Consider the following 101,607-nt stretch of genomic DNA (forward strand, 5'->3'; position numbering starts at 1 on the left):
CAAATAAGCTGCAGCTCCCTGGAGGGGCCAAGCTGCATAATCATTTCTAAAACTTCAGTACAAGTCAAGCCCATTCTCGTGTTGCTTGCTGCTCTTCTCACCATTAAATGACCAGTAGGATGGCATGCAAGTGTTTAAATCCACATACTTTGCTTTCGTTTAGTCTATACTTATCACCACCAATTAAAGGCAGCAGGTGCACAAATACACTTTTGTTTACTCCATGTAGTTCTAGGAGCTGAGGTGTACATTTTGATTTTCTCAAATACATCAAGGTAAGTGCGCAAAGGACTCTCTCACTCTCTCTGTCTCTCTCTCTCACACACACACACACACACACACAATATAATATGCTGTTATACTCCATATAGCTTCATATACAAGTCAGAAGCATTTTTGCACAGGCCTATATAAAGGGTTAATGGTCCCACCTAGTGATCAACAGTAAAAATAACAAATGTTACCTCTTCCCAAAAGGGAAAACCACGAACAATCAAGAATCTCAAACACACACAAACACTATAATTTGCTGTTATACTCCATATAACTCCATATTCAAGCCAGAAACGAAGCCTTTTTTTTTTCTTTTGCACAGGCCTATCTAAATGGTTAATGGTCCCACCTAGTGATCAACTGTAAAAATAACAAATGTTACCTCTTCCCAAAAGGGAAAACCACAAACAATCAAGAATGCATGATTATATGGTGTCATGGCTTTGCAATCAAAAAAATGTCGTTATAATGGAAGTCAATGGGGCAAAAACAGCCACCAACAACAAATGAAAAAATAAAAAAATAAAATCTAATGCTGCACAAAAACTGAAAATGCATCAAAGCCAATGTTGCTACTAATCTTTGACATGCCTAAGACTGTCATAAAAAGTAAAAAAAAATAAATAAATCCAGCCACAATTACTTTTTTATTGAAAACAAGTCATTTTGTTTGTTGTTGTTTCCCCCCCCCCGAAATCAGTGACATAATTTATGAACTTGGCAATTAAAGAGTTAAAATCTTGGATTAAAAAAAAAAAAAACATTTGGTAGTTTTGATCAGGACTGAGGTTGATTAATGGATTTATGCAAAAAAAAAAAATGTATCTGATACATTTTTACAGCAGTCTAATTGAGTGGATGTTTTCATCCCGAACATAACGATAGGGTAGTGAATTTGAACAATGCACAAGGGTTAACTGGAAATTAGTTTAACACAATATTTAATTGGTGATCAAATTATTTGTATGTCAAGCTCTGGAGCATATTGTTGTAGAAGTGTGCATCCAGGTGAGTTGGATATGTAATGTGTTTGGAAAGTATCAGCCTATTGCAGTTTAGGACTGTTTTCTATCACACATGCTGCAGGTAATATATATTACAAAAGCTACATAGTTAACTTTAAGCTAATAATTCAATGAATAGGTATATTATTTAACAATACAAATTTGCCAGGGTTACACAATGAGAAGACGTGTGCCATTATGCAAGATATGATTTCATAAAATGAAATCAATTATTTCGTATTTCATGCTCTGACTGATGTAGCATTGATGTTTGACACGGAAGTCTTTTATAGCTTTCCCGGGAAAGCATGGTCTAAATTCATTGAAGGTGATAAAAACTCACTTTCAGTGAATTATTCTGTCTTTGTAAAATAACACTCATTTTATAATGTTTCCAAATACTTAAAAGGTGTGTATAATTGAGAACAATGCACATTTCATTGATAAGAAATTATGTTGAGGCAATGGTTCGAGGCTATGTCCAAATGCAGGACTGTTTCACAGAAATGTACACTTTTCCTAGTAATAATACAGTAGCTCTTTCTGTCTTTCTCTGATTCACACATTCTTTTTTACAGGAATGTTTAAAACATCCGAAAATCACTTTTTCTTTCTAATTCTTATATAACTGACCACTGTCTTTCATTTAGTTTTGCCTTTATAGATTTTCAGTAAAATGTCATTGCATTGGCTGCATATGGTACAGGAGAATGAAGAAATAAAGTTGATCGCATTTTCCTGAATTGATCATGCTCTGTAATTGTTAATAAACAGAAACTTATTGCATTAATAGTTTCAAATGTCATTAAACAAATTAAAAAAATTAAAAGTATTATTTTGATTATAAATTTGTGCTTTTGATATACAAATATGCTCTGAATAAATCATCTATACCAATCTCTCTTTTCATAGTGCCAAGTATGGCATAGGTCAACACTCAATTCAGTGAAGTTCAGAACCCTATAAGTAAATAAGAAGCTCAATGATACATTCATCCTTTGAATATCATTATAACAGCATATTTGCTATTTATTGTCTGTTTCTCAGCAGTAGCAGCTCTAAACTAACATGGTTCATTGTGTGTTCATCTACAACTTGAAGCCTTTATTCTTCCAAAAAAAAAAAAAAAAACAGAGAGAGAGAGAGGATGCCACAAGGACACCAGCATGTTGGTTTGAACGGATTTGTGTTATTGCTAAGAGACCACTGGTCGAAGCCAAAACCCCTTCCTTCCTTCTGACCAGCCTTAGCAGAGAACAGCTTAAGCTGCAATGAATTAAGAAAATGAGAACCGGAAAATTGCACTTTTAATTTTCTGACCTTGTTCCATTTCCTGCGCTAATGTCCAAGCGCTCTGGGAGCCACATCCCTCCTTTGTTTTTATGACTTTTATAGACAACACTCCACCATGTAAACCCCTATTTTCAATACAGACCCTTACAATAAACATTTTGTTTTCAGTTTGGATCGATGTGTCTGGGTTTCCTCTGATCACGGGGTTTCCAGCGGAGAAAGGAGAAGAAGTGGCTCAAATAAAAACTTGAGAGACATCATGGAGATTTTGGCAGATTTTTGATCACCATAACAATATGATTTTAATGTGGCAGAATATCCCCATGGGCCATTATAGCCTGTAGTGAAACCCCACTGAGCTGTTCAAAAAGTCAAAAGGAAGTATGCCAAAGCAGAAAGTTCTCAGAAATCCCACAAACAGATATTTGATCAAAATGAGTGATTTTTAATCAGAGGTGACGATAGAAATGTATATATTTTTTACATCTGTTATTCTCATGAATCCCATTTCAGTCATTTTATAAAGCCTATTTTGTTCAATGGATTTTTGGAGGCTTGGCTGGTGCAATTTGTATAACTGTATAAGACAGATATCGCTCAAAGGCAGCTTAAATTGGCCAAGTTTCACTTGCTCCCCAGCGCTGTTATTAACGAGAATATACATTGCTTGAATCACCACTAGTCAACAGCTGGCTTACTGCATTTAAACCGACCGAACGGACGTCTCATGAGAAAATGAAACAGTGTCAACAACATCAGTCGCATGTAGTACTAAGTGATGACATTCTATGGCTGTGGGGTATGTGGAGGCCTTATTAGTCACCATACTTTTCATTATGGCTTTACTTTTGTCTTCGAACATTTTTCATTTAATTTTTTAGAACATCTTTTGTTTGTACTGCAGAATCCTCAGTGGAAAAACAAGTCAGTGCCCCATGCAGAACAATAACTTATTTGATTTCAATTAGAGTGTTGATGTTAAGCCGGCTCTTTATTTGTTGCATACTATTTAGTGTAGTGTGTGAAAAAGAAAAGGGGAATACTGCATAACTGTCTTGCGTTAGCGCTTGGATGCAAGCCACTCTGTTTTTGCTCCATGCAGAGATTCATCGCGCCCTCAAGGAGCCTTATTTAGCGTACAGATGCATCTCATCTGATGGTTCTTAGAAGCCATGCCACATGGGAGGACACAAATTTGTTTTAAGTAGGAATTTAAATACACACATAAAGAAAACTCTCAGTGCCTTGGCCTTGCAACACAAACTTTGCAGATTTCAGTCGTGCTCAAAAAAAAAAAAAAAAAAAGCGACCGCTGCCCTGTTTCAAGTCAAGCACTGCGGCCTAAAAAAGGTTAGGCTCCACCGCAGACAATGGCCCATATGAGCGAGTTGGCAGTTCTGTATTGTTTGTGTCAGCGGAGTAAAGTAATTTATCCAAGATAACCTAAGGAGACCTCATTTAGTACTGCTGAATTGACCAATCAGTCTTATCACAGACCTTTCTGAGATGTTCATATAGTCACTCTGTTTTAACCGAGTTTATGTATCACATCTCATTGTCCTTGTCTGATTTAATTAGTTGGCACTTTATTTTCAAGTTAAATGACCATCTCTTGCTCTTTTCAAATATGAAATGACATTGTGACACGATAGCGATTCAAATCGGCCTCTCATTGTGCCCTGCTCGTAGGGACGCCGCAGAATAAATCTGAATAAATTAAGCAGATAAATGAATATTTATAATAAGTTGTAGTTCATCTTTCTCTGACTTCAGAGGTAAAATGATTGCAAAGACATGCCTTAGATACCAATGCAGCTTTTAAAAGTTGATATAGATTAATGTACTGTTGCATTTGAATAACTAACTGTAAGCTGACCCTAGCTTGGGCTTTATTTCTACATGTGGAAACTCCTTTCAGGTAAGGTATCCGAACTCAGAGTTTTAAGGAAAAAAAAATTATAAAGTTTAAGTTGAACTCAGACATGAAGAGAAATGACATGGCGTTTACTCAATGTTCAGTAAAAATTATCACTTAATAAAAACTGATGGATATTTTCTTCCTTGTTCTTGCTGTGCAAGCTTAAATTCATGCATTAAATTAAGCAGATATATATACACACACGGGTGTGTTATTTGTAATATGTTTAGCATACTGGTAAAATGTGCATATTCAGAAAGTTCTTATAATATTCAAACATTATTTTATTTTTATTAATCCAATAAAGAACAAATGCTTTCACTAGAATTGTAGCAAATTCAACCAAAAAGCCTTAAACAGCAAAGGGACTTTAGTAACTTATGCTGAATTTCACACTGCACGATTGTCATATTCGTCAGATCACACTGCACGAGTATCTGGAGTAACGTTCAGTCGCTGCTGCTCTCAGATCACGTCTTTGAGAATTCACACTGTGTGGATGAGCATCAATTTGCCTCAGATTTTGAAAAATAAAATCGTGTAGTGTGTACTCAGCATTAGAAAAGTGGTGGGGGGAAGAGAGAGATTGATAGAATGAGTTCTGACCTTTGACCCTTGCTGCTTCTCTAGGATATGAAGAGGCCGAGCGTTACGGCAGCTCATTCTTAAAAGGCTCGCAGGAAGGACACACTGCGTCTGTGGTGAACAGTCCTCTGGTAGAGCGTTTCTGCGCAAGAAAGCTTGAGGACGCATCTGAAGTGCTCTGATAAAGTGCTTCGAGAGAAAATGAACTCCCTCATGGATTTAATGACATCAAAGAGTAAGTCTCTGGCATCGTAATAAATTCAGACCAAACTCATTGAGAAAGAGGGAAATTGAGCCTTGATTATCACAGCTTTTGTGTGACATTGAAAAGACTAAGAAGGCCAAGGGAGGAAAGGGATCAGAAAAACCCACTTGTCCTCTCTCAAACTAGCCCACAGAAGAGAAAGAGAAGAGCCGTTTTAGGATAGTGTGATGCCTGGTCGTTAGAGCGCTACATGGATCTGAAACAGAAACTTTTCTGCCCATTGGACACAGCTTTTAGAAGCATATATGAGGGACAAAACAAAGCCCAGAGTAAAAAGGAGCCCACACAGTGGCCATTATTTATTAAGAAAAAAGAAAAATATCAAATCCCTTGATGCATTATTTATGTGATCACCGTATTCACACTGGTCTTTTTAAAGTCAAACCAAACTGTGACATGTTTACAATACGGGCCTTTTAGTAACTTTCTTTTCACAGTGTAAATCTCTTTTCAGATGCTTCGTTAGATTCTTCTGTGTTTCATAGCAACAGAAATAATAATCTAGTTGAGAGTACAATGGGTCTGACATCAGTACCTTGTCACAACCATTCTTACTTCATGGGGGCATGTAATTTGACCTCAGTTTAAGCCAAATTAAATAAATGCTTTCATAGAGGTATCCAAACTCTTGATTCAAATAGCTCACCGACTCTGCCCTCCACACTCTGACTCATAGGTAACAAACATATGACATGGAAATACTGGATATAAAAGTCAGGGGGGTGAATTATGGGACAATTAAAAAAAAAAAAAAAGATTCAAGCCAGTCTGTCATTACCTCAAGCTTTTACAGCAACACCTTTTGGCTTACGTTTTGGGTGAGAGCTGAAAGTTGACTGGTTCATTGGCTTTCCCCCATCAAGATATTTGAGTGTGAATTCATGCCTCTAGAAATGGCCAGATAATTGTTCCTGTAGTTTTGATTTCCAGAGGCCTGTCTTTTACTTTGGCTTGTATAATAGATTTCTAGTTACAGTTTAAAAAAATAAATAAATAGATGCAATCCTGACGGTGATAATCAGTGGTTTGCATGTTGTCTTCATTTCAGTATTTTGACTTATTAACCAAACAATTTTCATGAGTAAGCGAATTAGCAATTGACAAGAGAGTGAATGATTGGAGCAATGGGAAAAGTCCGGAAAGCAGTGGATGTGCACATAATCATTTAGCCTTTGTGAGCTAAGGGACTTCTTTCAAAAAAGAGACATAAAATATATGCATACACGTTAATTAACTCTCTGAAATTTTGGGGATTTCTACTTTTTCTTTTTTCTGATTATATTATAAAAGCTTTATCTTCATCTGATTAGAAATAAGAAAAACCATATAATTCAATGAACCACAGACGTGAAAACCCACAATATGTCACAGTGCCATCTTTGTTGCTTAAATAGCTTCAACAATCAACCTTTTGTATCAGTGACTGGAAACTTCCTAAGCAGACCTGCTGAGAAGTTGTGGGACATTTTCGTCAATTCAGAATTGTTTGGGTTTACATATATAGTAGTTTGGCTTGGCTAACTCAGGTAGCAACAATATCAGAACACTACTACACATCTGTTAGTATTTCAGTGACTTGTTTTAGGATTTTAAGGAATACCCACTCACTGAAGTCTCTTCTTCTGATGAGATATACAACAACAGACTGTAGGGCCCAAAACTTTAAGTCAAAAAATGTCTTCCCAACTTCTTTGAAATATTTTCACAAGCCCATATTTCTTTTGAACAGCAGGTAATTAATATTGTGCAGTTTTGTTTATGGTTGGGTGCCACACCTGAACTGACTGAAAACACCTGACACCGATTACAGCCTTTTCAAGAGTTCATTACCCAGACATTCCACAGACCTTTTCCATTAAGGACTTTAATTGTTTAAACCAGGCTTGTTCTTGAGATCTACCTTCCTGCAGAGTTTAGGCCACCTCTAATCAAACACACCTGAAGAAGCTAATCAAAGTCTTGAAAATCATATCCAGGTGTGCTGGAACAAAACATATTCCAGACAACACTGACATGGCAGTGCAACATGTCCTCTGCTATTGTTATATATTAATTTATACAATATTTTGTAGTATTCATTAGTATGATTTAGAAGTTTTAAAAACATTGTAGATCACCTATTCAGAAACTTATAAACTTATAACTGCTTAACCAAATCATTACAAAAAAAAAAAAAAAAAACTAACAAATAATTTTAAATATGTATTGTAAGCTTATATAGTAATGATAATGAATTTTTCTATTCAATTCTAAAATAATAAAAACAGATTTAGATTTGTTTTTATTGTATATTTTAAGATATATATACAGTGGGTACGGAAAGTATTCAGCCCCCCTCAAATTTGTCACTCGTTGTTATATTGTAGCCATTTGCTAAAATCATTTCTTTTTTTATTCATTTCTAAAGTTCATTTCTTTCCTCATTAGTGTACACACAGCACTCCATATTGACCAAAAAAAAAAAAAAAAAAAATATATATATATATATATATATATATATATATATATATATATATATATATATATATATATTACATTTTTGCAGATTTATTAAAAAAGAAAAACTGAAATATCACAGGGTCCCAAGTATTCAGACCCTTTGAATAGTATTAAGTAGAAGCACCCTTTTGATCCAATACCGCCATGAGTCTTTTTGGGAAAGATGCAACAAGTTTTTTACACCTGGATTTGGGGATGCTAAACGTTGGTGGACAGCCATTTTCAGGTCTCTCCAGAGATGCTCAGTTGGGTTTAAGTCAGGGCTCTGGCTGGGCCATTCAAGAACAGTCACAGAGTTGTTGTGAAGCCCCTCCTTCATTATTTTAGCTGTGTGCTTAGGGTCATTGTCTTATTGGAAGGTGAACCTTCGGCCCAGTCTGAGGTCCTGACCACTCTGGAGAAGGTTTTCATCCAGGATATTCCTGTACTTGGCCGCATTCATCTTTTACCTCGATTGCAACCAGTCGTCCTGTCCCTGCAGCTGAAAAACACCTCACAGCATGATGCCGCCACCACCATGCTTCACCCCTGGGACTGTATTGGACAGGTGATGAGCAGTGCCTGGTTTTCTCCACACATACCGCTTAGAATTAAGAATTAAGACAAAAAGTCCTATCTTGGTCACATCAGACCAGAGAATCCTTCAGGTGTTTTTTTTAATCAAACTCTATGCGGGCTTTCATGTGTCTTGCACTGAGGAGAGTTTTCCTTCGGGCCACTCTGCCATAAAGCCCCGACTGGTGGAGGGCTGCGGAGATGGTTGACTTTTACAACTTTCTCTCATCTCCTGACTGCATCTCTGGAGCTCAGCCGCAGTGATCTGTGGGTTCTTCTTTACCTCTCTCACCAGGGCTCTTCTCCCAGATAGCTCAGTTTGGCCGGACAACCAGCTCTAGGAAGGGTTCTGGTCATCCCAAACGTCTTCCATTTAAGGATTAAGGAGGCCACGGTGCTCTTAGGAACCTTAAGTACAGCAGACATTTTTTGACCTCTTTGACCTCATGATTCTCATTTGCTCTGACATGAACTGTGAGCTGTAAGGTCTTATATAGACAGATGTGTGGCTGAAGTGTATATCCATTAATTCTGAATTGAAGGTGTAGAACCATCTCAAGGACGATGAGAAAAAATGGACATCATCTGATTAAATATATGAGTGTCACAGCAATGATATTTCAGTTTTTCTTTTTTAATAAATCTGCAAAAATGTCAACAATTGTGTTTTTCTGTCAATATGGGGTGTTGTGTGTATATTAATGAGGAAACTTAAATGATTTTAGCAAATGGCTTCAATATAACAAAGAGTGAAAAATTTAAGGGGGTCTGAATACTTTCCGTACCCAACGCATATAATTTACACATGATAAAACCAAATTCTGATAAAATTATCTTAAAATCTTAAATTAATCAGCCAAAGGGTCAAAACATTTCTGAATAGCAAAAATTGTAACTCAGCTGTGCAAAGGTTAAATCATTCTATTAAACATTCTCATATATTTTAAATGTGTAAAATATATATATATATATATATATATATATATATATATATTCACTATTTATATATATATATATATATATATATATATATATATATATATATATATATATATATATATATATATATATATATTCACTATTTATATATATATATATATATATATATATATATATATATATATATATATATATATATATATATATATATATATATTCACTATTTATTGGTTTAGAATTGAACTTTGGGTAACACTTTAGAATAAGGTTCCATTAGTTAATGTTAGTTAATGTATTAATTAACATGAACAAACAATGAATAATACATTTATTACTGTATTTATTCATCTTTCTTAATGTTAGTTAATGAAAATACAGTTATTCATTGTTAGTTCATGGTAATTCACAGTGCATTAACTAATGTTAACAAGCACAACTTTTGATTTAAATAATGCATTAGTAAATGTTGAAATTAACATGAACTAAGACTTATAAATGCTGTAGAAGGATTGTTCTTGCTTCGTTCATGTTAATTAATACATTAACTAACATTAACTAATGGAACCTTATTCTAAAGTGTTACCGAACTTTGTAATATTTATAATTAAAGGTGTGGAGAGAAAATTAACATATACTAAATACTGTGCTTTAATGTGTACTGTAGTGGCAGAATTCACACTATTAAATAATAATATATTGAAAATAGTAAAATAATACTTTAAATTACAATAAATAAAAATAATATAAAAAATAATATAATAAAAATGTTTTAAAATTCTGTACTTTCAATCAAATAATAGTGGATGGATTGAGACTCCTTCGAACGGAATATTCTTTCTGTTGTTCGGAGGAAGAGCTCAAAATGATGAACTTTTAACATTACTGTCACAAGCCTCACACACAGCAGTCTCACTCAACTCAATGGCTCCACCCAGCAGTAAACGCTCTCCATTTTTTCTTTTTTATAGTGAAGGCAGAGCAGGAAATGATATAATTGTTGCATTTTTCCCATGCCCATTTGGCCTGTGCTTGACCCCCTCCTTCGGCTGCTGGGAATGGTCACTTAGTGATTAGTGCTGTGAGTTTTCATCCGCAGAGATCTGTGTAGGGGGTGTTCGGAGACCTTAACAGTGCATCCGTGTGGCTGTGAGAGAGAACTTGTGGGAAAAACGGCTTTATGTGGTGCTGCCACTATAAATAGAGCATCAGGAAATCTGTTTAACAATCACTCTTGGGATGTTTAATGAGTCTATAGTTAGCAATTCCAGCAGAGAACAATAATATATTTTAATCAATCAGCTGCATTGCATTACTGCCTTTCACAGTGGATTTGATTACGGCTGTTCAACATCAGTCTGTCCTTTAGTCGATTAATATTGTGTATAATGAGGATGCTCATGGGAAAGGCAACATCTAAACAATGAAGCGCATTGTGTCTTAAATCCAACCAAGTGACATCATGTCATTTTACCACTGAGGTCATATAAAAACGCCCTGCACCATGCTTCCCAAGAGAGGACAGTGGAAGATATTAGGTGTTTCGGACACTCTGGGTGGAAGCCATATTTTAAGGTCTAAATTAGGTCTGCTAGTCTCAATCCTTGACCGGAATCTTGGGTAATATGTCAGTATGATCTCAGGACATTACCCAAGTCGGCTGTCATTATCTATTAATGTTAAACTAGCCCTTATTAGTTCCCATAAGCATTAATTGGCTCCTAATAAGAAATCAGAGAAACAACTCTCTCTGGATGCTTCTAATACATACTATATTTGTAGTTCTTTTGTATCATTGAATGAAAAATAGCCTCTGTTATTCACCAAAGTTTGTAAATGACAGTAAAATTGCTGGATTGACAGATTTATCTGGTAAGTTTACTACATCTGCAGTGTTGTTCATACAAGCAACTGATTTCTGTCTTTTTATCTTTAAGGCTATCCCTCACTCAAAAGCACCAGAACAGAATAAAACTGCAGAGTCAGTGATAGATTTGTTAACATTTTACTCTCTCATGATGCAGACGCCTTTTGTTTCTTCATCGGAATAGATTTGGACAAATTCAGCAGTATGTCACTTGCTCGCCAATGGATCCTCTGTATTAAATGGGTGCCGTCAAAATGAGAGTCTGAATGAGAATTTGTTTTCACTTCACAAAACATAAATTGATGGACTGGAGTCATGTAGATTAGCTGTGGATTATTGTGATGTTTTTTATCAGCTGTTTGAACTCTTATCGTGATGACACCGTATCCATTAATGAGTAAATGATATACTGTTATTTATACATTTATGCAAAACCTTTCTTATGAAGAAACAAACTCATCTACAGCCTGAAAGGCATGAGAGAGAGTAAGTTTTCAGCAAATATAAAATTTTCTGTGAGTTGTTCCTTTAACTGCTGTGCTGTTTTCTTTTTCTTCTCTCCCACTTTAGTTTCACTATCTGTGGAGTTTGACAACATATGTTTGACTTCTGAGTGACAGGCGTAAGGGGATGATCACAACGTGTTTTTGCTTTTTAAAAACCAGGATAATGCACAATAGCATCCAAAGGCAAAGATTTTTTTTTTTTTGTGGTACTCATGAAAAACACTAGATGTGAACAGAGGAATGGCACAAGCACAACATTTAAATACGTGCATATGTAGCAAATATAAATAGAGAAACAATGAAAAGTGGCACAGTGGAATACAAAAAGGTGTTTTGTTTGATTGAATGATTCATACTTTACTTGATACGCTACTTTTTAGCAAACTTGATTAATTTATCAATTTATTTCTCATCCTCTCCTCACCTTCTGAAAAAAAAAAGGAGAACCCCAAAAACCTCTGACACATTTCACTCACGGAATGAAACAAATCCAAACTAATCACAAGTCATCATACATCAAAATGACAATATATAACATTCTGGCTCCAACTATCAGCCAGACCTCAATTCATTTGGCATCTAAATCGCGTTTGTGACATTTATAAAGGAAACCAGTACTCTGTGATTCCAGTCCAGCTTTTCCCCTTCCAAAGGTGGATAAACAAGTCATGAAATCTGGACAGCAAGCACTGCAGAACTATATCTGTACTGAGAGTCCGAGTATCACGTCCAGTCACACACATACACACCTCTTCTTCACAAAATGAATGAACTCTTACTTTTGTGTTTTTTTTTTTTTTCAGATACACAGCACTGGGTGTAATAATTGGCTTCCATTTCCTTTTATTGAGAGAGAGCACTATAAACTGTTTATGTATTTTAGTGCATTGCCTGACTTGAAAAGTTACATCATAGTTCAACTGAAAGTCAATTGAAGGTTTTTTGTTTTGTTTAGTTTTTTGGTACCCTAAAATTTACATTTTACGTCAATATTTTTAATCAAACAAAGATATGGAGAAAGAGCAAAAGGAATGCACGCTAGATATTATGCGATAATGTTTCATATATTGTAGTGGCAGAATATATGCTGTATTAACTAATACTCCAAATTATTAAAATAAATAAGGTCTATAATTAAAAATGTAATAACAACAAAAAAAATCTGATTTAAAACGTGCAAGAAGAAAATCATAATAGAATTGTGAAAAAATAAGAGGAAGAAAGTTGAGCCATATCTACAGGTGCAAGACTGACCGAGTCATGCAATAATTGTCTTCATTTGTGTTGTGTACATTATGATTACATCTAATCGTTCCTCATCAGTAACACAGTTGTATACCACGTTTTACCTTTTTTTAACAGTTCAGGATGTCTGGTGACTGTTTATAGGACAGATCCCCGAAGCCTTTGTGTTTGAGATTGGGACTATTGTAGTAGTTCAGGAGGTTTAGTCAGTTTGGTTTGGCAGCAGTCCTTCATTTTAGGGTTTCAAACTACTGTTTAGTTTTCGCATAAACAATTGCATTGTTCAGTGTCAACCTTATTTTTACCTCCTTTCTTTTTTGAAAGTAGGATCGTGTCAACAGTTGGACTCGGAGTGGTCCTAAAAGTCGTACTCTTATGAATTCCAGCCAGGCTCGCATTGATACATTAACAAAGCACGTTGAGTAATGCTAGCCACTCGGTTAAATCATACAAACAATGCGGATTCTGGAATTTCCATTTGAGCTCTGACACGTTACAGCTATTTATGATTATTGTGCACTTAATATTTCAAAGACGACAGAACTGTGTGGGGGGACGTGTTTCAGTATCGCAATGCATGTCTGATTTGTTATACTTTTTTCTTTTGTTCCCTGTAATTGTGTATATTTTATTTACTGAAAATGTGTTTACAAATAATTAATGGATATTACAACTGAATTTGTATTTCTTTGTGTGACTGTGTAAGCCATCGGAGTGATTTATGAAGTGGATGTTGGAATAAAGCTGTTGGCTTGTGGCTTGGGAACTGTAAGAACTGGATTAGAAGGTTTTGGGCCTGTGAAATAAAAAAAGGGAAAGAGAAAAAGAAAATACCAACAAGCCAGCAATCCAAGGTCCACAGTGGTCTTGTGTGTGTGTTATCAGTGGAGTGCCAGTGAGGTGGGGGATACCGTGGCATTATACAGTGGTACTGTGGCATCCGTCTATGATGAATAATGCCAGGCTCAGAAGATGTGCCCAAGCCAAGATTTGAAAAGCTTTGAAAGAGGAGGAGGAGGAGTGAAATCAGGATTGCTCTTAAAAAGAAGAGGGAAAAAAATCTGTACAGTTTGTTGTTATACAGTAAATGTCAGCAGTTGGTTTTAATTTTTGTTAATTTATAAAGCATTCTGAGTTTTATGTCTTTTTGGTTTTTGTGAGCATCTGAAACATTTTAAAACAGAAAAAAATACACTAATTTGTGCTATTCATCTTTAAAAATGCTCCATTGGTGCAGGGTAAAGGTCGGTATTTGTTATACAGTATCTAGGGTGATTCTGTCAGGTGCATTGCTGTCACTCTTTACCTCTGACATCTGCTTCCATTAAAAGCCACTCAGAATGTTCATTTAGTGACCCGCTGAGCCCTGGAGCCATCTCTACTAGAGCACACCTGTGCTTTTCTAAGAGTATAATAGGATCAGGACTATTAGTTGGCAATTAGAGATTGTTTAAACCTGAAGTATTACCAGATCACATTACAGGCACTGGCCAAAACTGAAACAAGTTCACAAGTGCAAGTCGCCAGACAGAAATGGAAACCTCTTTAATACTTTTATATTTATGCTGAGAACATGATCATCTTTGTTCTGAGATACTGTATTAGTGTACAGACTGCTTTGTTATGAATGCCGTGGAAGATTTGTTTGTGGAACATTAATCAATGCCAAAATGTGGTCACAGCAAATAAAATAAAAATAAAACCCTGATAGCATTCTCTCTACAGCTTTTAATTATTTTTAGGCTATATTTTTGATACAAATGAACCCTTAAAATAAATAATGTCACTCTTCTTTATATAAATATTTGATTTATTTTCACAGCTATGACCCTTCATTTAGTAGGTGACATAAGTGTTTTTGAGTATCACTTGAAGCAGCCAGCAGTAAGGAGTTAAAAACATGCTTAACTAAACATTTATATTAAGAAGACATCATGCACCGTGTGAATTTGATAACTTTTGATTGACCCTTGTGGATTATTAAATCTTAAACACATACACACAGTGTATGATTAGTGTAGCACTGAAAAGACATGTCCAAGAGCTTACCTAATGTTTCACTTGTGGACCCGTCCAACACCCTGCAGCTGTTAACATACCGTAAAATGCTCGCACCAGGCCAAAAGACAGGAAGTGGCTTGTATTTAGCCATCAACTTGATAACCACCATTATTTTCCTTTCTTATGAGAAAAGTAAAGAACAAACTACACAAGAAAACTTCTGTGGGAAAAAAAGCAGCCCATTACACACGGTCCAACTGAAATTACTAATATGCATTTAAATGGTTGGGATTATCATAACGTGTTATTGTACGTTCAATCTGTCAGTAGGCAATAAGTCAACATTTTGAAAAGTGTTTTTGTTTGCTTTGAGAACCATGCGCTAAAGCAAGTCAAACGAGCCAGTAAAACATGTCAACATGTCGCCCTCTAGTGTTCAAGAGACACAACAGACCAGTCACTTTCCCCTGAGTGGAAATACTTGCAGCAGGAAAAAAAAACGACATAAAATAGATATACAAAATAAATAAGCTTCAGTGAATACCAATTTTCATTTTATTTTAAGTGTCCAATCTAATTACAGTAAAAAGTTCAAGTGAAATGAACACAGATAAAAGGCCTAACATGAAAACATTAAATTAATATTGTAAGAATTTTTTGGACTGAACCCTAACAAAAGATTTATCCAAATAATAATAAAAAAAAGTATTAAATATACGTTAAGTTATGCAATTATTGGGAAATATAGTACTGCAAGATGAATGGATGGATGGATTGATAGATAGATAGATAATAGTACAGGCTTACTCTTTAAATATTTATTTTCTGTCTAATGCTTTTTTTTTGGAGGGGGGGGGGGTAATGTTTTGTTTAAAATCAATGATTTTAAATCTCCTGTGGTGTGTAAATTCAATTTCAATTTCAATTGTATTTGTATAGCGCATTTACAACAGCCTCCTGGCTGACCAAAGTGCTTTACATAAGAGCAAGAATATTGCACATACATAAAAAATAGACCAGAAAAAAAAACCACCCATTTCAAAATTTAGCATAACACAGTAGTATGTACACTAAGGAAAATAAAAAAAGTTTTTAGCAAGGACTTGAAAATAGACAAGGAAGGGGCCAGTCTGATCTCTAACGGCAGGGTATTCCAGAGTCGTGGCCCAGCCACCGCAAATGCACGCTCCCCTCTACGCTTTAGCCTAACGCGAGGGACCACCAACAGAGCCTGGTCACAGGATCGTAGGTTTCTTGATGGAGAATAAGGATGACAGATTGTTAATCTTGGGATAGACCCTTCCTGGGACACAGAAGACAATTGAGCCACAAGGTGGCAGCAAATGCCTGTCTATCTGGGAAATCTCAGTTGACGATGAATACTATTTTTTAAAGATGAGTTTCAACAGTAGGCTACAGGGTAGGTAAACAGAATTTTTCAAAATCCTGAAAGTTAAACAATTACTGCAAACAAAAGTGAATTTGATGGTCTATTTAAGTTTTTTTTTTTTTTTTTTGTCTTTTATTTTATTATTATTATTATTATTATTATTATTATTATTATTAATAATTTTAACCACAGCCATAGTACAATATCCCTGCATTTGAACTCCATATTCCCATAAATGGATGAATTTAGATTAATGTGATTTTTGGACAACACTTAATGGTGTTACTAATATACATTAATTAATGCTTAACTAATGCACAGATAAATATGAGTTAATGTATAACTCATGATGAAGAACTAAATAATGTATTAATGATTAGCCTACTGCATCAGCAACTAATACACATTCTATATGATCAATAGATTAAGTAATCAATACATTGATATCAGTTAAATGTGTCATAACGTATTAATTCCCTAATATATTAACTAATCGTGTAAGTTAATGTGTTAATTACCATAATGGGTCAAAGCCATGCATTTCAACTTCCAGTTGTCTGCTTTAATTGATCATAATGATTTGCAAATGTACTGTTTGTTTATGTTATGATTTTACTTGTTCAGACACATTACTAACTAATTCAAAATCCATAACCACAATGACATATTACTTAACAATTAGTAGTCCTGTGCCTCGACAAGTGAAGTCATAGCACATAATTTGCAAATTGATGAATTTAAGCACATAACTTGAAGTAGGCTATATAGCTTTGACCACTGTGGTAATTAACATGAATTTGCATCATTAGTTAGTATAATATGTTATAAGGGAATTATTGCATTATGACTCATTTAACTAACAACAATGTATTAATTACTTAATGAAACATAGAATGTTCATTTGTTGCTGATGCAATAATCATTAATAAATGGTTTAGATCTTCATGATTTATACAGTAACTCATGATTATCTGTGCATTAGTTAAGCAGTAATTAATGCATATTAGTGCACCTGTATTGTAAAGTGTTACCGATTTGTGTTTCTGTAAGCACTCTATCAATGTAACTTCTATATGTATATGTATATAGTGCATTCATAATTATACTCACATTATTTTAAATTAGGTTTACAATAAATAAAGCCTCAAAAAAAAAAATATATATATATATACATAATAAAAATCACCCAAATATCATTTACTTTACCTTCATGGCATTACAAATTTTCTCACTCCCATGAAACAAAACAAGATTTTACAGTAGGGAGAAAGTACTCAAGCCCAAGAGTTCAGATGCATACACCTCTAAGTATGTCTGACATCTTTCTTTAAAATTAACTTTAATTTCTGGATATAATGTAAAGGTATATATATGTAAGTACTGGTACTTCTGAATGTGTTGAGGCTAGAATTGAACACATTTGAAGTGAAATTACTTGATTTAATTCACTCAGAATCATTATAAATCTTTTTGACTAAGATGGTTTTAAGAGGCCTTTGCATCGGAACTCTTCATATTAAAACGAGCACTGTAAAACACAGATGTTAATGTCACTAGATATCATGCAGAAACAGAATGTACAGTATGATGAGTCATTAATTAATCTCATAAATGCAATGATGAATTATCATAAGAAGGCAACGTTAATCACTCTTAAGAAGAGATCTTCTCCTCCATTGGAGTACAGCACTTCAGGATCTTAATGAGGGGTTTTGGGTAAAGCTATGCTAGAGCCATCTCTATAACCAAAACCCTGCTTCACCCTTTTGTAGAGAAACCGCAAAAGTGATGTCAGATTTGTGTAATGAGGTAGTTTCCACCGCCACCTTAATGAGATTTTCTTGGCAGAGCGTTTGGCTCCATCTAATGCAACATAATGCTGAACGCAAGACCCCCTATTGATGCCTGATGATGTAATGCATGATGCAACCGCGTGTAAGGCTTTGACCAGATTATATAAAAGATGAGGCCGAGGGATATTGGCGGAAAATCGTGCCATTAGGAGAGAACAACTTTTGTAGAACTTTGTGTAAATGTATAAATGTGGATCTAAAAAAAGTATAGCTTCTCTCTGTTTGATACCCTTTGTTGCCTTTCTGCTTTTATGATATATGAATATATGAAGAGGCCCTATTGTGACTGATGTGATGAAAGCCTTAATCTAATCATCAAATCTGAAGTATGCTCTATTGTTAAATTGATGTTTATTGCGCTGCGTGTTCTATAAATACAGATGTCCTCTGTGAGTTTGAACTGTGTGTGGTGGGGGGTGAAAAGCTCTGAAGCCATGTGCCATTTTAAACCTTTCTTTTATGTGCCTTTTTACTCTAACCGCACATGAAGCCTGGCTCCGCACAGGATCAAAGATATGACTCCTGTTTTTTTTAAGAGTCTGAAGGGCTTTTCAGATTACAGTTCCCTTTATTATATGTCTATATATATATTGTGGCTTCCAGAAGTCTAATTTAAAATGTTTAAAACATAAATACATAAAATATACAAAAAAGGCAATATAGTTTAAACTTTGAAATGAACTGAAAGCCTTGGCAAAAAAATAATAAATAAATAAAAGTTGTGATGCAAAATCGGCAAAAAAAAAACAAAAAAATTCAGATTCTTCACCATTTTTTGTGTGGACTACTTTAACTGTACTTCAGAACTGTTTTATACTAAAGTTTCACACCACACAAAACAAACCAAATTTGTAATGTGAGACCTTTAAAGTAATATTTTAGCGTTTAACTGCAGCAAAACAAAATCTGCCATCCACCAACATCCTGCCTACTGTAACTAAATTGCCAGATGCTTCTGTGCACAGTATGCTTCTGTGCTTTTTAATGTTTACTTTAGTGTGTAATGTTGCTGTTTTTGCATGAAAAAAAAAAAAAGATCTGCTAAGTTTCAAGTTTCTCCAAAGGGAGCTGTTTTCTGTATCAGTGAGTGCAGTTTCTGAACTCAGTTGCAGTCATGGGTTTTCTTCAGGGAACGTACACATCACAATATCCTGCATTTAAACAAAATCCTGCCCAAGGCTTAAGGTGAAAAAGTATGAGAGGGCGAGGCCTGGTTGAGTGGCATTAGTAGTGTGCTGTCGCCATCTCTGAGACACAGCGTTTTACCGATCTAATACACTTATACAGATTCAGCTGTGTTTGTGTGAACTTTTGACATAACCTTGTGTGTATTTAACACCTGAAAACTGTATTTCAGGAGTTTAAAATGCCAAGGCTTTTTTAATGCATGCAAAAAATAATCTTTACATGATGATGAAGAACTGCAATGTCACACAAGCTTGAGTGTGATAGTAATGATAATTAAAAACAAACAGATATTTAGTTTTTTATGCATATACATGATTTTGCATTCAGCCAAAAGAAGCATTTACAGCACGGTGTAATAAATGATCTGTGGTGCAATTTTTTTTTTTATTTTTTTTTTGAGCTGACATCACAGACACATTCTGGAGACACCTGAAGTTTTATTACATTTTGCCAAATTGGGCAAAACCGGTCCTCTTTAAAATAGAGGAATTATTATCCATTGAGTGGGACATTAAAGGTGTCAGTGTGCTCCCAGGGCATGTGTTGGTGTTTTGGGGTTATTTATATATGCCAGAATGTGTGCTAAGATGATGGGAGACATTGTGCTCAGCCAGCCACGTTCCCTCTAAGCTGCGAACCAAAGAGGAAGGTGAGGATGGGACAAGAGCAGCAGGGTTTGCTGTTTCAGCTGTGAGGGATCTAGCTATAGGCTGACATCTAAGTGTAACTTGCTTAACACCCGGGACAGACATTTTTCTGTCATCACATGTCCTTTGTGACTCTTCAAGGGGTAGTAAAAAAAAAAAAAAAAAAAAAAAAAAAAAAAGAAAGAAAGAAAATCTGTGATTCATAGATTCTTTTAATATTTACTCATCCTCCACTTGCTCCAAACCTATTTTTTTTTTTTTATGTTGAGCAAAATAGAGGATATTTTTTTCAGTTGCTTATCCAATGAATGAATGATGACATTCATTGTTTGTTTTTGTTTTTGTTTTTTTACATACTTAGATTTGTTTTGTCTTGTTTTTCAACACAAATACAAAAAAAAAGAAAAAAAAAAATCAAGATAGATTTACTGGGAAAGCAATCTTGATTTGAGAATGTTTACATAAACCAGAAGAAAAATATTACGTTTTTTTTTTTTTTTTTTTTTTTTTTTCCTGCAGCAGCAGCAGCATATGAAGTTGCACCACATTTTTCATGTTTCTAAATATAGAACATCTTGATGGTTTTTGTTGTTTTATGTGTATGGACATTCCAGTTAGTATGGAGGGTTATTATGTGTGTGGGTGTGTAAAGATAATTAGCGTGACTGTTGGCATGTATGTGAGGAAGCAGGAAGGAGTAAATATGTATCTGTGTGTGTGGGGGGGGTGGGGGGGGCTCATAATCTCATATGTAATCAACAAAGCCTCATTTTCTGCGTCAGTCCAACACCCAGTCATGTATCTGCGTCAGTGAATCAACCACCAGTTTCATGTTGTGTTTTCAAAAGTGTCTGCTTTCCTCGCTTCTTCAGTAAGTGAAACAGCTGCCCTCTCACGAATCGCTGTAAGCTTCTGGATGAAATCTGACTGGTTAACTACACAATGGCTTAGTTCTGCCAGGCTGATGGGGGATGGGTGGGGTTTCAAACCATATTTAATACAATCTGAACTACATACAGTGTGAATTTACAGCAGTGAGTTAGTCAGCAGCACAGTACGATCTCACAATCTGTGTCAGTGACCCACTAAAGACCAAATACTGTGTGTTTGTTGATAGACATGCTAACAAACCTGGATTACAATGAGAAATACAAGTACAATTAATTCTCACAACTTCGCCCAAGCTCTGCGTAAGTGATAATGTGCCGTCAGCTGGTCATGATCACAAAATAAACCCTTGAGAGGGTGATCTGGACCCCAATGTTAATCGAAGGGGTTTTGTATCCTTCTAAATGGGTTTATTTTGAGATAATGACCAGCTGACTGCACATTATCCCATTTATGCATGGCTACTTACCAAATAAATAAAAAAATGTCAATGAAATATTTATTATACTGTTATATTTAGGAACAAGCTTGATATACTACCATCATCAAAAAGCTGGAGTCAGTAAGTTTTTAAGGCACCTCTATTCAGGAAGGATGTTTTCCCAAGATGCAGTAAACTGATCGAAAGTAGCAGTGGTGACTTTATATTGTTACAAAATAATTCTATTTCAAATAAATGCTGTTCTTTTAAGCTTTATATTCATCAAACAATCCTGAAAAAAACAAATATATCAGTTTTCAACATTGCTAACAATGAGAAATGTTTTTGATAAAAAAAAAAAAATCAGCATTAGAATGATTTCTGAAGGATGATGATGACACTGAAGACTGGAGTGATGGCTTTTTATTGTATTATTTGATCAAAAGCGTCTAGTCATCTTTATATTTACCATAAAAAAATTATGTTTTCTTCATTTTTGCATGAGGTTTGAAGTATTAACAAAAATAGCTGTGATCAACAGCTTCAACAATGTTTCCAGAAACAGCACGAAGGGTGGGTGGCTCCGTTGCTTTTGTAATCACTCTAGAATGTGACACGTAGGTCACGGCGGCTCACAAAGCTTGACAGAGTTGTGTATAATCAACAGCCATTAACAGAGTGACATGTGAGACTCACATCTGGACGAGCCTGATGGTGGATCTGCAACCCCGTCACATCACCTGCTGCTTACGTTCAGACTTCTTCATTATCTTAACCTTGAAGACATTATTTGTCAGTCAGCTCAGAAAGACTATGCTATGTGACTACACTAGCTAGACTAGTACAAAATATGCTTAAACTAGCCAAAGCAGCATGGATTTCTTTCAGAAATGATGGTTGCTATTAAAATGATCGCCGTTCCAGATTTGTAACAACATGAGGGTGAATAAATGATGACAGAATATTTTTTTTTTAATGAACTAGCCCTTATCATCACTGGTTGTATGGCTGATGAAGGTGCAATATGTTACAAAGTTGCATGCACAAACTTAACCTGAGCAACACAACCCACAACAAATGATGCTGGAGCTTAAGGTCACATGTTGACCTTTAAACAGGGTGATGTCACTGGGCCACAGAGGTGTCCATTTATTCAATTAGTGTGAATGTCAGTGTGTCAGAGGGCATGACATTGAGGGCGGTATGTCCGGGTTTGATGGCAGACACTGCATTATGTGCTTTACTCAACTGATAAAATGATCTTTGTTTGTTTTTCTGTTATAAAATAGATCAGACAAGATAATAGACTTCTCTGTTGGCCTGGTTAAGATTTGCTTTATCCTGCCAATATTTTTACTGGCCCCACTGCAAAACAACAAGTGTTATTTTAAGCCATATAATTTATTTATTTTTTTAAATAAATAATAGCATTAAAACTTTTCTATTATTTTCTTTAAAAAAGTAGTTTGATGTCATGTGTGTGGCAACTTTACCTTGGGGAGATATTTAAAACAATATTTTCTATGCAATACATAGAATGTTTTCAAGTATTTGAGGTATGGGATCCAAAAATCCAAGATGAAATAATAAATCGCAAGGTACTAATATTTGTATTATCTCACTGGCAGACAGTGAGAATGACAATATGTCAGAAAATTAAAACATATCATAACATATATTAAACTGAATATCAATGAGCAGAAAATGCAATAGCAGTGATAGAAATTACAATTCGATACAACCAAGCCAGTGCCCTCTTTGTGCCCAGTGTTATTTAAAAGAAGCTCCATTTGGGGGAAATCCAAATGCTTCAAAGCCAGAAAATCAGGAATAATCTCAAAGAAGTCCTCATGAATTCATGACAAAAATACTTGCAGTGAAATACAAACAAAATGACATACTGCTGAGCTTCAGAGATGTAGTGGCATTTCTATTTTTACTTCATCTCATTTAAGGAGTTGATATTCATATCCTTGGAGCATGCAGAATGTGTCTTACTCATCCGTGCGTGATGTTGTCAGGAGCTTGATGAATTATTCATTCCAGGCCTTTATTTGTACGTGCCACTTTAGGTTTGGATCAGCCGCTCAGAGCATCATTCAGGTGTCCAATGGTATTTGGTGCAAAAGAACAGTCAATATGTATGTATGTGTGTGTGTTTAGTTACAACTAAATTGTTCCTTAAAGTCAAGACTGTTTAAAGCAGCAGACGTAAAACATTCATGCAGCAGACGTCCTCGCAGGATTCACTTCACTCTCAGACCTGTAAATATATTACACGTTGCTTGATCTTGACACTTCAAATGTTCATAAAATGTACATTTTGCTAGTTTTGATTCAGTCGTGTTTTTTCTAAACTTCAAATGAGAACAGTTCAGAACTCCCGTTCCCGTACAGATATTGAACATGTATAAGAGCAGCATGATCTATACACTATACAGCATGCTGGAAATATGATCATTTAATGGTTAAATAAAATGTAAGGTGCATACTGTAAGTACATTTTGTGGCTGTTTATTTAGATTTTGGTGTTCCTATCATCAGGGATCAGAGACGCTGACCGCAGCTTTCTATTGAAGTGGGGAGGGTCGGCATGACCTAACACATCGCATCTATATTCTGCTGCTAAGAGAGTCATCTATTATCCATGCTGTGCTTCCTGGAGCCCACGCGATCTTTTCATAGAGAGATTATGCAATTTCCACCCAGCAGAAATCCAGTTTCTTAACATCAGTAAGAGGACCATTACAGAAAGACTATAGAAACAGTACAGAGAGATCTTCATGGAGACATGCATAAACCATCTCAAGAGTGCATGCCATGCATTAAGAAGATCACATGGGTTTGGGTTTGCTCACATTTGTCAGGAAGAGATTATGCTTTTTGTGACCCCCTGCTCGCTGTCAGTGTAATGACCACACCACACCACAACAGGACTCAGAGGCACATTTTTAATTAACAAAAGCAGACTGGACTTTTCAAGTAGACATGTTTCTGTGTTTTCTGTATTGTAATAGACTACTATGCCATGGTATGAAATTATTGTATTTTACAAGGATTGACACTAAACGTGTCTGGTTAAAGAAACTCCAAAGAACTCTACTGATAGTATGTGTGGCATAAAGTTGATTACCATAAAAATAAGCATTTATCAACTTCTAGGTTACAGTGATGTATACAGTGGAGGTGAACAGGGGCAAATACATAAAATAAAGACGTAAAAAAGGTGTGTTAACATGATTTTACTATGAAAAAAATAAAATAATAATAATATCATGTGTGTAAACTTACTATAAAGCCAATTTTACAAGTTGCATAACCCAGCACCCTAAAAACTATTTTGAAAACATTCATTTAAACAGCTTTTCTGCTGAAATAATACAACAATATAAGTTTTAATACTAATTTAATCAAAGAAATGCATTTGACTTTTTTTAGCTTTAATTTATTCCCTCCAAAAATACATTTTATTCATATCCATTGTGTAGATTACCCTCAAAAAAAAAAAAAAAAAAAAAAAAAAAAAAAAAATTGGTTTAGAAACTATTTTAACTCGTTAAATTTCTCTAACAACCATGTAGAAATTCTCATTAAATTAAAGGTGACATTTTGAAGAAGAAATACTGAATTATTTTCTTGTAAAATGTACTTCAATAATCTTTGTTTTATTTATTTATTTTATTTATTTTTACAGAGTATGTGCCTCACTGTTACATTTTTAAATCATCAGTATGGCGTGAATTGGTTGATCTTAATTCTGACTGGACATAGAATATTTTTTAAATGTGTGTGCTGTGTGTAAAATATGCAAAACCAATATAAAAGTGTGGGGGGGGGCATCTTTGAGTCAATGGTGAATTCACAACCCAAGCTCTGAATCCAAATGTCAGTATCAATGACAATGCCGTACTATTCAGTGTGAGGGCTAAAACACACATCAGCAACATAGCGCATTCACAGTAAATGTGCGCACTAATCTCCCTGAGCTCCAGCTCTAGCTGTTCTTCCAGAGAATCATTTTTCCAGCATGAGTCAACTGTCACTAATCATTCAATCAGTTCACTCACGGGAGCGCAAACTGCCCGAGCAGCAGATTCCTTCAGCGAGCGCAGTAATCCACAAACACACACACACACACACGCTCACGGGCCCGTGAGGAAAACAAGAGCTTGCGCATCTATTTTTTGCTCTGTGCGACCTATGGTTTTACAACAGATGCAAACCAGACTGAAAGCCTACTGACTAATCAATATCAGAAAAAAAGTGAACCTGTAGCCACAGAATCTGATTCACTGTATATGGTTACAGAAAAGCAATGAGTTGAAGTAACAGGATAGCAGCGCATCTACCCGCTGAAGCAAGGATAGAAAACAAACTGATAGGGGCGTGAGTCGTCTTCATTAGATAGGCCTAGTTGAATAGGCTGGCGTCACCGACAGGAGGAGGACGTTGTTCTGTCTGATGAAAGAAAATACGTTTCTGAGAACACCCAGGTGGAATAAGCAAAAGGCAAGAGGTGGAGTTTTGTTGCATTAACCTTGTCATATGAAAACCTGTTCAACATAAAATATTTAACCAAGTAGGCCTATCAACAATGTGAAACAATATCAAAATTATAAAACAGATGGCATACGTTAAATATTGTTTAAGGCAGGCTATACCACCCTCAAACTACATAATGTATTTATAGCTACACACAAGCTCATGCAAAGAAGTTTCACAGTGTTCCAGAAATCAAGTTTGGTGAACTGATCTGCAACTTTGTATTACATTAACCAACAGAACATTTATTAGGTAATGTCCATAACCAATACATTACCAATCCACTTAACCCAACCAGCTGGGTCAAAATAACCCAGCATGTGTTCTGTTCTTTCCAATATTTACCCAACGCTGGTTTACCAAATAACCCAAGTTGGGTTGTTTCCAACTAAGCATTTATTAGAGTGTAACTTGGACTGTAACTGCTTTCTTCTTTCTCATGTTTAATTGCCTAGAGTCAGCCACCATCCTTGTACATTCTGATTTTTATTGACAATTGATGTAAATTGTATTATGGACAATAGGTAATACAAGACATGACCTCTAAAACACTGTATACCATGATAAGGCAGATTATATCTGACAAGAACAAAGGCTTACCAGCAGTACAGCGATAACTCCAACTAATGCAAACACAGTCAAATGCTCCACTATTGTGCAGTGGGGTAACATACATTTATTATCTGATATCCCACCCGTAAGTACTCGCACAATCAGTAAAGAACTGATTCTGTGCTGGCTGGAGCTCAAGTTCTGCATTGTATTGTAGTCTGCGAGGCAAAGGAAGGGAGGAGAGGATCTGGAAAATAGCCACAGAACATGAAAGCCTTCAGCGCTGATCTGGGACCAGCATTTAGATGTCCTTATTGTGGTGAAGATTTAAGCTTTAATTCCTTGGTAATTGTATAAAGCTAAGATTTCATTGAACAACGACAATGGAGTATGCTTTTGAAGAAAGGGAAAGAATGGCACTCTCATTCATTGAATGATTACACAAAAATGTAATTGGTCAAAAAAACTAAAATAATAATAATGCAATTAATCATGCCCCCTGACCTGTTTATGAAGTCCATTTTATGTGATTTCCTGTTAAAGGATATCTGGAATGGGTGAAACAGAACAGGTTTTTGGTTCAACAACTGGACTGGGACATGAAATGTTGACTGTCTCAACGTTCGTACACTGAAAAGTAAAATGAGTCGAATGAGTTATGATCTATATAATACAGTAAAGGGCATGGAACTCACAAGGTGGTGGCGATGAAAATGAAAACACCATTTAAACATGAACATCGCGATCCTTGTAGAGGTCAGTTATTTTGGTAACATATTCAAGTACCTTTTAAGAGCTAAACATAATGTTTTAGCTTCCTTTTTTGCCTTGGCAGAGGAATAGAGATCGCTATTGATTTCATACGCAGCACTAACACTGCAACACTGTGTGGAATCGATCAGCTAAAGAGTGATTGTAAACTTGTGGAAAAAATAAACCTTACTAATGGGAAACTAGACGACTATTTTACTAAATGGCCAGTCAGATCATTAATGAAAATCAGCTGTTTCCTGTAATTTATTTTTATAGATTACATATAAAAGGATGGGTACAAAAATATTTCAAAGTTTCACAGACATGTTGCAGACCCACCTGAGGGACGAAGACTTCATCTGCAGTGAATGTCATGCCTTAGGGATGAGAATCATAAAAAAAAATGGATGAATATGGTTCCAGTTGCACTTATTTAAGTCTCACAAGTACATATATATGATCATAATGAATCTGATGTTAATTCAGTGACATGTCTGACTGATTTAGTGAGTGAATGAGTCGTATTAGACCAATGAGTTTGCCTGTGACTCATTTATGAGTTGCTCTCGATTACTCATTAAAAAGGAGTTCATAATTCATAAGAATTCAGACATTCTTGAATGATAAACAGAATTTGAATAACATATTAACACTCAAGTTCTATTTTTATATATTTTTTGACATTACATTCTTTTTATCAACTTGTTCTCTTTAAGTTAGTACAGGTTTTTGATTTCTTTTTGGAACTGACTGATTGTAAGCCTTATTGATCGGAGCTTTTGTGCCTTGGTTTTTCCGTGAGCATTGCCAAATTTATGCACAAATAAATGCTTTTTCACTCAAAAGATGAGATGCATAAGCTCAGATTAAAGAGGCCTATGACCAGCACATTCCAAAAAGAAATACAAAACCTGTGCTAAATGAAAGAAAACAAGTTGACAAAAAGATATAGGAAGAGACATGCAAGCAATTAAAACAACAAAAACAAAAAAGTTAAACAATTAAATCTGTTCTGAATAAGAACTCAATTCCCAAGCCATTTCTCAACATTTTTCTCCACACACACAAAAGGTAGGAGGCAAAAAAGTTGAGAGCGAAAACAAGGAACCATCTAATGGACAGTCCAGCATAGCCTTGGGAACCTTTGCCACTTTCTTCTCCGGCCTAGAAGAGAAAGATCATCGGAAAGAGTGAGAAAGTGTGTGAATTTTCCCACTGTTCTTGGCTGAGCTGAGTGACTGCATGGTCTGAGCGTTTAGTGGCAGCTAATCGTCTCTTCCTGTCGTTGTTGTGGAAGTGCATCCTGTGCCAAGGCCTGAACCTCCCTCGCCTGGCACACTGCCTGGACCATCTCGCCCAGGCTGCATAGCTGAAGTGGTTGCGGAGCCAGCATGGACACGCAACCCAGCGGGACGCTCCTCACAACACCGCCCAGCATTAAGAGAGAGCAGATCTGTTCCGTTAGCACGCACATGCTAGCGCCGAAAATACATTCCTCTCATGCCAAAGCATAGGCCCAATCAGTGCACATACTGTACTAACTGGAGAACATATAGCTGTTGATGCCAAACAGAACATTCAAAACTCGTCCTGAACGCAATTTGCAAGCTACGATTCCCAGTCTTGCAGATTGCTCTGCAGCGCAATTTATAATGAGTCTAATTTGCATATAAAGGATGCATGTTTGCATAAAACATTGACTTAATTTAAATAAATCACAAAGCAGCATGATTTCAATGTATTCGGTGTAAGGTTAAACAAGATTGCATAATGGTTTTTGCGCAACCTGCAGGCTTTTGCGCTCAAGTTGCACAACTGTTAAGTGAATTTGCTCCTAAAAAAACAGTAAAACTGGGTATATTTTCAAATATTAATGTCACATTTTGAGGATTAAAATCGTTCTGGTGATTCTGTGAGGGTGTTAATGATGATTATCATATGAGGATGCATTTCTGAATTGTAATCTTCTTAATTAGCGCTTGCAGTCATCTGTTGTGTTCATCAGCGGTGATGTAAATGACTGCATTAATAATTGATTGTTGGCACACTGGTCTCTAGCTACATGCTCTTAACAGATGGCCTGATGCTGATTTCTGCAGCTGTTGGTTACAAGTTAAGATTTAATTTTTCCACCAAAAGCTGCTAGTCCTTTTACGGCCTCCGTGGATTTCTTCAAGTCTTCTTTATAAGGGCAAACTTGGCATACTGTGCTACATATTTCTGGTCATTTACTCTTTGTTTGGAGGATTTTTTCAGCTTGGTCAGCTGACTAGATTTGTTACTGCCAAGCTTGTCCTTAGATACCCTTGTTGCACCTAGTCTTTGCAATTCAAGCTTAATCTGTTACATGGGGAAAGCGCAGCCGTGTAGGAGGGAAACAACATCAATCTTACAGCTGTGGCGATGTCACGCAGCTTACCTATTTCAACCCCTGCTGTCCAGAACAGCGCACACACTTTGACCTGTTTAGTAGCTCTAGAGCCCTGTTTTCAGATAAAATATATTGAGGGAGCAGCGTGGTCTTTTGTAAGAATGCCCACGCAAGGCCTTGCCAGGTTGCGGCTGAACGTATCGCTAGCATCGGATTCTATCCCCATGGAGAGACAGAACCAAGGAAACCAAAGGGCTGATGAATAAATAGTATCCGGCTTACTTTACTGTGAAAATGTTACTGTAGTTTACTGTAGATTAACATGCATATGACCAATAAAGAAGGACAGCAGTAAGTATTTTTATTACACACTAACCCTTTGTAATCATGAAGACTGTTTTATTTAATTAGGAGTTGAATGGAAGTCAAATAGTAACTAAAATGCACTGAGCAATTCATCTGCACAGTCCACTAAACTGTACGCTGCAGGCTAGTAGCAAAAGTATATTGTATTTAGTGCATCACGACCCGCTGATAGCATGGCACAAATTATGTCCTGCTTGCTATGGACTTATTTAAATTTGCTGAAATTTTCCAAGAAATACATATTTTATTTTCTAAGTGTAATGGATTCAGTTCTTAAATAATGAATGCAATGCATTTTTGCTTCTAGCCTGCAGCACCATTGCTGGCCTTCTCATTAACAGCATGGTACACAAGCTGATGATATTTTGTACATGTGAGCTTATTATAAATATTAGAATGAGATTAGAAATAAATTTGCTGTTAAGAAGGTAAAAAAGAACAGGAATGAACTGAATTTGTGTGTGTGTGTGTGTACTGGTGCTCATTTAAATGTTCAAAACCACACAGAACTGAATGAAATGTAATGCATAAATATATATAATATGTAATGGTACATATAATCTGTGAATTGGTACAGAATCTATTATTAGATCTGTTATGCATGGGTTCATCAGGTCTCTCTTCTCTCCCACACACTGCAGTGTTTGAAGAGTGTAGTTGTAGTTTAGAGCAGTGGCACTGATGCCCTTTAGTCTTCTTCATTCCTCTGTGGATTGCAGTTCAAGCAGATATATGATGAAATATCTGCTACAGACCTCTGTGTGAGGAAATAGTCAAATGGTCTCGGTGCATGTTTGCCGACATTTTTATTTTTTTAAAGATTAAAGCTTTGAAAACATAATGTTCCACTGAACATGAAAGACAGCGAATACAGCTAGTGGTGAAAATGCCAGGATTTTAAAATCTTCTTGCAAACATTCATTTTAAATGGGGTTTCAGGAAATAGGCAACTAAAAGCACACTGTTCATGGAAACAACTGCATTTCTTTTTACCAGAAGTAGAATTGGGTTCTTCATGATCGCCTGATGTAACAAATAAACAACTCTCTTTACTTGTCTTTCTCATAATTATGCATTATAATGATTTTCTAATTCTGATAAAAAATTGTGTTAACATGTTCTAGGAATGTAGATATTGAAAATAGAACATTTTACCAAATCAACAAAATAACTTCAATAAAGATTTATCCATTGTGCTGAAAGAAATGAAAACAAATTTAGTAAAATGATCAGCTCATCCATTTCTGCATATAGATTAATTTAATTTGCAAGGCAACTTATGAGATAACTTATGATGTGCGTATAGCAATTTTGATTTTGTGAAAAAAAAACCTTTGGGTGAACATTAACAACCATTCACGAAGTATGTTTTAAAGTATAAATTATGTTTTTAAGCAGTCAATTTAGCCGATGCTGAATTTTCTGTGACTCTTGCAAATTGCACATTCTGTACAGTTTTGTTTACAGAACACCTACATAAAAACTAACTAATGGATATTTTAAAGTATAATAAACTTTAACTGTAATAAAATAAGAAAACTTTATTCCAGCTAATTAATAAATATAATGTATTTGAATTACATTTATTAAGTATAAAACAAATAACACGTCCTGCAGTTGTACTTTTAGTATGCCAAACTGTAGAAAAAGTAGTGCTGAAGTACAAAAAAAACATAGTATATTTTCTTGTGCTGAAGTGGAACTATTGCAAGTATACTTCAGGTACACAATTTTTTTTAATTTATAGTCTGATATTATTCAAAGATCATACAATCCTCATTAAATTGGCATTAAAACACATTTTAATAATTAATATTAGGAAAGGTCCATTGTGCACAAGTAATAAGCCTAGTAAAATTTTCGATGTAAGATTTAGTCTTGAATTATCTCTCAGTAAATATGTTAATAGATTTGAACTATACTTAATGTATATATGAACTATACTTAAATATGTTTTTTTTTTAAATGCATTACTTTTTTTACTAGGACAAGACAACATTTATCATTTTAATTTAGATTAACTTGTTAGTGAAATAAATTAAAAGCTAAAAATAACTATACATATTCATAGACATAAAATTATGAAGAATAACAAAAAATGTTTTATCAAGTTTAAAATTAAAATAAACAATTATTATCATTCAAACACAGTATCCCAAAGATACTTAAATAACACTGCTTCAAACAGTAATCAGAGAAATGAACAAAAACACTAGTACATTGAAGAAGAAAAATGGAACATTAAGTATACATCTACACACTATAGCCATACACACATACTCATTGTACATATAATTGGAATTTCATGTAGGTTGTTGACCCCTGCCATACACATGATTACACAGATTAATGCATGCAACTGGATGTCAGATGTACATCGATAGAGTAATAATTGGAACCCACATTAAAAGCAAACCTGAACTCGGTGACCCTACCACTAACAGCCTTAGAAGTGTCCTCGAGCCATTTGTCATGATCGTGACAATGTCAGCGCACAGCTTTCATCAATTGAACAGCCGTTCACCCGATCAAAGAGATCTCAGCAGAGAGCTGGTAAGAGTACGCTCCTCTGACGAGACCAAAGCTCTGCAAATGGCACTTGCTTCAGGACTCTCATGTTGCAAATGATCAGCTAATTGGCTAATTAAAGTAATCTTTGTATAAATTGCTCCTTAATTACAACCAGCCAATAATGAGCAACTCCAGAGGGAGGGTTAACCCCCCTACACCCCCATCCCCCCATCCCAGACCCACACCAGTGTGACTATTATTACTACACCTCATATATGAGCATGAGTTTAGCCATTCCTATTTACAAACATAGACACTATCGATTCCAAGTGAGTCAGATAACCAGAACAGCACATACACCCAAATACTTACAAGACAACAGCTGGTCACTGCTGACACTGATAGGTAGTTCCTGAAAAACTAATCTCTGTAATTTGCAAAAGTCCATTTTCTGATTGCATTTGTGGTTATGTTCCAGTAAAACAGTCCTGCTTAATCTCCTCCTCTCACTTTAAACAAATACTTGTAATTGATCTAGAAATGTGGGCCAACTGCCCTGAAATAACACCTTTTCATCTGCCTAAAAGCAAATGTGATGGCCTGCATACCTGTCTCTGGTAATTTTGTGTCCCAGTAGGGCGGGACAGTGATCCTGAGGGTGGATGGAGGACAAAAAAAAGCTATGCAATTGATACACTGTATTATACGAGACCTAACGTTATGACAACAAAGTTCTTTATATGTGCTTAGAAAGCACTTAGTTAGACAATATTGGCACTTCTCATAAGGGAGGGAAATTGGTGTCCCATGACAGCTGGAGTGCTTTCAGGATAATGTGTCATTAAAGACCAGTTCTGCCCTACAAAGCAAAAAGGCAGTAACTACGCCGAGTGCAGAACTGAGAAAAATGACTTAAGTTATCCTGTCATCCAGCCTAAGTAGTTACTGTACAAACAACTACCATTTTTCTCCAAAACGACACACATTTCAGATAAGATGTTTTGTCACATAACAAAGGATGCCTTGAATGTCATGAAAATGACAATAAAAAATTTTTTAACCAAAAATGCAGTTACTGCCTTTTTGCTTTGTAGGGCAGAGTTCTTGTGGGAATTCTATGATTATATTTATATATCATAATTTTATGCATTTCAGAAAAAGAAACGGTGAATCTCAATATCAATGTGCATTGATATTTAAGATCACATGTTCTGTTAATTGGATATGAATCGTATATAAATTGATGATTATCAAAGTGGAATGGCTATCCAAAAAAAGGGCATTTTTTATATATATGATCAATAAAATGTTTATTAGTCATGCAAAATTTGTCAAATTGATATTTAATGAAATTAAATGCAAATGAAGAGAGTCTTTTGGCACATAATGATTTAATGAAAGCTCTAGCAGTCAGATGTGAACTATCACAGGTAACATGGATTTCAACAGCTGAGCGGTAAATTCACTAAGAATGAACAGACTACTTGCGTAAACACTTGAGAGTTCGGTTGAATACATGCTCAGGACACCTATGCATGCAGGAAGTGAATTCTGGGAAGGCAAAATAATTGGATTAAAATACTGAAAATACCAAAATCAAATCTTGAAAATCAAATCATCATTTACTCACTTACATGTTGTTCCAAACCTGTATGACTTTCTTTGTTGCAATGAAGCACAACAGGGAAAAATCTTAGAATATAACAAAGAAAATGGGAACTCAGTCTATAAGCCTCCAAAATGACAAAAATATCTATAAAAATAGTCAATATGACTCATTCCACGAAAGAAAGAAAGTCAAACGACACGAGGGTGAGTGAATGAGGGTGACAGAATTGTAATTTTTAGGCGAACTATCCCTTTAAGAACCCCTGAGGCTTCCAAACAAAGCTCAGCCACAATGGTTATTTCCTGTTTAACCCTCCATCACTGCACATCATGTACTGCAGTCACTTCAGCTACTTACTCGCAGGCTACGGAACAACAGTCTTAGACCAGCTGTTCATGTGATATTCAAATAACTTCAGGTTTATTGCTCTGTTACGTCAGTGCTAAATGCCAAATCAGTTGATGTCTCGCAGCTCTGGGAACTAATAATAATTATATATATATATATATATATATATATTATTTTGTATGTCAATCAAACATCCGTCTATAATATATATATATATATATATATATATATATATATATATATATATATATATATATATATATAATTATTATTTTGTATGTCAATCAAACATCCGTCTATAATCTCCCACTCATTTGAACGATATGTGTCTCTCTTTCCTGTTTCCTCATGTCCTCCTTGACCTCATGCTGAAAGAGTTTCTCTTTGCAACATGCACTGGAATAATCATTTAGAGACAGTTATAAAGGGGATAGTGAGGGACATTTGTTAGATATATAAGTTATGTTTTGTATGCTATTTCTGAGAAAGCCTTGCGCAGGTGCAACACTCTGTCATTTTTCATTTCATGACCATGTCCTCACTCACGACGGTCTGTTTAATGGGATAAATAGCCGAGGAGCATCAAGGTTATGGCGAAGCCATGATGTAAATGGACCGAAGCATCAGGGGGTGACAGCTGAGTAACTACAACAAAACATGAGCCACTATTTAAAAGATGGCACACACATAATGCACAACCACCACAGCACCTTTAAAATAAAAGGCTTTTATTTATATGCTGTCAACACAGTTAGCTTTATATCTTTTCAATGGCAACACAACGGCTCCAGACAAAGGCACGGTGAGAGGCTGCTATGTGAACGTGAAAAATATTTTTTGAGCTCTCTACAGCTGCCTTGCACACTTTTGGTGACTGGTTTCTACTGTAGGTTTGGCTGGCGCAAGCGGCGCAGTGTGGGAGAGTGGCTCTCGACCTTGCAGACTGAAAGGGTTTCCCAGGGACAAGCCACAAAGAGGTCCGTCCGTCAGAGGGGCCCACGCACGCCGCCTCAAAGATCCGCAGCAGCTGTCACGCTGGAGCTCTCGCCAAGCAACAACAGTTCTCTGCTTTGAATAATTTCAGCGAGATTTGAATAAGTACATTTTTCAAAAGGGGTTTTGCCAGCTTCAGGGTGAGTGCGCGAGCAGAGCGAAATGAAAATGAGGTGACTGGAGTGAGAAATTGAAGCTCGGAGTGAAGTGAGAAGTTTAAAGGTGTGAGGAAATCCATCTCCTGGGTGCCGGTGGAGAGATTCAGAAACCAACTGAGCCAATATCACACTGTTTTAAAACAATTCATTGTTTATTGTTATGGCGATTACATATTTGTTTTGAGTGTTTTCCAGCTTTTTTGTCTAATGCTGTTGATCCAGCCCCTTCAGTATGTCAGTAATACCCTTTAATCAACCAAACCAGAAATGTGTTACTTTTAAACCATATCATACAGTTAGTTCTGGTCCTCGATTGGTCATACAGCGATCTGATAGTTCTAAATAACTATGCACTTTAAAAAAGTGACGGTATGCCTTTATAAGAAAGTTCTTTACTCATTTATTCAATCAATTCATTCAAAAGTCTGATTCATCCTGGAATGAATCTAGTGATAGTCTCTATGAATGAATCATTTACTCATTTATCTTGATTAGATCGAAACCATTCATTCAGGAACTAAACTAATGTGTGTTGCTTGGCGACGCAATGGTCAGTTCTGCTGGGACTTTGTTTGGAAATCTTTTCATTGGTGAAGCAAGTCTGCACAAAGAAAAGGCCTGTTCACACCAAGGACCATAACTACAACTATAATGATAACTAACTATACAAGTAAATACCAATGAAACAATATAATTGGAACCATTTTTCACTATTTTCTTTACAACTGATGAATAAAACATTGACAGTCATGATGTGCATTTAAAAGAATAGTGCTACTCATCTTCTGAGAAACTTGTCCTGGCAGTTTCAATGTGTGTTCAGTGATGCAAGTGATATCTGATATTAAAAGGTTCTGGTTTATCTGATGGGTTTTTGTACATCTCAAAATACCCTTGAGTCATCCACATAAACCATGTACCATATATCATACATTTACTGCAGACAGCTTCAGCAGTTAAGAACGCAGGGCCCGAGATCAGGTTTCATTTGCATCTCTGATCAGGATTTTATCTACAAATAATGTGCAGACGCCATCTCGTCTCTTGGTCTGTGGCGTTTGATCGCAAGCGCAGTGAGAATCTGATATCAGGGGGCTCTTGTAAAAAGAGACAGGCATCAAAAAGCTTGCCACGGAATAAGTGTTTACCCATGACATAAGGAGCTGTCAGTGTGTCGTCCGTGCTGTCGGTCCCCTCAGGATAAAGTGCTGTGCAGATTTGAGGACTTTATCTCTCTCAAAGGGATTATATGTGGTTACAGGCAGAACTGAATCGTTAAAGGAGACTTCCAGGTTCAGCAGAAGTTAAGCTCTGGCCTAATGTGGCATAATGTTGATTAGCAAAGAAAATAATTTTGATTTGGTGCTTAAAAGGCAAAATTGTGGTTATAGTAAGACACTTAGAATGGAAATACTAGGGTCAAAAAAATAAAATGACTCTGCCAGGTAAGGACATCAGGTTTCATAACTTGCAGAGCTCACGAGAACAGGCCTCGATTTCACAGCATCTGCTCCAAGAGACTGTTGTAATTGTCAATGGCAACATTTCATTGTCTGACGAGCTTACAGCAAAAGCGCGTGTTCTTCTGCCAAAGAACAAAAACAAAAAACAAAACACCAATAAATCTGACAACTGATTTTTTTTTCTTGGGTCTGGTAACTGACTTTGCATTGATGTCCTCTGGCAAATCACATTATTCATAACTGTTGACTCATTATTCAAAATCATTACCACACAGACAAGCAATTAAAATGCACCCCAAAGTTGTTTCCAATGTGTCGTTTTCCAATGTGTCGTCGTTCAACACTGGGCCAGCATACAGAACATTTCATGCTGCACAAAGATTTCTATTGTTTCAGATGGAATCAGCGGTCACAGCTCTTTTATTTGGCCATTCTTTAATTCAGTACAAAATAAAAAAATAAAAATAGAGCTGATTTTTTTGATTTTTGGATTTAAATAATTACATTCATCAGGAAAAGTACTCAACCAGAATCAACATTTTAGGTCTCAATGTTTCCTTTTTTGAGCCAATATTTTTATCGAAAAAAGAGATGAAAAAAAAAAAAAACTTTTCTTGCTTATTTTCTTTATATTAATTTCCCATAACCTATATTTTTAAAATATTAATATTATACATACTTTTTTTATAGAAACAATATTTTACACTTTACAACGGCACACTCTGTATAAAGGCTGTAGATGACTAAATTTTGTTGTCATAATTTTGCATGAACTTTGCATTCTCCCACAAAACTATTGCGTTCCCCTTAGAAACGTAATGTTTGCTTAGCAATGATGACTTTAAGTCTCTTTTCTATCTTCTTCAGCATTTTATTATCACTATTTTACAATTTTTTTAGAAATATATACATCAGTTTGGTTTTGTTTTTAACATAAATAGTTTCATTTTAAATAAAACAGTTGTGAATCCGAGAAAACAGATTGTGTTGAACTACTATGGGGAATTGAAACCCACCTGGCAACCCTTCAGGCTTGACTATATCACTTTTCCAGAATGCGTCCGTGGCTGACAGCAACAGCGTCAATGAATCAACACAGCGACTGCAATTTTCCAAGCTCCTCTCTCTGACATCTTGAACAATATCTTTTTCAACCTATGGCTGGAATGGTTGAGGCCTGTCAACCCCACCAGTCCCCCTTGGCCCTCGCTCTCAAATGGAGCACTTTGAAGCATTCAGTGTGATTTAGATCAACTACCTTGGACAAAACCACTTCGGCAGGAAGGTACGAGGAGGGGAGGGGATAAGCAGGAACTTGAGAAATGGCTCTTTTATCAGCACTAAAGTGCTAGTTGATCAATGGTCTGAGATTAAAGAGACTCTGATGCCGGCCACGCTTGAGAGAGACATCAGGACAGCCTGCCAGGACAAGTTTCTCAGAAGCGGGTTTATGTGAGTAAGTGTATAGCCGATTTGGAAACTGGGTTCAGTTGAGGACAGGAGTAGCATGGGGATTCAGGCCAGAACATTCCTCTAGAGAGACTCGATCGGGTTGGCCTGAGGGAAAATAATCTGCATTTTGAGGATACAGTCCCAAAACATTTGGCATCTGTTCAGCACTATTGGTCAATCAACAGGTTTTCTTACGGTTTATTTTCTTATTGATTATTTATAGTCTCCAATATTTATTCTGCAGGTTTTATTGTACCTTTAATTTCTTGTGGTTCATTTCTTGTGTAGCACCTTCAAGAAGCATTCTGCACAGCAATGTGATTGAGTTGTCCTTCAAGAATTTGTGATTTTCCTGTAAATACATTCAGCATAGAAAGAGCTGGGAAGGCGAATAACCGCCTTATTTCCCCAAACGCCCCTGAGCTAAGTTGAAAGAGGCCTGTATGTAATTAGTGGCACTTGTTAAATTACTATTGCTCACATGGTTAATGGTTTTAATAATCTTTTGCATGTTACTCGCCTCACAGCATGTGCATGAACGTGTCAAAAAAATATTGATCTGTCTTGGTCAGCCATTCTCATTTTCATATCATTAAGAGAATTATTAATCTATTTTTCTTCACATTTTCAAAAATCTTTCACTCAACATATTTTTACCTGAAAACTATTTGGATCTTCCATTGTTTGAGCAAACATGTAGTCCACTAATTTAACGATTGCCTTCTCAGATGAAGCCGACACACTCTTATAGCAATCTACAACTATTTTATGCTTTTGGGAAAATGGTGGCTAATTCAGATGAGTAAGTACAATCTTTAAAAAAAATTGAGTAAATGATCATTTTCATTTTTGGGTGAACTATTCCTTTAATTTTGTGCCCAGTGTAAAATCTACGGACCTAAGAGGAAGAGCGTTGGAGGACAGCCATTTTCCAGCCATTCAGAGATGGTTCTGTCCTGATGGGCTGGACACACTGAAGAGTGAACAATGATTACAATAACTGAAGGAGATCAAATGAAGTGGCTTTTTAATTGCAGGAGAGAGGCCATTAGTGACGCGCCCACGCGGAACCAGCTCTGCTCAGCCAGCGCTACCACATTCCACTGCAAATAAACCTATATAAATAATTAAACATAAAAAAGCCAAGAAAGACAATAAAAACAGCAGGGAGATTCACTCACAGTCCGTAGACGTGATAATTACAGAAAAGGGCAAGATAAAATGTGGGGACAACAAGACATGCAATGGGGTCAGAAGACTAAACAATGAGCAAGGAGGGTAAACAAAATGTTCCTGAAGAGTTTACTCTGGTGTCATCTCCTGTAGGTGTCAACTCTGACATATGTGGCATTTTCCAAAGTTTCCCTTTGTTTACTCTTCAAAGCCTTGCTAAGCTTACAGTTTCACCGATTCCTTATTTATTCTCTCTTTCTTATGATATAAAATGAGCATCTTGTGATCTTTATTTCCTGATGTTCTGTAAATCTAAAAAATGTGGTGTAAAGACTGCAGCAGTACTGTAATGGGGGATATGCAGTGCCATCTGTGCTATGCTTTTGAAGGTCATTAGCGGGTCCACATGGAATCTGTGCACAGAAAACTGCAGAATTTCACAGAATTGGAACATTTGTCTTTCACGAAGATCTACCACATGTTTGTTTACTGAAATGCTTTCAGCTACCGATAAGAGATCTATGCAGAAACTGAAAGAGAAAGAGAGAGAGAGAGATTCTATCTGGTTCAGTTTCAGTCATCACACATGAAAAAGTTCAATGATGTAAATTACTGCACACATTTAAAATAAAATCCTTGCCTGTGTTGTATTGTTAAAGTGTGAGGTTCTGCACTGTATTCCATAAAACAACTCTTTATGACCACATTTGAGTCACATGGTGCCATGACACTTTTACAACCCATAATGCTACATTAATCATTAGTACTCACCGTGAAAGGTTTGTGGTTTCCAAAGAAAGCTGCAGCAATGAAAGTGCAAACACATACAGTAATTTCACACACACTGGTCTCTATACTGCTCATGTTTTCAAGCAACAACTAACTTTGCTCTTGAACTCCACAGATGCTGACTTAGATATTTATATCTTTCCATTTCACTTTCCCCGCTTGTTACCCACAGACACCACATCCTCTTGTTGCAACCTTACCTGTGAGTCTGTGACTGCTTTCATTTTTGTGCAGTATATGAAACATATACTGTAGATTGTCATTGTGATGATCATTTATTCAAATTAATCATATAAATATCAATAATACAAATAAAACATTTTAAGCAGTTAAAAGGCATTTTACAATTGCAAACATTGCTATGCAATTTATTGCAATTAATCATTAACATATTATGCAGTTAACACCATATTCATTTTAATGGATTTACAGCTCTAGTACTGTTATATATGTCTTGTCTAATATATGTCTCAGAATTGTCCAATATTCTTTCACCCCTCTTGAAGAGTTGAAAGAGTGTAGATGAGGGCAGAACGCTTCAGTGTCTGAAGTGTTTAGCTGTGTTGGGTCTAGTGGATGTCAAGAGGCACAGCCAGGAACGCTTTCTCAGGTCGTGTAGTCACAACACAGCCATCAACCCCACTACCACCAGGTAAAGACAAACACAGAAGTGACCCCTTGCTGCTTTGCCCAGGTGTGGGGCGACACCGCAGCAGGGGGCAGCTCACAACCTTTAAAGAGGGGCTAGATCAGGCAAGCTTTCCTTGAAAGTCATGCTGTCACAACCACTCTGTTTCCCGATGTGAGCTGTTTGTGAGAGTAGATAGATAGATAGATAGATAGATAGATAGATAGATAGATAGATAGATAGATAGATAGATAGATAGATAGATAGATAGATAGATTCTTATCTTTTGACAAAACTTTTCTCAACAGTAGCAGTGCCAATGTGGAGAGACTGTCACATACATAGAGAATCAATTATGCCTCGGCTCTTACAAAACAAATGTCTCTGCGCTTCACTGTTTGTCAGTGGTCAAGATAACAATGAAGTGAAGATGTCCAGTGGAACAGCATGTCTAGTGACAGACGCATTCGTGCTGTGAGGAATTTATCACTATGGCTCCATCAGTCTCTGCCCAGCCAAGCTGCCAGTCTTTGGATGAAACCCCACTTGGCACTGGCCACTAGCTTTTCATTTCAGCCACGGACAAACCAAACCATCAGGGACTGAAACCTGCAGTTAGTCTCTCTCTAAAAGGGAACTTTGGGCTGATTGACTGTGATTTTCTTACACAAAGCAGGTAAAAAAATAATAATAATAATCCCACAAATATAATGTAATTATAATGTATAATATTCCAATATGAATCCACATGATGAAAAGGCCAAAATATTTCACTAAGCAGATTTTGAAATGTGTTCAATCAGCGTTGACCAATAGAAAGCTGCTTGGTGTGAAAATGACTTCTGTGTGAACTGTGCTTCATACTCTGTCTACACTATTGATAATAAACAATGGCCATTTTGCTTATTGCAAAGCTTCTTGGGGACACACAATAGTTTTGCAAAAAATGTTAAATGTATTTTGAGTGAACGAAGTCAAGTGAGATTGAGAGAATGCAAATGTGTTGCGAGCAAATGCAAAGTTTCTCGAGATAATGCAAAAGTTTAATGAGAGAATGTATTGAAATATTTATTTTTTTACTCCCTTTTGCAAAGTTTCTTGGGGGAAACGCAATAGTTTTGCAAGAAAACGCAAATGTATTTTGAGTGAACGTTAAGTTTCTCGAGAGGACGCAAACATTTTTTCTCCCTTTTGCGCTCATTTATATATTTTAGTGTTTTTTTTTTTTTTTATCCCTTAGAGGCTCCGTAGGAACCAGATTTGAAAGTAGAATGAAACTCACATCACACTGCATGCCACCACGGCTCAATGTGCTGAAGCATGTTGCTGAACCACTAGGCCATGACTTGCTATGACACATTATGAGCTTTAAATACAGTAAAAACAGGGAGGCTTCAGCATGTAATGTGAGAGTATGTTTGAGTGTGAAGTCAAACTGTGGGGCGTACAGGCTCTTATTTCACCATATGCTGTAACTATTTTCCTACCTTTTCACGAGACGTTTTATCCTCAAGGGCAAAGTCATTTATTCCTCCTCCTGTGTCTGTGGCCCAGAGGCATTGATTCTAACTAAGGAACTGAAAAAATAATTAAGAGCTCTTTCTGCTTTTTATGTGTTTGCTGTAAGGCACAAGCTTCTCCATATGTGTTTCAGAGTCATTTAGCACAGCTTCACACTGTAGAGCTGGAGACGTAGACAGCAGGACAATGACATGGTCAGTGATATTTGAAAATGCAAAGAATAGAAAGCAAGACCCTGCTGCATTCTAATGCCTTAGGGTTTGAACATTGATATATGTTTGGGTTTGAATTATTTAAATATTCCTAGATGATTTTAACATGTAGTTAAAATTTTTTGAATGCCACTCACGTGCTCAGACACACTTGAGCATGTGTCACTTTGGCCCGGGTCACTCAGGTAATCTCTAGCCACCTTTAGTCTCTGAGACAGTCACACTCAACAACCTTAAGACTCTGCACTTAAAACAAATCTGTTTCACGTACACGTTAATCTCTACTCTTTCACAGCCGTATGCAGTAACAGTGCTCCTTGTATCTAGTAAATGCTGTTCAATTAAATATGCCATTGCATATATATATATATATATATATATATATATATATATATATATATATATATATATGTTTGTGTTTATAGCATAATATTAAAGATGCATAAAAGAGAGCCACTGATGTGAAATGGTCCAGCTGTAAAGAGCCTGTGATCATCAGTATTTTTTGTTTTTTTGGTGTTGCGTTAAAACTGCAGTAAATTGTTTTCTTAATCGGTCTTGACTCCTGAGTCTTTAAAACAACATTTACTTGAAATTTAAAGTATATCACATATTAAGTCATCCTTTACTCACCCTGGTGTTGTTCCAAACCGGTATGACTTACTTTCTTCTATGGAACATAAAAGAAGATATTTTGAATAATATTTCAACAGTTTTTAATACATACAGCGAAAGTCACTGGGATCCAAAACAACACCCCATTACTTATTTATTTAATAAGAAAACATATTGTTCAATGTCAGTTCATGTTACAATATTTATTTATCTTTGTTAATGTTAGTTAGAATAAATGTTCCTATTTGCGCAGGTCCATTAAATAATATTAATAGATACAACTTTTATCTTAAATAATGTATTAGCTGAAATTAACATTAGAGGGTTTTTTTGTTGTTGTTGTTAGTTCATGCAAACTAATGTAGTTAACTAATGAAAGCCTATTGAATGGTTACTCAAAAAATCTAAGAAACTTCTGTGTGCAAAAATTCAAAATTAACTCAAATTAAACAAAAGTTAATAAACTTAATTTTTTTTTTAAAAAAAGGAAAAACTATACATACTTAAACTGATGCACAAATTGACAAAGTGTGCATTTTTATAAAACTGAAATGATACATTGCATAATTTAATGCAAACAATTCTAGATGTTCTTCAAATCAAGTTAATCTAAGATGCATGCATTTTTTAAAGGTAACTGTATAATACAGAGGTGGGGACATAATATATGCTTTCAGAGTCTTACTCTCTGATGCTGTTGTGCACAATGCATTCACTACAGTATCATATGCATGGTTAAATCAACATCACTGTGAATATCTCAAGCATACATCATACGTACAGTCTTTTCCCCCAGAATACATTTCTGGACTGTTTTCAGATATTTCCTCTATTATCGCTGAACACCGATCAGCAAAATAGCTGTAATTTAGCATTTGAGACTTGATTAAAGCTTTCAGAGGTAAATGATAGGGCCTCATTACGGCTGCCATAAAATAATTACATCCAAAAATGAAAGGAAAATGCAAGATGATGCCTTGATTTGCTGTTATGGTGAATGAATAGGGGTATTCTTGCCACGTGTCAAGGCTCAGCATTAATGTGCTTTAAGAGAACAGGATGTAATGTGATTTGCCCGTGCTTAGGCCGTGCGCTTAGCCACGAGCAGGAAGAGGTAATATAAGACGTAAGAATGTGGCTTAGTTTTTGTGAGCTCATTTTCCAAGCAGGGGTCATGTTTGCATCAACCACCCAATCTGGCTGATTTCATCTTTGACACAGTAATTCATTGATTTAGCCTGATGCCGGTATACAAACACACCCACCCAGGTCCATTGTGACTGGGATTTCGCACCTGGTGGTAGGTTGTGCATAATTATTGTGCAGCAGTGGCAGACAAAGCACCAAGGGAAATGTTAATTAGCCACACAGAAGAGCTACATGTCCATCTGCCCAAGGACGCCTGGTTCGACGGGGATGACAAGCACTGACAGATGCATTGCCATCTCACATGCTCCCTTTGAAATCTATCAGGATAATCTCTGGCACGTTTAGAACTTTGATTAAAAGTTAATGAACTCACAGGACAAGTTATGTTAGGCATCTGTAGAATTCCGGCATGGCAAAATATTCTTCATGGTCCAGTAGAGAGAATGCATGCTTGCTGTGAGACACTGTGCTGACAACGTGTCAGTTGAAGTATGTGATAAGTATCCGCTTGAGCATTGTGCGGTATGGGTGATTGACTTAGCAAAGTGGCTCCTGTGTGTCACAAGGCCGATAAAATGGCACGTGAGGGAATGTCGTTTAAATGGGTTATTGTAATGACCTTCAGTGGGAGCACACACGGCTGCTGTAGATAAATTCAGATTTCCTAGCTCTTAATTACAATGAGCTAGAGGAAAGATAAACACTTAACAGCCTCTCGTGGTTAAGTTGACAATCCCTCAAAGGCCACAAAAGAGAAATTCCATTCTAGCTTATAAACCACAAGTCCAAAATCATTAGCTGCACAATATGGACCAACAGGGTTTCTTGGTAATGACAATGGCAAGGATTCTTTGTAATTGCTTGACAACACTGCTCTGGCCTTGAGCAATTGAGAAGTAGTTCCTGTTGATCAGTACAGAGCAGATGTGGCGAGATGGTAGGAAAGATGCTCTGTGGTTTGAATTTATTTTTCACAATTGCAAGAAAAATTTAAACCATGGTCAAAAATGTTTGTATTATTCTGAGCAAAACCCCACAAAATAATAATAATAATAATAATAATGTATAATTTTTTATTATAACTATAATCTACAATTTATATATCCATCAATCCATCCATCTATCTGGAACTGCATTGGTTCACTTTTAAAAGAAAAGAAGAGGTTGTGGAGGTTGGTAGAAAAGAGCGTTCTTCAGCATTCTCTCAGGTTTGAAATATCAGGAGAGGGAGACAAAGTGTGGTGGGCACTGTCATTGATCACATGTCTTTGACCTTCACAGTAGCTTAGTTTGGAGATTTCCAAAGTCAAATTGACATTTCATTCTGAAATATGCTCCAGAGTGCTCTTTTCATACATTCAGTTCCAAAACTTTCAGCTTTTTCATTCCAGACACTGAATGTGGAAACTGAAGGACTTTAACAAAGGTTCAGATCACTGCAGCAATGGGGGAAAAAAATGCTTATAGTTAAATAGGGCATCAGGATTATGTGTGAATATTTGTGGATCAGATTACATAGGCTGCATTGGGCCAGGTTGGGAGTTGCTATTATGTTACAATGAGAGCAGAACACAAATCACTAAGAACAGTCCTCTGTGGAGACCTTGTGATGTGAATGTATGATGGATTTCATTTTTTTAATGGTCTGGTTAGTAATTATCTTATGCTACTAATTATTTATTTTTTTATAATATTTATACCTTAATTTATGTCTGAGTTAATGTCTGAATTAAAAAAAAAAATGTTTTGCATGATATTAGACAATTAGTTGCTACTGTTGACCATGACAAAAGCATAATAAAATAATTTACTGTATAGCACAGAGGTGTTCAAATTAGTATTACCACTCATGCCAAGAAGAATCCAGTTTATAATGCAAGTTCAAACTATTAGTGCATTGCACTTATTATAAATTCAGAAGTGCCTGTCAAAATGCCTGACCTATAAATGACAAAAAAAAAGAAAGAAAAAAGAAAGATTAATTGGGTTTATACTTTGATGAATCAAAAATAATAATGAATGATATTTTATTTAAAGGCAAATCAATATTAAGGTGAAACGTCCAGCTGTCGTTCTTTCATTAAATGCTGACAACAACAATAGCGAATGATTTCTCATTAACCATGCAGGCATTTAATATTTTTTATTAAGAATAAAACTATACATCACTCACTGCCTCTTGATCTTTCACAATACTGTTATGTTTCTCTCTCATGACTCCTGTTCATGAATTACAAATATTTATACGGTAGGTTTATTTCTGAAAATTAATTACTGTATATGCAGATATCAATATAAATCTTCAGTAGCACTACAGCACACAGTAAGTATATATTGGCACCATTATTTTTTTTATTTATTTTTTTTTGCTTTAAGCATCTGGTTTTGTTTGTACCAGGTGACGTTTGACATCAGACCTAACAACCGGATTATATGGTTTTCAGCTACATTTAAAACTGTAAAACAACTATGAAACAATTCATAACACAGCATAAATGTTCAAAAGCTTAATTAATTAATTAAATGAATGGTATAAACAGCTAACAATGACAGCTTACCACAACCTGGCATTTATGGATAATACATTTATGTTAAAATCCACCAATTTAGTGAGTGGTTTACTGTGTTCACTTGATTACAAAAATATAATTTTGTAAATAATGCTGGCCATGTTGATCTGTAAAACCAACATATAAAACCCTTACTAGAGAAAACAAACACTTTTGTAATTGGAGTAGCTTGGTCTACCCAATATGTAAGTGCAACATAATTACACAAATCCCGAACGCCCGTCACTCTACTAGCACACACAAACCCCTCATAGAGAGGGCTGGGTCTATGTGTAACCAGCTCCATGGTTGGTTTCAATTAATTACATATGTTGTTCTGATTCGGTAACACGCCTGTCAATCACTGCGGTGCGCTTACGTAAAGAAATGGGCGGGTAAAGGCAGCGGCGGACAGAAAAAAAAAACAAAAACAATCCATCCAGGCGTCCATCTTGGATACTGTAAGCCAACGGCGACTGACAGCAACGGAGAGGGAAATCGCAATAAATTGAGTTCCGACCACTCTAAAAAGTCAACCGAACGCGAACACCGGGGCAATACATATTAAAGGATTACATTTAGCGACGTTATCTGCCAATTCCGTCTCATTTTTGGCTTCATATTGGCTGATTAAGTTATTTCGGAGACTGTAACGTTAACGTTACGTGCTCAGCTTTATTCTGCCGTCAACATCTCTTAGTTTAAAACGACTGTTTGTTTCAACGACATACCTTAGCAGTTCTGGAGAAGCTTTGTGAGGTCGTGAATTGCAGGTTTGAATCATTAACACCAGAAGGTAGTGTGGATATAGCGCGTTTGGCCATATTTAATTCCTCCGCTGTCGACTTGAGCTCGCGCGTGCGCGTGACCCCATTTATTTCGCTTATCTATGATATGTAGTACATATTTTATATTTAAGCATAAAGCGAAGTGAGCGTGATGTGGAAACATCGTTTAGGGATGTTAATTCCATTTTTATCCCCGTAAATGTGCATGCATTTAATGTACTGCCATATACTTCCAAGGTGATTTGGAGGCATTGCCCTGCTTACAATTTTAGTTCCTTTGCATTAACAATAATATTTTTATCTATATATTTTATGGCGGGTTCTATGCATCGATTGTCCAGTTGTGCTGATCACTGGGTATGGGAGCTGGCCCATTTGCTGAACGAGTTTATTGAACGAGCTCGGTTATTCTAAACGCGCGGCGGGGCAACATTTGTGTAGATACAGTATTCGTACGCATTGGAATTTCCTCGTTATTGCTATGGGTTTTTAAAGCCAACTGCATGGACAGTCATAGATCACTTTTTTCTAAAAGCTCGTCTGCTTTGAATAAACTACCATCAGTGGACACCGCAGTGTAAAGCCATTTCTAAATCGCCGAGGACTATAAGCTGGCATTGGATTTTTGCACTGCCATATATCACTGACTCGGTGACATGGTTGTGTTTCACTGACTGCTGATCAGTGGATCGAGGAGAAACTTGAATGCAAAGACTTTTGGATTTTTTAGGACAATAATTTTTTTTGTTTTGTTTTGTTTTTGAAAAAATGGGACCTGCAACAAAGCTGGCTTTTGGAGTGTTCCTCATTTCCTGCTCCTCAGGTGGGTGTTAATACGCTTTGACCCCTTTAAATGTAATATGCATATGCAGAGTGTACATTTGTATCATGACATGTATCTTTCTGTGTGTATGTATGTGCCACCGGAGGCTGTTTCTCGTGTTACTCCGCATTGAGATCGAATTCATCGGTTTCTCGTAAAATAGCTACATAATACCATCTGAATATAATCCGAGCATGCACCATACAGGAGAAGCGTTTGCTGCCAGGATATTGCATCTTATTTCCTCAGTATCTGGTCTGACGAGTCCCCAACATGAAGACTTGTGTTTGTTGTTCGGTGGAGTTGAGAAAACTACTGTTTGTGCCAATAATATTAACCAATAACATTTTGCAGGCTGCTGCTGCTGCTCATGCATGCATGCTTTTTTGTATTGCATGTAAACCCCCTCTACTGGTAGCTCTTTTTTTCATGGATGAGGACTGTTACATGTTTCTATATTAGTGATAAAAAAATACAAATAAAAGCTTTGATGAGGCTGGCAAGGCCAAAGGTCATATTTGCATGCGAGAAGATTAGATAAGATATGGGTGAGTGCTGGAGTTACATGATCATGAACCTTAATGGTATATTTATTCAGGGATATTTAAGGAGCTGCAAGGCAAACGTCGGCTGTTTCTTAACCGACTTTGTGATCAAGGTTTTAATTTTGCTTTTATTGAAAAGTGCATAAGAGGCACAGTCTGTGCCTGTACTCCGTGTTCCCACTACACCCCTTATCTCGGATCGTACTTGCCTACACATCCCTGCGCTCTTTTGGCTACAGAGACAATTAATCAATACAATGTTATATTTGAGCACATCACTTCGGTATTTATATCAGTCTAAAGGCAGGAGTATTCTGGGTAACATAAGAAACAATATCTTTTGGGTCACATTGCACATGCTCTCTCAGAGAGGAATTGGTGTAAACTAATGGGATGAGCATAATAAACCTTTGTAGATCTCTGCACAAAGACACTTTCACCCTTTTTTGTAGTTGTGTTTTTTTAGATCCACTGTTAAGATTGTAGTCGCTGAGTTTGGTAGTATTGCATCTAAGCTATCACAGATGTTTTGCCCAGGCATGAGTTTATGACTGCTGAGAGAATCAAGTCTGAGCGCTTGCCCAGTCAAATGTAAATTATGCCCTAAACGTCATAACTCTTAAAATAAATCACAACTGGCAACATCTCACCAAAGCACAAAGAAAAATAGGAAGCATAGAGAGGAATTTGATTTGTGAATTTATTTAATGGAAATTCTTTAGCTTTTTCAATGCTAGATGACAGAAAAAGATATAGGCCTAAATATATATATTTTAGTTGTTGTATTATTTTGTAATTCTCCAGTGGATTGTTTTTATGTCCCTTTGACAAGATAACATAAATTGTGTAATTTTTTTTTTATGTTTTTCCCCCTCCAAGTTCTAATATAATCCTTTTAGAAGCGATTATATTAAACTTTTTTTTTTTTATTATTAAAGCATTAGAGTGAATAGCTTACACTTGAGTCCATTGATGCATTACAAATCTACACTGTAGTTTTGACATGAGACAAGTTATAATTTATCAGCAATAGCAATTTGTAAACCGATACAAGATACATTTATTATTATTATCGTGATTTTGTGAACACTTTGTGAGTATCACACAGTATCTCAGATGCAATGGATGATATAGAAGTTGGACGTAATGTGCTATATTTGACCTTAGATTGTTGACTGAAAACATCTTAGTTGAACTTACGAACTTTGTTCAGTGGCTTCACTTGCTGTGTCTGTTTTTGATGTAAATATTTACCAGCTATTAAAAGTACATGCCATGGTCAGCTGTTTTTCATGAGAACTTCGGTGGATCTCGTGTCTTGTGTCATGCAAGATTAGCATTTAAAGAAAGGAAAAATCAGTTAGTGTTCCTCAATCCTCACATAACGAATTATCATTTAACAGTCTGCATTAAAGGAATAGTACACCCAAAAATGAAAATGTGATGTTTAACTGCTTAACACCAGGGCATCCAAGATGTAGGTGACTTTTTTCAGTAGAACACAAACAAAGATTTTTAACACAAACCGTTGCAGTCTGTCAATCTTTTTATGGATGTGAATCACGGCTAAAACATACACAAACAAAACCAAATGAAAACCTGCGGTTTTACAATAATGCATATATGCAGTGTTTTGTGCGTTTGTGATTGTGTTAGTGTGTTAGACTACATCATGACTGGAGTGCAGAATGGAAGTTATGGTGGTTCCTCTTCCATAGTCTTATTCACTTTAATCTATCAACGCAGCTGTTGGGGGTACATTTTATTTCCCTTGTATAACACCCAAAACAAAACCAAAACAAAGGACTTTTTGTGACAATAATATATATTTACTCTAGAAATCTTCTTTTATACAGTCACAGCAGGGTTGCTGATGGGCAAATCGATAAATGTGCTTTTGGATTATACAGTAGCTTATTGAATCCCTTTTTAGGCTACAGACAGTAGCTCGTACATCACCCGCAAATCGTGCACACACAGAATCATTCAGTAACTTGGCGCAGCACAGAAATGTATTCCCAAAACTGTTCTCAGATTTCTCAAAAAAAAAAATAGCTTAGAAAACTGAAAAGTTCTAGCGTGTATTTGTTCGGAACTAAAACCCACAGCTTCACTATTAGAAGAGAGATGCTGACAGGTTGAATAAATTCACACAAGCAATTGCTCTCACACTAATGCATTCATATAAATATAATCTTTACTGTGCTGCTTTATCTGTATCTGATTAAGAATGAGCAGAATTAGTTTGAATAAACGAGCAAACACTGATTAGCTACTTGCTCTACGTTTATTTAAAATTAACAGCAAGACAACTAGCAGTGAATGTGCTTTCCATTAAATGAATCACACACAGTGAACAAATCCTTTTAAAAAAGTAGGCTACTTAAATTCTATAAGAGCATAAAAATGAATGAGTAGCCTAGGCCTAAATTACAAATGATAAAATCTACATACCTTTATCAAAGAAAAAAAAGCAAACAACAACTGTTGTAATAATACCTTAATTAAACTAACTAAATAAAGGAAACAAAAAAAAAGTGCAATGACATTTTCATTTCCTAATCTTTTTCGACTTCCAAGTTCCGTGACAGGAACACCAGCATGTTCACTTTACTCGGTTTTAGTGACGATCTGACAGGGGTAGCTATGTTCCCCGTAGTGCTAAAAACTTGCTCTGATGCTGTGCTTGTAGCACAAATACACATGTCTTTACGTGCCAATTTTGCTAAGAGTGGATAGCGCGTTTCATTGTCTCGCCACCATGCTAGTGGATCTGCCGTAGAGTCAATTGGTTGTTCTTGGAGATAGCGGGTTAACTCCGTGTCAGCGCGCGCTCTGATCGGTAAAGGGGCAGAGATTTCAGACCTCCGTTTATTAAGGAGATCTGTCACAAAACTCGTCATCCGCGCCAATGTTTTTTGAGCAAATTTCAAAGCCGCACCCACCCGCCATCCACTGATTGTTTTGCGGTCTATGGACGATGCAATGCTTTGCTGATGCGAGCCGCAAAAAAAAAAAAAAACCCCTTGTCTGTTCTAGAAAGGATGCGGCAAAGATATTTAATGCTAATGTATAAGCCATAGGCCTACGCTGAGTTTCATTTACGATGAGATGCGCTCTAGTTCACAGTGCAGTGCAAGTGAATGCGGCGCACTGGTGCTTCCATGTCACGGTTATCATTGTCTGCTATATTTGCACGAAATTTGTTTTTAAGAAAGGTTTTCTACAAAGCAAAATTTAATGAAGTGGTAAAAACCATGTCTCCTGATATATTGCGCATCTTATGATCCTATCTAAAAAATGAAAATAATTTTTGATAAAAAATGTTTGTAAAAAATATTTTAATGACACGGTTTTGGCGGTTATAGAGTTCTAATGACGCTGTTCAACTATAACCGCCAGTCTCACGGTTATATACTAACCGTCACACCCCTACATTGCGCAGCACAAATCTGTGAATGAATGTTCCGAAGTGATGTTAACTTCAAAAGATTTCCCCTTCTCAGAGAGTCCTGAGCAATGAACACTGGGTAGGGACCATGTCAATGGTAACACCTTTCATGCACAGAGCTCACTTCTAATGACCCGATTATGCGAATCAGGTGTGTTAACAAAGAGAGACATACAAAATGTGCAGAGCAGGGGTCGTGAGGACTGGATTTGAGAACAACTGATCTAGTCGACTATACTTTCATCACATAAATTCGACTTTTAAAAAGTCATTCAACCCCTACTAAATGGATTCATTTTCAGGTTGAATAGTTAGCCTAAGGGCAGTTCACTATTTATTTCTATGCTGCAGCTAATCATATCTGTGTTTTGTGTGTGCTTTTAGTGCTTTTATTGTTTATGATCTGTTATCTGTATGCCTGGAAACCCTGAGGGTTTATTGGGCAGAACTGATGATCAGGAACAGATTGTAACACTTATCGTATTGTATTGTTATTTTAAATAAGCATGTTTTCATGTTTACTTGTATGTGAAGTGTACCGAGGGATTTTCCATATTTTCTTAAGACAGCAATATTTGCCAGTTGGTGTGATTTATGAAAGGCTTTAATTATTAAAATATATAGTCTGTGTGTTTTAGAGTGAAGTACAGCACTATTTTATTTACATAAGCAGCTATTAATCCAGTGTTTCCAGTGTCTCTGAGAGGCTTGGTTCACAGTAAATGCTCCTCCACATGAATTCTGCAAGTGCTGTGAGTTTGACTCACTTCTAGCATGCAGGAGAAGAGGCGGCACGTTCTTGTTGCGCAATGAAGAATGCATAAACGAGTAGTGTCAGAACTTCTGATTTACTGTATTTGACCTTAGGCTTGCTTAGTTTATTTGTTTTATCTCAGTAAAGTATCTTTACGCAGATGTAATCAGTGTTCTCGGCTCCACCATGTTTCTTTAATGCCAAACGGATGGAAGTTTTCGCCCCAGTATCAAATGTCGTTGTGAACCCATGTGCTCAGTTTGTCACACTGTTATAAAACAATACTTATTCACCCTGTTAAGTGAAGTCACATCGCTAATATTTAAACTGCATACACAGGAGGAGCAGCTCAAAAATGGCACGTCCTTCAATTAAAAGTTATTTTGTATTGATCTCTGTGTTCCTGATGATACAGACACATTATAATTTAATTTTCCACATTTTTTATTTTGCCTAAAGCACTAATGTGTGACTGATCGCTTGACCTTGAGTTGCTTTGCAGTGTATTTTGATCCTCGCCAACTGGACTTCCATGACATAGGCAGGTTGCAGCCACTGTTGCCCAAGATGCAGATGCCTCTGTGAATAATTTACAACCACGGTTGGCCACTGCTGACGGAAGGGCTATTTGAAATAAAATGTGCTGCCTTTGTCCTCTAACGGTCTGCTTTGACCTGTGCCATAGTTTTCCTGTTTCTTTGTGACAGATGTTTGTGTGGATAAATCGTGTTCGAGTGTGTGTGTGTGTATATCTGTTTCTCACTGTAACTGTAGCTGTGTTTAAGGCTTTAAAACTCTAAGAGCTACTTGGCCTAAATATTCTGTATATGAATGATTTTTCAAAGAATGGCAGATTTAACCTGTCATCCCTGGATGTGTTGTCAAACCCTGAACAAGATTTCCAAGTGTCTTCCCAAATGTTGTTTCATTACGCATCTTGTACATGAATTTCAATGTGTTTGCAAACAACTTTGAATTTGAAAGTAAAGTTGCCTACCGACAGAGAAACGGGAACAAATGCTGATCCAGCTCGTTTTCTTGAATGTGATCATTTTATTTCATGCATCATAGTGTTGTCACGGTACCAAAATTTCAGTATTCGGTACCGATACCAGTGAAAATCCTCGGTTCTCGTTACCAATTTCGGTACCAAAGCGCAAAACAATATGCTAATAAAAAATATAAAACACACTTTTTATCACTAAAAATAAAACCAATGCCATTCTATATACTTATATAAATTTGTGATTAAAGTTTTTTTTACAAGTAATAAAATTATGAAAAACAGTTAACAAGTTTCACCCAAATTTTATTCGTCTTTTAATTAATGAAATTTGAACACATTCTACGGACACAGCTCTCTACGGACACCTCTGCAATTGAATTGCCATTGGCCATTAAATATTTTAGTTTATTCGCCAGACTGATATATAATTAGAACTTTAGTAATTAGAAGTAAACTTGATAACCATGTTTAAATGCATATTAGTCAATTTAACTGAACATTTTAACTGGAATCGTGGTGGTGCTTTTTTTTGTCATTCAGTGATTCTGTAAAAATAATACTGGTGAGAAAAAAAAATGCTGATAAGATAATGCTGATACGAATTCTAATAAGAAGAACTATAAAAACACTAAAGATTACTAAGGATTAATTAGCTGCTGGATTCATGAATATTAATCAGGTTTTGTGCATTCTCTCGAACTGATTTGCTGAAATCAAAACGAACGATAATAGGTGAGCGCCAGCCAATGAGATTGCCATTTGCGCATTAACTCAACACACTAACGTTAAAGGAAAACCCAGCTATTCTTAAAAAGTGAAGATTTCCATAGATCTGCCACTATTTTTTTGACAGGAAAATACAACCAAGGATAGTTTAAATGCAGTGCGTCAATTCTCTCTCTCTCGGTCTCTGCGTGTGTGTGAGAGAAAGCGAAAGCGATCTGTGCGCCTTCACACTAGAGGTAAACACAGGTGTGCTGTGCATCCATTGAGATGAACTGAATCACACAGATCGCCTGACTGAGAGTGAAGCGCTCAGTCAGAGAGTGTTCGGCGAGTGAACATATATCTGAGCTAAACTTATACTTATCCTCCAACTCACAAAATGGCGAGTAAAATCTGAGAATTTATTAGCCATTGGCTAATATTAGACATCATTTAGTCGCCAGAAGGAAGATTTAGTCGCATATGCGAGTGATGTACTCGCAATGTAGAGGGTTGCTATGTAGTAAACAAACCCGCACGTCTCTGCCATTCATTAATTCACACAGAGACACGCCGAACATGCGATTTGAGATTCCGTCCACGTCTTCTGCTTCGCGGTAATCATAGAGCTGTATGCGTCAAGAACCGGGTTTGAACTGGACCTCGGTACTACCGGTACTTAATGAAACCTGGTACCGTCACATTTTCATTTTTTTTAGTACCGACTTGGTACCAAAGTACCGGGTCTTTTGAAAACACTAATGCATCATAGATCTGTGATCTTGTGCACATGAGATCTTTCACAGTCCTGTGGTGGTGTTTGGTTGAGGGGTGGAGGGAAATCAAAGCAGATTAAAAGGATTTGCAGCAAAAAGTGTGTTAAATATGATTGACAGCTGATAGACTTGACTTATAAATTGTAAACATTGGCAAGTCAGTGGTGTGTCCAGATTTATTTACACAAAAATGTATTTCATACAGACAGAGTAGACTTATAGCTTAGTATAATAATATTAATATTTGAAAGTTTTTGCTGTCAAATCAAAGTCTGTGTGGAAGCCATAAGCTTTATGTTAAACATCACATGACCAAACTGGAAAGCTGGTCTTCACTCATCCGGTTTTCAGAGAAGCTGGTAACACCAGGTGAACCGACTGTGATAGCTTTATAAAGTTTTAGCTAACCTAATTAATGATTTTTATTGTGTCTGTTTATTCGACTATCTGGATATTAGTGAAAAGAACAAAAATACAAAATAAAGTACCAGAAGTGGGATAATCCTAACAGTGATTTCTGCTGTGTAGATCCTGAATGAATCTGTGATGTTTCAGCTCAAATACTCCACAGATGTTTTATTATATCAACTTGAAAATGGCTATTTTATGTGGAAGCAGAAACGCTCTTTTTCGTGCTTGTCTCTTTAAATGCAAATGAGCTGCTGCTCTCCGCCCTCTTTTCCAGAACAGAGCTGTGCCATTACAGCTCGTACCTGCTAAAAAAGCATCTGTTTTGGTTCTGATTAGGGCTGAACGATATGGACAAATTTCATATCTCGATTTTCATGCCAGATATCTCTATATCGATACAATACGATATGACTACGTGTTCTTTTGCTAAGCACAACACGTCACTCTGGTTTACATCATCTTTTATGAATCCAAAATACTTCCAAATTATGGCAGATGATTTATGTTTTGGCACCAAGTCAGATTCTGCACTGCCACCGGCCGCATTATCTCCCGCACTCATTTTCTTTGTTTCTAATTTATCCGCTGTCTCTGTACAGTGTGCATAGACGTTGGAACGGGGGGGGGGGCGGTCTGGCGCGAATGATTTCAATGTTAAGTCAATGTAAAGACGCATTTAATGAAGTAGGACTGCTCGATTATGGCAAAAATCATAATCATTATTTAACACGATTATGAGGGGGCCATATCATCAACTTTCTATGAGAGATTTATTTAAAGATAGGGATAAATATCAAATAGGTGTTTCCTGTAAATCATAATCATAAATAATTTCATAATCGGTGGAGGCCAAAATTGAAATCAAACTTTTTTTTTTTTTTTTATTAATTTCACAGCCCTACCAGGAAGTGTGTTTGTAATGGTAATGTGCAACGTCTCACACTGCTTGAGAGGGCTTTTGTCTTAGCTTTGTCAGTAGCACAGCCTAAGATGCTCAATGATGCAGTGAAAAATTTCTTTAAAATATGTTTTGTTGGAGTTATTTGAGTGTTTATATCTGATGTTCAGCATTTATATGCAACATTACATATGTATTGATATATTTTATTCATATCATTAGATTTAAAGTTTAATAATTTGAACTGTACAAAACTGGTTTTCAATGTGCAGTAATACTCTGTTTCGAGTTGCAGTGCAATTCCGTTCTTGAATATCTCAGACAAATAATTATTTGAATGTGGTTGGAATAGCAAACATTAGGGATGCACCGAAATTTCGGCCACCGAAAATTTTCGGCCGAAAATGGCCTTTTCGGTTTTCGGCCGATAGACTTTTATCACCGAAACAACACGGCCGAAATGTTGTGATGACGCAAACAGAAACCGCGACCTGCACGTGCACCTGCATAGCAAAGACCACGAGCTCCCCGCGACATTCACTTAACACCAGTGAGAACATTCTCTCTCTTCGTATTCCTTTATTCGCAGCACTAAAGCATCTCCTAACAAAGAGATAAAGACGGACCACGAAGTAAAAACAAAGAAAAGTACAGTCTTATAGAGTCTGTTAGCACACGTCTCACTGAGATCTTTTCGGACCCTCTGCACTTTATCGCGAATGTGCTTGATCCACGTTATAATGACCATTACTTGGATGCGGAAATAAGGCAGCGCGCACGAGAAATGATCCAGGCCGCGCTGGATGCGGAGAACCCGCGTGGAGACGGAGAAGGGCCAAGCGCAGGAGACAGATCAGAGCGCAGAAAAAAAGACTGGTCTCTGCACCAGATGAGTGGCATGCACCATCGTTGTCTGATATGTTCAGTGGAATTCTGCAAGAAAGTGCCTCAAATAATAATAATACGTTGGCTATTTTGTTCTTATACACACACACACAAACATATATACATACATAATATCAGATTGTAGCCATATTTATGCTAGATTTTCTGCTAGATTTCTGCTTTAATTTGATAAAAATGTTTATTTATGCCCTGGCCCTATTTAAATACACTCTCTCAAATATTTCTCAAATGTCAGGCAGATGACAAGCTCAACTGCTCAACAGCTAGATGGTTATCTGTCTGAAGTCCCCATCCCCAGAAGTGACAACAGTCTTGCCTATACTGGAGAAGTAATGCACTTTCTAGTCCTACATAGAAAAATTTCAAATGCACTTCACCTAAATGCACTTTGTTTTTATGAGAGAACTGTTCATTTTAAAACCTTTCTGCAGCCAGTAGGCCTGTACATTATTATTAAATATACACATGAGTGGGATAAATTTTTAGTTTGAATTTTATTTTATACTGTGCATTGTTGCAATGTGCTTAATAAATATTTACATCATTTGTAATTATGTATTTATTTATTTTTTTTAATAAGTTATGTAATTGTAATTATCTTTGAAACTTTAATATAAATTTATGCAATTGCAATGTCTTAATTTTAGTAAAGTTAGTACACGGTCATAGCAATAAATGCAATGGTACTAATAATTGGCATAATTTATTTCGGTGTTTCTAGGGCTGGGCGATATGGAGCAAAAAATATATCTCGATATATTTTGCTATATCTCGATATACGATATATATCTCGATATCTTTACAGGAAAAATAACCCCCAAAAAACTACTGCAAAAACAAATATGGCAAATATTACATGTTAAGGGGCCTATGAAACATTTTATTTTTTTTATTTTTCTTCACCATATGTTTTATTGTTACCTAATTCTGTGTTTTAGCATGTGCAATTATTTAAATGCATAAAAACAACTTAATTAGTTAAAAACCATTCTTAAAATAGCCTTATGTGAAATGTTTTTTTCCCTTCAGAAATTCTGTGTATTTACATTTTTCTGATTATCAAATGAAGGCATAAAACATTCATTTAATTTATCTTTTAATTATTTAAAATTAAGCAAACTTTATTTTTTGGTAAACAAAGGGGATTTACTATTAAAAATAAAACATGGGAGAAATGTTGTGTGATTATTCCTTATAAAATTATGTTCGTTTCATTTTAATAGTAGTAGTAGTGGGCTATCTGTACAATAGTAATAGATTTCTGTCAAATACTTTTATTTTGACGGGTTTACCTTTACAGTTCTGTGTATGTGATACCACAGTCTATGATGTGATATGAGCTAGTCTTACTCAAATCAAACGGTCAGATGCTCATGAAGTGACTCTCAGTGCAGTTCTGGAGATGTTCCTCATGTGTTCACGTCTTTATTTAGAGAGAGGAAAGACAATGAAATCAGCGCGAGCGTTATGCGAGCTTCCGTGTTTAATGAATGAAGACGCGCTTCTGCTCCATTCGTTGACACAGACACGCAGAACATGCAGGATTCATATTTAAATAGACTTTTCCGGGTTAATATTTGCAGATATTAGTCCATTTCGCGATTTGATGTAAGTGCATGACCGACTTTTGATTTATTCATTTAAAATTTGACCAATTCCGTGACATTCCGCGTTAAACTGTAAATTCAATTTTTTATGACTGGATTCCGCGATTCCGTCCGCGTTTCATTGGGCCCTACAGTAGACATCTGCCTGCCGTTCGCCCTACGCCTTAAAACTGAAGTATCTCCATAAAAATTTTTTTTTTTTGACTAGTTCTCTACACGCGAGGTGAGAGGGGACAAAAGCAAGGAGGCGGGGGGCGAGCACAGCACAGGGAAGGCAAACAAGCAAAGTGGCGGAATCAGAATATAAACAATATATCGATATATACGATATGTCAAAATCCATATCGTGTTTAAAAAATATCTCGATATATTTTAAATATCGAGATATCGCCCACCCCTAGGTGTTTCGGTTTCGGTTTTCGGCCTTGGTTTTCTCTTTTTCGGTTTTCGGTTTCGGCCAAGAATTTTCATTTCGGTGCATCCCTAGCAAACATGAAACGTATGGAATCAGATTTGCAACTTCACATTAGTAGATGAGTGAAATCCAGATTTCCAGAGATTGCAAAGCAAAATATTAAAGACTATGAAATCTCTAAAGCTCTGTATCAATAAGACCGTCCTGATTTAAAAAATTGTCCATGCAGTTTCTTTTATTCTGACCATTCATGAATTGGTGCATTGACATTTCTAATTTATTGATGCCAGTTTGAGGGTGGCCTGAAACAGAGGCCTCATGCCACCCTCCTCCATTGCTTGGGTCTTGTTTGCTCTTGCCGTGAAACTGCATCTTAAGTAATTGGATTGCTATCTGATTGCAGTTCAATTGTCCTAAACCGCATAAAGGCACTTTGGTGTGTTTACATGGACAATTTTGTGTGCTTTAAACCAATAGAATGGCAATTGTATAACTAGCTGATTACCCGACACACTTTTTAATGCCAAATGCAATGAAGCTCATTGGTGGCCAGTGCACTATGTGAGTTCATCTAGTCACTATGTGCAAACTTTATTCATTCTGCAGTGAATTCAAACACTTCTCACTGGATCTCGCAGCACTGTGCAGTAACAGTGTCACGAAATCTTTTTCTCCCGATTAGGGGTGTAAGAAAGTATTGATAAATGTGAGTATCGGCAAAAAAAATATTGCGATACTGTATCGATTCTCAAAAACAGAATGTCGATATAAAAATAAAAAAAGTTTGTAACCTGCCTGCTAGATAGGATTCTTCATCTCTGAACTTAAACAGTGACAGGAAATAACTAGCATTAAGGCACACTATCGTTAGTGTTAATATAGTTTGCTGCCAGTAATGGAAAATTGTTCCAGTTCCGGCCTCGGTGTACAAAGCTGAAGTGTGACATCATTTGGGCTTCTGGGGTAACGTCCGCTGCGGGACCGCGTCACAGGTGGCACCTCGGTTCTGCCGTTTGCCGCATTTTGTGTGAAGATCCTTCATGTGGGGGACGGTGTGCGGTAGGATCATCGTGCGGCTGCAGCTTTCTCTAGTAGTAGGGGCATTTTGTGTAGGTCTCTTTGATTCCACACGGGACATAAATACGAATTGAAAAACCTGTGAAATCCAAGTTGAAATGTTCTGAGAATGTTCAACATCTGTATTTATTTTATTGTTTTACAATAGTTTTGTTTTCTTTATGAATCCTGAAAGAGCTTTATTTTTCATTGATAGCAAGCAGATGTAATTTTTTGTTCAGATCAAAATGTTATGACATGTCACAATTGTAAACCTATACTGCGAACCGTTAAAACCGGGTTTAAAATATATATGGTCTCATTATAAAATAAATTGTATACATTTTAACTGTACATTTAATCCTGCAAGCACTTAAATTTTTCCCCCTTGTACTACACAAAAAGTGTTTCAATAATGTTTAATGTTACAGGGAATGATTGCAAATGCAGATCCCAGTGTATTCTGGTTAAATAATTTGTATTTATTTTTTGTTAAGGTTTGCATATTGTGATGTGTTCTTAATGACAGCTTTCCAAAAAATAAATAAATCCTATTCTTAAAAAAAGAAATATCCCAGTATATCGTCTTGCTTACAGTATTGCAATATATTGTATCGCAAACCCTGTATCGTGATACGTATCGTATCGCCAGATTCTTGCCAATACACACAGCCCTATTACAGAGTAAAGCTGTTCTGAGCTCAGAAAAGGTTGTTTGCATCACAGTCTGAGCTGATAAACGGTTCACACTGCGCAACTCAAACAAGTAGCGTGATTTATATTTATGTTGCTTTTGTTTCATTTGCTGTTTGATATTTCTCATATGCAACAGAAATGGCAGTGCAAATTGAACACTAGTGGTGGTCCCGCCAGTGCGACCGCACACAAAATGTACTCGCACTGGCAGATAAAATCTGTCATTTTCAATCAGTGCTTCATAAACAGGATTATCTGGATTATTTTTTTTTTTTTCTTAATGTTTGAAACAGCAAGTTAACAATTTAGAATATCAACTTATATGAAGTGCCACTATGCATATCCCACAACACTAGGCTAAATGAAAAAAAAAAAAAAAAAACATTCAGAACAGTTATGTAGCAAATTAATTAAACATTAGTGTCTGATAGGTATTTGGGTGTATTGTCTCAATCTCAAACACTGTAAGTAATTTGTTACAGCACAAGAAGTTTAAAACGAGCGTTATGACGTAAAATAAAGAAATATTTCACATTCTCTACTTCTGGGTCAAGCAGCAAATAATCAAATTTGTGACATTGATTTTGTGAACCTTTGTACAGTTGGCAGTTCTTCCATTTAAAGCACAAGTTGCTCTTTGAATCGCTCTAAAATCCCAAAGGTAATTAATAACATTTGCCTTTGCCTTGATTGTGTTGGCAAACAGCTAATACTGTGTTGCTTACGTTACACAAACCTTGTTCCAGCAAATTGACAGGACTGGCATGTGTTTGTGAAGATAGAAAATGGGCCTTTTTCAAACCACATTATTGAAACTGTCTTTGGTGCACTGCAGTTTTAAGGAACAAAAACTTAACAATAGTGTTGACTGGTGATTTTGATCATGGTTTGTCTTTATTTCTATTAAAAACACCAGATAGAGAAGTAAACCACATTAAAAACTTGCATTATAGAAGCATGTTCGTTATTGGTCACAGATACTACTTCCCTATTGTATGTGTATATTACAAATGTACCTTAATCCAAATGTACAATAATGCAGTTATTTGTTATCTGTTTGTAATCTGTAATCTCCCTTTCTATCTTTCTATCTATCTAAGAATTAAAATGATGGAAAATGCAAGCATGAAGAACTTCAAATATGCCATCAGCGGCCCTCTTCTAAACCTTTCAAAAAACGTTTGTTTCTAATGTGGAGGCAAAGTGTTGGTCATCAAGTTTATTTTGTGTAGGAAACCACCATAAGTGGTCCATTAACATTACGGCGTACGGTCTGTTCACTCAATGTGTTGGCTGTCATTCATGGGCTGTGTTCAGAGTGTTTTTAAGCTGCCTCTTCTACCAGCTCTATATATTTACCCTGTCGTTTTACCTCGTATAACCCTGCTGACTCAGAGGAGTCTGTGTATCCCAGCGTCTCATATTAAAAACCGAGAGCAGCTCAGCGGAGGGGCAAGAGCTGGTGTCAGGAAGAGCAATTTTAGAATATGGGTCAAAGATTTATCGAGGCTTCTCCTTGTTAGTGTAGAGGGCAGGTGAGTAATTCCCTTATGTTTGCACTTGTAATTAGAATTTTTTAATTTATTCTTAATGTTTCTTAACAGATGCTGAAGGCATTTGAGCAATTTGGGGTGCTCCATTTGTTATTTAAAATGAGTAAATGTAATTTTTCCTCTGGTGATCATTGATGTGCATCCTGTGCACCGCCGTTCTTCTCTACCCTGATGTGACAGTAATTCTAGCAGATTTCCTTTTAATCCCAATAACAGTGACTTGTGTCTCTGGAACAAATCCTGAGGATTTATCCCCACTAAGGGCAATTAGCAAATTAATTCCCACCAAAATAATTTTCCTTCAGGATTCAGTTTTTGTAGTGCGATAAACCGTAACAATACCCATTGTATCCAACAAATTGTTTCATTTTATTAAATTGCTAGTGAATAAAACACAACTTGTTGCAGGTTTGTTTAATTATACATTGTTGTATGCACAGCCATTTAGTATAGGCTGATTTACATTTTGTCAAATGTTAAAATTACACATAACCGTAACTGTTCAATAGCATATATTTTCAAATCAGACACATTAACCTACTTTCAGTTGTAGTAATAGGAAAATCTGTCATCCAGGCTTTGCCAGTAAAAGAAGTGAGTTTTCTGTGATTGTCCAAAATTCAGTTTAGTCTAATTCATGTAAAAGAACCACACCATTCATTTTGCATGTATTTACATATATGCATGACGCTTTAGAAATCATTCTACTATTTTGATTCTGTGCTCATTTCTCATTATTAGAAAAATGACTAATTATAGTTGCATAGGCTACATAAACTATCAGTATTTATTTGAAATAACATTTTGTAACATTATAAATGTTGACTGTCTCTTAAGGTCAATGTAATGGATCCTTCCTGAATAAATGTGTTAATTTCTTTCTAAAAGAAAAAAACTTTACCTCAAGCTTTTTAACAATTGTGTGTGTTTTATTTTATGTAATATTTAATTTGTTTATTTCACTGTGCCACTCCTAAATAGTGATGCTGGAAGCACTGGTTTGTGCTGTGTGCACATGCATACATACATGCTTTAGATGCATTAGGTTAATGAGCCATTTCTGTTGTCATTGTTGTAATAAAAACACTGACAATTAATTTTTGAACTGAAGATGCCATATATGTGGTCATGAAATGCACAAACTTAATTGTTTTTTCTTAAAAGAAGTGGCTTAAGAATTTTTGGAGCATACAGAAGTGCCGTTTGTGACATGTGAAGAATGTTCCTGTAATTGCTTTACTGCAGTGTATGTGTATTGTTTTCTGTTCCATTCAACTGTATCCAGGATGGTGCCACCACTAAACCTGTGCAACCAGTCCTAAAATACCTGGCCCAAAGCGTAAACTGTTCCTTGTGCTACAATATAACATCAGCTCAAGCGTTGCAAAATGTCTGAATCACAAAGGTTCCCATAGATGCAAGATTGCCCCCAAAAACTAATGTTTCAAACTCTTGACTTTCTCATCTATTCTGTTACGCTCCGTCGAAATGTTTTTGAGTGCAAGAGCACATCTTTTGTAAACGTTCAAATGGAGACCAAGTCTGCTCAACCGGCACAAGATTCATAGTGTCTTTGAACAAGCTTAGCAAGTGAAGTAAAAATCTGATTCTAAGACTGTGACGGTGTGAAATTTTTATCACCGTGGCGGGAATGGACCAACTAAGTCCGGTGGCACTGTGTTGATATACACATATTTTCCTGTGCTCAAACCGCAACTGTTACTGTTATTACACTTGTATACAGAACTTTGTGTTATGCATGTTACAGAGTGTGTGACATCACGTGCACTACGGCCAGTGGCAGTAGACAACTGCGGAGGCAACAGACCACCGCTTTGACGCGGTTGTCACAGCGTTCGTCGCCGCCCTATCTGATTCCACTGTTTGCTTTTTGTTCATTAATTTTTTTTAGTCTTGTCTTTTAAGTGATGGTGATGTTTTGATTTGAATAATTTCACAACACTCATCACATCACTTCAGTGCCATACTCAAACACAATCTGAGTTGTGGTTGTTGCAGGAAGAAGTTGGGAAACCGCCCTCCACCACATCCTGTTTTAGAGCCCCTCTGTGTTAATCAAGTTCACTACTTTACGGTTGTTGTTTTGGTTAACCACAACTCTTGCTAGTGTGTTTTTTTTTTTTTTTAAACCATATGGTTGCCTGTGAATTAGATTCTGAAAACAAGATGAAGTCCCATCTGCGGATCTCACTTTTTTGGGTTATATTAAACCACTTTTATATCGGTTATAAACCTCCAATATCTATCATCTTCAATTGATATTCAGCTGCCAATCGGTGACTGTTGCTTGTGGTTTGAGTTGAGTGTAAAATCTTGTGAGTGATCAATGAAGCTCACTGCAGGCAGTCCATGTCTTAACCAGCCTCCCCTGTGGTTTTCTTTTCCAGGTGCCATTCTTGGCCGATCAGAGACACAAGAGTGTGTGTTCTACAACTACAACCCCAGTTCGGAGAACCGAGGAAATCGCAGTGGTATTGAGTCTTGCGTGGGAGAGAAGGACAAGAGGCTTCATTGCTTCGCAACTTGGCGAAATGTGTCAGGATCGGTTGAAATAGTAAAGCAAGGCTGCTGGCTTGATGACGTCAACTGCTATGACAGGTAATCTCTAGTTGTTTTACGCCTGTTTGACATTACCAAGAAATCAAGATAGTCTGAAACCAATAACTGAAGTGGGGAGGAAAAAAGGCCCATTTCTGTTTAATTGACTGGGAGTTTTCAAAATAGATATGAGGCTTTTTGACCTCTGTCACTGTTAATCAACATCATCTTAAGTGTCAGATCCTGTAGTCACATCATAACTTTCCTTCTGAATATTGATTGCTTTAATTTCACTTATAGAGGCTGTGTTTGAACCTTTCAGCAGCGCACATACCATCAGCATTTATTCTTGACTGTATCGTTGTTTCTCAAGCTGTAACTGTAGTGAAGATGTTTTTGCTGCTGACATTTTTCACTTGTTTTGACATCTGAAACATTTGTGCAATTATTGTCAAATTAGATAAATGTATTAACTAAAGGACTAAAAATATTGCATTGTGAGGTACACTACCATTCACAGTATATGCACTTATTATATAGAAAATATGCATTTCATGGATCAAAAGTCACAGTAAAGATATTCATAATTTGCCAAATGTTTTCTTTTTCAAAAATGCTGTTCTTTTAAGCTTTTTGCGTCAATACCTGAAAAAACAAAACTCAGCTAATGTTTTTAATTTTAAGATGGATTTTTTTTGAGCAGCAAATGAGCATATTAGAATAATTTCTAATTAATAATCTATCACTGAATACTTAAAATTATAATATTATTTCACTATTTCTGTTTTTATGGTAATTTTGTTCAAAAAATTCAGCCTTTGTGAGACTTATTAAAAAAAAATAATAATAATAATAATTGTACCAACCCCAATAATTATTATTTTTATTTTTTTTAAAGCATTATTTAACTTCAAAATTGCCTAAATGTTATAAATTGTCTGTGGTGAATGCTACGTTCAAACATTACAGAGAGATTATTCCACACATTTATTTAACCAAATACTTCCTTCTCAAGATTTCACAGTATTTCAGATAAAGGCTTGTGTAAACATGTTTCCATGTCGAGGATTGGTTGTGAACCTTGTAACCTCCATCCATGATAGGGGAGATATTAAAAACTGTTTTATCAGCGCATCTGCCCCTATGCAACAGGTAGCACTGCTGGCAGTTCAGGAAGTGTTTCTCCTGAACAGAGGTGTTTTGATAGCGTGCAAAGGCAGCAGCACTTCTCTTGTCCTAACATGCTGCTGAACCCGTTTACCTCATTTGTTAGAAGGATTTATGTTTTTTTTTTTTTTTTTTTTTTTTTTTTTATGCACATTTCACTGCCATGTCAAGTCCTTAGTTAGCTAAGCAAGTATTGCAAACGCTTAATGGCGCGTGTGCGTCGCAAGCAAGAACGGACTTACGTTTCTGACTAATTGTCTCTGGAATGTCATCATTGCCCTTTTATTTGTTCATTTGCCCTTGTGTGTGTGTGTGTGCGTGTGTGTCTTAAGGATTATTGGTGTGCTGCTAAGCATTGTTTATCTTCTTTAAGCCATCCTTAGTGCTCTGCTTTGATGTAGGCTGCCAGATTTTTAAAAAAGTATATTTTTGGCACAGGCTTTTTCCGCCCATGTGTTTTTATCCGTTTGTTTGCACTCTAACCCGAGCAAAATCCAAATAAACCTTGTCGGATGCATATCTTAATTATCTCCAAATGTGATGCCATCTTTATTTTATTGCCAAAAGAAATTTATGATTCAGAAAAAAACTTTGCTGCCGAATCTTTTATTTTATTTTATTGATTTTAAATCAAATTAAATCACATATTTAATTAATCAAATTTAATTAATAAAATGATGTGCACCTTCGTTGAGTTTTTTTGGTGAACTGCTGAAACATTGAAAAATGTTGTCCTCCTAGATATTTCAGTGGTTGAAAAACTTACTGTTGTATATTGATGTATTAGTATGTCAAACTGGAATCTGCAAGTGTCCATAAAAGAACAACAGTTGTGAGCTGACAGATCTGCTTGATCTTTATCTTACAGCACTGAGTGTGTTGAGAAGAAGGAGGACCCGGATGTGTTCTTCTGCTGCTGCGAGGGCAACATGTGCAACGAGAAATTCTTCTATAACCCTGACACACAGCCAGTTCAGAGTAAGGCTCCCCTCAGCGACCCGTCAAACAGCAAAGTCTTTAAGGGTATTGGAAGTTCTTCAGTTATACCCCTTCCTCTGATGTAATTGTGCTGTCGGTGTGAAACCCTCCTTTATGTCTTTGTCTCCTCATAACCAGTATTACCTCATTACCTCATTATCAAAATCAATTAGGGCTGGGCGATATGACGATATTTTTGTATATTGACGATGTCTCATAAGTATCGCAATGTCAGCAGTTAGGTAACCGATGATTATCAACATTATTGGGGGAAAAAAAGACATCTGATAAACCTAGTAAGTTAGAACAAATATTTTGCGTAGCCCAATAGTCACTATACAGGTCTTTTTGCATGCAAGAATGAAATAATTAGAAAATCAAAAAGCTATTCCAATTTTTTGAAATCAGATCAGATGCATAAGGTCAGAATTCAAATTACTTGTTATAAAACTACGTTTCGATTCTGCTTCTCGAATTCTGTATACACATTTATTGTGATTTCAAAAGATTCAACTTCAAGAAGATGAAAGAGAACTCTCATACAGTGCATGCCTCGTATATATGAACACTGGACTGAGCTCTCGTTCTCACATTCTACACATTTAAATAGACAAATACACAGAAACATCCCTTAAATACAATCGGTTATGTCTTTAGTGAACGTAAATAGTTAAGAAAACAAGGGTGTATTGGATCTGTGCATTGACAGCAGCCGCTGCCGTCAGTCATTAATGTTAATAAAACAACAAAAGAAAAGAAAATCCTCACTGATCTTAATCACTTTTGTAACCTCAATTTATATTTTGTCTGTTGTTTGGCACTGACTACTGTAATGGCAACGTGCATCTCTGTATGCGACTTATTTTGGAAATGCGCTCCAATATAATTTATCCTTATTTATATAGGTATAGGCCCATTCTATTTTGATCTGCAGTTAAATAAAGGTAAAATGAAAAAAGACAAATAGTAGCACATCATGTGTTTCTGAATATTTATTTAAACAGACTTGATGAAAAACCACAAACATGACCAGTTTAATTGAAATACGCAAATTCCTTCAGCACATTTCAGTGCGATATTTTTTACAGTTTTTTATACCATGTATACAATATAATTGTAAATCGAAATTATAAATCGAAAAATATTATTAAATTAGTTTTTAACCCCTACATGATTTTAGTCATAAATGATAAATATCAAATACGTTATAGCTTGATTACAAGTTTAAAAACCGCGCTGCTATTGTTATAATCAAGGAAATTAAACTTACCATAGTGAAATGTGTCTACACGGGCGATAATGGCAAAGATAAAGCGAAACAAGCATATTTTATTCAAGACATTATATGACATCAACATGCATTTATCATTCTTACAATCACTGCCAGAATATACAACTTTTAGGTCTACCTAGAATACCTAGATAACATTTTTTTTTGCAGATTTGAAACTTCTGTAGTAATCAACACCGAATGTTCGAGCTTCGGAAAGAGGGGGCTAGACATATTCTTTAACACCGTGTCTACACCGGATGCCGTGCCATGACAAAATGTGTGTAGACACGGTGTAATAAATGCAGGTATCTCTCTGTCTGTCTGTTTTAATTTGTATTATGTCGAGAACCGCTATCCAGTCGACTTCTCGCATAACAGTTGAGTTGAGTGCAGTGTTGCTTATGGTGCAATATGGACACCCTTCACATTCAGAATGAATAAACTTTTAATAAACTACGGAACATTGCAAGCTGAAAGCATTGTAGCTCATGCAGGCAGGGCTTATGTTCTGAAAACGGACACTGCCCGTGTGATACAAAACACACCGGTCTGTTAAGAGCAAGACTTTTAATATAGACAAATTATTATTAGTCTGGGCTACTGTTAGTTTTTTATGACTGCCGTATTCACAAGTATTTTTAAGGAAATTAAGTGCACGTTTTTATTATGTGTAAAATTACTGATTAACATGGCAATATACAACACTATACTATAGGCATGCTACTTACAGAACTTATTTTTTCAGAACTTGATGTGATGTTGTTATAGGCCAGGCATCTTTGGCACACTGCCTTTGTCTTGTCCTCACTTAATTTAAAGTGCTCCCACACAGCTGAGGTCTTTGGCATTTCTGTCTTCTTTTCCAGATGAAATGAATCATGACATACACGACGTTCATATTCAAGTGCGAATGAGAACTGTTTCGCAGAGGATGCCAGGTGTTCAAAAAAAAAAGAAAATCTAAATTGAAAATCAAATGCCAACCCAACGAATAATCTAATATTCTGGTACAGCCCTACCGACTATGCCATGATGAATTTAGGGTTGTATTATTTATCCTCAACAGTTCTCCTCATGAAACTAAATTAAATTAATTTCAAACTGAAATTTTATAAGAACAAAGTGGAAATTATTAGCAACACCAGAAATAACAGCAAAGCTCTTTTTTTCTGTTGGTTTAAGCACAAACTAAGAAAAGTAAAACCAAAAATGGTGGCAATAATTAAGACCAAACTGAACATTGCATGTCAGCAATGTTGTCTCAGCGGGGGCGGGGCATGGTATATGTGGAACTAAGGTAGACAATATTATTGGATATCGCATTATTTTTAAAGCTGATTATCGATGAGACATTTTTGACATATCACCCAGCTCTATCATCAATTACCTCGAAGAACCTCTTGGATGTTTTTCTTGACTGTTCATGTCAAAAATCATAACAGGCTCACTGCTTTTTCCTCTCCATTGTATTGTTTTTTTTTTTTTTTTTTTTTGTTGTTGTTTATGCGTTTCCTTTCCTGAATGATTTGTATAGCAACATTTTTCTGCCACAATTGAATGCATATGTGCTATGTAACTGTTCAGTGCATGTAGTGTCTTTACATCAGTGTTGTGTGCATGTTATTTATGAACCTAAATCTTTAATGAAAATCTTTAATTTAAACATGCACATTAGGAAGACCACTTTCAGTGTATGCACTTTCTCTATTACTGAGTGTTATGATATTAACATCCTTTATGCATTTAGCAGAACATCATAACACATCAATGTTATGATGTTTATATTAAATAAACTGGGTGTTTAGGTACTGGTTTTCTAAAGTATTATGGTGTAAAAGTTCATTATTATTTCCTGGTGGAATATTGCAGCTGAAATTGGTTCTGCATGTTTTCAGTATCCTTCTAAGAAAGTGACATTGATAAGGTTCGGTTTCTGTGAGCTATTGAGTTTGATAGTATCTCATGGGTGTGCAATTTAGCTTTTGAATAGATGTTCCTGTTAGATCGTTGTGCCTTCTTTCTATAGTTTTACCTTGAATTTAACAATTGGTTCAGAAATATCAAACTACAGATTGCTTTTAAGCAAAAAATGTTAGGGACTTGGACTATTCATTCATTTAGTTCTGATTATTCTGTATTTCTTCTTATCTTGACCCAGCCACAAAATCACTACTGACTAAAGCTCTGTTAATTATTCTGTACATTGGCTTGTATTCATATCTTTTTAGAAAATAATCATGGAGTAGCTGTAAAAGTAATCAGAATGTTTGCTAGGTGTTTTAGGTTCTAGGTCTTTGTTTATTTTTATTATTATTATTTACCTTAGTAAACCTAAGTACATAAGTAAACCATACGTTCCCATCAGTTTTGTTGTACATAAAAATGGAAGGCAACTTTATACTTTACAAAAAGTAGGCTTACTATTTTATTGTTTCGCATCGTTAAGCCAAATTGTAAGGCTGAATCACCTGTAACGATGAATTTGTATTAGTGTTTGGGAACGAAGTGATTGAATAAATAGCAGTACTTCAGAAATGTCACTCTTCTGAAATGTCTTCGCATAACATTACAGATTTTGAACCATCTTCATCCGCTGCAGTAGATCCTCAAAATACATTAACTGAACATGAGCATGGCTTCTGAACCACCATCTATATTGAGCGATTCTGTAATTTGCTAACTCAGAGCTGTTTGGCTTTTAAATGAAACATTTCGAAGATTGTGGCGCATATAGAAGACATCGGTTTGCTTTGCTTTCTTTGGGCTTTCAACAGCGTAACGTGCTCTCGCAGCCCCAGAGATGACCGTGTCTTTTGGATTACAGAAGCTGATCTGGTTGCTTTATCTCTTCTGAGTAAACACTGACATCAACATCCTCTTAACTAAATGAGGGATGGAGGCATGTTGCCGAATACAGACCAAGCAGTTCTAATCTACTGGCCCAGTGCTCTCAGATCCCTGCAGGGGGGTAGTTGTACATTTCAGCAATCGTGATTTATTATCTGCCCGCGATCTCTTGAAAACATGGCCCAATTTAGTTGCGTACTGGTTGCGCTCTGCCTGATGAGTTTTGATACTACAACTGTCGGTATCATCTGCAAATGCGATGGGTAGAAGAGTCTTCAGTACTTCAGTAGCAGAGGAGGTGGGTGGGGGGATGGGGTCCTCACTCGTGCTTATGTAATGGGTCTATTTCCAGCACTGACTCACTCCATATGGAATGATCTTGATATGAAATGCAAAAACCCACAGGGACATGAAGAGTTGCACAAAGCACACTGGAGTTTCTCAGAATTCGCTTTCTGCGAGCATGGAGCTGTGTGCTATTTGTGACCTTGTGACCGGGTACTTTAATGCCCCACGGCTGCGTGTGACCATTTTGCCCGCTGAGTGGGGGAAGGGTGGAGTAAGGTCGGATGAGAGTTGGTTTGTTGGGGGTGGATATGTTTTTTTTTTTTTTTTCTTGTGCTTGTGGATTAATCCACAGTCCTTAACCCAATTCCAATTCCGTAGTTGGCACGAGAGAGAAGAAATGACATCATGAATGAGTTCTCTATCTGCTGGACCGAAGCTAATACTGGTACAGCTGAAGTTTGACCGGGTGGGTCGCACACATGGCCCTGTGGTCAGTCCGGGTGAATGGGAAATGCTCTGCCATAACATAAGAGCAAGGGATCGCTGCATATCTGGCCAGCAGCCATGGCCCAATCCAATCTCTGGCAATAGATGCAGGGAAACCGAGGGTCACCGTGTGCACACTGACTAAGCATGCATGCTATTCTCCCTCAAACACACACCCGTGCAGTTCCGTTGAACCGCTCTTAACAGGAATTTGCATAGTAGCATGTGCATTGGAATAAAGCTGTTTGCATAAGGCAGGATCTGTCAGCAGCTTTCAGGGAATCAAACCAACCTTGTTTTAAAGCTGCTGTGAAAGAAATGCAATTAGCAAGTTCAAAAGGTGTGTGACATAAAATAAGTATTCAGTGAGAGATTCTCAACATGCACCTTGTATCTCGTTAATGCAATGTAAAGAAGGTGTGTGCTAGACTCCTCTTGAGGGAATTGGGAGCCAACTCTCATTTGAGGTTCTGCTTTGTAATGCTAATGCGAGCTGAAGTCATTCTGTCAAATGCTGATGTCATCTCTTTTCACATTCATGTCACTTTTTTAAGCCAATAGAGATCGTCATTGTGTGATTTTAATAGTGTGAAATTACAATATTTCTGGACTGATAATTAACAGCTTGTTGTGCCTGATAAAATTAACCCCGAAGTGGAGAACACATGTTCGAAGCGCACAGACGTGCCTGGCTACTAGCTATTATTCGCTTGATTTGGTCATGGGCCTTCGCTACAATACGTCTAGAGTGCCCTCTACTGGGTAAGATGGCAAAGAATAAAATAAAAAACAAACGGTCTAATCATAGACTGTAAATAATGCGCTTCATTCTCGATTAATGCATATTCGAATATCGAATACAAAAGTTACAGCCCTTATATATATATATGCATATGTGAGAAATCCTTCAAAATATTTACTTATTTGTTTGATTTATTTACATGGATAAAACAAGTTATTATTTTTTTCTTTAAAAGGTACACTCAAAAATACAAAAAAATTTAGCAGTTCAACTGTTTTCAACATTAATAATTAGAAATGTTACGTTTGTACCAAATAAGCATATTAGAATGATTTCTGAAGGATCATTTCATGTCATGCATGATTGCTGAAAATTTAGTTTTGCCATCACAGGAATTAATTATATATTCAAATATATTAAAATAGATTTTTTTTAATTATAAGTTGTAATATTATTTCACAGCAGTACTGTTTTTACTGTATTTTGTTCAACTAAATGCAGCTTTAGTGAGCAAAGAGACTTCAAAAAAATATTACCAACCCCAAACTTTTGAGCAGTATTGTATTGTGCACCTAATCAAAAGCGCTGATCACTACTGAACTCTCTCATTCTTCTTCTCTCCCTAGCAACATCTAACCCCTTCACCCAGAAGCCACCACTGTTCAGTACCCTTCTGTGCTCCATCGTGCCCATCATGGGCATCACAGCCATTGTCCTCCTCTCCTTCTGGATGTATCGACATCACAAGCTGGCGTATCCACCTGTTCTGGTCCCTACCCAGGTAAATTGATATCTCTACTGTATGATGCATGCATTTTGATTTACCTTTAGTAAAATGAGAGAAGTATTCCCATATTTTGAAGTGAAAGATTAATATCACATGCAGCACAGTCATCTGCTCTTATCACTCTTGAGTTTCAGTGTATCAGTACATTTTCATGCCACTAGAAACGGTGCTACTGTGAGCTGTGCAGCACCTCCAGTTGATGTGAATGACAGTGATTTCAGGGATCTAGTGTGCTCAATGTCACACTTACTTAAGTTCAAACATGCTGTCAGCTGAAATCAAACTAGATCTGTCAGGACACAGTTGTGTTTCAGTGCCCTCCTCTCCCACCAGAAAGACAATATAACAGAGCTGACATAACACAAGACATGAGCAATCAGGTGACCTTTACCCCTGTGTGTGACTAGTCTTAAGATTCACATCTTCTGATTTACACAATAGATCTTTATAGATTTAGCGTGTCAAGTCAAAATCTGAACTGCTGGGTCAGAGTGAAACAAAATCCTTTTATCTTTAGAAGCTCAGAGCAGATGCATTTATGTGTGCTGGGCTTATATGGTCTGTGTGGGTGAGAAAATTGTCTCGACCACCTGCTTTTGAAAAAATATTGTGGTATCGTGCTACAATGCACATTCCGTCAGTTGCAGTTCTGGGACCTCTCAATATACTATACATTTACATCAAATGTTAACTCAACGGTACGGGACACTGCACTTATTTGCTATCACAAAAGTACATTATTTGCATGTATTTTAAAGCCTTGCTGGTTAAACAGTACATTCATGTGATGTTCTGACGTGAGATTTTTCTGAGCGCAGACAAAGGGAGGTATGAACGCACTTAAAAGGCTTTCAAATAGCAACAGATTCCTGAACTACGTTTTCTTTATTAATTAACTAAGTTATACTGTCAAAAACATACAAAGTGTACATAAACACAGTTGGTTACATCTAAAGTGAAAGTAAACAGTTGAGAGAAAAACAGATGCACGTCTGTATATTAGATGTGTGCAGGTCTTAAAGGGACAGTACTAAACATTAGGGTTGCACGATATTGGGAAAAAATTACATTGCAATATTTTATTTTTCTGCGATCTATATTGCGATATGAAAACAATTTTTTTTTTCTTACAAACAAAAACGGGGTGAGCACACTTACATTCTCTTTTTAAATGATTTAAACATCGACACCATCGTGTCAATTGATTAATATGCGTGAGGGAGGGAGAGCAAGACAGCGTTTGTGTTGTTTGAAGACATTTAGCGTGCGGCCGGGGCTCTCTCTCTCGCGTGCACGCGCGCGCTCTTTCTCTCATGCCGGTGACAGGTGCAATATTGGAAAATCAATAATTATTAATTTATTTTTTAAATTACATTTATATCTGAATATATGTCAACCTATAGACTTTCAAACATCTAAGTGTCATGAATTAATATGAATCTGTGTACAATATGACATATAAACATATTTTCCTATTGTATTTTGCCTGAAAACGCTTCCAGCACGCTTGCGTGTCACATGAAAAATAGGCGTCGGTTCTATTTCTAGCATGCACGCATTTTCCGCTCGGCCCGAGCCGCGCGTCACATGCAGGCAGTCTACAAGCTCTAACCTGTTAACATGGGAGCCGAATTAAAAACAGACACGCCACGCAGCTGAGACGCTTGCGCCACGCATCTAGTGTGTCGCTGGCCGCGCGCTCGCGCTCTCTCTCTCTCGCGTGCGCGCGCTCTCTGGCCCATACAGTTAATGAATAACGGATCAACTATGACAGCCTACATCGCACATCCTGCGATGTGACTATAGTGGATTCGTACATTGCGATATCGATGCTTAAATGACACATCATGCAGCCCTACTAAACATGCAGCTGACTGTCATTAAAGGGACAGTTCACCCAAAAATTACATTTCTTTTCTTATTTACTCACTCACATGCTGTCCCAAACCTGTATTAATTTATTTCTTGTGCTGAACATAAATATTATGTTGAAGAATGTGGGCAGTGTTGAATAAGTTACTCAAAAAAGTAATCCTCTACAATTTACTAAATACTACTTTAAATTTGTAATTTGAATACATTGCTGATTACTGCATTTAAAAACTAATCAGATTACTAATTACTTTACTTTCAAGTTTAACGTTCAAGTTATCAAACCTAGAAAATACACGACAGATAGAAACTCTTTTTTTCATTAATTTAATAATGATTATAATTATAGCCTACACTCCTAATATCTACAAAACTTTTTTTGTTTTGTTTTGTAAAACAAATAAGGTGCGCTTTCTGCATTCAGTCTCTGTTTTTCTATTTCTTAAAACGAGTTACTAAAATGAATGAAAATGACCTGAGAAATACAGTATATCTAAAGAAAGCTTGGTGTCAACAAATATTCTTTGATAAAATAATCCATATGAAACCGAAGGCGAGGTACAGTCTTTCCCGTCTGAGCTCACCTATAACGCTATAAGATAATAATCTGCTCGAACCCAGGCTTGAGATGCGTGAACATGTAAATGTCAACACCACCTTCATATACAAAGAAAGATTCAAGTTCGTCTCATCTACTTTTCGTTTTTGGAAGAAGACATTCTTTGAGGAATAAGCCTTGAATTGTGATGCCGACGCAGCTTAATGCAGCAGATGATCTTCATTTTAATGAGTCATTTATTTTCACTTACCGTATTTTCCGGATTATAAATCACACTTTTTTTCATAGTTTGGCAGGTCCTGCGACTTATAGTCAGGTGCGACTTATTTATCAAAATTAACTTGACATGAACTGAGAGAAATGAACCAAGAGAAAACATTACCGTCTACAGCCGCGAGAGGGCGCTCTATACTGCTCAGTGCTCCTGTAGCCTACTGAAAACATAGAGTGCCCTCTCGCGGCTAATGTTTTATCTTGGTTCTTGGTTCTAAATAAATGCGACTTAGAGTCCAGTGCGACTTATGTTTTTTTCCTTGTCATGAGGTATTTTTGGACTGATGCAACTTATACTCAGGTGCGACTTATTGTCCGAAAAATACGGTATATTAGAGTTACTGTGACATAAATTTGTACACATTCACTTGTTGAAATTTTCCCAAACTATAATGCCAGACTAAAATATTTTGAGTGCAACATTTTGAAATATCATTCATATGAATTGAAATATGACCGTTCGTTGCATCTAAATGTTGTAGGACTCTTCTGCAGTTTAGCTCAAATTCTCCAGTGATTTATTAAAGGGCATATTGATTCACAAAACATGATTTTTTTCTTCATAATGTTTAACACTGAATTTGTAACTTAAGTAACGTAATTTTAATGGCATAAGTAACTGTAATCAAATTACATAAATTTAAAATGTAATGCATTACTTTACTGTGTTACCAGGAAAATTAATTAAATTACAGTAACACGTTATATCCAACCCAAAATCTTCAGCCTAAATATCTGCCATTCTTTTCTAAATATATTTTGTTACCTTGTAAGGCTTTGTTTTTAAAATAGGGAAATTAGTTTGGCTGTACTGCTCAGACCAAATAGTAAAATCCAGATGACAAAGAATTGAGATAAAATCTTGAAATTCCAAAAAAAAAAAATAACAAATGTGATATGATATTTTTGCCATATCTACTTCCCCTACCTCAGTGTCAGGTGAGCATTTGGAATTCCCCGATTGAGTTTCAGCGTTATGTAGACCAGATCTGACAGATGAACCACCCCCAAAGTGCTGCTGATATTGAGTATCATGATCAGCCCAAACTTGTTTTTGATATGTAGGGAACTTTATTAGCTCTTAATACAGTTGTCATAAGGCCTCAGGGACTTATACAACACTATGTAGTAGTTAATCCTATTCTACATTAATATGAAACTGCATTGGAGCAAGAGAACATTTTATTTTGTTATTATTTATTTTTATTATTGTTATTATTGTTTTGAAAGGAATTAATACTTTCACTTAGCAGGGACACAATAAACTGGTCAAAAGTGACATTTTGTTCTGTTTTGAACTTGCTCTTCATCAAAGTATCTTGAAAAATGAAAGAAAAGGGGGGGAAATGCATTAGAATGGTTTCTGAAGGATCGTGTAAGTCTGGAGACTAGAGTAAATGCTGCTGAAAATTTAGCTTTGCCATCACATTATAAAAAAAATACATTATACCATAAATTTAAATATAAAACAGTAATTTTAAATTGTAATAATATTTCACTTTATTACTGTTTTTGCTTTATTTTTTAACAAATAAATGCAGTCTTAGCGACCAAAATAATTCTAATGGCCCCAATCCTTTAAATGGTAGTTTATATGCTAATGTACTTTGTTTGGATTTATAATTTCCTCTAGAATTTTGGCTCTAGCTGTTCCTCTACTGTGTCACAAACATTGCACGATTGCCAGAAATGATTTTGTAACATGTTGACAGGAAATGTGGCATTTCACAAGGTGCCACAAAGAAATCTGCTTGTTTTGAAATCCTTAGAAATGTAATTTCTTTCGGCTAAGACATTCGAGTGCAGAAAAAGGCTTCAGTTGTTTCTTCTTCAGTGATTACACGATTACTGTCCAAAAGCTTGCTCACTTTCAGAGGAGCAATTATTACAGGGTGGTTGATACATTTGTGATATAATCTTTCTTTCTAGTGTTCAGTGCTAAGCTAGAGGAGCTAAACAACTTATTTGTACGACTCAAGCTAAATACAAGTAACGTGAGAGCTGTCTTGACTTTGTATTTGTTACGGTTTGCTCTTTTTATTTGGTTAAAGCCTCGCCTCCGCTCTTGTCTTCCTGTAACTTCAGCAGTTTGTTCTTTTAGTCACTGATATGATCTTTATAAACATTTACACTGCAAGCCGGAAATACATGAAACATCTCATTTAGATCGGCCAATCTTTAACTGTGCTTGGTGGCCCGATGGTGGTTGCTGTGTGCATTTGCATTGGGCACTTTATCAACAAAGATGAGAATAATTTTATGATGTCCTTAGCAGCTGTCAGCAACATTATTTTGTATAGCTCTGATTGAAATGTTTCCCCATCAATTCTCAGGCCGTTTTAAAGCATGTAGTTAAAAATAATGTCATCTTTTGAAACATTTGGCCCCCAGCCTCCACTTATATAGAGTCTCATATCATTTAGAAAGCAGAGAGTGGCTTCTTGATTATTTAACGGTTTTCTACGAGGACCCAAGACCTAACATGCCCCTCAGGAGAGAGAGCACAGTGTGCTTTAACTGCATTAATGCTTGGCTTCACTGTGAGGATGGGAATTTTTTGTTTCTGGAAGAAAAGGGTTTTCAGGCTGCAGCACGCGTGCAGAATTTCCTTATATCTATATGTATGTATGTGTATATGTGTCTGTCTGTGTGTGTGCGTGTTTACACATACACACACACTATTATATTATGTTATATTATATTGTATTGTATTATATTATATTATATTATATTATATTATATTATATTATATTATATTATATTATATTATATTATATTATATTATATTATATTATATTATATTATATTATATTATATTATATTATATTATATTATATTATATTATATTATATTATATTAGCTCTTATGCATGTGCCTAAAGTCATTCCACATCTAGCTTTATTTAAATCACTGTTTTTATTTTTACTCACTTTTTTATTCTTTGTGTTTCTGTTTATTGCATTAGACAGGAAATGTTTTGGTATATAGGGAGGGAAGATGTGCAAACTGCTGCGCCACAGCTCTGAAAACACTATTTTCTTATTGTTATTTTGTTCCTGTTCCTGTGCTGGTTGTCTAACATGAGTACAATATTACATTGTATCTATGAATAGGAATGCAGATCGTTTTTACTTACTGAATGGTAACAATTTATGCCGATTTTCTTTCAACTTTTGCTTTGAACGCTGTACTTTGAATTGTTGTGTTTTCTTTTTAAATATTCTGAATTAATCCTAGTTGACAATTTTATTTGGTGAAGTCTCAGAAACTTGTACAAGTCTGGCAGTTGCTGTAACATACAGATTTGGCCTCAGGTATAAATGGCAACCGTTGAGTGGTGTCCTTGGGGCTGAATGTTCATTCTTTCCAGTTAAATTCACTTACACAATGTTAAAATCACAGACAAGCTAAAAAAAAAAAAAAAAAAACATAAAAAAAAAAACATAAAAAAAAAAAAACATAAGGCAAGATGTTTAATCGGAAAAAAAAGTATTTCACCTTGAGAAAAAAAAGAATAAAGTATATATAAAAAAACAAAGTAGTGTTCCTATCTTTTGAGTAGACATAAATGTTAAATCTTTTGGACAGACGTAATTGGGTTAACCTGTAAAATAGTATTGTGTTGGCCAGCAAGTGAAAGTTCCTACAGAAATAGTTAAACACATTTATTTCCTCTTTAAGAGATCGTTAAATTCCCCATCACATCTTTCCATCTCATATACGTTAAACTAAAACTAACACTTGATTTCCTCTTTCCTTCCTTAACTAGCACGCCTTTCATATAATGATAGAGGTAAGAGAAGCCTGACTCGTTCATCTATTTTATTTGTATTTATTTATTTTTTTTCAAGATTATGTTGGAACCTCATTTTAAACCTTTTTTTTTCATAGCTATCAAAAGCTCCCCTTTGTTTTTGTTAGCACATTTTCCTATAATATCCCACTGATTTTATTTTGCGTTTATCCCTGCACATTGCCTCATCAATCTGTGATGTTCTGACTTCCAGTGCACGGATAACAAAAACAAAATCCTCTCTGATTCAGGGGATTTAGGCATAGATCCCTTAATTTAGATGCATGGAAAAATGGCAGTACTAAGGTTAAAAATGCACGTCTCCAAGCATGCAGCAAATGTATGCAATGATGAATGTTATGAATGTGGGAATGGGGAACAGCTTAAAGTGCTTTTATTGTACTTGACCTATAAAAAATTTGCCATAATATTGAAAGATTTATGGCAAAGTGTCATATTGCATCAGTGTCACCCCTTGGACATTCTACATTTCAGCACACACAAAATAGATATGACAAATTAGTGGTTTGATACCTTTGAAAGATGTGAGACTCTGCAGCACTCATTTGAAGTTTTGGCCAGAGAGACAAAGCTCTTAAAAACTGGAATGAACTAATATTATTCCCTGATGAGTCCTGAGCAGTATTTACATTTGCTTGAATGTGCTTCTTGACAGATGTTCGTCAACGAGCTAAATAAATCGACAACAGCAAAATATAAAAATTCCTTGCTAAAGAGGTCATATGAAGCGATTTAAAAATTTCCTTTCTCTCTGAAGCGTTACAAGCTCTTGGTGCATAATGAAGATCTGTAAAGTTGCGAAAACTAAAGTCTCAAATGCAAAGAGATATAATGGTTAAGATTTGTCCACACCCCCCTAAAACGGCTCGTTCTAACACGGGGCGTGTTAGAACGAGCCGTTTTAGGGGGGTGTGGACAAATCTTAACCATTATTATATCTCACATGTCTACGTCACTATGTGGGAAGATTTGCATAACGCTGCCCAAATGTTCACGCAAATTAAGAAGGCGTAACTTTTATTCTCTCTGTTCCCACCACTGCCATGTTATGGAGATGCTGTGTGTTTCATTTGTGAAAGCGAAACTACTAGCCTTCCAAAAGAGGACACGACTAGAAATTAGTGGTTAAGTTATATTTCAACACTGTTCCAGAACAGTCCAACTCAAATATTCAGATGTGTGCTATGCATTTTATGGAGGATGAGGACTGTTTCTTGAACCAGTAGCCTGCAATGCGTCTGTTGCGTACAGGCTGCAAAAATAGAACACTCTATTAATAGACTTCATATTATCACATAAATGACATTGTGCAAGTCCAGAACAGAGAGTTGCAATAACGCAAAGAAACTTCCGGTTGCTGATCGCTTAAAGGCCAAAGTATTTTTCGGCTGCCGCGCACCTTCGGCATTGTTATTTTCAACATCAAGAGGGCTTGCGGACAGCCGTGCACCCCATGGTACTGTGCATGTATTGAGCTCATCTGTCCTTGCTCATCTACAGTTGAGTATACTTTTGAAAGCTGTGCAGACACAGTTGTGCGTGAGACGGAAAGGAATGCTGAATGTGAAGTGTACCCGGGCCTTGAGTTGGGGGCAGCTCCTTAAGTTCGGCCGTCCTACACACACGTGACTCACTGCTCGCTCGCACCAACAGGAGAAGGAGGGGTCAAGTGTTACTCTACACTGCACTCAGCCTGAGGGATTCCTGCTCTTTCAGTCTTAGAGGAGACATGGAAAACAGCGCATACTGCAGGAACGGTATAATGAAAAATATACTTTTAATATCGCGGTATACCTTGAAACCGGTAATTGGCCCATGCCTAGTGCATTATTTGGAAAATAATGTTTTTTTTAACCTTAACGGTATAAACACATTACATTACAACAAATACACAAAATAATTACATTTTTAGCAGCATCATATGACCCCTTTTAGGGTCATGTTATGTAAAACTGGATTTTTCCCTCCCAGCAAGTAATGGAGTGGTATAGTGATTATACAGTGTGTGTTTTTTTTTTTTTTTTTTTTTTTTCAGAAATAATTTTCTAGTTCACACAAATGGTTAAAGCAGCCTGTTTTCTTGGGGCTAGAAAAAAAAAACTGAAAATGGTCAGGAAAAACTGCATTGAGACCAGGACATTTAACTTTTAGACCAGGAAACCTTCACTAACATTATGTGTGGATCTCAAGGGGAAATAAAATGCTGCAGGAGTGTAAGATATTGCCATTTTAAAACCTTTTTAAATCGCTTTGTGTTCCCAGAGGGTGTTTGAGCAGTAATGTTGGGCAGCCAAGACCAAGTAAAGGAAATCAACTGGTCATTCAGTGTTTCTGGAGCCAAAGATTGTTGCCTGATTCCTCTTGAGATTTAGTCCATCCTGAAGGTTTAATACAAAACATCACATTGATGCTTTTATCCACCTGTGTGCCAGTACTGATAAGAAACACTCTGGAACTAAGAAGTCCATTTAGCTCTGCAAGGATTTAGCTCTGTATTACATTGTATATATGCTGCCTATGCTTCCATTTGTTACAGCAAACTGTTGTGTATTGCTTTGGTCTAAATGTGCTTTCCAAATGAATTACTGTATGTAAATAATTCACAAGAGATCAAAAGCCCCCAACATTTTAAATCCCCAAATTTTCAAGCTATCCCAGATGCAGTCTATGCATTCTTCTTTAAAATATAGTCTTAGGGTGGCTTTCTGTTAGGTGAGATAAATCTTTTTTTTTTTTTCTATACGTATTTAGAATAGAGTTAATAGCAGTTCTAACTATTATTATTTTTTTTTTAAAGTTAATTCAATGAATTAAAAACTATTCACACATCTGCTCTACGTCAGCATAGCGCCATATTTAGAATATCTGCTGGACGCATATAGCATACATTATTCAGACAGCAAATAGGATACGCTGTTTTCGTTCAAATCAAAGTCTAGAAAATGTATCCTTGTATGCTGACATAGAGGAGACCAATTGTTGAATAAAGTCATTGTATTTATCTACGTGTACAAAATGTATTCTCCTCGCTTCAAAACGTTGCAGTTGAACCATTGATGGCAGATGGACTATTCTGCTGATGTCTTCCATACTTTTCTGGACTTTGTAATTTACTTGGCAGTCAATGGGACAGTCATGAGCCTCCCGGTTTACATCCAAAATATCTTAAATTGTGTTCCGAAGACAAACAAAGCTTTTACGTGTTTGGAAGGACATAGGGTAAGTGATTAATGACCATATTTTCATTTTGGGGTCGAGTAACCCTTTAAATTTTACCTTCTTCAAACCAGTTATCCAGAGTATAGGCTGAAAAATGAGAATTAAGGACATCAGTAGTATGAATAAATACTTGTATGAATGGAAAGTCATATTCAAATAAATAGTCTCCACTGGCCACTGTTCTCTTTATTTTCAGGCACTGAATAAACCAAACAACTCCAGGAGCCTGCACTCTGACATACTATATTTGCCACAGGCGTCTGGGTAGACGGATAGCCCTCTTAAATGACCTGTGTTGTTTTTCTTTTTCTCTATTTTAGCAAAGGAATGCTTTAAAAATGTCAGTCTGTGCCTCCATCCACGGCCGCTGCCCCAGGGGCAAACACTTCCCGTTAGACCTATTGTCTTCATGTTTATGACTGGTGTCTGCTTAGTGACTGACGTTTAGGCAAATGGAAAAGTAAACATGACCCTGACCCGTGTGGGTGTAGGTGTGTGAAGTCAGGGTCAGGGTGAAGTTTTTTTATTTTTTACTTTTTATTTTTATGTCCCCCTCAGGAGCTCAGTCCCCCCGTACCTTCATTCTCCCTCATTTCGCATCAGCTCTTTCGGTTTGTGTAACAGCAAAGCATTGCCATCTCCGAAGTAGACACTTTCTCTCCTGCGCCCTCACCGTTTCATGTTTTTCTTCTCCGTGTGATGGATGTTGTGTTCTTTAACCTTGTCTCCTCCCACCCACTGTCATGCGATGTACTTTTCTCCAGTATTCGTTTCCTTGAGGACTTGGAAAAAGTTAGTTAACAACCCAGATCCATATGCTAAGGAGTCTCAGTTCAGAGACAATCCCCCCCGCCCCCCATGTTCGGTTGGTGGAAATGTAGGCCACATATAAAAACATGCCTGTTCTGCATTTGTCCTACTTTTGCCTGAACTCCAAACCACAATCCAGCAGGTGCTCTGTGGACAGTCCTTCTTCATCCTACCTACTTATTGGGCATTTGTTTCAGAAGGAGGCCAAACGAAGCTCTTTTTCTCTATTCGAGCACTTATGACTAACAAAGGGAAGTAGGTTGTTACAGAGTTTAAAGGGGGAATTTCACAAGACACCTGTGAAGAATGTATTCGGGTAATTTGTCTTCCAGCTATATTTAGCTTCTTTTTACTTCTATTTGATTAAATAAATAAAAAAATTGAAATTTGCGGATCCTCTGTTGTGGATTCACTTTTTGCGTTGAGTATTAGGAAAGTTGTATGCCAAGTACAGCAAGCATACCGGCAGTGGTTGGATCTGTGCCTACAGATGCCATCTATATCACTTTCTTGCACTGATTCACTTGAATAATTAGGATTAGCTTATTTGATAAGCGGGAAACAGTCTGTTGTGTTTTGCTGACAAAGGGCAATTGGTCCAAAAAGGTCATGTTGGGTGTAAGACTAGGTTTGAGCACACTCTCATGCATTTAGATGAACTACTAAATGGTCTCTGCTTACATGAGGCATGTTCAGAAAGGTTCAAGCCTTCAAGGTGTAATGGAATGCCAGTGTCTTTCACAGCACCCACAAACTAGGTCAGCTGCTTATCAAATCTGTGGTCCATTTACAGAAGCTATGGATTATGTTTAACAAGCTCTGAACTGCAACTCCCATAAGCCCCTTCTGTCCAAGCTTTATGGCACGACATGGTCCACCTTTACCCCATTTAACACATCACCCCAACCAGTATTAGAAGGATTTTTTTGTTTGTTTGTTTGTTTGTTTGTTTTCATGTAAGGTATGGTATCGGTCACAATAGTATTTGTAATAGCCATATAAGAACCTCAGTGTTCTCACGAAGTGTTACAATCTTAATGCACTGAACAGGTCTTCTGCTGGGCTTGCATTCTTTTCACATTCCTTCTCCTATAACAATACTAAAGTGCAAATTTTACATAAAAGTAGTAAAAATGCTTTTTAAAGTGAAGACGTTTATGAAGATTTCTATTTCAAATAAATAGTTTTCTATTCATTCAAGAATCCTGAATAAATGTATTACAGTTTTCACAAAAATATTAAGTGCCACAACTATTATGAACTTTGACAACAATAATAATTGTTTCTTGAGCACCAAATCAGCATATTGAATTGATTTCTGAAGGACCATGTGACACTGAAGACTGCTGAAAATACGGCTTTATCATCAAAGAAATAAAATATATATCTTTAAAAACATTAAAATAGAAAACTCTTATTTTGGATATTGTAATAATACTTTAAATATTAGGTTTTACTGTCATCTTAAAAAAATGCCCAGTCTTGGTGAGCAGAAGAGACTACTTCATAACATTTAAGAACACTAACCAACCCTAAACTTTGAAATGGTTGTCTATAACACAGGATTCCAAAATGAGAATGTCCTCAATGCTTGATTTTCATCCATTAAGTCATTTTGGATGTTTTAAGCCTTTATTGGTCGAACAAATTTTCTCAGGTTCATAGATCAGAGTTTATTTTGTAGCAGAAGACAAAATCTTTGCATGTGCTCGTGTACCCATTCCCCTTCGTTTGCATGTATTTGAATGCAAGTATATGAAATTGAATATAAAATATAGCATGAACCAACCCTTAACTCCTTTAAAGTGGGAATTACAACATACTGTATCAGTGGCACCAGCAGTCAACGTAACGGAGAGGTTTTATTTAAAGAGTCACGGGTTGATCCAGGGTCTTCTTTCCAGACGATGTCCTTCTGTAATGGCCACTTTGAATGGCCCTTCTTTGTGCACGCATCTTGTTGAAATAACCTTATGGTGGTTAGTGATGGCACTGCATAGGTTGTTCAGAAATCAGCACAGCCAGCTTGTGATTCAGAGAGTCACTGTGAAACAAGCTGGGTGACGATGGTCTCCATAGTGATGAAGTCTTCAGCAGTTATTACACCTACAGATGCTTCATTCAGCCAACCCAATGGCTCACACTTCCTTATTTATTGTCTTGCAGGACCCTGGACCTCTGCCGCCATCTCCCACCCTGGTCCAGAAACCTCTGCAGTTGTTGGAAATCAAAGCTAGGGGGCGCTTTGGCTGTGTGTGGAAGGCTCAGCTGCTCAATGACTATGTGGCAGTGAAGATTTTCCCCATTCAGGTACCACACGGACCCAAGGCCAGAGAATCAGCTCCTAAAGCTGATGAGATAATCTAACCTGCTTAAACAATTACACAGCCAAACGTGGAGCTGAGCCATGCGTCGGCCGGTGAAGTGCATATACGTGCACTGCATGTATGACATTAGAAATATTCTACAATACTCTCAAATTCAGTTTTGTGCTAATCTATGATACTTGACCGCAAAGATGATGCAATCTTATCAAACAGAATGTGAAAAGGAAACTATACATCTTCTATATCCAAACTTATCCTGTAAAATCTTTGTTTAATATTTATATAGTTAATTATACATTAATTATATAATTAATTTATCAAATAAATATTTTAGCTTTTTTTTTATTAAAATCAAAATCAAAAGCTGCCTCGCTCCACAGCTTAGAGTTTGGTGTGAGGGAAATCATTAGTCTCATCCATCAATCAATCTTGTTATAATTTGCTCTGGTAAATTACTGCTTACTTACATAATTGGAGTTGTCAGCTAAAGCTCTGTAACTTGTATCAGTTGTTTTTATGGTCAGTTAGCAGCCCTACTGCTGTCAACTTACTGATGGATCAGTGTTTTTTAAGGGACTGCCCATCATGCCGGTGTGCTGTAATAACTATGTACTTTCTGTCTTTCTCAGGACAAGCTGTCATGGCAGAATGAGTATGACATTTACAATCTCCCTGGCATGAGGCATGAAAACATTCTGCAGTTCATCGGGGCAGAGAAGAGAGGAAGTAACCTGGACATTGAGCTGTGGCTCATCACAGCTTACCATGAGAAGGTGTGGAGATGTATGAGAGCTGGACAGTATTGGTGGAACCATTCTAGATCCTTTTTAGTTTCTCAAATGTTACTAATTAATTTCTGCTATCACAATCAGCAGGGATTATGTGCTATATTATTTTTCAAATGTTGCTAATAAACTTTAAAAACTCTTTTTAATTATTTATTTAAATGAATTTTGAACATCATACTGGAGACTTTAACTGTGCATTATAAAACTATTGATTCCAGCTGCTGAACACTGAGAAATAAACATGACTAAGAAACAGTGATAAAAAATGAGGATGAGAATTGGCTGCTTTTTGAATGCTACTGATGTAGTAAAATGCGTCTATCCATAAATGTAAAAAAAAAATATATATATATATATATATATATATATATATATATATATATATATATATATATATATATATATATATATATATATATATATTGTATTTGTAATGTTAATGCCTGGTAGGATGCAATTATGTGAAAAAAAATAATTTTCATCAAAAGATTATTCCAGATTTTAGAGTAAATATGTGACAAGGTAGCACCCAAAGTATCAACAGTCTAAGTGTGATTGCAGAGTTTATACTTTTCTTTCCTTTTACTGTGAATTGAAAAGGTTTGTTTTTTGCACTGCAGGCTGATATACAGCCATGATTGATCCGCATGTCTGTGTGCAGGGCTCCCTGACGGACTACCTAAAGGCAAACGTAGTGACGTGGAATGAGCTGTGTCACATTGCTCAAACCATGGCTAGGGGCCTGGCTTACTTGCACTCGGACTTTCCCGGACACAGAGACGGCCACAAACCAGCCATCGCACACAGGTTAGAAATGTGCAACTCTTTAACAATGATTATGGTCACTGGATATATCAAAGAGAAAACACTGTATGATTTTCTTGTGTGTGAACACCTTTTTATTGGGTGGATTTTTTAAATATATTTTTTGTCAATGCAGTGAAAGTCAGTTTTGACTTTCATTGTATAGACAAAAACAGCTGAAACAATATTGAAAGGATCTTTGTGAGCATTTTTATTAATTTATTATTTATATCTTAATTTATATCTTAATTTAATTTTGTTAAGGAAAACTATGATGAAATATTCGTTGAGCTTTTTCCCCATGACTAAGACAAGACAAAGATGAGACGAAAATAAGGTCAATAAACAATAATTGACTATATCAACATGCGATTTTGTTGATAAAATAAGACGAGACTAAAATGTAATAAAAAAAATAAAAAAAAGAGACCAAAAACCTATTTTTATTTACGTCAAAAATGGAGACAAAATTTTATTGCAGACTGCTATTATACACCAGAATCAGAGTTTCACTGTTACAAGGATACATTTTCTGCCTCGGAGTTTGCTTATTTTAAGCAATCTGGCTCCTCATTACAGAAGCGCCGCCACCGATGATCTGAAAACAGCAACAAACAAGCTGGAATTTAGCGACCTAAATGAAAGTGTCACTCAGCTACTCTGTGTTCTGTCATGAAATCTCCACTGTATGTATGTATGTACGGTTTGCGGTCGTGGATGCTGAATAAATGCACTTACTCAACCACTTTTCTTTTAATAGAGAAATAGGCTATTGCAATTTGGAATTAGTGGAATTCACTGTTATAATGTTTTTCATTCTTTTTATCAGTTTTCATAAAGAATTTCATAATGTTTTCATTAAAGATAGAGAGCGTGCATAAATCTTTGGTGTTAATATATATAATAAAAAGCCTATAATTCAGCCAGTAGAGTAGATGAGGTAAAATAATCCATGTTAGGCCTGTGAGTTTACATTTTATTAATATGTGCTTACCGGTGAAAATTGACTAAACATTATAATTAAAATGTACAATTTTAATACAAACCTTTTATTTACTTAAAATTGTATCATATGTTGCACAGAGATATTAAGAGCAAGAACGTGCTGCTGAAGTCTAACCTGACGGCCTGTATTGCTGACTTTGGTCTGGCTTTGAGGTTTGAGGCAGGAAAGTCCGCTGGGGACACACATGGCCAGGTAAGTGTTGAAAGACGTGGGCTGATGATGTCATTGTTTCAGGACAGCGGATTTGCTGTCCACACGAAAACACAAAGGCGCCATTTTCAGATTAATCCACTCTGGGTGGACGAAACGCCTATACGATACAAAATGTATGTGTACACAGCAAATCGCGTCTCCGTATGGACAGGGCCTGTGTTCTTGCAGTCTCTAGTAATGAGCTGATGAGTGGAATCAGGTGTTAGATAAGGGAAACATACAAAAGGTGCAGGGCAAGGGGGCCTCCAGGACAGGTTTGAGAACCACTGCTGATCATAAAGTGCCGTCCTTTGTGTGAGAGTTGGCTTTGTGAAGTGTGTTTAAATATGAATATGATTCTATGGAGGTGTATCAGAGGCTGTATCTCAAAACCTAATGTGCTGCATACATAAAAGACACCAAAATGTCTAGTCGATACCATATCAGCTGTGGAAATCCTTTTTAAGTACCTCAACAAAAATGTATATGTTATTGAGCACAACAAGTATTTTGTGCAAAAAGGTAAATGGTAATATAAATGCCTACAAATTCAAACAAAACCATAGCATGGCATGTAGCCTTCAAGGGTTTTTTAATTAATCATATCTTGACATTTTTCTAAAACATAATTCAAGTAAACAGACGATAATAAAATCATGAACAAACAGAACAATTAAAACAGTAGAACAAGGATGCAAATTAAATGGAAGTTTTGCACGTTTTAGAAGTATTCAGGTAAACATTCAGTCATTTATTTAAATACAAAAGAATCAAATATAAAATGCAACATTTTGTTTTGTTATTAGGCTATAAATCATTATTTAAACCATGAATGATTTGACTGCAGTGCTGGCAGAAAGATTGTAGAACAGCTTGTAGCAATACTTTTTTTATTGTATACACTTGATACCGAAGTGCTTGTTAGTTCCCCACTACATATACAGCATTTTATTACTTGCATATTCAAGTGTTAGTGTGTATCTAGATAATTGAAACATACTTTATTGTAATAGTTTTCTGGCAGTTGGCCCTTGCCCATAATTCCCTACTCATCAAGAAATACTATTTGCACATACATGTTATGCTAACCAGACGGGGGTCTCTCTGTGTGCTCCAGGTGGGAACCAGACGTTACATGGCCCCGGAGGTGTTGGAAGGGGCCATCAACTTCCAGCGCGATTCTTTCCTCAGGATAGACATGTATGCGGTGGGACTGGTGCTGTGGGAGCTGGCGGCCCGTTGCACTGCGTCTGATGGTACGTATACATGAGCTGCTGTTCCTTTTAGACCATCTTGACATCAAACTGTGCAGTTACACCAGTTGTTTTATAGTACACATTTGAGTGACTCTTGAGTTTAATCTGGTCTGGCAGCACTCCCTGATAGCCCAAACACATTTCCGGTATGTTTTCGTGTCACTTGAGCTCCTGAATAAGCCTGTCACTGTAAGTGCAGTAAGTACACTATTATCGATTATTGGTGTCTGGTCTAATGGAACAATATTGATCAGGTGTGGACAGTGAAGCAGACCTCAGGGACTATTGTGACAGGGTCATCATGTGTGACAACCTCATTGAGTGCAGTGCATGATGGGATTAAATGGATGACAGAGTGTGATGGCAGATCAGGTGGTTAAACGGCATTCTGTCTAGCTACTTTTTCTCATAAGTGTCTTCTCCCTCATTTGTATGGCGTTTCTGATGATAACACAGAAGAACGTTATTTTTTAATGTTGAAAAATTGTATCCCATCTTGGGTTCATTTCTCTGTTTTATCAGCAATTATTCAGTTGATAACCACATTTACCTAATGTCTAAAGTTAACATAAATTTAGACATTCTTAAAAAAAAACAATTTTCTTTGTAGCCCTTTTACCTGTGGAGTCTCTGAACCTTAGTTTGAAAGCATCTGTTAACACTCAATGGTAGAACTTCCTGTGTCCTGAGCACATGTTGGTTTTTTGTTTCTTAAGGTCCAGTGGACGAGTACATGCTTCCGTTTGAGGAGGAGGTGGGCCAACACCCCACTCTAGAGGACATGCAGGAGGTGGTGGTCCACAAAAAGCTTCGGCCCACTCTCAGGGAGTGCTGGCAGAAACATCCGGTACGTAATCGTCATTAAACCCCACCGCTACTCTGAAGCTTTTGATCAAGTGAATATATTATCCTTGATATAAAACACGTTCATTTGTCTCTCAGGGTCTGGCCATGCTGTGCGAGACTATAGAGGAGTGTTGGGACCATGAGGCCGAGGCGCGACTCTCCGCGGGATGCGTTGAGGAACGCGTGATCCAAATGCAGCGGCAGACCAGCGTCTCCGCCCCGGAGGAAATAGTCACCGTTGTAACAATGGTGACCAACGTTGACTATCCCCCTAAGGAGTCCAGCCTATGACTAGAGGATATCAGCATGTGAATTGCGGGCTGACCGAACAGAAAAGACGCGTCGGGGAAGGTAGTGGACTGCTGTTCGGACGGCTGGCATCAGACGTGCTGGATAATCGTCCTGTTCCTACGGCTGGAGCAAATGCAGACAATGGTTTAATACAGGTTTACCTGGAGCCAGCTACGTTATTGTATGTGTTGTGTATATATAAACTCGTACCACGAGGCGCTCTGGTAAGGACGGATGGATTAGAAGTCCGACATCAAAAACGAACCTCTTTGTTGTCGCTTCTCTGCTCGGAGAATAAACTTTTCCATTCATGGAGTAAACGAGACTCCTCCTCCTCCGCGCGGCGCTCGTGTCATTTCAGTATAAAAAAGGGCAACGTCCGTAAAAAAAAAAAGACGCATTTAATGTGTTCGTATGAATGACCATTGTAATGCCAATAAGAAACAGCTTTTTGAATGTGTAGTGTGACGCTGCTGTACAGATATCAACAGAAAGGGTGACGATACAACCCAAATCAACACGCGTTTCCTCTGAGAGCTTTCAGAGTTTCTGTCAGATAACCACCAACCTCTCGACAAGGTATACCTCAGTTTCTCATCCTAATAATAAGTTTGTTTTGTAACACTATATAATATATATATAAAAAAAGAGGCTTTTCGATGACCTCCATTAGGCACGGAAGCTTTTTAAATACGGGGAAAACTTTTTTTATATGACAGATTATGCCAAGAAACGATGGCCATTCATAAACCAGTGTTCTGCCTTCTTTCTTTTAGTTGTTCTCTGTGTTGCCCTGCTGTTTAAAATGTGATTCTTTCATTTGTTTAGTTTTTTTAGCATAGTGATCGTTTGTTTGTTAAAACAAATGTTGACCTTTATCGAGACCTGTTGAGAAGAAAAAATCCCTGAAAATATGAATTTTGTGAACATAATACAGAAGCACTTACCAATATAGGTTTGCGGTGTCCTCACAACATTGACTGACGTATTTGCATGCCTTGTTTTCTTTTCTTTTTCCTTTTTAATTTTCTTCGCTTTTCAAACCTTTATCATGTGGAGCTTGTGCATGAGATCCCATTAGCAGTCATGGAAACCCCTTCATTATTGGTTAATCTGAAGTCTTTCCTTTCTTCAGGGCGTCACTCTTTTTGTTTCATTTCCAATCTTGGTCTTCTATGGTCTTCTTGCTGTCCGCTTCTGTTGTGCTGCGCTTGAACCAGTCTACTCATGAAGCCCGACCGCACGAGTGACACATCAAACTGGTTTCAGATCAGCAGCCGGGCGACCTTCTACACACTTCTACAAGAACTGTCTCTCAGTATGTCTCAGGAAGCGTTTCCCTTTGCTTTGAGCCCTCTGGTGCCATTCTGGTGACCCTTGTTGTATTATGTATGCAAGGGCCCTTAATATAACACCCTGTTAGTGTGGTCATATTATGTGCAATAACATCCTAAGCAGGGACTGTTTCACAGCTCACAGGCCACTTCCAGTGTGGTAAAAATCCAAGCGCCTAGCAGTTTGCTTGGACCATAATGTACATCACAAACTAAAGTCGACGTCAGGCTATGCATATGTTATGATGCACGGTTGTCTGAGAGTATTAAGCTAATAATATGCTGTAATGGGGACCGAACACATGCAGTAACTCTTTCAAAAGAACAGCTTCTCTGCTGCTGTTCTTTGGTTTTGTTCACATCGCACTTGAATCCAATTTGTTTTTCAAATATTTTGCAAGAAATCTGCTTAATTTGTTCAGACAGTGTGGTCACCATCCATTCCAGGAAAAAAAATGCTTAAAATCCGAACAGATTATTCACACTGAAACTGATTTTAATCTGACATCAAACCACGCATTTATTTGTATTTGTTTATTTGTGTGTGTGTGTGTGTGTGTGTATATGTGTATATATATATATATATATATATATATATATATATATATATATAATGAGGATTTTTTTCCCCTTTTAAACTACAAACTACAAATCTGATTTGTATCGGATAATACTTTGGATTTCTGCTGCTTGTCTGAACAAGTACTGAAGTACGATTCTGTGGCTCATTTTGGTTCGTTTTGCTTTCAATTTTCTAGTTACATTGCATCCCAAAAGAGTGAAAAAAAAAAGAATTGAGATTTGAACTGACAATACAATGCATTTCTAAAAATCTTCATGTGATCTATATCAGGTTTGTAAAAATTGTCTGATTTCATGTGCTTATTCCCCCATTCAGACTACAGATAACTAAACTAATCTGAATCCGATAGTTAATCATATGCTGCCTGTCTGAACAAATAATCCAGAAAATGACAAATTAATTGAGATCTGATCCGATCATTCAGACTCAACACATTTGTAAAAACCTGATTTTAATCTGATTTCAAACCACATGGTTGTGGTTGGAATCCAGTTTGTAAACAATGCATTTCATGTTTGTTAGTTTTTTTGTGTTTTTTGTTGTTGTTTTTTTTTTTCATCCGTTCAGACTACGAACATCTGAACTGATTTGAGTCTGAAACAAAATCTGATTTCTGATGCCTGTCTGTGAACAAGTGAAGTATGATTCAGTGGTTCATTTTGCTTTCACAATTCTTTTACAGTGTGATGCATTTGACAATGTTCAGGTCCATACAACCGTATGCAATCAAGCCCTTTCAATGAAAGCTCTGTATCTCTCTACTGTAGCATTCTCAGCCTGCTCATTCTGTTTACTTCATCTGATGGTAAATTAATACAGGGCCCTGTGCCATCTTTTAAAGGCCCTTTGTTGGACTCTAGATGCAAAGGTCATTGCATTTAAGGTCAGTTGGTTATAACATCCAGCTGAAGCACCTGGTTCATTTGCAGGATGAGCGCTCTGGTCTGAGAACATCTCGTGTGGTATTTGTGATTCACTTTTGACTAAACGCTACAGAAGTTTCAATAAGCTGACTGCTGCTGGCCTGTAGAGTGTTTTCACCAGGTGCTGTCCTATTCCCTGTCGGTTTTTGGTTTTCTAGTTGAGGAATCTGGGGGGAAGGTTAAATGAAATGGAAAGGCAGACTTTAAAAGCCCTGTGTTTAGTAGAAGACTCCGATGATAATGCACCATATGTACATATGAATGTCGTTTTAGATTGTGAAAAGAGCATGCATTTTTTTTTTTTTTGTCTCAAAGAAAAAAAAAACTTTATTGATATTATTATTATTATTATTATTATTAAATATTTTAATGTTAATTTTGTACATCTGTATTTTAGTTTTATTAATTTATATCATGGCCCGACTTTCATTACTACTTTTCTCGATCAATGAGAAGTGATTCTATTTTAAAAACTGGTCAGATAAAACACTATCAATCCTTTACCTCAGACTTCCACTCACATCGTTCAAAAGATTGAACAAACAGTGTAGCACGACAGACAACACGGTGCAGCATTGCAAGTATTGCTCCTGGGATTCAACCAGCAGCTTCTCTCTCGTCTTTTCTCTCAGACACACTTTTTCGGTCTTCGGTGACCATGTTTCTTCAATTACACCACTGAGTGAATGTCTCCACTTTACCAAAACACTCCATTTTAGGTGCAAGCAGCTGTATTACTGTTGTGCTGGACATGCCATTTTCGTCCACCTTTCTCTTGAGTATTTCAGGGCCTGATCAGACATAATTGTTACATAATGTACAGATGAGATTTTATGATACCATTCCCCTCAAATAAAGTATAGTGACTGCTCTCGAATGTGTACGGTGTCTCACTGGAACTTACCTATAAAAATACTTGCATGCATATTTTCTCAAAGCTGGGATGAGTACTGGACTTTGGTACTGTCCAGCCTGATCGGAATTTGGTGAATAGCGGTTATATCCAAACACACCACTAGATGTCAGCATTTTGCCTAATACTGTTTTACCCATTTTGACTAAAAGATTACCTATTCCACTTAATTTAAAATGTTTGAACTCAGTAGCATTATTTTTAATACTAATATTCAGTAAATTAACCCAAACTTTTAAATAGTGTATGTGTCTTCCAGTTATTCGAATACCATATGTGACCCTCCAGGGGCGTAGATTACGCGGGGGACGTAGTATAAACAAATCATTATTATTTGTTATTGTCCAGCATTTATAGATTTCTAAGCCATTTAAAAGCTAGAAATTTGAGAATAATTTAAGTTGCCTATAGCATCCACTACCAGTCAACAGTTTTTGAACAGTAAGCTTGTTATTATTTTTTTAATAAGTCTCTTCTGTTCACCAAGCCTGCATTTATTTGATACAAAGTAAAGCAAAACAGAAAAAAATGTGAAATATTTTTACTAATCTATTTAAATTAATTTTTTTTTTTTTTTTTGGATATATTTCAAAATGTAATTTATTGAGATTTCAAAGCTGAATTTTTTGTATCATTACTCCAGTCACACGATCCTTCAGAAATAATTCTGATATTCTGATTTGCTTTTCAAAAAAAAAAAAATATAATAATAATAATAATGATAAAAAAGAAAGAAAGAAACACATTATGATAATGTTGAAACCAGCGGAGTAGATTTTTTTCAGGTTTCTTTGATCAATAGAAAGTTCAGAAGAACAGCATTTATTTTGAAATAGAAATCTTTTGAAAAATTATTGCTTTATCATCACTTTTGATCAATTCAAAGTGAAGTGAAGTGACATACAGCCAAGTATGGTGACCCATACTCAGAATTCGTGCTCTGCATTTAACCCATCCGAAGTGCACACACACAGCAGTGAACACACACCCAGAGCAGCCGTGCCCGGGGAGCAGTGGTGATGCTGCCCTGAGACTCGAACCCCCAACAGAGTCCTTGCTAAATATAATTGTTCATTTCTATAATTTATTTTCCAAAAAACAAAAATTATATTGACTCTAAGCTTTTGAATGATATTGTGTATTATGTTGCAAAAGCTTTTTATTTAACATAAATGCTGATCTTTGGATCCTTATATTAATCAAAGAATATTGAAAAAAAAAACTCAAGTTTTAAATATTGATAATCAGCAAATCAGCATATTAGAATGATTTCTGAAGGATGCAGGTTTTTTTTAATTGCTGTCATTGTGTCATAAAGTAGACTTTACTTTGAAAATGGACAGGTGCTCCAGTGGAACGTCAGCAGCAGTTCTGCAGTCCATCAGGGACTGAACACCCACCACTACAGGTTATATATGAAATAAAGTGGACTGCTTGTCCGGCATCTCAGCTCTGTTTCTCTGTGAGCTGTTGAACTGAAGCACCTGGTCAGGCTGCTGTATATGTCCTTGAATAATAATAGTGTGGGAGTTGACACATCATTCTATGTGCTTTATCTATTTTATGTAACGCACTGATATGTGCTTCAATGACTTTACCATAACAAAAAGAAGAAAAACTATAATGCCTCCACTAGGTGAGAAGTGTTCATGCCTTAAGGTCTGAGAATAAGTACAAAAGCAGGGCTGCCATTTTGAGATTATTTATATACTATTAATGTTTTTGCTCTATAGTTATATTTAATATTATTTTAATAATATTATTTTTATTTTGGAGTGTGAGATTGATCTATGGTAACTTTAAGTCAGACGTAGTTCCGTTTTCTGAATGTATTAAGAACATCAAGTTACCGGTTCAGCATCTCATCCTTTGAGACTGAGTGATTGATAATAACCTGATCAGAGAAAGTCATTATCCATAGAGGAGAAAATTAACATCCACAATGAGCTCCTCTTGGGAAAAACACTAGAATCATTTGGCAGCTCCCCAAACAAAGAAGTCACAAAGCCAGTGTGCTCTGTACACATCTGCCACCTGCATCTCCAGAGGCCACAGGAGGTTTCACATGATGCACCTGAGGATTTGAACTTTAGCCAAATGCAAACATCAGTGCTGTTATTTTTAGAACAGAACATAAGAGAAAAAAAAAAAATGAGATGACACACACACACACACACACTGGCTACATTATTTGGTACACCTTACTAGTACCAGGTTGGACCCCCTTTTGCCTTTATTTTTTTTTTTGTGGCATAGATTCAACAAGGTGTTGGAAACATTCCTCAGAGATTGTGGTCCATACTGACATGATAGCGTTACACAGCTGCTGCAGGTTTGTTCCCCCACATCCCAAAGGTGCTCTATTGGATTGAGATCTGGTGACTGGGGAGGCCATGTGAGTAAAGTGAACTCCTTGTCATGCTCAAGAAACCAGTCTGAGATGATTTGTGGTTTGTGACATTATCCTGCTGGAAGTAGCCATCAGAAGATGGCCACACTGTAGTCATAAAGGGATGGACATGGTCAGCAACAATACTCAGGTAGGCTGTGGCATTTAAACAATTACACCCACCAGCAGCCTGAACCACTGAAACAAGGCAGGATGGATGCATGCTTTCCTGTTCTTTACACCAAATTCTGACCCTACCATCTGAATGTTGCAGCAGAAATCAAGGCTCATCAGACCAACTAACGTTTTCCAATCATCTATTGTCCAAATGAGGTGAGCCTGTGTGAACCGTATTCTCTGTTTCCAGTTCTTAGCTGACAGGAGCTGCACCCGGTGTGATCTTCTGCTGCTGTAGCCCATCTGCTTCAGGGTTCAACGTGTTGTGTCTTCAGAGATGGTATTCTGCATACCTTGGTTGTAACGAGAGGTTGAGTTCGGTTGCCTTTCTATCATCTCTATCCAGTCTGCCCATTCTCCTCTGACATCAACAAGGCATTTTCATCTACACAACTGCCGGTCACTGGACATTTTCTCTTTGTCAGACCATTCTCTGTAAACCCTAGTGAGGGTTGTGCTTGAAAATCCCAGTAGATAAGCAGTTTTTTCAAATACTTAGACCAGCCCGTCTGACACCAACAACCATTCCACGATCAAAGTCACTTAAATCCCCTTTCTTCCCCATTCTGATTCTTGGATTGAACTTCCTCAAATAATCTTTACCACATCTAGATGCCTAAATGCATTGAGTTGCTGCCATGTGATTGGCTGATTAGCAATTTGTGTTATCAAGCAATTGAACAGGTGTACAGTGAGTGTGTGTGTGTGTGCATATATATGTATATATTAAAACAAATTAGAAATCCTAGAATGAACTAAAATGGTTCATTTCCATAACCATCAAAACATTCCTTGAGAAATCCAGTGTGTTGTAAGTAGTGATGGGACGATTGATACAGAGGCTCCAATGCTCTAACGCAGTTTTCAAAGCACTATTGTATCACACACTGTGCTGATGCTTGTATCAAAATGACAATACCACGTGATTGATTACATTTGAAGCTTTGAACATCATGCAGTATATATACAGCTGGTTTGAAAAAAAAAAATCAGTGCTTCTCATGAATCTTGTGTTTGACTTTACATTGACATGGTTGTGTGTGTGTGTGTTCACTTATTTGGGATTCAGTAGAATAGGTTAGATAAATGACCTCAACACTAGACAGAAACTGAATGCATGTCACACCTCTATTGCATTTTGTCATGTTCTATAGCTGTGATCTCAGAGACAGCTTACCCAAGATATTTTTGCTACTACTCACATCTCATTTATCAGTTACTTATACAAACACTTGTATATTTTATATTATTGATCATTATGTGAATCTATTGACTGAACTTCGCATGACATGAGTTGGCACAGATGAAAAACTGTTTCATAGCATCCTCTGCTCCGTGATGTTTTGTTAGATTTGGTGGAGAAACCTAGTCTGACCACCAGATTTCGCTAATATGCACTTTGTTAAAAGCTTTGAGTAATTTTGGCACAATTTCATGAAAGCCTCAAACGGTTCAGAAAGCCTTGATTTTCCATCACTAGTTGTAAGTTGCAATGTAAAAGTGTCCACCAGTGTATATACAATCCAAAGAAAGGGATAATCCAAGTCAAGTGTGAGGTGTGGCTTGTACACCTGACATGTGTTTGGATGCAGAGTTAATGTGCCTGGCATGTTGGTGAGGTTTGGTGGTGGATTGGGCGATCTGCGTTGTGCTGAGTGTCCCGGCTGTTCCTGGCTCGTTCCTTTAATTTATGTTACATTTTGAAGTAATTTAATCTGTCGAAGTTTTACCTAACTTCGTGACATTCATTCACGGATTTTCGCTGTCACCCCCCCCCCCCCCCCCCCATTTTTTAAATAGGCATTAAAGTGAACTATCTAAACTAAAATTTCTGTAATTTATGAACACTTTGGAATATAAACATAAGGTTGGTCTCTTTTTAAAGAAGAACATTAGCAGATTTTGGCAAAAAAATTAAGTATCACAAAGTTATAGAAGTTTAAATGTACTGTAAATAATAACTGTAAATAATATGCGCTATATTTATTTTATTTTTATTTTAGTCATACCACACACAGCCACTGGGAGTCATCAAAACTATTTTGAATTTTGCTTAATTAATTTTTCTATAGATTTTTCTGTGAATTTTACTTCTATCTCAAAATAATCTGTATCTGGGGCTCTAGTTGTCCTGGTCTAGTTGTCCTGTTCTGGATATTTACTGGATCCGGGTGACTGCATTGACCCTCTGATCTGGATACAGACTGGATCTGGTGGCTACGGTGACCTCAGAATAACAGAGAAAAAGACTTATTTTAGCGTAGATGCCATTCTTCTAATGATGTAGCAAGTACATTGGGTGTTATGGGAAGTGTTCCCGGTTCCGGTTTACCTAAATTAACGGATTTGGATATTAGAAGCATAATAGTGTGTTATGTGTAAGCCAGGTTAAAGAGATACCTGTAGGTCTTTAATCTAGGTTTAAACTGCAAGAGTGTTTCTGCCTCCCGAGCAATGTTAGGTAGGTTATTCCAGACTTTAGGCGCCAAATAGGAAAAGGATCTGCCCCCGCAGTTGATTTTGATATTCTAGGTATTATCAAATTGCCTGAGTTTTGAGAACACAGCGGACATGGAGGATTATAATGTAACAAGAGCTCATTCAAATACTGAGGTGCTAAACCATT

General features: G+C 36.5%; 1 protein-coding gene and 1 long non-coding RNA gene across 3 annotated transcripts; both read left to right on the forward strand.

Annotated features, from left to right (window-relative positions):
• Positions 1 to 39,180: 39,180 nt before the first annotated feature.
• On the forward strand, positions 39,181 to 40,283 carry LOC127965518 (uncharacterized). Its single transcript, XR_008155315.1, has 2 exons — positions 39,181 to 39,254; positions 39,335 to 40,283. It is a non-coding gene; the product is annotated as an uncharacterized LOC127965518 (long non-coding RNA).
• A 7,224-nt stretch (positions 40,284 to 47,507) lies between these two features.
• acvr2aa (activin A receptor type 2Aa) lies at positions 47,508 to 96,373 on the forward strand. 2 transcript variants are annotated; one of them, XM_052565270.1, is made up of 11 exons: positions 47,508 to 48,699; positions 65,887 to 66,097; positions 68,073 to 68,227; positions 74,445 to 74,599; positions 87,319 to 87,462; positions 88,109 to 88,252; positions 88,929 to 89,074; positions 90,155 to 90,269; positions 91,387 to 91,525; positions 92,242 to 92,372; positions 92,468 to 96,373. In XM_052565270.1, the coding sequence occupies exons 1-11, from the start codon at positions 48,645 to 48,647 to the stop codon at positions 92,660 to 92,662; spliced, it is 1,590 nt and encodes a 529-aa protein (XP_052421230.1). In that variant the 5' UTR covers positions 47,508 to 48,644; the 3' UTR covers positions 92,663 to 96,373. The 2 variants fall into 2 exon arrangements, with proteins under 2 accessions (XP_052421230.1, XP_052421231.1); XM_052565271.1 differs by having other exon boundaries at positions 68,073 to 68,182.
• Positions 96,374 to 101,607: the final 5,234 nt, after the last annotated feature.

The sequence above is a fragment of the Carassius gibelio genome, chromosome B9, assembly GCF_023724105.1.
Source record: "Carassius gibelio isolate Cgi1373 ecotype wild population from Czech Republic chromosome B9, carGib1.2-hapl.c, whole genome shotgun sequence".
In the NCBI taxonomy this organism is placed as follows: Eukaryota; Metazoa; Chordata; class Actinopteri; order Cypriniformes; family Cyprinidae; genus Carassius; species Carassius gibelio.

Coding starts and splice junctions, on each gene's coding strand:
- acvr2aa (XM_052565270.1), top strand. CDS start 48,645: ATGGGACCTGCAACAAAGCTGGCTTTTGGAGTGTTCCTCATTTCCTGC. Junction 68,228..74,444: donor AAACAGCAAAGTCTTTAAGG/GTATTGGAAGTT, acceptor TTCTCTCCCTAG/CAACATCTAACCCCTTCACC. Junction 88,253..88,928: donor TCACAGCTTACCATGAGAAG/GTGTGGAGATGT, acceptor GTCTGTGTGCAG/GGCTCCCTGACGGACTACCT.